Below are 144,179 nucleotides of genomic sequence, written 5' to 3' on the forward strand. Positions count from 1 at the left end.
GTTTATGAAAAGGTGGTCCTCTATTTTTTCTGTTATTGGAAAGCGAGGTTCTAGAGCCGGTCATCTTCTTGAAAGGCTACTGTCCATCTTCCCTCTCTCTCACTACATAACTTTCACCAGCCCTTTACAGAGTCAAATACCCGTTAAACAGAAGAGAAGTTTGGTGAACTACACAAGCTTCGAACCGGCTTGTCCGTGTTCGGACGTCAGTGCTTTAACCAGTCGGTATCCTCTTCGCCAGGTGTCATGCAGAATCAGTTCTACAGTAGGTTTAGTGTGAGAGGCCTGCTAGCATCCTCTGTCCAGCAGTAGAAAGCACAGTTTACAGCGGGAGTCATGACGTCATGATGGTGTCAGCTGAGCGCTTGCGAAGACCACGTGAGACCACGTGACGCCAAACAGGTATTTGGAGTGTAGTCTGATACCCTTCCTAATGACGTCATGCGTGACCAGCCTCAGTCCTAAGGCCTTTCATTCACTGTGAAGCTTAACTCGTCACTTGGTGCGACTGACAGCCGGATCAAAGCCTTTCAGTTGGACACTCCTGAAGTGCTTGCGCCACCTGTAAAAATGTAGACTCTCTCTCTCTCGACTAAATCAGGTGATACTATGTCGCCACATAGAAAAGCACCTTTTGACACACACACGTGTGTAGTCGTCCAACCAGCAAAAGAGGTGTGGAAACTCAAGACTCAAAAAATCCATCCAATTCAGAAGGTCTTAGGTAACGTTTGCCATTTAGCCTCAACAAGATGAAAGAAAACATGCACGAAAATTAAAATAAACAAGTTAAGCTGTAAAAAAAATTAACTCTATTCTTTTAAAAAAAGAACAATGTTATTTAGTATTTAGATTAAAAGTAATTGTATATTACAACAAAAATTGATCTTGAAAAGTACATTTCTTTTGTGTAACAAGGAAAATTTCTCGCGATGTGTAGGTAAGTGATGTGTAAGTGATACATGTATATGACGTCAGAAGCAGTAACTTTGTCTGCGGATTAATATTTAAAACCAAAAATGTTAACATCTGGCAAATGACACGCAGAAGACTTGGGATCACATGATCCTAAGATCCCTGTTACTTCATCACCGAGCGTGTCCGCTTCTGTCTGTGGCGGGTAGTGGCAGGTAGTTCCACCCAGCACCACACCAGAGGGCGGTAGCACCTCTTGCTCACATTTCCTTGACTCAGTAATGAGAGGGTCGCGAGCAGGTAGTTCTCTGCCTTCTGATGACGTCAGCCTTGCCGTTAGGTCAAGAAGATAACGGCTTAGATAATTTGACTGGCAATGAGATGGAGCAAATTTACGACTTGCTGTGGTGTGAACACGTGCGACTGAAGGCTTCTGTTTATGACTTTAGTGCAAAGTTTTAGTGTTTGGCTAAATGTAGAGTTTTGGTGGACGTTTTCTATCATGATGTATTTAGTGTACGTTTAAAATGCCCATTTTTAATATTTTTTTTACTTTGGTTTCTGTGCAGTTTTTTTAGTGTATGGTTTCAATGCAGAGTTTTAATATATGGTTTCCGCCCGTGGGTTTCAGTAGATGGTGTTTAGAGCACAGTTTCTAGCGTATAACTTTTTATTAGTATTTTTTAGTGTGCGGGTTCTGTGCACGGATTTTAGTTTATGGTTTGACCGCATATTTTCAGTGTAAAGGTAAGCACACGACAGTTACATTATGGTCTTAATGTATAAGCTAAGGGTATGGCTCCATCATTCGTGTGGAACGGGTGTGTGCGGTGTGTCGAGTGCCGGATGTGTGTGGGCAGGACGTCTGTGCACGTGTTGACCTTTTGTTTTAAAATTCACCAGCACTCGTTCACTTGTCTGTTTATTAATCGGCTTACTCATAATGTTCTGAGGATTTTTTTTTATTATTTTCCTGTTTATGACAATGTTTTCCAAACGTCACCCGAAGGACAGTTATTCTGCAGACACCTATGGAAGGTCATCTGCTTTATGGCGCCGAAGTGACAATTCAAGTGAGCTACTGATTGTAAACACAAAGTTACATATATATCAGATAGGTGAATAACACATCGGTTAGGTACGCAAAGATGGCGAAGAGGTGCAAGATACAATTGTTTATAAAAGTAGTCTATGTAGAATATTGGTAAGAACAGACTTTAATACAAATAGTGGGACATACAAGTATGGCTGATCGTTCACATGTGAAGCTAAGCAGTACGAAGATGAGAGATAACTAGTGAATGGAAACTTACTAGAATTTTTTTTAATCGCAGTCTCACGTGGTATGTTCTTTTCCATTGACGATACAAGGTCTGAACAGTCAAATTTATTCCCCAAGCTTCTTGGTTGATTTTTCTTTCTATAGACGACACTCTGTTGGAACGTGAAAGCCTGTTTGATCGAGAGGAAGAGAAGTAATGTTACAGGTTAACAAGTAATTAAAATGTCAGCTTCTCACTCGGTCTCCTTGTCGATGAATGTAGCCGATAGCAACGTTTAAAAAGATACTAAATATCATAATAATGCCCTACCCCCTTAAGTGTACTCCGGATGAACCTCTGGTCCATCCCAAGACACATTTAAGCGTCTGGAGAAACTGAAACAAGAAGTTGCTCTAAGCTACACAATTGTCTGGTGTATTTTTGTGTGTGTAAGGGAGAGAAAAGGAGACTCCGAAACAGTAATTAGAGGAGAAAGCCCACACACGCAGGGGGAAGAGGGTGAGGAGAGCGCTGTGCAGGCATGAATAATTAAGCATCTGTTAGATAACGCCAAGCCATACTCTGCAAATATATGACATTTATTCACACAATATACCTGTCAGTATATTTTTCTATTTTATTTTCCTCAAGTTGATAATACCCCCATCCCTTTAAGTGTACTCCGAATTAAGTTCTGGGTCCAACCAGGTCACATGTTAAGGTCTGGAGAAACTGAAACACCAAGCAGCTGGTAAGGTTGTTAGTGGCTGCACCAAAGAAGTTACCACAACACTGTATCTTGCCCACTACACTAATAATCTTACCCATTGCATTCCTTACTGTAATTCACTTTAAATGTCTCCATCCCATCCCATCCATCCCTTGCTGTTACACTAGTTATCTGCCCGCTACACTAAGAACGTGAACAGTTATTAACGGTAAAACTTTACACTAATCCTCAGCGTCGATGTAAATGTGATGTTGCTGCCACCGACGGCCCGTTCGTCTCCAAACTTTAATTCGACAAGTATCATCTTCCCAAAACTAAGGTCAAACTCTTGCTACTCGCCCCGTCGCTGTTAGAGTTATTGCCCTTTAGCTGACATATGACCTCGCATACTTACTGCACTCGGAGCCTGCAGCACGTTACTCCAGAGGTCACCGAGGGCACTTTTGAGTCACCTGGCTGTTCGGTGTCTGCGTCATCCTGGTCTTACGGTGAACTAATCGAGTGAACTTCGCGTAAAAACTCTAAGGTACAGTGTAACCAGTAGGGAGGGTAATCAGGAGGGTAATCAGTGGGGAGTGTAATTTGTAGGGAGGGTTATCTGTAGGGAGTTTAATTTGTCGGTAGAGTAATCTGTAGGGAGTGTGATTGGTAGGGAGTGTAATTTATCAGGAGTGTAATTTATCAGGAGTGTAATTTATCAGGAGTGTATTCTGTAGGTACGGTAATAGTAGGGAGGGATTGCACCGTAGGAAACGTGCATAATAATTGTGACCAGCATTCGTTTATTTCTTAAGGGCATTTTATATATTATTTGACAGATAACACAAAATGAGTGACTGTAACAAACATATCACATGAATGACATATCAGCACTTGCCAAACACATTCATACAATGAACAATGTGTGACTGGCTAAGAAGCTGCTAAACTGCTAAATCATTGACAGATAATCAAAATATTCTTATTCGGCAAAATTATTCAATTACAAGGCCCCGAATCTCTGGAAGATGAGTTTGCAAGAATTTTATGTAAAAGACGATACTGAAAAGAGCTTGAATTATGTAAAAAAAAAAAAAACTCTTTTAATTACACTATATGCCTTTCTCTATTTTCATTTTAATAAAAATAAATATTACTCGGTTCTGGTGTTTTCAGTTGCAGTCTACTTAAAAATACTTCTTACTTCTCTTTTCTTTGTATTTCTTTTTTTATTCATGATACTTTTTATTACAAATAAATGAACTTGTCACGAGCTTTGTACATTTGTCACATTACTTTGCATCATTGGCGGTGACACCTATGTACGAAACAAAAGTATATTTATAACATTTATAGAACAAAATACAAAGAAAATGATGACAGGAGGACAACTGTCGTCACTATTGCCGCCACTTTAACAATAACAACTAATTCATACCAAAAAAACATTGCCAAAGCTTGGCAACAGCAACAATTTAAGCAGTTCACTCCTTTTCAACAACAGGTGTTTACCTGAAAGATACATTTCGTCACTTGTGGATTTCAACTGCTGCGGCAGGTGTCGTTTTGGTCGTGTCACATGCATATTATCAGATTAACCACATGGTATAAAAATCAAGCCAGTGAATAAAAATAGGAGCGGTGGATTTTCTCTTCTCGGAAGTATAACTGTGTTCCCCTTGCGTGCTCCCTATGTAATAAAAATATTATTAAAAGGCGCTCTTAAGTGTTATTTCGTCGGACATCATATCGAGGTTGTACCCTGAAGTCTGACAGGGGCTGCTAACAGTGGTTAACGATGGCAATAAAAGCACACTTAACATTTAATGGTCTTTTTCTTTAACTCCTTCGCTCTGCTGTGTGTGTGTCTGTGTGTGCGTGTGTGTCTGTATGTGTGTGTGCCTGTGTGCGTGTGTGTCTGTGTGTGTGTGTGTGTGTGATACGCCATGAACAGACCACCAGATGGCAAGAACTGTGTCAGCGCATTTGGACATTGTGATGTGTGACGTTTATGATAACGAAGGCGAGGACAAAACTATATTCCTGTAACGATGTCATGAGCACTCTTTTTGCCCTCTAGTTGGTCAGTTTGTTCATGCTCTTCACGCCTGCAGGTTCACTCCGACGAATGTGAACCCTGACCTTTCCGACCAAAGACTTTAGGTCTTGAGGGACTGCAGAGCGCATGTCAGTAGAATTGAAATGTCTGAGCTCTGGTTCTAAGCTATAAAAGTATAAAATTAAATTAATTTTTATTTCCTGCTTACGGAAAATGAAAAGCTTCTGGATCGTGTCTTTATTTTTTGTGAAAGTAACCTTCGCCGGTTACTAAGACAGTAAAAAAGTCCACCTACATTAACATTCAGTCTTTTGAAACAGGTGGATAGAGGGCAAAGGTCATTAGCTCATGGGCGTTTGTTTATGTCACAAAACTTTTTTTCTCGAGACAATTTGAGACATGTGTCCTGCTTAGCATGATGGATTTATGTACACCTCGCTATTGTTGTGGCACCTCTCTCTCATTCTTCACTGCACCCCTCCCACATCTTCTTTATCCACTTTCATGTCACAACCGAGGTTTTCAAGGGAGCACAGAGCTGCCTACCTGTATTACTCCACATAGTCTGGTGACCACATAGAGGTACCCAGGGGATGTGCGTGGCGAGGTGTCGGCCTCATATGTCTTGTCAACAACCAGGAAGCTGAGATGAACAAACAACAAAGAAGGATTGTCCCAAATGAGCGACCAAGGCCAGACGGCGTATGTAAAAATAAATAAATTACACGCACACATGCACGCTCCCCACACGCATGCATGGACCTCTGTATGCACAACACACACCTCAGACATATACACACACTTACACCGATACACACACAAACACACACACAATCACACTCTCACACCCACACCCACACCACCGCTCAAATGCTCACTCACACACCCTGATACAGAATCTCTCACACATTTACATAGACATAGTCACACATACGCAAGCCTGAATATAAAAATGGTAAAAGCAACACCACAATGTAGCTTTCATAGTTTATGCGAGAGAAAAGCAGATAACAAAAGAGATAACAAAACAGGAACCAAAGGTCAGCATTTGAACTCCAAGCAGGGCGACGGCGCAATCACGTAGTTAATGCGCTCGACATGCGGAGCACAAGGGTTCAGGCTCAAGTCGTGTTCCAATCTGTTAATGGCATAATCTAGTCTGTCCACACCTGTTTTGTGGGAGATAAATAAGGTGAAAGAATAGGGTTGGGCTTTGCCTTCCGTAGGCCGTGTATGAGACATGGTAAACCACATTGACTCCCTCAAGGCCTCTATGGGACCATGTACCTACTTTTTAACCTTAAATACGTAGTTGGAGTTTAGCCAGTTTCTTGATTTATTAACTGAAATTATCACCGATGGGCTCGAAGCTTTGCGTGTGTGAGGCCATAACAGGCTCTCATCATGAGAGATATTCACAAGTTACTTCTATCATAAATGATGGTCACAACAGTTGATGCACGGATAACGGTAACGAGGTAATTAATCTAGTCGGTGTCCGGTGAAATCATGTTTGGACACCGATAACAAACGTATGGCCAAACTTTAAACGATGTCTGAGAATCATTCTACCGAGCTGGAGAGCTCTACCTACGTCCCGTATCAAATCTGACAGGCGAAATAAAGTGACACAAACTTACACAGACAAAACGAAGATGACAAAATACAACTGTCGAGATAAATTGTCAGGACAAAACTGTTGAGAAGAAAATGCCAAGGGCAGATGGGGTGAGAGAGTGTGAGAGTGGATGGACAGACGTGACCTGAGACACAGAGGTCATGCCGTGTCTCTGTCTCTAGATGTGGGAGGCTGTCTGCCCCTCCTCCGAGTCCAGGTCGCTCTGAATGGACAAAGATATGGAGATCCAATGTGTATGCAGCGTTGTCTGTACTTCTAGATAAGGACAAGCATACATTCAGAATCATTCAGGAAACTCAACGATCGAGAGAACGATGAGTGAACGCGCTGCTCATCTAAACATCTGGCAAAATTGACCTTTGTGACCCTCACTCGACGTTAACATTATTAGGTTTGTGTACGGAGGTTACATACCGCGAGACGGCAACAAAATAAATTTTTCTTCCATTTGTTAGCTTCACAAGTCACTAGTTAAAATTAGAAATTCAGTATTTTTAATTTATTCTTCAATTCATATTTTTAATATAAAACATTTTTCTAGTCTTTTCATAAAGTTTCATACGGTACACACGGAAAATGTCATCTACATGCTAGTTATTCAGTCAGTCCAACTAAAAGAACAGGATCCCTTTAAAAATGCGTTGTCGATACAAGCTAGGGTGTTGGTCGGGTAGCTTATGTCCCTAATACTCAGGCAGTCAGTGAACGCCCATAGTGACGCAAACCCGGGTGAGACAGTAAGCCTCGCACCCGACCTCTCTACCCGAATTATTTCTGGCTCAGTCGTGAGCTTGTGTATTACGGTGAGTCCAGATTAGCAACAGTCATGGCTCTCTCCTTTGTAGCTGAGTTTAACGGTTTTCTGTGCTGACATCATTTCGATGTTTATTTCTGGACTGTCAGTCCGTCACGCCGTCCAAGTATTTGTTTTCTAGCGCGTGACCACTTTGTGTCCGGACGGCCCCTGAACCGTCCAGGACTCGATAATGCTCTTAGTTAACCCTTTACAGCTTATTCACAGCCTTAGAAGAAAATAAACTTTTACTAGACGAGTGAGCAAAGGGTTTTGTGAACTTAAATATTTTTAAGCAGCGCTCGAAACGAGAAAAGTCGATGTCAAATCCTAACTGTGATGATGGGGGCAAACGCGATTGAACGATGTTGTATGTGATAATTGTATCCAATTGTGTGTGTGAATAGTCTATATAATACAGATCATTATATAATATATTACAATAATATACTCAACAGATCACGAGATAATACAGAAAATAAGCCAACATCATCAAGTCTTGACAAGACAGAATATTTCATCATTATCAATAAAGTGTTTATGTGAGGGTCCGTCTGACAGAACCCCTACTGTGTTTTATATCAATGAAGGTTTGTAACTTTGTAAAAGCTCCTTCCTCAAAATTTTGTCGAAAATGCGATAGAGGTTTCTGTTCTCTAAGGATCAGCTAGATAGATGTGTGGTCCTAACGCAGTGAGCCGTACTCACAATCACAGAACAGTGATACAAACCATCGGATTGAGAAGATTTGATGAACAAGGTATCGCCTTTTGCTTATTCATAATGTGACTGACACCATGGCGACTGTATGTCATGAGTGAGTGACAATACTCCCCCGCCCCACCACTCAGTCAGCTGATGTGATCCTTTGACCTCAGCCGGCCGTATAACGGTCCGACAGGTAAGCCGGTTAGCGCTTGTACAGAATTGGTTCGTCTAGGTTCATATTTCGCCTCGGACACGCTGTTCTCTGCATGTGGCACCCGTTTACAGGCTGGCTGCTTGTCGTGACATAGCCTTAGATGCTGCAAACATTAATCTCTGCGTAAAACGTCAATCATCCACCCCACCTCAGCTCTTGCATAATCCAGTATAGTCCACCCGTTAGTCCCCTTTCTGTAGCCAAGTGCGTCACAGGAAACCAGCCCAACTGGATCCCGAAATGCTCTCTGCTATTCACTGTTGATACCTGTGGCAGCACCCAACAGAGGGTAATGCATCCACGACAAGAAACAAGGTTCATGACCTAGTTATTTTGAGCACCGATGACAATCTGTTTAATGAACAGCGCGGACAATTTCCAGGCATAATAATTATCAGAAAAACATTTAACATATTTTTTTTTGTGTTTCGGATATGTTGGGATGGAGGGATATGGTTGACCCAAGCAAAACTGAGATCGTTGAATAAAATAATTTTCAGGTGGCAAAATAAAAATATGTAGCATAACTAGATGGTACATTGAGAATGAAAACAACGATACACATCGTTACATTTACGAAATAAAGCACATAAAGCAGAATGAAACTCGATAGCTCTGTAGCAACCAAAAGAGTACATTGTTGACACACCCACCTCCACCACCACTACCACCACCACCACCAACTCTCCCCCAAAGACGACAGCTGGAGATGACGTCATAGTCATTAGCCGAAGCGCAAAAGGTTTCTTTTATAAGCTGTTTCGATAACTTCACAAAGATAGGCAAATCCTGCGCAGTTTGTGGTTGTAGAATCTTCTCAACTAACAAGATTGGCGCACCAATGTTCAGATTTCCTGAAAAGCCATTGAATACAAGGAGAGGGTGGATTAGCCTCGAGAAAATAATAGACACGTATATATAAAACTGCACAGAACCGATTCCGCACAGCTTGTGCTCTTCCTTTCACTTCACAATCATTTGAGGACCGATTTATTTTACAGCTGAGAATACAAGGTGGAGATGGAACGCTCGAAAAATAAAAGAGGATTCTGTACCCTCACTACTGACAACAAAAATCAACAGGTGTCATCGAGATCGGAATCCAGAAACTTCGAGTTGGAAACAGGATTTAGGAAGAGAAATTACTGAAGGTATGAGTCAGAAAAACACAGTCAGGTAAATACTATAGCCTACATAGTTATCTAGACCAGGAATAATTACTCTTCCCGAATGTTACTAAATGAGAATTGAATGTTAAATCAAGAAGCCTAATCATGACACTTAAATCTGCACATAAATTTTTTTACCGGTGTTTGAAAAAGGTTTAAAATTAAATTTTCACTTTTTTTGCAAGTTATTATAATTTACGATTAATTTACAAATATAATTTATTTTTTCGGAATTTAAATAATACTAAATGCATTACACAGACTCTGATACAAGGTCCTCATGTCGACAATGAAGTGTAACTAACAGAAAATGTCCCGATAATGTCCATGATAATGCAAGTGACCATCATCTATTTCTGCCAAAGCTTGATGAAGCTATTGACAGCAGCTCAGATACTGAAGTCCAGACCACCAGATCGGTATCTCAAACCTACCTACCCAGCACCAGACAAAGTAAAGGCAAGTGTGTGTCGAGAAGATGGCAAGATGGTACAAGGACACCATGCACAAGCTTTTTTAATCTTGGCCCTGAGCTCCACACAATAAAATCGCTTTATAAACTCAATCATTGCTGTTATCATTATGACTATTATTCATTGCAGAAAGGAATGTGAATACACAACCTACAATGAGTGCTGCTGTTCAATGTGTGTGGAAATTACCAATCTCCAAAATGTTCCCAGAGCTGATGAAGAAATGGAGACAGGCATGATAAGCCGCTCACAGCTGATTTAGAGGATCGCGATAGCGGAAAAAAATAGAATATAAAATCATTTTATAGATATATATATATTAAACTTTATTGTTTTCATTTCATTGAAGGCAGCTATTACTGTTTTAGTACCATATCATTCTTGTTATTGTGGGTGGCATAAAAATGAATCAAAAATTGTTTTCAGAGCAAAATACTAAATTTATCTATATATAGCATTATAAGTATTGCAATAACAGACCTAAAATAAACATTGCCATGTACATCATGTATATCCCTTGTAAACTTATGTTAATTCAAATTTTTAAAAAAAATCCATTTTCACTTCTCTCCACGTGTGTCTGATAATGTTCATGTTGCAGTGTACGAAGACTGTGAGAAGTTGTTTTTCAGTCGGCTCTAAAGTCTGTTATAATTATGCCTGAAGTACAGCAGACTAGGTCATTTCATGGCAACAACGACTGTACCTGAAGCGCCATACACTGTGACAAGCAACAGAAAGAACTGTTCATCAGTTGTCCAGTCTGGATGTTGGACTCATTCTTGCAGGTCAACTCGCCAAAGTCGGAGGTTTCCTTGTCACTGAATGCCGCATCAATAAAGTCATCGATGTACAAATTTCTCAGGTATGTAGCTGCACTAACAAAAGGGAATCATATCCAGAAAAAATCTTTGTAAAAGGTAATCTGTGGTCTCCAACAATTAGCCATTATTGTTTCAGACAGCAGTATTTAATTATAAAGTTTAGCTACTTGTGAAAATTATCAATAAAATCTATTGCTGTACATAATTCATGTATCTATATTTAAAACTCTTATCAGTGTATTAAACAATAGAAATGTGATAGTTGTATAGGGGGGGGGGAATGACACAATTTACTTATGAAACATGGCAGCTGCTACTGCAAGTGGCAAAACCTCCTGCTAAAAACATAAAATTGTATATAAATGTATGTAAACATTAAGATGACTTATCCACAATGTATGTACGAGATCTTCATGATAGGTCCTCGTCTTTTCTGCATTGCACATGTTCTTGCTGATGTCAAAGATAAGCTGTTTACAATAAATTTGGCGCCATGTGGTTTCTTGTGTGCTGACCCTGTAATTAAATATTGTGTACATTGATAACAACTTCTTTTGTCTATTAGTCAGTGTGTGTGTGTTGTGTGTGTTTAAATGCGGTGACATATACATTCACTTAGAAACAATGAGAATTTCCGTATGATAAATAGGCTTTAATGAAATATTTAGTAAACCTCATCCGTAGCCCAAGAAAACAAGTCCACGTGTTTGCGCTTCTATGTAACAGCAACGTTTTCTAACACATGGGCGAAGGAAGATGTCCAGCTTTGGGGGTAGGGGGACAACAAACTTGAGGCTGACAGTTCTTATTGTGAGATGAATATTGAACTAATTGCCTACTCTATTAAAAAAATAAAAATTAATACTGCCTTTCTGAAAATTAGAGAGGAGAAAGGAATAATTACACTGACTTAAGTCACTTAAGAGTCATGGTTAGACGAATCGTCTGACGGAGATTACAGTAAAGAGTGCTGATGGTTGCTAAGGAATGGGATAACACCTGAAAAGCTCTGATAGCGGGTGGATTAATGGAAGGTTACATGAACCTGCTGCATCATACAAGTTACGTGAGGCCTACCCGTCCATCAATCGGTCCACCACATTACACATCCCATTAATTAGGGGTGTTGGTGTAATTGGCAGGTACGAATGGACGAGACCTTGTATATAAAAGACAGATAATGACCTCTTACACTAAATCTCTTGTTGCATCCAGACCCAACTATCTCCCTGAGGTTCTGCACATGGAGTGTTAAAAGTGAGGATGTTGAGAGTCGTTTCGCTGTGATTAACGAAAATATAACTCTACTGGACCTGTTGTATCTCTATCATCCAGTTAAGGTGCTTTGCAGGTTTGTATTTATGAGAAAAGGAGACAAAACGTTGGTAACGTATCAGGATCGTATCAGTGTCACCAACACCAACTTTTCAAACAATATTTTAAAGTGGAAATACTATTAGCTAAGGTTAATCAACAAAATTCTTTTACACAAGAAATGGCTTAACCGAAAACCTGTTTTGCATTTTTTTTGCCCATATTTGTGCTTCAATTGCTTTATAATATAATTAATTCATCGTTTTTAACGCTGGATTCCTAGACTGCCAGTAAATGATTGAACAGAAAATTAATAAAATGCATCAAAAGTCAACACCTGTTGGCGGGCAGAGTGTGGAAGGGACTTTACCATTTTTCACTAAAGCATAATGAAATTATGTTTTAAATTATATAATTTCTAACTGAACAAATAAGGGCGAATACATGACTAAATTTTAGTACAGCCTTGATGTTACAGCCATGCCACTTTGTATACCACGGTTCAGAACAGGCGTCACAAAATGCTCTTAAAATAAAGGATTTGTTTAGAGTGTGGCAGTACGCAGTGTAAATAAAGGTAGTAACCTTTTCACCTCCTTCTTTATCTACCAGGTGTAATCAGAGAATGTCGCAATGGATAAACAAAACTTATAGCGACCTTGAGAAGTAAATAGCAAACTATGATTAACAATACAGTAGACAGGACAAAAAGTTATTTTCGTGATGATCTGTGCTGTGGAAAAAGACCCCTTCCCCCACCTAAAACATGGAAATCATCCTTTACAAAGGCTCTTGACAAAGATGGGATTTTCTACTAGTTACAATAAGCATGTTAAACAAAGGAGATAGATCACCTCTTTCGTCTCTTACATACAAATATTTGAAAAGGATTTTAAAAAATTAAAGCAACTTTCGGGAAGACAAAAGATATTGAGTTATGGTGCAATGGAGGGGGCTAAAAAGATAATTTCGAAAAGGTTTGACACTTGGAAACGCCGAAAGTAAATCACAGGCTAGTTCGACTATTAAGCATCTGTCAATTAAGAAAATGATTAAAATTAATGATAACTTCTGATAAGACTAAAAAAGAAATTTCCCCATGTGGACAATGTCTTTAAGAACAATATAAAGCAGTATCTGAATCTAATTTAATATAAGTTGGGTGTCACTCATCTTTTGAAGAGGACACTGTATCAAGAAGACAGCTGGAAATAGATTTTAAATTATTTTTTGTTCTCTTCCTCGTGTCTTTGTCTCTACGGCAATCATGACCGGCCAACACCTTTAACACATTACACGCACGTGCACACACCGTTATCCAGTCTTGGAGCCGTTGGCGAGTCCTGGAGGATGAGAAGGATTCTAAAAGAAAAAACAAGTTCATCTACATCATCCTAACTTTTATGTCCCCGGTATTGTTCGTGACACAACGGTTTATTATAGGAGAACAAAGGTGCAATGTAAACACTTCTTGTGCATGAGTTGATCTCATCTGCTCTGAAATAGTTCTTTCAGCACATAATGTCTTTTGTTCTCTGCAAACCACCTTGATACTAGTTCCTGTTTATGCTTCTTGCACCTGTAGGTGTTTTCTGTAGATGCGTCCTCTTCTTTTATCCGTTCCAAAGGTAAAACGATAAGCCATGAAACATCCATTTACCCGTCCTCTGATTTGTCTTAATTAATGAATCTGAATTGAAAATATCCTTCCGTTAGCTGGGAAAAACCTACAAGAATAAATAACTCATCCAGATAAAATATAACTCCTATTTAATAAATCATTTACTAACAACTTCTAGAATGGTGCAATGTCTCTTACTGATTAATATATCAAATTTCATTTAAAGTTGCCATGATTTTAACAGCAGCGAAATATTTGGACCTGCTTTTGCATCCCAAATGAAATAGATTAAATACATTTTCTCTGTCTGCTTCTACAGAACTTAAAAGTAAACCGAATTTGCCAGAAGTAAGGGAAGGAGTGGGCCCTCTGTATTGATGCTCGAGTAACCTCCAGGCTCTAGTCTCAGGTTGCAGCAGACGATGGCGGACAGAGCGACTACAGAGACGGTGGAGGCTGTTTCTTCCCCCACCGCCATGTCGGAAGACATCCACGTTCTTGTTCACCGACCTGCCATGACACAGGTGAGGAAAAGCATCTGATGATGACCACTAATCCCTCTTGTGATTCATTTTACTGGTTGTTAACAAAGACAAGATACCGAAAAGTCAACATATCATGAATTTATGTTCACACATTTCAGCTATTGCATCCCCAGAACTTATTTTAGTTATCGCAAAAAAGTCAAAATATCATGAATTATGTACACTCATTTTTACTACTCCATCCAACACATTTCAGTTATTACCGGCAAGTTAATTCTTTATCGTATTTGCATAACTGATATTACAGATGGGTGGTGCGTGGAGGAGAGAGACACAATGTTCAAGAGCTGATTTTGTTTATTTATATGACTATTACTTTTGAGAATAATTGGGCTTTGTGTAGCTTTGGTTAGCAAACTTTCATTCATATATAAGACACATTTAAAAAAATAAGTCGCTAGAAGCAGAATGTAGTACGCTGTCTATAACACTGACACTCCAAATGTGGCCAGTCCTGTACCATCATTCTTTCGGACAAAAACCGGTTCGATTTTCACAGAATAAAAAAGTTATTATCTCATATTGTGGGCAAAATGTCTTCAAAAAAGTGCTGCTTATACAAAAGCAGATCATAAATATTATCTTTTGAAGACTAAAGATGGGTTTACGTGACTGCTGTTTCTCTCTGACCAGGTGGCTTTTGACGAAATTCACCTCAAGAAGGAGATGGACCCTAAAGAACCTCTGAAGGACCGCATCCTCAAGCAAATATACTGCGACAAGCGGAGGACCTGGAAACTTCTCAGCACATACGTGCCTTCCGTCAGGGTAAGGAGGCGAGGTTTAGCGCATGCGCAAAGAGACACATCTAAACTGATAGAAACTAAACGGAAACTAAACTGAAGAAAACCTACACATGTCTATATGCTTGTCTATAGATATATATACATTATCTGATTGCGTGATTATGTCTGTCTATTTATCCACCTATTTTACACTGCTCGTAGGACATAAATGCACGCATGCACATGTAAGTATTAGTAAGAAAATGTGAAAGCTTCACAAGGCAGGCATTACGTCTAGAAAAGAGTAATATAGAACCCTGCTAGAACCCTACAGTTATTCTACCCGCATGGAGTTGACATATTCAAAGCCTACAAATGACGAGGGCTTAGACAAGAGATTTGTATGAGTGATTAGTATCTATTTCTCATTAACAATGTAAACAGATCAAGGCGGCTACCCACACATTTGTCAGTCACTGCAGCATTTATCCACCTACTTAATCCATCATACTTTTCTTTTTATCTCTTTCTTTCGTCCACCCGCTTAACAGCAGCATGTGTGGTGAATGTTCAAGTGCAACTTGCTCCCATCAATTCCCCCAGGCACCCCTGCACCCCTTCCCACACACTGTGTTTCGTTGTTCAGGGGCCGACTGCCTCAGATATAAAACTATTCAATTTGATTCGATTCTCTGCATCTATCTTCATTCTTTCTTTCTCTTATTTAACATTTTTCGTCTTGTTTTTCAGTTTGTTCGATACTACAATATCAGGGAATACCTGCTTAAAGACCTAATGGCTGGCATCAGTGTTGGTGTACTCCACATCCCACAAGCCCTTGCCTTCGGGCTGCTAGCCTCCCTCAAGATTCAAGATGGCTTCTTCACGTCCATCTACCCAGTCATCATGTACCTCCTCTTCGGTACCTCGCCACACGTCTCCTTTGGAACTAGCGCAGTCATCTGCATTCTAGTAGCTGGCACTGTCGACAGGTAAGCAGGACACCTCATCAAAAACAATAGCTGGCAAGTAAATGGACAAGGCGACAAAAGTACTACTAGCAAGTAGCCATAGGAGTAGATATATTACTATACCCATAATACTTTCGAACGATTTTATATAATAAATCAAAGAAACCATTAAAAATAAATAATCGTCATATTCATTACTCTCCTAAGTATTTAAATATTTATTTATCCATGACACGTTATAAACATGATCGTTATACCTTGCAAACAATACGTACATTGCAATATACACAGTAAGTAAATCATAAAGGCAGAATGTTAAACGCTATCTCCGTCTGCCATAGAATTTCATTCATCCCTTTTAAAGGAAACTAAATTATTCTCCAGGATGGGAGCAGAGTATGCTGCCACTAGGCCGTGGCTAAAAAACATGACATCGCCTGGAAGTAACGCAACTTTACCCTGGACCAGGTACCCGAGTACTTAGACTACAAGGAATCTATCGCCGCTGGGTTATCATTTATCACGGGGATAATGTTGCTGTGCATGGGCATCTTAAGGCTCGGCTTCATCACCTACTACCTGCCGGACTCCTTCTTCACGGGCTTCACCTCCGCCGCTGCAGTGCATGTCGGGACCAGCCAGCTGTCCACCATGCTGGGACTGATAATCCCTAAGTTCCCTGGAGTGTACAAGGTTCCGTTGGCCTACAAAGCTATGATCGAAGTGATTTACAAAAATCAACTGGGCGGCTGTCATTATCTCTATTTATAGTTATCATCTTCATCCATGTTATCAAAGAATATGTCAATGAACGTTTCAAACATAAGCTGCCCGCTCCCATCCCCATCGAACTTTTCGTCGTCATCTTCGTTACTGTCGCATCGCACTTTGGTCACTTCAAACAGAAGCTTTGGGGTGGCTGTTCATCGGTAAAGTCCCCAACACCTTACCCCCTCCACAGGTACCTGCGGCCGCGCTGGCTGAAGCCTCCAAATACGTCAGTGACTGCGTGGTACTGACCATCCTCATCTTTGCCTACACCATTGCTCTGGCAAAAGTCTGCGCCAAGAAACATAACTACGAGGTGAACGATAATCAGGAGCTGATCGCGTACGGACTGGCGAACCTCATTCCTTCGTTCTTCTTTTGCTTCCCAGCATGCGTCGCTCCGCCTCGTACGATGGTGTCCAGCACCATGAACGCCAAGACGCCTCTTTGCGGCATCGTCTCCGTAATCATCATGATAATGTTCACGCTCTTCATCGGCTTTCTTTTTGAACAGCTCCCCAAGCCAGCTTTAGCTGCTATTATCTTTATCTCTCTTAAAAACCTCTATGTACAGATTGTAGAATTTCGTAAATACTGGAGAATCAACAAGTATGACTTTGCCATTTGGTTCTTTACATTCTTTTGCACGGTTTTCCTTGACATCGACTTGGGTCTATTCATCGGGGTAGGGGTGTCGTTGGTCACTGTCGTCTTCCAGTCACAGTCTTCCAGAGGGTTCCGTATGGGCAAAACGCTGAAGGACACGGCCCTCGTGGAGCACAAGCGGTACGCAGACTCCAGGGAGATCCCCGGCCTCAAGATATTCCGCTTCCAGTCGTCACTGTACTTTGCCAACGCCGAGATCTTCAGGGCTTTCTTTACAGCAAAACCGTCAACCCTCGCAAGCTTCTTAAGTTCCTGCAGAAGCACGAAAAGGCTTTGAAGAAACAGCAAAAAGCGCGTGAGTCAGAAGGGAAAATGGCGGACACTAAACCAGATTACATCATGGCAGGCGACAGCAGCTTTTCAAGGGGTGGCTCTCTTCCTAGTCTGTCCGCGGCAGTAGATCGTGCGACGTTTGGCTACCAAGAATGGCCGATTGCTAACGGTAGCACGGTGTCTTTGACCCCAAATAAAAACTGGTCGACTAACAGTTTAGATAACCCGATGTTTGCAAACGATATAGAGGCCAGCGGCTCGTTCCAGCGGCGGAAGGAGTCGACTGCCAATGGATTAAATCGCTCCATCTCCACTTCCACCGTCGAAACCACCATCGACACCGGCAGCCAGACGACTCTTCGCAAATCCATGGCTTCGACCGTCACCTTGACTTTAAACGAAGAAGAGTTGGACGAGTATGGTGAGGTCATCATCTCCGACGAGAAGCTGAAGATGATGCGCAAGATCCACCACATTATCATCGACTGCACGCCCATCAACTACATCGACACCTCTGGCTGCAACGTTCTGAGCCACATCTACACAGAGTACGGTCACGTGGGCATCAAGGTCTTCCTGGCCGGCTTCTCCTCCGACATGCGGCGGTCGTTGCAAGCACGCTGGCGTCTTCGACAAGATCCCACAGGACAACTTCTTCTTCCAGCTCGAGGACGCTGTGGCTGTGGCCAAGAAACACAAGGTGGCGTCTCTCTCCCAAAAGAACTTGGAGGACTACTCTGATGAAGAAGCTGCCGAGGGTTCGTTTGTGACGAAGATGTAATCCGAGAAAAATGCCTCGACTAATCTGAAAACTTGCCCTTAGTGACTTGAAGTGGGAGGACATTTGTGATTGCTTCTGCTAATCGCTATATTGCTTTAAAACATGTTTTGGCGTGACTGGAAAATATGTGTTTGTTGGTATTCTATTATGTATATCTATTTGAAAGTTTATTCCTACGTAAGACTTGCTGTTGTTATTAAGTTTTAATGAAACTGCCGTTCTTTGATTTTGATAAGTGTGTATTTCTTCGGACATTATGTAGTCAAGAATACATTGACAACGACCAACTTAATTAGTTGTTGTAGAAAACAAATCGAGAGGTAGGCTGATTTACAAAAGTTTCAAAAACAGACAGAACAATCGATGAGAATTTACTGAAAATATTCTCTCGTAAAATCATTTGTTGACTGAACTGTTTAGGTTTATTTAGCTTTATGTCGCTCAGTTCGGTTTTAATATATAAAAACTAATGTTTTATTTCAAGAAGCTAAGTACGTAGTTATAGAGAGTATACTATATAAACTTATATTGAATGGGTGTATAAGATGACTTTCATTTATTATGGAGTTTCATGTATAGCAAAGTTTTTTGTGGATCAGTTTAAAGTTAAAGAATACTTGTTCCAACAATATGAACTCAAACTTTCTATCAAGAATAATTACCTAACTTGTTAAAAGAAAGAGGTATTCTTTGTCCACCATCTCAGAATGAATGACTTTCGAGAGAGTTGTTTGCTCTTAAAGTTTACATGTTAAATAATCTTTGAAAGATGATGATTTTATATTATCCCAAGACATGATTACTTGGATATGAATCTAATGTAACTAGTTGTTTATCTCGACAGAGAAGACAAATATGAATTAAATAAAATGCTTGAGAAAAATGTATCTTTTCTTCTGCCTTAACTAGCTACTGGTCGTATTCTGTGACGTGTAAGCGTCCTGTGTGTGACGTATAAGCGTCCTCTTTGTGACGTACAAGCGTCCTCTGTGTGACGTATACGTCACCACAAGTCTTCCTTGTATGAGAGTCCTCACAGCGTCTGGTGAAGAGGATGAGGAAGATGTGATTCTTTGCAATAGCCTTCTCATTAATTAAAGAAACATGAACACACCAACACGAATGCTCAAGGAAATGTTTATAACTTGTTCTACGTTTTATTACAAACAAACCGAAACGACGATTATGATGACAAGGATGATGCTGACAAGCCGTGCTGTCAATGTAACTGAACAGAAACATCACCACTCTCAAAATACGTTTTAGAAGCAAGTTTTATCGGACAGATTATGTTTATGTCTTCTAATTCTCATGAAGTCAATGAACGCCAGCAAAGACAGTAAGCCTGGGTGTAAGGACGCACATTGTGCCATCACTACCTGTACAACTGTACCTGGGTAGATTAGTGCTGGAGGCTTAGTCCAGATTAGCGCAGGGTACAGCCATGACTGGCCCATCCTACCCAGGCTGATGTTATTTGTGCTAACTCCAGCTCGAGGTTTACTTTGGGGCTGTCAGGGCTCCGCTTCTATTGTGGATGAGTGCAGGGACCATTGAGCTACAGGACCGCTACGGATCCGTCGTTGACTGAGCAAGCCCTTGTTTAACACTTTACAGCTTCATTGAACACGCAGAGCAAAAACATCACGAGTGAACAAGAAACTGTGAACTGTAAACAGTTAATTTGTTTTTCAACACCTGGTCACACCCAACACGCTTTATGTAAACAAACATCACGCAGGTGACTGTCGCACTCTCTAGTCAGGACTTTCCAGTGCAGGCTAACCTTAGACAATAGATTTCACCTTTAATTTCGATCATGTATTTAATGAATTCAACTATTGTAATAATTACAACCGATTAAATGTGTGGGTGTGTGTAATAGTTATTTCCAGTTGTGTAGGTAGATAATAAATCTCTTCAATCCAAAATCAGCAACTCGTGTTTCCACAACAGATAGCTAACCAGTACACAGAACAAGTCAAGATCTTCATGCCTAGGTGACCCTTTATCAGTAAAACTAATTTATCCAAACAGATGCAATTAAACAAACTGTTTCATCATGATCAATAAATCTTTTATATGGACTGGCTACACAACTCCCTTCTCATAAAAAGAAAACGCGATGGAGATGTTTGCTATGTATTAGTTAGATGAACTGCACTCACTCTCTGAAATCTAACAAAACAGTTATCTCAGTAGTCACTGTCGTACTCAAATTTCTATACCACGTGTTGACTTGTTGCACGTGTTCATAATGCTGATGACCTGATGGCGACCAACGTCATGACTGAGTAGCACTAAGCCACCCCGATCTCCACCCTTACCCCTTCTATCGTCAATGAAGCAATGTGAATACTCTCCAAGAAGCTGTTCTTAACAGTATGTTAAAACATAATCCAGCTACTAGTCCTTCATTAGCCGGGTATGTAGTAGGAAACCGTCCCAGATTGGACCAGCTAAACTCTCGTGAAAGAACCCATCGCTGGGGGATTATGGGATACCTGCAAAAGAGCCTAGCAAAGATAAAAGAGTCAGTGACATAGTTATTCGGGTGCTAATGACAGTGTGTTAATGAACAGTGTTTGACACGTTCCCCGGTCATCATCAGAGTTACTGGAAACACATCAAACCTATCTTGTGTTTTCGGGTGTGTTCGGGTGGACTGGGATTGTAGGGTGATGGCGGACCAAAGCAAACGCGAATGAGTTGAAGAAAACTGCGTTAAATACTGTTAAAACTGTCGGTGATTATTAAATGTTTGTTGAAACTTATCGTTAAAGTTAATAGTCACTTATCTTTAATGCAGCCTGTTCGAACAAATTTGACGAGGAAAGACAAATAATAATAATATAATGTAATAAGTTCTAAGCCGTAAATTCCAAAAACTAGGGAAGGAGATTACAGCAAACTAGCAAGTGTAGAGGGTTCGTAAAAGTGGAATAACAACTGAAAGGTCCTGATGCTGGAGGATTAAACGGGTGGGTCATATGAACCGACTGCGTCATAACTACTGCGTTACACGAGGCCCCCTCCTCACACATTTCATTAACCACCCATTAAGGGGTGGGGGACTGGCAGGTACCAATGATCAAACCCCCCTATATAAGACAGGTATCGGCGGTTCTCTTGAGATGTTTTGTTTCATCAGAACCTTTTATTGCGCTGAGACGATTGTAACTATGGATTGCTTCAGGTGAAGAACCCAATGTCCTGTTGTGATTAACGAAGACTGTTGTTGTTTCTAGTAATCGAAAACTCAGAAGCTTGCAAATTTTAATTTCTGGGAAAAAGAATACAGGAGGTAAGATTTTACTCTGTTAATAGTGTCCATGTCATCAATACAATCTTTTCATATCAAATTGTTTTCAGTAAAAGTATTCGTATGGTAAATCGAACCAAGCTCCGTTAGACACGACATGGTTTAAAAGAAGATTACTGTTGAAAAGACGACCTGTTTCTTTTCGTCCATTTTCTTTCTACAATTATTTTTTCCGGAGGATAAGATATTAATGTGTTCGACAGCTATAATAGACGAGCTATAATACACAGCTATAATAGACGAGATAGAGCATCAAAGGATGCGTGATGCGGGAGACATGTGTTTTAGAGTTGCTCTGGCATCAAAAGATTACTTTGTGATGTGTGTTAGAAACACAACAATAAATCAGGGTTAGTACGAACACACATGTTCATTAAAGGAAACGCTCAAACTTAATGATAATTTGTAAGATCAAGTGCGCTTTTCCGGATGTAGGCAACATAAGTAATGTAATGCTGTCACTCTCAGTATGTTGAGATTGCCTCTAGTATATTTTGAGAGACGTTCATCACTTTGATATGACACCGCATTAGGAAGACATCCAGTAACAGCAACTGTAATAAAGTGATTTTTTTCCGTTCCCAGTGTTTTTCTTACCCTACCTTGCTCACGACAGGCTTATGAGAATATCTATGAATCACACATGCACATGTTGGCTCGCTTTTATGGAGGAAGAGAAAGATGCTTAAAAAAGCGAACCATCCATCCACGTCACCCTACCTTCTATGTCGCTTGTGTCGTCTGTGACACGAGGTTTATTACGGAAGATAATAAAAAACACTCCTTGTGCTTGAGTAAATGTAGCATGTCCTGAAACATCTCTTTCTGTTCTCTCCCTCTTTGTCTTTCTCTCTCTCTCCCTCTGCGTGCATGTGCGTGCACACATGCTCATCTTCCCTTCCTGTCCTGATACCTGTTCTGTGATACCTTGTACTCTTAATCTTGCCAATTAAATTTTCTCGCACGTATGTCACACATCAGAACTGACCTTACTGTCATTGTCGCCACGCAACAGGAATCACAATGTTCGCACTTTCACGTTTTTCTGACAGTTTCTACTCACTTCGCTGCTAACACAACCTCGTCAAGGTTCAGCAGACTTTGAAGTGGGTTCTGCAGAGATGACAATTGCTCTGCAAAGTGACTCTGTGTAGCTCCATTATTTTTGCAGAACTCATAGCGTTTTCAAGCTCATAGTGTTGTTCTCATCAAGTACAGCTCTTTCATTAGTCTGACAGTCTTCTTGCTAACCTTTTCTTCTGCATGTTTTCTATATGTTCCGAAGGTAAACAATGGGAAAGGAAACCCATTTTCCATAACCTTGGATTTAGTTCCAAGAAGATAAATATCCTTTAAACAGCTGGTTCACAATCCCCCTCCAAAAAAAATCAAATAATTCATCTAAATAAAAGCTAAACCCTAATTACTTATTTAGTAACTGACAACGGTATGAACAGTGCAATGTACAAGTGAACACATTTTATTTCAACTTTCGTAAGATTTTCCCCCAGTTATTTTGGGGTAAAAACATATATTTCGATGTTCGTCATCATCACTTAAGTGCACTAGCCATATCCTCAGCAAGCAGACCTTCCATGGGGCGACCTGCAAGTCCCTCCATCGGGGGAGGGACTGGGGGAACAGATTAAACGCAAGGTTGTTCCCTCCGGGCAGGTCTTGTGCACCCCATAGAAAATTTCTCAATGGGCACCCTGTGCATTCTTTCACATTTGACAGCCTGTTTCTTCGCTGATTGTCTCGATGTCAAAGTCCTCTGTCCACAAACTCCAGTAGAACTGTCCTAGGTTGTGTATAAAGTCATAGGTGGTGCATCAGGTCTGGCGACATGACCGAACCATTCCAGTTTTGTCCTCTGACAGTATCTAGCAATAGTTTTGTGAGTTTCTGATGTTAAGTTTGCCTGAAACACTAACCAAAAAATAATTTTAGGGTAGGAAAATGTTTCTAATATTATGCAATACATGCCAGCAAATTATATAATCTTCTAACCAGACAAAAATTTTATCTGATATTCATAATCAATAAAGATTAACTATATAGCATAATAAACAAACATTTGTAATCCTGTTCACAATTTTAAAAAAATATTGGCACAAGTGTTAGAGCACATTTGATATATTCGTTGTCTTTTTCTGCAGAACATAAAAGATCGAAGGAATCACAAGTAAGCACCGTCTAGGAAGTAGGGGGTCTCTCTAGTCCTTGAGTCAGCTCTCGTCTCAGTTCGAGCTACCAGCAGAAGAAAATGGCGAGCACAGTAGCTACAGACACACAGGTGGTTGTTCCTTCCTCCACAGTGAGGTCAGATGACGGTCTCGTTCTCATTCATCGAGTGCCCATGACACAGGTAAGGAATCATCTCTGACACTGACCGTTGCTCACTCCTGTGAGCCATTTTACAGTTTAGAAAAGACAAAATATCTATATCCTACCGGCACGCATTTCAACGAATCAATCTTTTCAGCTTATTTTATTCTTATAGGAGAAGATAGTTCTTATGGAAACGCTTCTTGGGCATGAGTAAATTTCGCCGGTCCTGAAACATCTCTTTTCTTTCTCTGTTTCTCTCTCTCTCTCTCTCTAAAATTCCAGTTTATTCCTTCACTGCCTTACTGGCACAACTAAATGTTACGAAAGACATACAGAGTGACAGAGAAAGAGAAAAAAAAAGGCTCAACGTTGTAATGCTGTTACTCCTTTTCCTCAGACAATTATCCTTGAGAACAGTTATTCTCTTTGTCCCTGTTGTCGGTAAACTTCAGTCGGGATACAAGGTTCATTTTCAAAATTATCCCCCTAGAGGGAAACAGGTACGACGTCTGTAATACAGACAGAACCAAGACACCCTGTCTCAGGTGCAACCTTCCCACCCTACTTCTGTGAAAAGATATACCATTTTCTACAAATAGAAATAACTTTTTTTGCCCGATCGCATTCACAGTGTCAGAGAAAAATATGTTGTAAATGTAAAAGTTATTCATGAAGATCGAATTTTAAAGACTTACCATTAGTGATTCTGTTTGACTACTTGACTGTCGTCTGACCAGGTGGCCTTTGACGAAATTCACCTCAAGAAGGAGAAGGACCCTACAGAACCTCTGAAGGACCGCATCCGCAAACAAATATACTGCGACAAGCGGAGGACCTGGAAGATTCTCAGCACCTACGTGCCTTCCATCAGGGTATGTAGGCGGGGTACACAAACAGGCATCCAGTTAGACTATTAGTAGAAACTAGAAAAAAGCAACTCAGCTTATAACTGGAAAGAAAATATAGGTCTCTAAGTCTGTATATATATATATATGTTTGTCTATATGTATGTTTGTATGTTTATCTGGTCGTTAAGGCGCATGATTATGTCTTTCAGTCTGTCTGCCTATCTTACATTGTTAACACAGCATACAAAGAAAATCTTTTAGGACACACTCGAGAAAAAAGAACATAAACGAGCCAACCGCAAACCTACCGCTCATCGATGGCCTTTGTTGCGAACTCTTTGCCATGCAGCCAGACCCACCAATTCCTCCCGAGAAGATCAACGTGGGTCAAAAGAGTGAACTTAACTCATTCTCTTTTTCTCTTTATTATCTTTCAGTTTGCTCGCTACTACAATATCAGGGAATACCTTCTAAAAGACTTCATGGCTGGCATCAGTGTCGGAATCCTGCACATACCGCAAGGTCTTGCTTTCGGGCTACTGGCCTCCCTTAAGATCCAAGATGGTCTCTTCACATCCATCTACCCAGTCATCATGTACCTCCTTTTCGGTACCTCACCTCACATCTCGTTCGGAACAAGCGCAGTCATCTGCATTCTAGTAGCGGGTACGGTGGACAGGTAAGGCAGAAAAGGTTACCAAAAAACGTTCCATACACAAGACGGAAAAAATGTACATAATAGCACAGAAATGTGAGGCCTTGCCATCTCCAGTTGCCTGATGTACTCTCATCTTCAAATAAACTTTCTTTAATGTTTTAACAGCATTCTTTAGTAAGTTTTATTTTAAAGTACAAAGAAGGAAATAATTCGAATATGCATTATATATAGAAAAAGTAAAAAAAAGTCTTCTCGGCAAAGTCTTGATAGAGACCATCGGCGTGTTTCTCATGATTAAAGGACATTTTTCGTTTTTAGGATGGGAGCACAGTATGCGGCTACTCGGCCGTGGCTGTTAAATGTCACCGCAGCTGGAGGTAACGGAACTTTACCACTAGACCAGGTACCGGAGTACTTAGACTACAAAGAGTCTATCTCGACTGGGTTGGCATTTATTACCGGGATAATGTTGCTGTGCATGGGATTCTTAAAGCTCGGCTTCATCACCTACTACCTGTCTGACTCCTTCTTCACGGGCTTCACCTCCGCCGCTGCCGTGCACATCGGGACCAGCCAGCTGTCCACCATGCTGGGACTCACAATCCCCAAGTTCCCTGGAGTGTACAAGGTTCCGTTGGCCTACAAGGCTATGATCGAAGTGATTACAAAAATCAACTGGGGGGCTGTTATTATCTCGATTATAGTCATCGTCCTCGTTCACGTCGTCAAAGAATATGTCAATGAACGTTTCAAACATAAGCTGCCAGCCCCAATTCCCATCGAACTTTTCGTCGTCATCTTCGTTACTGTCGCATCGCACTTTGGTCACTTCAAACAGAACTTTGGAGTGGCTGTTATCGGTAAAGTCCCCAACACCTTACCCCCTCCACGGGTGCCAACGGCAGCGCTTGCTGAAGCCTCCAAATACTTCAGCGACTGTATAGTACTGACCATCCTCATCTTTGCGTATAGCATTGCCCTCGGCAAGATCTGCGCCAAGAAACATAACTACGAGATAAACGATAATCAGGAGCTGATCGCGTACGGACTGGGGAACATTATTCCTTCCTTCTTTTATTGCTTCCCGGCATGCATGGCACCACCTCGTACGATGGTGGCCAGCACTATGAACGCCAAGACGCCTCTTTCTGGCATCGTCCCCGCGGTCATCATGATATTGTTTACACTCTTCATCGGAGCTCTCTTCGAGCAGCTGCCGAAAGTCGGCTCTGGCGGCTATTATCTTTGTCTCCCTAAAAAATCTCTTCGTACAGATCTTGGAGTTCCGCACGTACTGGCGAATCAACAAGTATGACTTTGCCATCTGGTTCTTCACCTTCTTTTGCACGGTTTTCCTCGACATCGACTTGGGTCTCTTCATCGGGGTAGGGGTGTCGTTGGTCACTGTCGTCTTTCAGTCGCAGTCTTCCAGAGGGTTCCGTATGGGCAAAACGCTGAAGGACACGGCCCTCGTGGAACACAAGCGGTACGCAGACTCCAGGGAGATTCGCGGCCTCAAGATATTCCGTTTCCAGTCGTCACTGTACTTCGCCAACGCCGAGATCTTCAGGAGCTTTCTTTACCGCAAAACCGTCAACCCTCGCAAGCTTCTCAAGTTTCTAAAGAAACGAGAACAAGCATTGAAGAAGCAGCAAAAAGCAAGAGAGGCGGAAGGGAAAATGGCGGACACTAAACCAGATTACATCATGGCAGGGGACAGCAGCATTCCAAGGGGGGCCTCTCTTCCTAGTCTGTCCGCGGCAGTAGATTATCAGACGTTCGGCTACCTGGGGTCGGCAGAGGCCAACAGAAGCACTGTGGCATTGGCTCCAAAGAGAACTATGTCGTCAAACAGCATGGACAACCCAACGTTCGGCATGGAGGCCAGCGGCTCGTTCCAGCGGCTGAAGGAGTCGCCTGTTAATGGTTTGAACCACTCCGACTCCACTGCTTCCATCGAAACCAACGTCGACACCGGAAGCCATTCGACTCTTCCCACTGCCTCGACATTCACCTTGGCTTTGAACGAGGAAGAGGTGGACGAGTATGGTGAGGTCATCATCTCCGACGAGAAGCTGAAGATGATGCGCAAGATCCACCACATTATCATCGACTGCACGCCCATCAACTACATCGACGCCTCTGGTTGCAACGTCCTCTGAGCCACATCTACACAGAGTACGGTCACGTGGGCATCAAGGTCTTCCTGGCCGGCTTCTCCTCCGACATGCGGCGGTCGTTGCAGCACGCAGGCGTCTTCGACAAGATCCCCCAGGACAACTTCTTCTTCCAGCTCGAGGACGCTGTGGCTGTGGCCAAGAAACACAAGGTGGCGTCTCTGTCCCCAAAGAACTTGGAGGACTACTCTGATGACGAGGCGGCAGAGGGTTCATTTATGACGAAGATGTAATCTTCAGAAAATATTTGATGCTCATCCGCATCGTGCCTTCACAATCATGAAAAGCAACTATTGAACTGTGACCTTAGTATTTTTAAGAGCACACACTTAAGTTTTAGCATCTCTGTGAATCACTGTTCTGCCTAAAAAACTTGCAGATTGTGGATCAGAAAATATATTGGTAATATTGTGTTTTGTATCTATATATTTTGTATATATGTAAGTATGTAGTGTAATAGCCTATGTTCAGTGATGATAGCATGTTATATAACAGAGTTAAGTAAAGGATGCTGTATGATGTTGCTCAAGCTACATTGTATACACATTTAATGAGTAAAAGTATACTACTCGTTGTTCGCCGGGACATTTAATCATTTTATTGAATACTGAGCTGTGTTTTACGATCATTTCTCTTTATTTGCTTCAATATTCACTTCCTCAGCTTCCTACTACACGACATCATCTATCTCCATTCTCGCAGCCTTATTGCCAGTTTCATCTTCACCTCCATCTCGTCTACCACCCACTTTTTCTCGATCTCGTCTTTCTCTTCACTTTGCTCTAAGTCCAAGGATGCATGTTCGCGGTTTTTCGTGTCTTCATTTACCTGATTTTGTTCCTCATTTATGCAATAAATAAAGTATATTGTCAATTTGTTTCCTTAATACACACATTTCTCTTAGCTCTCATCTTGATGTATATCTTTTAGGAAGAGAGGAGCTAGGTTATTCAAGACATGTTATGTCATGTCATGCCATAAGAGATGACTAAAGGATGCATGTAGCTCATCTCCTTCCCTTAGTGATGACCCCATAAAGGCATGTATAAAGACAATCCAGATTTATGATTGAATCTCATGGGATGCAGAAGGTTTACTGAGTCAGAGTAAATACAAACAATAATAGTTTGCTTTAATAGTTTTTAAAATATCCTGTTCCACCAATATGGAAGCAATATTTCTCGTCATGAGACGAATTCTGTGAAGAAATTTCCGTACTTGTTAATAAAAAGACGAAAAGAAGTATTATTTATCATCACATTATGTGTGACTTTTACTAAAGACGTTTGTGGTTGAATTCTGTATTTTAACTGAGGCTTTACAATAGGTTTATGATTGTATATTATCCCTAGACATGTTTACAGATATATGATTTAATGTAAGTTGTTTATTTTGTCAAAGCGATTTGTGTTACAGATGACAAACATAAAAATAAAAACGTTTGTCTTAACCGTTGATGGGTGTTTGTCATCCGTGTCCTTTGTGTAAAGTGTGTGATCTTTCAGTGTCTGATGATATTTACCTAAATAATATCTGTAGCAAGTTAAACAGCCTTCACCCCTCTCTACAAATGTTTCATACCCTGGGTATTGTCATGGCCAGAGGAAACAACACGTCCACCCAGTCAAAAAACAAAAAAAAACAGACGAAACTATTTATAGACACATTCCGTGTTTTGTATTGCAGATTGTTTATGGATTGCTTGACATCACGACCTCAGTAACACCGGTGACAACAGCTACAAACATAGCTTATCGCACACAATCAGGGCAGGTAATTTATTTTCTTGCCACCTACACCTTTCTGTGCGGGATGGTGACAAAAGGTGACTTGGTACTTTTCCACGGCTGGTCTACTTGATGGTATATGTAGAGATACAAACATTGGATTTTTCCATCTTTACAAGAAATATCGTTAGGAAAAGGGATTAATTTTGAAGCAAAATCAGCATCACTGTCTGAAAAATGTGTCCTGAGTTAGCGGCAACATTCTTACACAACACTTCATGCAGGGGGGAAGAAAGTTACATAAATAGGTCTCTACAATTGGACATACTCTCCCATCCTGGCCTTCTCGTCAAGCATTCTCTGTGTGCAATTGCGGCAAATTATCGTTCCTGACTGACACTGTGTCATCTCTCTTGCATTCTTTCTCCCTCCCTGACCCCCTAACACCCACCCTCCCTAATTGCTGTAAGCTATGTAGGGTTCTCAGTTCTGACCACAAGAGCCCACATGACCCACAGACCCAATCGCGCCGCAAGGGAGGAGACAATCACTGGAGAGCCGGTGAAGTGAACGGGGCGGAATGAACACACACTCTCTCTCTCTCTGCGCTAGTGGGGACTCGAGATATGGACACAGACACACAGACAAACACATACACGTGGAGGAGCGCTCGTTCTGGTGTTGACAGATCAGTACAGGATAGCTGTGAGAATATGGATAGCTACACTATCCGCTAAGGTGCAGAATCTCTGTACAAGTTGGTATGGGATATATCTGTGCCATCAACAAGAGGCACTGGATGGCGGTACTAACAAAACAAGCCCGGAGATCGTAGGATTACCAACTTGTATTACTGGACTGCTGGCAGACGATTTTTCCAGTTAACTGCTAAAACGAGGCATGCTACTATAAAGCTTCCGGTTTAGTCACATTTATTGTGTAGGCTCGCCGAGACTAACAGCGGAGAACTTCGTAAGAACAAGTTATCAGCGGATTCCTGAACTTTGAACACATGGTAACTGAATTGATGTACTTTGAACATACAGGACTAATAACATGAAGATGAAAGATCACAGCAGCAGAAAAGTGCTGATGAGAAAATACAAGATCCTCAAATCTCTCATTATTGTTTCTTCATAACAAATGAGTTTGATCATGTTATTGTGTAAACACTCCACTCTAGTGTAATACTGAGTGGCTGACAACATTCCTACACAGTGACAACGAGACACAAATTTACCAGGTGTGATTCAATGAGCACGAAAACGTAAAACGATCATCAGACAGCCACAAGTTTCAAACAACTTATGGACGCCTTTTTTAAGGAAAAAGTGTTGACAAAGACAATCTAATGAATAAATTAAAGTCAAACAATAAAGAAAGGGTAAACTCAGATTTTTATATTTAGTCTCAGCCCTTTCTGAAGAAGGACGGCGTTTCAAAAAAGATTTTTTAAAAAAAAAACATTCTTGAACATTCAAAAAGATTCGACAGCACCAAGAAGAGAAGGGTCTGATTTAGAAAGGCTTGGAACATCCACAGAAAGGCGAATTCTGTGGTGGGTTGGGCGGCTGGACGGCTGGACGGCGGTACCGCGGGCGAATATTTATTGCACACAAAAACTTGGCCTCCGCCCTGACTGATTTCATCGTAAAACAGCTTTTAAGGCTGCCTTAAGGTCTTTCCATGGATGTGGGCGTCTGATCAGAGCCGGAAAGAAATGAAAACCCATCCCTTCAGAGCTAGGAGAATACGAACTAGCTCTGTTTAAAGCCAAATAGGTTTGAACAGGTGTTCATGCACTTGGATGTCATGCGAGGACCGCTGCACCAGGTGTGTGAACAACAAGCCAGTCTTACCTAGTTCCGTTTTTCGTAGTGAAACTAAATCCTTGCACCCACACCTACAGGGGTGTCCATATCTCAGCGACAAAATAGAGAAAGGACTGGATCCCTTAACTACTTTGTTAATGAAGGCAAGTGGAAGTCCGACTCTGATGTATACCTCCCGTAGAGGTCAGGGAGGAACACACTCCACGTGCCATAGCCTCGAGTTAAGAGAATGAATTCGCAAAACTATTATATTCAAAAATGGAAAGTTTAAAAATAAAATTCAGTCCGCTTTACGAACACTGTAACCTATTACAGTAATTTTTATTACAAACATGTTACGACAGTGAGATATGAGACCGAGAAGCAAAGGGCGAAGAGGTGGGGAAGAAAGAAATAAAGCAGGGAATTGTGTGTCGGACCCAGCATTAAACAAGAGATGAGAATGGAAGAATAAAGAATAGGCTAACAGCTGAGAGGTCAGGAGGGTTGCGGAAGGAAGGGAAACCGGGATGTGGGGTGTGGGAGTGTGAGGGGTTGGGGAGGTGGCAGGAAGCGTGAGCCTGATGCCGTGCACCTCGTGCGACCACCACCACCACCACCACCACCACCACCACCTCTACCTCTGTATCCCCCTACCCATACTCCCGGAGTCGTGCAACAAGACGAATGACGGGCAGGTCTGTGTGAGGGGAGACAGTGCCCCCTCGTCTATAAAAAGAGTGTTTGGGGCGCCTCCCCTTCGCTTGTTCTCTTCAGTGAGCCCGGGTCCGCCATCGCAGCCTGTGAGGAATCCGGGACTTCGGGAGGGGGAGAAGGCAGCGGTCCTTTTCGTTCCCCTCACTGAACTTCAGGTCAGCTGCTGCAGCTGCTGGAGTTTCTCCGTCGATCTTTGATCTACCGCCGCCGACAAAAGTAAGGTTTGGTTATTTTTCATTGTTTTTGCCACTGCTCCAATTTTTGCGATGAACATGTGGGTAACATATGGAAGCACTGTTTACTTCAGGTATGGGAGGATAAGCCCGACATGTGGTCAGGAATAACTTTCAAACAAGTCCCTAATGAAAATATTCACTTTCTTACTAGCTTCCGCTGCGGTTAGTAGGTTAATAGTTCTGGGCGGTTGACAGATGAGCGAGAGCTTAAATTCACATCATCCAGAGGTGTGTGTGTGTGTGTGAATATTATAACTGTACAGTTCAATATTTTATTTTAACAGAACTAAATCCCTTGTTAGAAAAATATTTACTACCAAAATGCCTCAAGAAAGCGAATAAAGCTTTGTAAAACTTTCTTCCAAAGACATGGCACTTACCCTGTTCCTGAGCATCAGTCACTGCTATCCACAGAAACGTGAAATCCGCTAAACTCCTTCTCTCCGAAAAAATATTCGTAGAAGCTGTTGCATTACAAACCTTACCTTCTGTCTCTAACCCTTACTCTCACACGTGCACCAGCTCTGTCGGACCTCACAGGCCCAGGATCTTTTTGCTTCCTATTGTGGAGCTAATGAATTGGCCACTTGTTCGCCACTGAGATCGAATTCAAAGTCTGAATATGATCCCAAAAAATGGTCGTCAAATCTGAAGAGCGGTGCGTGACCTTTTGGCAAAAATGATGTATGTATGAGTTTTACGAGCGTGCGTGTGCGTATGTGTATGTGCAAGTGTGCGCGTGTATATCTACGTAAACTGTCATACTCTTAGCCACTACGCACTCTTCGCGAAGGAGGAGACATTGTTCATCTCATTTTATTGCCGCTTTATAAAAATTACTGCACGCTTCATATGAAAAAAAAAAAGCGAAACCCTGGTTCTTTTCGATGACTCAGCACAAGCTGTTAAAAGAGTCAGCGGGCGTGCATCTAACGAAACATGGCCTTAACCACCCCTTGAGAGAGATGTTTTCTTCAACGCTTGGACCACAACAGATGTGAAGGAGAGATCACGTGGGACACAACAGGGGATATTTATCTTTTATTTTTGGATGACGCATGTGTTTCTTCCGTGGAGTAAACAACAGTGGCAAGTCGTAAGAGATTAACTTTTCTTAAAGACCGTTCCTTGTTTTGAGTTATGATGATTACTCAACACAAACGGTTATTACTCTGTGTCAACTCAAGGCTCTGTCCGCCACCACGTGATCACGCAAGTTTTTAAAAGATGGATTATCTCAGGGAACGTCAACCGAGAACAAGGGAACAATTGTGAAGGTTAGAGAGTAGGTAGGGCGACCAAACCGCAGCCTGGGTACTCTCTCTCTCTGACGTCATCTTGCGCAAGAAAGGGCGGTAACTGCGGTCACCCTTCCTGCGTCATCGTCATCCACAGTCTCATCTCTGTGTCAGCCACCTGCTCCACGTTCAGTAGTCGAAAAGTCGCCGGATCTCCCCTGTCCTTCCTGTGTGTCGCGACTCGTCAAAAGATTCAGTTCCGGTTCACGGCTAGAAATAGTTATAAGTTTGCAAGGGAATAAATCCCGTTATTTTTGGGAGACAGCATAAAGCTCGTTACAATGCTTCCACTAGTAGGACGCCTTTTTCAAGAGGTTTTCAGTGAATGAGGAAGGAAAAGGATGTGCCGGATGATTAAATGTGTTTGATTTCCTTTGGATAAAATTACTGACAAAGTGGTCATCAAAAGAAGAAAAATATCATTGACATGGAGTTAACTAAAAAGTTTTTTTTTTCAAAAAAGGGATAACAACCATAAATTCTTCTACAGAAAAAAAAGATAATATCTGTAAATTCTTCCACAAAGTATGAAAATACCTAAATTTTGACTCAAAAGCAGATTGCTTGTATGAAATCTTCTGCAGAAGAAATAATAAAGCTTCTAGAGAAGAGGCTCAGGACAAAGAGAAATTATTACAAGATCTCCAACAATTTCTAAGATTTCAGCTCTTAATAAAGTACTTGCAAATATATCCCGCTAAGACCTTTGAGCTTTGGGTCACTTGTATTACAGACAACACTTGAGTTACAACAACAGGGGACAACAGCTGAATTAGGAGTCATGGAGGTTCTTGTTTGACTACATCGGCTACAACTGATTGTGTCCCTTCACATGTCAAGTCTGTTGACTGCGGTGAACAGTAAACATATTGTGTTATAAGCAAGAGCCACTCTTACTGGCAAAGTGGAATGACATGCTAAAGTGCAGACTGAACTGTAGGTCACCAGCCTCTCCTACTATCTACAGACATAAAAACATTGAGTATGGAAGTTAAGTTCAAGAAACTGAAAAACGAAGGGATGCACGTGGTGACATTGTTTTAACGAGCTTATTGTGGTAATGATCCAGAGATGCAAAGTTGTTACCATGATGATACAAGCGCAACAAACGATGACAGGCGACAACATCCTTGAAGAAAGGTCACGACCTACGTAAGATCAGTAAAAAAAATAATGAGAGAGAGTGAGCACGGGATGAGTGAGAGAAGAAACATTGCTCAACAAATCACTGCAGTCATTATTGTGCATAAATGATGAATTCGGAAAAAAAAACCCACTAAGAAAGCAGTATTATTTGCAGTCAATGTAAAGAATGCATCTTATTGAAATAAAATTTAAAATCATCGCCGGAATACAGGATCCTAGGTGTTTGGCTGTCATTGATGAAGAGAGCGGATATTTCAACTATTGAACAGTTTCGACAAAAGAGCAGATGATATTATTAACCTTTCACCTCACTCCTGCCACACATTCTGCTTTATTGTCAGTTTTAAGAGAGGAGATACACGACATGGACGACGGACGTTTGCGTGGCCTGCTTGTGCGCATGCGTGACAGTCGGAGATGGTATTCAGATGACATGATGGATGTGAGTGAGTGAGCGAGCAAAGGACTCCTTGCACTGCCAGTCTCTATTGTTATTTAGTTCTTTAACTGACCCGAGGTAAAATAGAACGCTTTTGAAAAAAAAACTGAGTTATCAGTCAACAGCTGAGCGATTGTAATCGTAAATCTTATAGACAAAGCTCAGTTTGCAAATTTATGTCCTACATCGTAAATTGAAAATTAACACTAGGAATAAAAGTCAGATATAAATCACAGGAAAGCGATTTGTTTTCTAATGCGAGAGAAAACAACATGTCTTGAAACCAGTTTTATTTATCACTTACTGCCTTGTGACACTTGAGAAATATCTGTCTATCAGACGACGTCTGAAGATAAACTATTTGAGAGTTAAAATCAATTCTTTAATTAAAGAACTATGGTAGATAAGAAATAAGTTTTTGGTTAAATAAATTCTTTCTGGAGCTTGATGAAAAAAAAAATGGCATTATCAACGTCCATTTTGAAACGGAAGCCGGGGACAGGACACACGTCATCAGCCCCTTCTAGTGTTACTTGTGATGCGTCGACCAGGAAAACCAAGTGGAGACAATCAGACCGCATTTAATTAAAACCTTAATTAGTGTCAGTCTACTTCATGAGTTAAGGGCCATAATTACGTCTCAACGTCAGTCCTCTTGTATGTCACCGCTCCTGAGCTTTGATGCCGGATGTTCCGCGATTAGAACAGGACCTACCGGCCGTAAATCTTTCTGTCGAGAAGAACGAGGCTGGATGGGTGAGGGCTAATTCTGACTTGCGAAGGTCGGACGAGAGGAGCAGTTTGATGTCATCAGCTGATGGCTGGCACAGAGGACGGTGAAGGGCGAACGGTCAAACAGACGCGTGCTCGTCTTCTCAAGACTTCAGTCCGCACCGCCTACCCGAGATTGATTGGACGGCACGCGTGATGAGACAGGCTCGAGTTCTACCCGTGACGAAGATAACTCGGACAGCGCGTGTTGCCTTATATGGAATGATGGATCTATGTGTGTACGGAATGCATTAATCTTTGTGTTTGTCTTAAATAGAATGCCCCATAATTATCTTTGTAGATTAATAATTAATCATTCTAATTACGGACGAGGGTATAATAAAAGTAAATAAGGTAAAATGATTGCGTAGTTTGTAAAGAAAAGAGTTAATTGTATTTAGAAAATGGCCGTTATAATTGTTGCTGCTTTATACTTATTACTGTGGTACAGTTGCTGTTTTGCCAAAACGCTGTAGACGTTGTTTTGTTGACACTATTTTTATTGACACTATCCATTGGTACTTAGTTGCGATGACAGACTATTAGAGCAGTTTGCTGACTAGACTTCTAGTTTTTACGGTCCGGAGGACATGGGTGGTTGGCCGGGTGTTGGGGTAGTAGCAAAGAAAAATTTATTTGATTTACATTCTCGAAAGTTACATCCTCATCTTGGACAGCGTATCTCAACGGGATGTGATGGTCCCTTGGAGATACATCCCGCTTATCGTTTCACACACCATTGCATACCTGACCTCAGGTCATTGGCCAGTGGCTTTAACACCTTATCCTCGAAAAATATGTAAAAAAAATGTGTTTAGAAACTTCACAGCGCCATCCTCCTCTTATTCTGTCATTTTATCTCGTTTCGGAACAACCCCATTCGCCGTTTTAGTTGGACACTGATAAGTGTGCACACTGGTGACGTCACACATGTGGTGAGGAATGATGGGCGTCTGTCTCGTGGAATGCACTGCAAAAACAAAAAACAAAACAAAACTGTTTACAAACGAGTTTATACGACTGTGGTTTCAAACAACTGTATAAATGTGTGTCTACCACATGTAATGACCCGTCCTTCAAAGACCAGCCAAACAGTGAAAACACTTTGATTGTTGCCGACACCTTCACTCACCTGCGGGCCGTCGCCACAGACAGGTGTAAATTAAGTCTGCGTCGAGCTTGGTCGTAGACTACAGGTTGCAGAGGTCATTGCGAGGACGTAGAAAGAATCGGTGTGACGACAAAGACCGTTATTGTGTGACGTGAGTGACACGTATTAACTCATGGTAGTGATGACACGTCTCTACTGTGTCACGTGAGTGACACCTATTAACTCACGGCGGTGACGGCAAAGGCAGCCGACGGTCTGGAGGAGCCTCACGGGGAACAAAAGGCTGCAGCGGGTTCAGCGGAAAATCGAGCTGCATCTTGGGTTTGTCGTGGCCGTCGCAACAGGGCAAAGAGTAACCGGACACCAGAGTGCTCTCCCCTGCGGATATTGCGTGCTGTCTGCAGTCCTGCTGAAACTCTCTCTTCTCGCTGGCCTCTATGTCTTCATGAAGGACAGTTTGCTTTTAGTGGTGGTGATGGTGATGGTTGAAGGTGGAAGTTGGTGTTTTACGCTGATCCAGCAACTACGCCACGACAAGACCGCCAGCCTTGTAAACAAATACCTCATGCAGAGACAAAAGAAAAAAAACCCACCGTGCTCAAGACGAGATCTGAACACAGGACATCCAATCAACACCGAATTTGTGACACGCTCTAACCAGACGCTCCTGTTTTTAGTGTCGGGTTCTTCTTATTATATTATTTTGTAAATCAGAATTGACTGCTGTCAAGACATGCAAGGATTAATATAATATATTGTAATGTATACATACATTCAAAACTCCATCCGTACAGACAGGTAAACATACAAATAACTTGAGACGCATAAACAAATATACAAACATACTATTAGTCACAACATTTCTCGAACAATGAGGTTGCGTTTTAAAGATGTATTAATAGAGACAGATTTGTAGTAATAAAAAATAGTCACGATAATACAATTAGAACTTTGAGATTTTTTTTTTTTTAAGTCAGCGTAGTATCCAGCTAGGAAAGCCGAAGTTAGCCAACAACCACACAACCAAAAGCCGCAGACAGAGACAACACACAACTCTTACACGTAGAGTGACGCCCTCGTGAACGCTCCATGAATCACTTTAGAGCGCGAGGTCTTGAGAAGGCCACCGGCGCTTTCATCAGCTGACAACGGCATCAATCATTTCTCGCTCCACGTATAATGATATACTGGACACAAGACATTGCTCTACTTATCTCATTTGTTTTCTTCTCCTTTTTTAATCATTTAAAGCCACTGAATAAACTGCAAGAAAATCGGTCAGACAACACTATCATAAAAAAAATTTCATTTCCTGGACCTGCCCATTTCTGTCATTTTTGTCTCTCTGTTTCCTTCCCTCTCCCCTCCACCCTTCTCTCTCTCTCTCCGCACATCCCTGGTAGAAACACATGAAGACGTAGTCAGCTACGCACTACAACGTGTGTCTAAGATTAATGGGAGGACTTGCTATGTCCTGTAGTCTGTCACGACCTTTCCTCACAGCGGAAGTAAAAGGACGAAAGAAGCTAAGTTTCATTTATCTCCGTCACGGTAACCACGTGACAGTTGTAGATGACACGCGGTTTGTTCCGCAAGGAGTGTGTCACCAAAATATTTGGTTTTTGTGTTCTACTAAATCTTCTCATTTTTAAAATAATTGACTTGTTTTTGCCCTTGTTTTCTCCGCCCATCACGAACCGTGATACAACCGTCAGAATAAAATTAACCGACTTACGAAATCACAGCGAACTGACTTTTGTGTTGCTTTGTTAGTAAAGAGAAGAAATTGTTTTTAAAAATTAGAATAAATATTCGAGACCAGTCTTATAGTCTTTCTATATATATATAATTTGTTGTTTGTGTATCCTCTGTTTATTTAAAGATTTGGGTGTCGATGTGTAAATATTTTATTTGACAAAATCTGCTGTGGTTTTTACTGCTGCACTTTGTTCTCTTATGTCAGACGAGCTATAAATTATTGAAATCGACTAAATAAAATTTTTACAGTTGCGCATAAAGCATGTTTAATGGTCAGGCTCAAGTCGTGTTTAAATATTCAAGATTCATCATTTTAAAAGTCCAAGAACGAGTTCGCAAAGCTCTGAAATAGCTTTGCCTTTAGCTATGACACAGTGTTACATGATCCTCGGCCTGTATATTCGTTACAAACCTTTACTATCATCAAGATGCGCCATCTTACCAGATTCTACCTACCTTCGGTAAACTACTTCAAAAGTCTGATGTCAACGTTGTTCCAAGAAACTATCATTGTATTTCAGTTAACAGCTAATCTGTAACAAACAGATATTAATGATCTCAGCCATAAACTAACCTGTATATTGACTTATTTACACTCTAGCCACAAGCTCGCCCAAGCAAAGACCAGAAAGACTGTGCTGTCACATAACTTTGTCTTCCCACTGACAGAGATCCCACCTTGCCATTCAAGCGCAACATCCGACAGGATTAACTGACGTCACTTCCGTCATAACTGGGTGACACCCTGACGTCCGTATAATGTGAGAGCCACCTACCGTCTGCTCAAGTAAACCGTGACAGCGAGAAAATGTGACCAAAAAAAAAAAATAAAACATTTGGTGAAAACAAAAGCTGAAAGCCGTTCCTTGTGTTCCTCTGACCTCTGTGTAACCTTTACAAGCTGTTTTTGTCCAACATAAATTGTGTCACGTGACACACGAAATGAGCAAAACAGAGAAGTGTCGACATGAACTCGTGGTCGTAGTAACTCGTCCTCGTTTCGTCGTTTGTAACTGTCTTTTAAAGAAAGAAAAGACGTGGCAGTTTTTCATCAAGATCTGTGGCAAAAGAAGAAAATTTAAAACCAAACTTTTAAAGCACTAAAACTAAGAATTTACAGTTTATAACACCTGGAACCAACCACCTTTGTCGACTAAAAATTCTAAATCTGCTTCTTGACCACTTAATCGAAGCAAATTGTATGACCGTTAGCAAAAGCTAAATTAATTCAACAAATATTTTACGCGACTGTGTCATTACTGTCCTGTAGTGACCTGTAGATGGGACATTCAAACAAACAGGCTGACCCCACCTGTGCTGACAGGGAAGGTTTGTGAAATCAGAAGTCGCTCGAGAAAATGACCAAATCCTGTGACAAGTCATCCATAACGGCTCGGAAATTCAGTCGAGCAAACCTTGTCGTGAAACCGTCCAGCAGGCGCCGCCTCACCAGGATCAAGGGTGGACTAAGGTCAGAGCAGAAAGCTAACCGAGGGCATGTCGCCACCAAGCGTAGGTGGACGAAGAATAGTGCGTAGGCTGCGAAGGTCGGCAGGATGAAAGGTCAATTAGAAGCACCCGACAGTAGGCCGGACATAACCGCGGACAGAAAGGCGTGGCTACTGCTACTCTCTTGTCAGATGGGGTGTGGCCTCCCTGTTCGCTCTGGCTAATTGGTCAAGAGGATGTTTGAGCTGTGACTGACCAATGTCCTCGTTGGATATGTGAATCTGGAGAGATTTAAGCGAAAAGGTTGAACACATGTTCTGGACACGTCTTCGACGCGAAAAAATCCCAAGGCAGGCACTTTCTTTAAAGCCGAGGACCTGAGTTATGCAGCACAAAGACTCGGAGAGAAAAGTCAGGACACTTGTAGAGAACCGCGAAAAAAGTCCACTAAGTGACAACGACAGCTGTTGTGGCCAAGACACCAATGATCATTCAGTGGAAACAAGAATCAGCTAGAGGTACGAGTTTCATGCTGCTTCTGGCCGGAGAAATTGCTTATGTTCAGGAGGAAACAACACGTATTACAACGTACCCGAGTTGGGAGGGAATAGATTCATCGGGGTGGTGTTTATTCGGCGGCTTCAGTGGCTTTGTTCATCTCGGCGCTTACCTCTGAGTTCTGTAGAAACAGTGCAGTTGGGTGAAAAGCAATAGCCGGGAATTCAGTAAGTTTTCTATAAACTTCTGTGTGCGAGATACAAGCTAAATCATCAAACGGCTAATTATATAGCGGTCTCTCTGCCACCATCTTGGTCCTGCTTCACATTGGATCAGTGTGTCAGTCTCTTTTCTGCAATTGTTTCATAAATTTACTCGACTGTTGATGCAACTGGTTTTCCTCTCAGAGTTGTGAAAGCCGGAATTCAATGCCATGTGCTCTGCAGTCTCGGGTCTGTCACCTACCCCTTGGGAGTCTGGAGCTGGGGGCGCCAATGGCTGCAGTGTACTCTTAACCAGAGCCACCCGTGACCCATATTCACCTTTCTTTCCTCCTTTTTCTTTTCATGCTGAGCTGCAGTGGCAGTCTTCATGAGCAAAGTTTTCCCATTTGAATTTAACATGTTGATGTCTCTCTGTGTGATGTGATATTAAGTTTGTGTCTTTCTTTGATTGTTATTATTTCTTTTGTAAAGCGCGTTCCGCTTAGTGCTAAGTAAATTACATAAATTACCCTTATCATAATATCATTTGCTGACATCTTATGTACACATAGCGTGTATTGAAAATAATTTTTTAATTACTACTTAACGGTTACAAGAACTTAAGACTTGCAAATTTGTTCACGGTTAAAAGCAAGAAGACATGAACTAATGAAAGAAATGTGACTGTTGTTATTACTGTTATTGTATTTGATTAGTTCAACTTGCTACTGAGTAGTTGTCAGGTGTTATTTTATCCTCTTTTAATTTCATTTACATGTTCTGTGTTTATATGAAAAATGAAATTAATTAAAACACTCATTTTTTGTCATTCTACAGACGTAGGAGTTCAAAAATCATCTTACAAGTAAAGGGAGTGTAATTTCCACCATTACTTGTTCGCTGCGCAGTACTTTGGTGTAGTTGACATCTGCAGCATCCATGATGGCGGATAAAGAGAGTGGGGAGAAGAAGGGAGGCTCACCCTCAGCAACTGTCAGCGTGGGGGAAAGCCTCGTTCTAGTTCGTCGAATTCCCATGACGCAGGTACGGACTACGTGTCTCTCTAAATACATAAAATATTGCACTTCAAGTTTGACAAACACATAAAATTCACCGAAAAAAAACGAAAAAGGGGATGCATTTCATTTCTATTATTTTTTTAAAATCTCCTTTTTTTATCAACGTTGATTCCAAACGATTCCTTCATCCTTAACCGCAGTTTGCACAGATGCATTCTCTCGTTCTGATGAACATCGTGATTGGCTGGAATGTTTAGTCATGTGATCATTTTTCTATCGTTTTCTTCAGGTGGCTTTCGACGAGCTTCACTTGAAGAAGGAGAAAGACGCCAAAGAACCGCTGAAGGAACGCATCCTCAAGCATTTCTACTGCGACAAGCGGCGCTCCTGGAAGATGCTCAGTTCCTACGTTCCTCTCGTCAAGGTTAGCTTGCAGGTCACGTGCCTACACCAACAGACATGCACACAAACACACATGACCACATTATTACCCAGTTGGAACTCCATGACAAAGTGTTATATATGAATGTGTACAGATTTTTATTACTCGCGAGACCATAAATAAATTGAATGTTTTCAGTCCATGTTATGTTATATTCCTGTGTTTTCTTTTTTGTGTAAATTATAGTCTCATGTTCTCGTTGGTAAGTATCTTCTCATAATAAGGGCATAAATAAAGAACATATTTGAATACATTCTATGCATGAATACGTAAATTCAAATTTGAACCCTTATTAGGGCATAGTTCAAACCCTTTAGCACATGTCTATGCTTCAATGCATACTTCGTTTGAAAACAGATTTTGAGGAACTGAGCAATTCTGCTTTATACTCTGTGTAGTACATCCGATACTATAAACCCAAGGAATACCTCCTCGTAGACATCTTCGCCGGGATCAGTGTTGGCATCTTGCACATCCCACAAGGCCTTGCGTTCGGGCTGCTCGCCTCCGTCAAGATCGAGGACGGGCTCTTCACGTCCATCTGGCCAGTGTTCATATACATGTTCTTCGGCACCTTCCGCCCACATCTCCATGGGGAACCAGCGCTGTGATATGTATTCTGACAGCGGGTATAGTTGACAAGTAAGTCTTCAACATTTCAGAACTGCTGTAGCCTTTTTTTTCTAGCAATATAAAATCAGAAATGTGAAAGATCAGACAGAATTTATACTTTATATCGAGGAATCCGGTATATTGGGAAAGCATGATATATCTTAGTCATGTCACCTACTGGAATTCAAGTAATATTAATGCAATATAAGTTTTATATATTTTAAGACAGTTATTCAAGTAAGTTTGATGTTAAGATGTTGCTTTCTTTTTCAAGTATGGTGAACTTAACAATGTCTCTTTTAAAAGTAAGTTGATGTCAGATCATGTTTTCGACCAACATAATGAGATTAACATTGGATTTTAAAAAAATAGTTCTTTACGTTAGCTTTAGTTTAATAAGGAGTATTGTCTTCACTTTATTAAGAGAGGGTTTTTCCACTCATCTTAATATATATAGGAACATTGGTTGAAATTAAACTTTCATTAAAAGTTACATTTTTTTCATTACCTTTATTTTATTATCAGAAGGACACCTCCTGCAATAACCTAACTTTAGAAGTAAAGCTTTGCCTCAAATTAACTTATTCTAGAAGTAAAAGCATTGTATCCTTTTAGACAGTTCGTGAGACGTGGTACAGAATGATGCTAGTATCCCTGTAACTATGTTAACAAAACTACGGATTCCAAAAGCACTCACTTCATGCTGAGTATTTATTTCCTGCGTTTCCCAACAGCTATCAATAGTTACCTACGTTTGTATTACAGATGATTACTTTCATTTATACTGTCCTCGTAGTTGAAAAGTAGAATGAAGAGTAAAAGAGGAAATTTCGCTAAAAATTAATTATACAGCAGATAAAGAAATCAATGTGTTTCGTGTACAGGTTAGGTGCTGAACACGCGAAGACGCAGCCATGGGGACAAAACCTCACGGTACCCGGAGGGAACATAACAATATCGTTAGATTCAATACCCGAGTACATGGACTACAAAGAGTCCATTTCCATGGGTGTGGCGTTCATAACAGGGCTCATGATGATCGGCTTGGGCATCTTCAAGCTCGGCTTCATCACCTACTACCTGTCAGACTCATTCTTCGCGGCCTTCACCTCAGCAGCTGCCGTTCACATCGGAACCAGCCAACTTCCCGCCATGTTGGGAATCAGCATTCCCAAGTTCCCCGGTGTGTTTAAGGTTCCGTTGGCGTATGAGGCCATGATCAATGTCATCACGAAGATCAACTGGGCAGCGGTCATCATCGCCATCATTGTGTGTGTGATCATTGACGTGGTCAAAGTATGCGTCAACGAGCGGTTCAAAACCAAGCTTCCGGCACCCATCCCGATAGAGCTCTTCGTGGTCATCTTCGCTACTATAGCGTCCTACTTCGGTCGCTTCAACGAGATCTTTGGGTTGGCAGTCATCGGCAAGATCCCCAATACAATCCCCATGCCCCGCGTGCCAACAGAAGCACTGGCTGAGGCCCCAAAATATGTCGGTGACTGCGTCGTCCTCGCAATCCTTATCTTTGCCTACACCATCGCCATGGCCAAGATATGCGCCAAAAAACACAACTACGAGGTTGACGACTCCCAGGAGCTCCTCGCCTACGGGATGTGCAATTTCCTGTCCTCCTTCCTCTTGTGCTTCCCGTCATGCGTCGCTCCGCCTCGTACAATGGTGGCCAGCACCATGAACGCCAAGACCACGCTCAGTGGCATCGTGCCTGCCGTCGTCATGCTCATGTTCACGCTCTTCATCGGCGTCCTCTTTGAAGCACTTCCCAAATCGGCCCTGGCGGCTATCATCTTTATTTCGTTGAAAAATCTCTTCATACAGATTTTAGACTTCCGCAAATACTGGAGAATCAACAAGTACGACTTTGCCATCTGGTTTTTCACCTTCAATGCCACGGTTTTCCTCGACATCGACTTGGGTCTCTTCATCGGGGTGGGGGTGTCGCTGATCACGGTCGTTTTCCAGACGCAGTCTTCCAGAGGGTTCCGTATGGGCAAAACGCTGAAGGACACGGCCCTCGTGGAGCACAAGCGGTACGCAGACTCCAGGGAAATCCCCGGCCTCAAGATCTTCCGCTTCCAGTCGTCTCTGTACTTTGCCAACGCCGAGATCTTCAGGACCAGTCTTTACAGAAACACGGTCAACCCTCGCAAGCTTCTCAAGTTCCTGAAGAAGCGTGAACTGGCGTTAGAGAAGCAGAACAAGGAGCGTTTGGCGGAAGGAAAGCTGCCCGAGCCGCGGCGGGACTCCGTGTTGACTGGAGAAAACCTACTGCCCAGAGGAAATTCTCTTCCGAGTCTTTCTTCTGAAGTCGATCGGAGATCCCTCGGAAATCTCGGCTTGACTGATTCCAACGGAAGCCCGACGGGCCTGAACCAGAAACGCAAGATCTCAACCTGCAGTGTCGACAACCCGGCCTTTCAGAACGACCTGGACGGAAGTGGCGCCTTCACGCGGCTGCAGGATTCGTCGGGCACCACCTCAGTCACTCGCTGAACAGTCTCAGCTCGAGTATAGAGAACATTAACATGAGCCATGCCACGCGTCACGCTTCCATGGACTCGACCTTTACCTTGGCCATCAACGAGGAGGAGGTGGACGAGTACGGAGAGGTCATCATCTCCGACGAGAAACTGAAGATGATGCGCAAGATCCACCACATCATCATCGACTGCACGCCTGTCAACTACATCGACGCCTCTGGCTGCAACGTCCTGGTCCATATCTACACGGAGTACGGTCACGTGGGCATCAAGGTCTTCCTGGCCGGCTTCTCCTCCGACATGCGGCGGTCGCTGCAGCACGCTGGCGTCTTCGACAAGATCCCTCAGGAAAACTTCTTCTTCGAGCTCGAGGACGCTGTGGCTGTGGCCAAGACCCAGAGGGTGTCTCCGCTCACCCAGAAGGACTTGGAAGACTACTCTGATGATGAGGCTACTGAAGGTTCTTTCGTGACGAGGATGTGAGAAAGACATTCGAAACCTTCTCCGCAGAGTGTCGTCCCCTGACACATTGTGATGATGCACCAAAGACATTTCGTGCTTTGACAGACGACCAGACAACAAACATGTCACTACGTTTGAGGAGCCGTCAATAAAAGCTTCTACTTTTTTTTACACCTAGATGGCGGCAGAAACTGCAAAGATGGCGCTACTCACTGGTTAAACGTTGACATTTCTTGTACCGAGCAAAATTTCCTACGACTGAGTGAATGTTTCACACTTTTCACGATTCCCGTTATCTCTGAAACTTTATTGTTCCCGTGAGAAAGGTGAACACCAAGGGGCATCAGTACTTAATTTAGCATGTCCACTCTTCATGACAGTTTAGTGAAAATGCTAACATCAATACTCTTTAGCAGTAACGGTGTGTCAATACCTTAGTCGCAGAAATGTACAGTGCATCTAATTTATTACTTTACTGGTTTATAGTAGATACTGAGATTTCAGCTTAAGGTCAGTGGCACGTGTCTACAAAAAAAAAGTCCCATTAGACATGACAGTTTAGAAAAACACAGAATAGCAAATGTTTTCCATTTTTCATTCAACTCAGGCACATTGGATATGCTCATATCTGCAGTCCCGAGCTCTCACCTTATGTGACCTGTCAGGACAGTGTGTCCGTTCTGGGTTTCGATGATGAGATGATTATGAGGTCGGTCCTTCCTTTACTTGATATCTTGGCAGGTTCAAAGTTTTTTAGGCGATAAAACTAAACATGTTAACTGTAAGCAGAGGTTGTGAAACAGATCACTCGATAGATTTTCTCTAAATTCTGTATTTTTAATCACTGAAGAAATACTGAATTGCTTTATCTCAATACAATTTCAATGCATTTTATGTCAAATAAGTTTATTTTTTCTTTCCATTTTAACGCACAAATCGGGTTTGTTTATAGAGAGAACACTAACATTATTTAATAAAAAAAATACTCGGCAAGAATTACTTTATTAGGTTTTATAATTTGTTTTAATTTCACAGGAAATTATTACTGAAGAAACATTAGCACATGATGACAATAATAAAAGAACGTTTAAAATTACATCTCGTGTTATTAGCTTATTTCTGATGATTTTTTTTTCCAATCATTGACATTTGCACCCGTTACCTTTCTATTTTAGTAGTAAAGGTCAGTGCGAAACGTGCAGAGATTTCAATAAATTATTCAAGTTTTTTCTAAAGACACGATGGCAATACATGTACAGGATGTTAGTTCAGCAAAACGATATTACTATTGTGTTAATTTTATACGAGATGATAGTGTGTGGTTACATTGTTGTTTTGATATTATTGTTGGTTTTGATACATTTTTCACAGAAATGCATTTTATAATACTCGAAAGACGACTGTGAAGAGAACTGTTTGCATTGTCACACTACCCAGTGACACATGAATAAACATTATTTGTGAAATCAAAGTGTTGTGATTTTTTTCTGGTGTTACATCAGTTTACATTGCCTGAACATTTACTCTTACATCCAGTCCATGTTTTTAAAGGTCGAAATTAGAGATATTACATGTGGTAAACATGTGTTTACTCTCCTTTGTCAGTCAGCTTTGTGTGTCAGATTGCCAGTGTCCTGATCTCTTGGCTGCATCTCTACCCGGGCACAAACGCATGCGCGTACACATATACACACGCGCTCATGCATTTCAAACGCACAATGCACACACACACACACACACAGACTACACACACAGGCACACAATAAAGACACGGGCAATCACTTGACCAAGTAACATCTCTATAAAAATTGTTTGATATGAGGTATTTGGTCAAAACGAGGAGCCACGTGAAAACACGTCACGCTTCACAGGTCACAGGTCACGCTACGTGTCGAGTCCAACATCCAACATCACGGCTTGACGAACACGTACGAAAAAGAAAAATAGGCTGCAGCTACATACCTCAATTAACAGTCATATATTCCGATAAATATCTTCTCCAATCTTCAGTCAGTCATCTGTCCAGATCAAAGGAAATCAACCACGAGGAATCACCATGTATATCTGTGAACCTTCTACACTGAACATTAATGAACGATTAACAGTTACTTTCACACGTCCGCGCTAATCAACAGACCCAAAAAATTTTAAAAAGAGGAGAGGCATTCACTTTCTTTGAGACAAAAGTTGAACTACATATTATCAGCAAGGTTCACAGTGACAATCGTACCTTCAGCAAACATGGTGACAAAGCCCTGTCAGTAGTAGTTGTGGCCCCTTAACATACTTTTGTGTGACTCTTCATACGAGACGGCAAAGTAGTTTTCTCCCTTTAGGACTTTCGCCGTCTGCCTCTTATATGCGAAAGTTAGTTACTCATCTTAAGTAATAAAATAAATAGCTGTAGTGGTTATGTTGGTAAGTAGTTGTAAATATTGGCAGACGTAGAAGAACCTGCACTCACTCAGGTTTTAATGAACCTCTTCGAGGACAATATTTTTGCAACTGATCATTCCAGACTCCTTTTGCGGTGATCATAACCCATGATAGTTTTTGGATGAGCAGGTGTTCGTCAGTCATATACCTATCATGAAACGTTGGTTGCCCACAAAATACAAACTGCAAATTTATAGCTTTCGCTTGTCCTCCCTCACCTTCGCATCTACATGTGAATGTCGCTCAAGCATGGGTTTAAGACCTCGACAAGTCCTCCAATCCACGATCGCGACGACTGTGCATGGTTTTTGACTTCAAAAGTTTATTTTATTACATCATGCGACTCTTAAGTTGCTCGTCTTCTTCTGCTGAAAGTCACTGAGCCCCGGTCATCCCTCGGACTACAGCGTGCATCAGAGAAGGTGAGGAGACAACAGGACGCTTGTGTTTGCCGTCGCCTTCATCACCTGCTGGACATGTATGCTCTTGTATTAGTCTGATGTTTTCAGGGGTTTTGATTGTCTTTTCTTTTCCTTTTTTTAATTTTTTATTAGCGATCAGAAAATTGTCGGGTTTTTTTTTTACTGTAGACAAAGTTTACTGTGAAATGACTGCCATAGCTACTTAATGCACAGAGCAGAATTGAGACTATTACAGGCCCAACTGTCACAGTCTGCTGCTTAATTTCTGACTAAACGATTTTTCTGGTTGTTGTTTGGTTTATTTGTTGTCTAGCATTGGATTTTTTGTCGTTTTATATCTGTTTAATATTTAACACTACAAGTTTTGTTTCATCTTAAAAACAGATTTCTCTCTCAGGTTCGTCTAACGTCTAACGCAAGTCGAAAGTACAGCTTCTGCTTTTCGCAAACTACATTCTTTATTTCTGTTCTTTAATTTGAAAAACCTTTGGCTGTTAGTAGTATATGCATCCGTTGATTAATGCCAGCTGTGTATTAGAAACGAATGATACCTCAGTACGCTTAGAACTCTCATTGTGTCGCCTGAAAGTGTTGATTGGAGAAAATATCAATTCTCTTCCATTCTGTTTCTTTTTGACAAGAAAGGGCGACATGTCTCAATGTGAATGTCTAGTAGTTCGGGTTCATCGTTGCTAGCATTTTCTAGTGACTGATTTTTTTAAAGTATTTCTTATCATATATTTTTCACCATTTTAAAATTTAAATTAAAGAATTATAATGGCTTCGGATAAGAGAGCTAATACCTCAGATGTTCTACTAGGATATGCGGTTTAATTGGAAATCTGGTTATGATAGACCATAAGCAAAATTAACTCAAGCTCCTATGTGGAACAATAAACTAGATATGACCACAAGTGTTTTCCAGCAAGTACTGCGGGTCTTTACGTGGCAGTCCCGTACTACTACGGCACAAGCAACACGATCACCGTTAATCAATTACTAGCAGCCAGCTGGACGATGTATTCAAGTCGAAATGCACTGTTGCACGGCCATAAAATCTGGAGTTTACGACAGTCTCATGGAAAAAGATGAGTATGACAGTGCTCATGATGTCGTTGTAGTCTACGTCTTTATTGCGCAGCCATTCAGCCAACAGCGCTCGACATCAGGTGAAAATGAGCGCACCCCGGTTACCTATCTACTACCTATCTTACTTGGGTTTATTGGATTTGGTGAGAGGGGGGATGAGTGTTGCATAAAAAATTATAGAGGCCGTGAACAATAATCTTTAGTTGAAGTGCGGCAATAAAACCACTGGTCGCGACAAACACATATAAAAAAGTTACACGAGATGCGCAGACAAATGTAGACAGAGTATAATGCATGGGTTACATGGACCCTCTGTGTCTTACATGAGCCTTTGTGTGGGTCTTACACGTGGACCCTACACGTGTCTTGCGTTGTGTCAAAGGTCATGAATGCGCACGAGCATGAGGCGGCGAAAGGACCAGCGTCAGGGACAGTTTGGGTGGATGCTTGCTGGTAGACGTCTTCCAGCTTGTAGTCTGGTCCACCCTAAACACGGTCAGGGTGGGCGGTATGTCACCAGCTGTCTTGCCGACTCTAGCTGGCAGACCTCACAAGCTTAAAGTCTATACCTACATGACACTTGTCCGTCATGTCATAACTTTCAATGTAAAATTAGTTTATCATAATTTGTCATCTCCTGTTGACCGACATGTTGGTGTAGCATCTTGGTGACCTACTGTCCGAGCGATTGTTGGGATTGCTTCCCTTGTATTGATGATACGTAGATGTTGGATATTTTTTTTCTTTATTTTTTTTAAGATGAATATTTTACTGGTATTTCAAAACCTACAGTAGATTCATGACTACTGAACTCGGTAAGCTTTAAATGTGACCATCCCTAATATGACCCATCTCATGATGTCCTGTCACTCATTAGTATTTGTTTTATAAAGTTATTTAACAAGGTCCAGGTCATTTCACCAATATTAAATTGGGAACTTGCCGACAATATAAACAATGCGACTGTTGATATAGTAGCTCAACAATTGCGAATTAATAATTAATTAATTGGAAGCACGTCCTCTGCAATATAGCGAAATTAAAATTTTGAAGGAAAACCCTTTAAACTTCGTATTTTTTGTCTGCTTTTCGATCGCTCAGTATTTGTTTGAAGCACAACAGAAATGATGGGTGCAGGTACAGGAATCTGAGCAGAGTTCACTGTCACAAACTGTGCTTTTCGTCTGTCAACAAGGACTGTGAGAAATTTCTATCGGCCCCCAGTGGTTTCGCTCAGTCCTTCACAAAGTAGTGAGAGCAGCTTGTAGTCAGTAGTGCTCTACACTGTCCACTCGGTGACATTAAAGGTGCTGGATATAGACTGTGAGCAGGTAACAGGTACATGGTTTTACGAGGAACTTATAATCAGTATCGCAAAACAGGTTCTGGTTCTGGTGCGAATGAATGAGATGAACAGGTATACGGGTTTACCTGGGGTTTTTCATGGTAGCTGATTATGGATGCATGCTGTCGACATTTAGAAAGTAGTTGTCACTAACGCTCACACTCGCAAACTCTTTGCCGAATGTTTTCTATCAGACGAGACTGATATCTTTTTGTTCCATGTGCATCACAGAGGTTTGGAGAAGATCCTACAGGCCCGGTGTTTAACAGAGTTGTACAGCAAGCAGCATAAAAGGCAATGATGGCAGACAAAGACAAATCAGGAAACCGTTATTTCCACTCGAGTCCCAGCAAAGAAACCCTCGTCAGCGTTTGTCGTGCTCCGATGACCCAGGTGAGAACCATTACCATGGTTGTAGCTGTATGACGAAATTCATTATTTCACTTCTACGATAAAACAACATCTTCTGCTCAGTTATGTATTTCTAAGCGCTGATGTAGATGCATGTGCCAGCACGCGCGCACACACGCAGACACACGCACGCACTCACGCATTCAAAAGCATATAAAGTGTGATTTTGTGTTTTTCTTGTTGGACAGTGTTCGTCATTGACCTGCCTTTTCTCTGTTGATGGAGAGATCTCTGTCTTTATGTACACATTGTCCTTTACCACAGGCCGCCTTCGATGAAGTGTATCTGAACGAGACAGAAGACACAGGCTGGTTGAAGGAGCGGATGAGGAGGCAGATGTACTGCAGCAAGAGGCGCTTGTGGAAAATATTCAGCACTTACCTGCCTGTTGTGAGGGTAAGGTGTAATGTGTGTGTGTGTGCATGTGTGTATATATGCATGACATGATCTGCTAGTATAAGCTAAGCTGTGGAATGTGTGTCTTAATAATTATCCGCTATCACAAGCCAATCTGTATGTCCATGTGTGTCCTGTGTGTGTCCTGTGTGTGTGTGTCCGACAGGCTATCCGCTATTACAAGTTGAGGGAGTTTGCCCTCACGGATCTCTCTGCCGGCCTGACTGTCGGCATCCTTCAGATCCCAATGGCCTTGGCCTTCGGTGAGCTGACCTCTGTCAAGATGGAGAATGGTCTGTACAGCTCCGTGTGGCCGGTCCTGGTGTACGTCTTGTTTGGTACCTCGCCTCACGTCTCCATGGGAACCAGTGCAGTCGTGTGCATTCTGACAGCCGCTGTAGTTAACAGGTAAGTGAGGCAGTTACTAATGCAAAGTCACTTTGTGAGTGTCTGTAGAGCAGGCTAGACAACACGCAGGCAGACACAGAAACAACGTTTATTTATAAAACAATGTTTATTGTATGTATTGATCCTTGATGAAGCTGCAAATTGCTTAAACCGGTCAATAATAAAAGCCACAATTGTCAGCAATTACTTATTTACTAAAACAATTTCTGAAAATAACAGAGTTGGTACTCAATAAGACAAACAAATAATTCACTAAAATAATAAAACCAGCAAGTTATCTACTCAGGAAAGTACAAGTCGTATTATCAACCAGCCACTCATGAACTACACAGACAGCAGGTTGTAGTAAGTAAACAACAAAAATTCAAACTTAATTAAGGGGAGTACATCAATCTTACAGTTGCTGACCTTAGGTTTTGGGTATTCAAGTGCTGTAGTACTATATGAAGACAGACAAAACGATACAGTGGGTTGTACTACCTACAAACAGAGAGACTGAAGGACTGTCCCTGTGTCTCATCTCTAAATGTCGTTTTGTGTTAAACGTGCAATCATCACAATAACTTAAAATTTTTAGTTTTATTTTAAAACCTCTATTGTAGCATAACCCATGTTATATTAAAAAGATGCAAGATAACTTTACTTCACAGGATGGGGGCCGCGTACGCCTCTAGTCGACCATGGCTGACAAACGTCACAGACCCCGCCACAGGGAACTCAACCTTGCCCCTAGACCTGGTCCCCGAGTATCTGGACTACAAAGAGGAGATCTGCATGGGCATAACGCTCATCACTGGGGTCATGATGGTTGTGCTGGGGCTGTTCAAACTGGGCTTCATAACCTACTACTTGTCAGACTCCTTCTTTGCGGCCTTCACCTCGGCCGCTGGCCTTCACATCGGGGTCAGCCAGCTGCCCGGCATGCTAGGGATCCAGATCCCGCAGTTTTCTGGCATGTTCAAGATCATCCACTCCTGCCGAGCCATCATCGACGGCGTCAGCAATGTCAACTGGGCCTCGCTCATCATCTCCGTCATAGTCTGCATCGTCGTGCAGCTGTTTAAGGACTGCGTCAACGAGCGTTTCAAGCACAAACTTCCGGCGCCAATCCCTACTGAGCTGCTGGTGGTGATTGTTGCCACGGTCATCTCGCACCTGGGGGAGTTCCAAGAAAACTTTGGGGTGAAAGTTGTGGGCCAGGTCCCCAACTACTTCTCAGCACCGGTGCTTCCTACCACTGGGCTGCAGGAATCCGAGGCTTACATCAAGGACTGCTTTGTACTTGCCATCCTTATTTTCGCCTACACAATCGCCGTCGCCAAGATCTGCGCCAAGAAGCACAACTACGAGGTGGACAACTCGCAGGAGATGATCGCTTACGGCATGTGCAACCTGCTGACATCGTTCCTCAAATGTTTCCCCACCTGTGTTGCTCCGTCGCGCTCCATGGTTGCCAGCAACATGAACGCCAAGACCATCCTCAATGGTGTGTATTCTGTCGTCCTCATGCTCCTCTTTGTCTTGTTTGTCGGACCGCTGTTGGAGGCCCTGCCGAGGGCTTCGTTGGCCGCCATCATCTTCATCTCGCTCAAAGTACTCGTTGTGCAGATCCTGGACTGCCGCAAGTTCTGGAGGATCAATAAGCTCGACTTCGTCATCTGGGTGTTCACATTCTTCTCGACCACCTTCCTGGACATTGACTACGGACTTTTGATCGGCTTTTGCGTCTCAGTCCTGACCATCATCATCCAAGGCCAGCTCGTCCGTGGCGATCGCCTGGAGAGGACCGGAAGTACTTCGGTGATGGCGGAAGTTGGACGCTATGCAAAGACCAGCGAGATTGCCGGCGTAATGATCTTCCGCTTCCAGTCCTCGCTGTTCTTTGCTAACGCCGAGATTTTCCGAAGCCGCCTGTACAAAACACCGTCAACCCTCGCAAGCTGCTCAAGTTTCTTAGGAAGGGTCAAAAGGGCGTTATCATGACAGCTGTAGTACAGAGCTCACCTTTTACCTCAAACTCTGGCTCCGTAAAAGAAGCACGACAAATGAGCTTGGATGCCAAGGAGTCGCACGAGGTTATATCAGAGGGGCAACACACTTCGATCAGCATCATAGCCAATTCAGTGCTGGAGGATGTGGGGGACAGAAACTGGTCTCCTAAAAAAGACTGTTTTCAGAACGACATGAAGCACGCACAGTTTGACTCTGCAGATTCTGGAATCAGCAGCAAAGATGAGGCCGACGAACTGGACGAATACGGTGAGGTCAAAGTCTCCGAAGAGAAGTTGACGATGATGAGGACCATCCACCATGTTATCATCGACTGCACACCCGTTAATTACATCGACTCGTCCGGGTGCAGCGTCCTGAGTCAAATTGTGACGGAATACAGCCACGTGGGCATCAAGGTCTTTCTGGCCGGCTGTCCGGCCGGCATGCTGCGGACGTTGAAGATTACTGGCGTTCTGGACAAGGTTCCTCGAGAACACGTCTTCATAGACCTGGAGGACGCCATTACTGTAGCCAAGAACCACAAGGTCGCCGCTCTTTCAGCCGAAAATCTGAACGATTTCCCCGACGATGACTCGTATATGACAAAAATGTGAATTTTGTCATCCTCCCTTTTTCGTCCTCCCACTCTTCAGTTCCTTCTATTCCTTCGCTTTCTCACCTCTCCTGCTCCTTCCCCGCCACCTAACCGTTTAACGATTTCTATTGTTCTAAGGTAGTATTGATACACAACAGTTACTTTCTGAGTTTTCGTATTCTGTTCTTTTCTATATTCATGCACTCCCTTTCCTCTGTGTTCTGTGCAGATATTTTGTATTTTTTTATGCACATCAGTTTCGTGCTTATCAGTAAGTTAATATTTTCCCCAATTTCTGCTCCATCGTTTTCACCCCAAAATATTTGATCCATATTATTTTAAAGTCGATGCAAATTGAGGTATAAGAGTATAGTTCAAGGACAGATATATCACCATTCCCGCAAGCTCCAAGCGCTTCTTCATGGCTGACCACACAGTTCCTGCATGAGATGTTTGTCATGGTGGATGTGTGCTTGTGTTGATGTCCAAGTTTACCTGTACACTCAAGAGGCATGACGCCCAAACTCCGTTAACAGACCATCTGCAAATGAATCTTTAATATTTCTGTGGAAAAATTTACCAGAAGATTGTGACACTATTAATAATTGTTTAGTCGAAACTTTCGGATTATTTTAACACCTATACAAGAATAGGACACACGGACTTTGTAAGTCTCGTTTGTAAAACACGATGATGTATTGGTTATTTTCAAAGCAGTTACAAACTACAGTCTGAGATGTGTCAAAATTAGTAGTTTTTAATATTACAATTGAAATATAACGTGCGACGAATTTGGTTGGTTTAAAAGCATTTACAATTATAATTTAAGATTGACACTTATTTTGCATACACTTATGACAGTCTGAGGTTCGATAAGTTTATATTATTAATTTTAATTTTTTAGTCTGGGGTGTAACACTCCCTTTGTCTTGAGTAGACTGAGACAGAAGCATCGAGGATGATAACAAAACAAGATTGGTTTTTCCCTCTGCGCACAATGTGTAGCTCAGCGTGGAAATAGTCTGCGAATAACACTACTCAGTCCACCTTTTTTCAGGGGAGCTTACCGCGGCTCTGTAGCGACATGTGCATTGGAGTTGTCTTTCTTGACATGTGCTGAGATCGTCAACAAGATGAACGCTCGTTCTTTTGATGTCTTCCTTGATCACTAATGCCACCGAGGTGATTAAAAAAAAATCAAAGGAATAAAAATACTAAAAAAATTTATATATACTGTTTTGATGAAGGAAATTTACAGAATGTTTGGAATATTTTTTTTTCCCTGCACGGTGATAGTTGCTTTTGCCCACACCAAGTTATCTCAAGAACGAACTTTTTCCCACTTAACAGTTCGATCAACGATTGAGCTCTTTAGGTTCTGTCGGGTTTAGGTAGACGCAGATGGTCACAAGTAGTGTCAGAAAACCGTCTACCCTTACCAGCGCTACTGCAACTACCGCCATGCGTAACCTCCTTACCCGTCAACAGTGGATCTAGGATAATAAACACTATTATTCAGTATCTTTGTATGGATGTCCTGATCGTAAATGAGTGAAAACTGTTATTCGGGTCATATTTAACTGCACATGCCATTAATAAGAAAGCTAAGAAATTCGTTTTCCCTGCATCACTCCTCGCGCAGATAATAAAGTAGACAACAGGGAAGGGAGATAACCTAGCGGGCACGTCACATGCATGTTTTGTCACCTTGCAATCATTACCATCCCTTTGCTCCCCCACCCCACCACCACCACCACCACCACCAAAAAAAGATAAAACGGAGGTCCCGAAAAAAACGGGATTGGCGCCCGTTGATGGTGGCGGACATGAAAGATTAAACGGTGAATACGTTTTGTTTATAGGAACAGTAAAGATATACCACTTTCTCTTTCATCCTTCCCCTTCACAAAGCATTCATGCACACACACAGAGACATGACGTATACGTACGTGTGTCTGTGTGAGCGTGTACTCTGTGTTGAACCCGCTTCACCTGGAAATCACGTGACTGGGATGTTTTGCATTAAGACCCTGGCAGCACTGACACACTGCCCCTGCCACAGAACTCTGCTGACAGGGTTACTGACACCTAGATCATACCTATAAGATGAATGCACTGCTGCCGTCACAACTTTCAAGGAATAAAACGATTACTAAAAAAAAAAAAAAACAAAAGCTCTAAACCCACGCTCTACACATCCGGGACAGGAGATGGAATTTCGTTTCTTCAATCGCGCACAGTGTTTCGGGAAACCTGACACAAGGACTTCTATCCGGTTCTGCATGCTCAAAACTTCTTTTTTCAATCCCCTATTCATCTAAAACTATATAAAAAATGAGAACAGAATGCATAAAAAAAAACATTAGTTACAAATCTATTGAATATATTACAGCACGGGAACTTTAAGCAAACCTATTAAAATTGCTCTAGTTTACTGTGTGTGTGTTTTTGTGTGTGTGAGTGTGTAGTTGCACGCACTTAGCCACAAGAAAAAGTAACAGTCAAGTTCAGTTTCACTCATTAAAGAGGAAAAAAAAGTGTAGCCATAGCTCATGAAAAATATTCAGCTTGATATACCTATCGCATTTCCTAATACTTGGTACAGATTGTCATACTGTCGAACGTTCTAGCGCTTGATACTTATCTGTCTTACTGTACATTACACTTGGTACTTACTGAGCGCTTGCTAATACTTGGCACTTGCCCTGCTGAACACTTACCAAGACCTGATGGTTAAGTTTAAACCAAAAGCTGCAAGTTCTCTGCACCCCTTTGATGTGTTCCAAGCATTGTCCTGTAGTAGACCTGGTCACCTCCAGAATAAAGGCAAACCGCAGAAAACCGCCAACACTTGATGTCTACAGCAGTCACCACCGTAGACACAACTACAGCAGACCTTATATCACACGAACGCCTACAGCAGACTTTACATCACACGAACTTTGCAAACAACTCAGTACCCGACAGACAGTACAGCAAAAGCCTGTAGCAACAGCAGACCCTTAACCACTGGGTGCTACACAGCAGACGATAGCAGATATGCCATACAGCAGCCTCTAAGGCGAACCCTATAGAACACATACACTCGAGCAGCCCTTACAACAGACCCTAATGCAGAATGATATCCATCGCACTCCCTATGGTTGCTAGAGCAGAGCCAGCAGCAGACCTGTTGTAGATTGTATAACAAACCCTATAGAAATGATGCAAAATGCTGATGGAGTCGTACAAGTTAAGGAGATAAATGATGCAAGACAGATTAGCCAGTGATAAATCCTGGGGATTGTCCCAACATATCTCGCTCCAGGGCCACTGTATCGGGATGTTGGAAGGATTTGTGACAGAGAAAGAGAGAAAGAAAAAGAGAGAAGAATGCTCGATGGGACGATGCATCATGGACCCCAGAAAGACGTCGACATGGTCCTGGGATACTACAGCCAGTACATCAGCGCCACCTGTTGTTGTAGACCCTGTCCTGGATGAAGCTGGTGCGGCTGCAGGGCCGGAGGGAGCTGCACACCTTGGTGATGGCGGCCGAGGCGGCAAGTGTCGAAAATGGAGACCACATTTTGTTACTGTGACACGCACAAGAATGGAACCTGTTCTTTGTATCGCGACACAGTAACGGACATAGCCTGCCATGACTCTTCTCACTCTCATGCCGTCCTCGGCGCCTTCTCGTCCTCACTAGACTCCAGTTCCGCTGGCTGAAGGTTCTTCTCTCTGTGTGTGTTTTGTTGGCGGCTCACGATGGCGCTGCTTCACACTGGACACTGGAAGCTGAAGAGTCCGGCAGTCAGTCGTCACAGACGAGTACACAGTCACGGTGCTGAATAATAAGGCTCAATAATCAGCTAAAATTCTTCTAAAACGATAGCAGCTTCGCTGACTGCATCCATCTACCTCAACTGTGTACCCCTCCCAGCTCCCCCCACAGTCCATCAATGATCCCCGCAAGATCAGTTCACTTGTACATTCAGGCAGCAACTCCCACGATTTTACGTACACCAACCTCCACAGCGGTCGCCGCTGTCATCCCACAACCATTCCTAAATTAAATATATTTTAAAAAATTTAGAAGCTCTTTAAATACCTCTGCCCAGACTTAATCAGTCTAAACAAAACTACTTTCAGTGGTCACAAATGACCATAAGTACCGCAGGCAGACTGACAGGATGCAGCACATGACTACCTGCGATCAAAAGATACACGACAAGAGAGAGTGATATCTGACTAGAGAGGGGATGGGTTCTCTCGTCTGTTTATTTTGTCTGATGTTTTCTTGTGTTGGACTTATAGGTTTACAAGCCAAATTTACTGTAGTGTGGATAGGAGTATTTGCAGCCTCGCTTACAGTTGGATTGAGCAAAAACGGACACTATTAATTAATATCATTATTTTGAACTATTAAAGTGTGACACGATAACGTATATCGCAAGTTTCCGCTAAACAAAAGCAGGAGCGTGCGGCAGTGGGTCACGAATTTCAGCTAAACAGAAATAAACCCAGTATATCCCATTCCAACTAATCTTAAAGTGCTTCTTACAAGACTGGAAGATAAAGACGAAACTCGTCTAGAATTACCGACACGAAACACTAGCACTTGTATGCACGGCGGCTGCACATGTTCTGCATGTGTTTCAACGTGTGTGTTATATGTAACTATTGTAACAACTGCAATAGTTAATTAAATAAATACAAATTTTATGTATCATTATTTTTCCTTGTTTATGCAAATGTACTTGCTATCTGAACACAGAATCATCTGCGAAATTAAGACAAGTTTAAGCATTCAAAAATCCACTCGATATCTTTATCTTTGAATAATCAGTAATTAAGAATTACAGACTTTTTTTTATTCCTTTTTAAATTTTTTATCAAAGTCTATGAGACCAGTGACTCTATCACATATGTAAAAATTGTGATATTCTATTTTTTGCGGCACATCAACGACAACCGCGAAAGTAAAATCCGAGGAACAAAGCATTTACGTCCCTTGCTACAGGTGGAATGCGAACTTCTTTGCCTTAGAGAGTGACAGTCAACAATGAGCCTCTGAGTAATATTCATAATTTTGTCGATATCTGGAAAGGTAAACTATTCTCGGGTATAATCTTTAATAGTTTGAATTTTTTTCTAAGACTATTATGGTTTTCGAAATGCGGCATAGCAACAAGAGAACAACTGATTTACATTGTAAACATTATGATATAGTATTGTAAAAATATTAATTTGAATTTTTAAAAATAGCAATCAATTCCAGTACAGATAATGGAAATATTTTATGATCTTATTTGTTTTCTTTTATTCCATTTCCCATTTAGTAGCGATTGGTTTTTAAACTCTGTGGGATTTTTTTTTAAATAAAAAGAAACGTTCGAGATTTTAAATAAAATTTTGTCCCTTACCTGCATTACCTACGTAAAGTTTTATTGAAGAGTAGACTAAAGACTACCATATAATACTATGCATTAAATGAATCCGACTCTGTACAATGAACTGAATAGAACGACGTCCTTAAAAAAATAATGGGGGAACCAACTATCTATCCATCCCTCACGGTTTCTAGATAAAACCCAGCATTGTGAATACTAACCACCTGTCGGCAATAACACCTGTTGCTAGACACTTTGGCCTTGGTGGGAATTTAAAACACTTCTTCACATCGAGACAAGCGGTAAGTCAGCTACCGTCTCTAAAAATTCTCTGAACTATGTGTTTAGGGTCACCTGCTCTAAATGGTAAGTCCGCCTTTAATGTGTTTATGGAGTCGAGTTTGAAGAACAACTTTGAAGATTAGATGAAGGATAGGTCAGGAGTGACGTAATGTCAGGGATAATCTGCCTGGGTAAATGAGAGACAGGAAGAAAAGACAGAGGGAGGAGAGAGAGAGAAGGAGACAGAATATTACCTACTTACCTCTGCTGCACAGACGTGAACCAGACAGGTTGCAGTTTTACTCATCAGTTCACCTTTGTCTTCGTCAACATCAGAACGCGGTTCGTCTCGTTACAGGTTCCCCGGTACCTGTAAACGCTCACACTGTCGAACGATCACACCGGCGACGAAAGGGAAGGTGGGTTGAGGGGAAACGTCGAGTCGTTAAGAGAGGAACTCTTCAACGCCGGAGTCACACACCGGCTACATCGCTGTGATCCATGGCCGCGGCAGCTGCCTCTCTGTCCAACACCAACGAAAGGGGGACAGCATTTATAGCCCTCGACAACAGTGGTTCATTCGGCAACCTCAGCTGCCAGATATCAATCTCCGCGATCTCACGGTGCCAGAAGTGGCGTAGCGGTCACACGCTCCCAAGTCTGGTCCTCAAAACATTCCCCCTTGGCGCAGCCAGTCGCCTCCCTTACAACACCGCGCAGAAGGTAATGATGGTATAGTCCCCCATTTCGCAAGTCGCTACTAATCTTTTTTTCCTTTTTTTTTTTTTTTTACATTTCCCTTTCATTAAAGTGTTTGTTTGACTTAGCAGACTGTTTGCAGAAGTAACGAGAAGGTCTGCTGCCGGAAGGGGGGGCCAAGCCAGGGGTGGGGGTACAACGAAAATAGTCTAGTGAGGGAAAGTGAGGGAGGGGGACGGGGAGGAGACTACGAGGAGAGAGAATGATGGTGGGAAGGAGAGTAAGAGGGTGACCGCTGGAGATACTAGCTTTCGCTTGTTTTGCGGGATCAGGTTATAGGTTACTGTGGGTTGCTGGGTAGGGTGGGTGAGATTTAATAAAGACGAAGTTTTTTGTTCTCTCTCTCTCTTGAGATGTCACGATGACATCAGAGAGCGAGTAAAACAAGACAATTCTTGGTGGAATGCGAAGACAGATGTTTTGAGGTTGCATGGTATGTTGGTCACTGTACTGTGACAGAAATGAAAATTTCCGAAGAGGCTGCTTTGTTATTTACCGTAGTTCGAAAATGAAACGTTTGAGATGAAATAGCAGGAGGGTGTTATTCAGAGGTGTGTAGTGAGAATTTTAACTTCACGACAAAGTGTCTGAGAAGGCTCCATTGTGCGTTGGTCCCTGAAGTCAGATGTCTGGCTTTACGATGAGATACATGCTGTGGACTCGAACAGAACTGAAACTTCACGACAAAGAGTAATAAGCATAATTATATTTATCCCCTTCTTTTTTTTTCATTTTAAAACGTATCAGTAAACTTTTCAGTGTCGAGGAATACAGCACAGTTGAATGCATGCGCTCGGGTGCTCACCTGTTTGCAAGCGTGCTTGCGTGCGACGCTCGAGGTGCGAAATGTCTGTGAGTGCACGTGGCCGACAGGGTGAGACCGCGTGCAGACCCGGTGCGTGCGTGCGTGTGTCCTTGCCTGCATACATCAGCTTATGATCACGTATCTGTGTTACGGCAGACAGGAGCTGCGAGATGCGGAGACTGGGTGGTTGGGTAGACTTACAGCATCCCGCCATTCTGCTGCCAGGAGCCGCCAGGGGTGTGGTGGGAGGGGTGGTGTGTGAGGTGAAAGTTGAGATGCTACAGCAGCCTCCGCGCTTGTGTGCCAGTACCACTACCGTGTGTGGAGACCACGTGTGCACCGCCCCGCATGCTGCAAACTATTGTCCACAGACCCGCGCCGTCTCTCACACAGGAGAGTATCGCCAGCGACTACTGCACGTCTACCGTCTCACCCACATAGCCCTACGTCCACGCTACGTCCACACTACGTCCACGCTACGTCCACGCTCAGTCCGTTGGTATTTTGAAATCACAAATTTTGGAATGACGAAATCAAAGAAAGAAAGAGTAACATAATATGAAAAAGCCAAATGCTAGAGAAAAATAACGAACGATCAAAACAAAAAGAAAGAAAAAAAAAACGAAAATACGAAGCAGCCAAAAGCAAAAGATAATCAAACGAATGAACAAAAAGAAACAAACACCAACAAAACTAAAAGAAACAACATGACACAGTCAAAAGCAAAAGACGAACCGGCAAACAAACGAACAAAAGAAAGAAAAAATGAAGAGCGCTACATAAACAAAGAAAATAAGTCTTCTTTCTACTTGAGGCTTTTTCGCTGACTATCGACAGTCTTTTCTATCGAGCATCGCACCCTGAAAATTTTTTCTTACACTTACTGCTAGTTCCTCCTTCTCCTCCTATCCTTCCTCCTCTTCCTTCTCCTCCTCGCACCGCCCATTCATCTCGCACTTCCACCACTCTCCCCACCACCTCCGCTCCTTACACTCATTAATCATTACTAATTACAAGCAGCTGAACTATTAGTCAACAGTTCCACATCTCATAACTATCAGCTCCACCATTAACCACATTAACCACTTCTCCCTTCCTGCCTTCCTTCTACCAGCTCCACCATCAACCCCTCAGATTCGCTTGGTCATGCTTCTCACCCTTCCTCTCCCTTCGCCACATCTCGGCGACCACCCAGCCAAAGTTTTGAGATCATACATAATTCCCTAACCAAACAGTTGGTCATGCGGCCAGCAGCTGTTGATAATGTTGACACCCCAGCAACGTGCACAACCTTTGCCTCTCCCTCCTGCAAAACCACCGGCAGTGGTGTAGACTGTAGACAAAACATGAAAGGCTGCGTAGTCACCAGGATCCAGGGCTAATCTTCCAACTTCCACGAGCTTTTTGTCAAAAGTTGCCGGCACTCTGACAAGAAAAAAATGTACACCGTTAACGCAAAAAGAAAGAGGAATTGTAACGTATTCAGATAAACAAATAAATATTGAGACGTTAGTGGCTTCTCACAACTGCCATGACTGCCTTGTCATAACAAAGAGGTCACGTGACCTTGCCGACTTTCCCAAGATCACCTTACGAACAAAGATGTCAGGTCGAGTGGTAGCATTGGTCTCTTACAAGTTGCCAAGTGTTTTTGTTGTTTTTGGCAGATTCTGTATTCCGCGTGTTTTTTTTTCTTTTAGATAATTTGTAGAATATATATAATAAAAAAAATGTCTTTGATCAACGCAACATCAGGTTCCAGTGACTATAATTTAAGTTTTGTAAAAGAATGTTATCAAAGTGAGCAGAAAAAAGTGATATGTGCCGGACTTTATAAACTTAAGTATTCTTTGTTAGCAAACAACCTGAGAAAAAAAAATTCTAGAATAGATTATTGACTACAGTTGTTAAGTAATTAGTAATTTTCGGGATTTGTATTAAGAATTTTGTTTACTTCAACAATTATTGTAGAATTTTTATTCAGTATTTTACCATATTTTGTCAATATAATTAAATGTTTACAGGCCTGCACAAGAGGCAGTGTTAGTTGTTTTGTGAAGTAAATACGCGCAGTAAGTCCATGCGACTATGCGTTCGCTAGTCTGTGACAGATGTGGTATTCACTCTCTCCACATGCTGAAGCTTTGACCTTGGTCAGGACCAGAGAGAATGGAGATCAAGGTGAACCTCCAACCAAAAAAAAAAAAATAAGATGGAGATAATAAGGCGAGCTAAGAGTCCCGCTACTCCTACGAAAAAGTCATTGAAAAACGGTTGAAACGTGCTGGCTTGCAAAGATTGCTGGGTGATAAAGAACAATGCTTGATGGGGGTCACTTTCCAAATAAAACTACACGACTGCCTTAATCAGTTCTCCCACACATCACACTCCGCCCGAGTGTTGGGATTTTTCTCCCTCTCGCCCACGATGTGGTTTGTGGGAACCGGCAGACGACACTGTCTGAGAGGTGGAAGTGTGGAACGCTGGATGACCTGGAGTCGGGAGCGAACCCCGAGTCCTTTGTCAAGAAGCTGGGTGCAGTGCGACACCAAACACCCGCAGATTACGGGATTGCAGGGTGGCGAGAACAAAACTTGAGTAGTTCGTATGGGGTCAGAGTTCACGAGCGATGAGTTTTTCGCTTTATCGCGAGAATCGACTTTCTCGCTGAAAACTCACCGCTTGGTGGCGCGTTTGGTGGACAGGGTGGAAAAAAGATCCGCATTCATCTCGGAATAAGTACACAGCATGATAAAGCGGAGGTATTTCACACGGGAGCTCGAGACTCGCCGCGACCTCCTCACCCGCCATCTGTTGCTGCACCCTGACCTCCATGACTTTTTTTTATCGGGATTAATTTTTCAAGGCGAGAGTGTCATACGATCGTGATGTCTAGTCAAACAAATTTGTTTATGCAAACATTCAGATATTTTCTTTCTTCCAAAACTGATAATTAAACGGTAGATAGGGGTAAGGACCACTCGATGGTCGGCATGTGTGTGAGAGAGAGAGAGAGAACGTGTGAATACAGTTTTTCTAACGGGCGCAGATTTCTTCATACCACTGAGTAAAATTTATTTTACGTGGGTTATGGTGGTTTGCAAAGATAATCACCATCATTTGAGACTGGCAGGCAGCTGCGGTTTTTTGTTTGTTTGTTTTTTTTTGTGTCTATGATTTTGTAATTTGGTTATCTTGCTGTCGTTTTGTTTATCCTGCCATGTTTCTATTATTCTGTTGTGTTGGGTTATCCTGCTGTGATCCATTATCTTGACATGTCTCAGTTATCTTACTGTGTTTTGATTATCCTGTTGTGTCTCTTGTTGAAATATTTCTTTTAAAAAATCGGAGAGTCCGGCACTATTTCAATTTACCCTTTCATCCTGTGATGAGCATCAAGACAAGCAGCAAGAGGATTCGAATAATTTCCCCATCAGACAGTTTTACCTGTACCAGTATCCGTCGGTTTTAGCGGTTTGTTTGTTTGTTTGTTTGTTTGTTTGTTTGTTTGTTTGTTTGTTTGTTTGTTTGTTTGTTTGTTTGGTTGGTTGGTTGGTTGGTTTGGTTGGTTGTTTGGTTTGTTTTTTGTTTTTTTTTGTTTTTTTGTGGCTTTGACACCTCCAAACTATTAGCTCACTCAGTAGCTTTCTCGGATTATCATGGACAGAAACAAGCGAAGTGATTGCACGAAGTCTGTCCCCTCTCCTTCTTTTATCCATCCCCTCCACTCTCTCTCTCTCTCGTCATGCCAGCGAGCAGGTTAGAGCATGGCCTCAGAATAGGTTACACTAATTATTTCCATGTCCAAGTGGCTCACGTTCGCAATAACATTAGGTCCTGAACAGATGTACATAAAGATAGCCTTTGTTACAACCAGCAGGTGTTAAAGACTTCACACCAAAGTCTGATTATTATAAATTTTACACAGTTCTTAATTAATTCCCTCGCGCTGAAAGTAACACAAACTCTACCTCTGTGACGTCAGGACATTAAGATTTCCTTTAAACCAAAATTAAAAAGCTGTTAAGCTTTACTGCAAGCAGCATTCAAACCACGTAGTTTCACGTGATTTCACGTCTCTCACTGTGCTCACGTCCGTTTAGCCCCAACAAACGGCTGCCGCACTCAGTCTATCTCTATTATCTTTATCGCGATCGTTGTAAGGACATTTTCACAAACATGCAAGAAATGAGTGAAAGATGCAAACTTGTAAAGAAACAAAAGCAAGATTGTCCCATTCAGCCTTAAAAGCAAAAGGCGTTTCCGTTGAGGTCGTTCACGTCACATGTCTCTTTGCAAAAATTTATTGCTGAAGCACTTAATCGTCCTCAAAAATTTCTGACATTCGCGTTTAACTCGCAAAACCCAACATAAGGACTGGAACATGGACCCTCACGACCAACGGTAAATAAAATGTTTCGTTTGAGCGAAAATCTGTGGTGTCATTACACGTGTGCTTTAGAGTAGCCGTAGGTTTATGAGTATTTATCCAAGCATTTATGTAGGTGTGTGTGGGTGTGTGTTCGCTTATACGTGTGTGTCAGAGGTAAGAATAAAGGAGCTTGCGAAGGGACTTGTTTGTAAGCCCATCAGCAAGTTCCAAACAAATAAATTACTCTAAAAGTTTGGAGTTCTGAAATTGATTGTACATAACTTCTAAAGACATTCTAAAAATGTTTTGTTTCAAGAAGATAAATAAACGTAGATTTAACATTAATGATGGGAAATGTAATTTTGACATTAAAAAAAATTTCGTTATGTAAACAACAGAGGGCTACAGAGAGAGAGAAGTGGAGTGCAATGACCTGTACTCAGTAGGTTAGGGTAGACGAATGGTGAGAAAGAACGAAAAAAGTCGCCGATGCCAGTGTAAGTCGTCTGTTCTCTAAAATGTTAGCATAATTAAAACTGACTAAGACACATTTTCCGATCAGGAATGGTTCTTTTTAATATTTTGGAATATTTGTAATGCTTCGTTATCTGATGTGAGGCATCTGATGCTATTTATCTCTCTGACATAATGAGAAGAACATTTTACTTCGCTTGGCGACCTCGCCTCGGGGGGACAGGTTGGTGCCATTCCTCCCTGTCTGACCACCAGTCGCCGGTCTGTTCCTCCCGTTACGGAATTCTTAGCGAGGCTTTACGAAACGTTCCTCACGCCGTTCCGAGAAATTTGAGACGCAAGCGAACGGAGTATGGAGGCATGTCCTTGGAGGGGATGGAGAGGGTGAAGGAAAGAAATAATACCTGGTGATACTAAATCTCTCATCAGCGTCTGTTGCCTGATTATTGAACTGTTAGTGTGCGTGCATGCGTGCGCGCGAGCAACCACATATTTGTTATTTTAGGATGACTTTGATCCTCCTTACCCCCTCCCACATTTAAACAGCTGGTTTCTACGTGAATCGGGTTTTCCATTGTTCTCCGGATTGTTTGTTTGCTCTCTTTTGATGGTTGTATACAAATGCGGAGAACTTCAAACATTCTGGTGGCCAGTTGTGCTCGGAAAGACAAGAACCTTTTGTTTATCGTACCATGAATCCCCCCTCATCCCCTCCAACCCTCTCTCTCGCCTCTCCTCCAGTACTCCTGTCATACCACAACATTCCCCTTTGCTGGTACTTATCGCTTGTCACGTGACACCACTTTTAACATCTGTGCAGCATATTACACTGTAAGTCTCTACTCATTTCTGAAAATGTTTATCTTGTGCCTTAGCCTCGTGGAAAGATTGATGGTGCGAGATTATCTTGTTGTTGCCACTACTAAAAAAAAGTTGGGGAGGGAGACTGAGGGGTTTGGGGGAACCTCTGCGACAAGGTCGCTGCAACAGCGGGAAAAGATTCAAAATGATTGAAATAACGGACTCTTCTAAATAAACACTGACTAAATTAATCACATCACGGTTGCCTAACCGGAACTGATTAATAATAATAAACCTGTGGTTTAATTACCGCTTAATCTCATTCACGGAGGAGCATGCTCTCAGCGGTTAAGTTAAATAGAAGACATGAACAGAATACCAAAGACGGAAGAAGAAACAACTATGCTGAATTTAGTACAAGAAGGTTAATTGGTTATTCCTTCGCTGGCATGTCGGGACAAATGGAAGACTGAAAAGTGACTTTTTTTAAGTTGTTGTAGCTGGGGCAGCAACAATGCCATAACAGGACAAAGCAACGAGATCTGTTGATGGAGAGATAGTAACTGGCGATAAGCTGCAGACTGCCAGTAACAGAGCGACTGACAAAAGATGGCACACAGGAGTGGATGACGCCAGGCCAGGGACAGAAAAGTAAGATAAATGATGAAACGACAAATGGAATGAGAAACGTTAGGACAGACTGACGAACAATGGGAGCAAGAGTAACGGTGGTGGCGAGTACAAATCATCGTAAGAACAATTGGTGAGAACCAGTGACTTGGCAGTCAGGAGTTTGTCAGCTACAGATGGAGGGAGGAGAGGAAGGAGGTTCAAGGCGAGGCTAGGATGGATGATGTCACCACGCTTACCCCTATATTAAGACGCAAAATAATAATTAGTATTGTCTTCGAAACACCAATGAGTGGACAGGAAATATAATAGGCTGACGGAAAAAGTAAACAGCTCCTTGCACTATTTTTCTCTCTATCGTGCGCGGAGATTTTGGGGTCACGTGTCAAGGGCAGTGCAACTGCTCAAGGTTGGGAGATGCTGCTAGTCGGTTGATGTGCGATCCAGAGAGACACGATGCCAAAAATACATTCATTATTCAGCGTGAAAACGGATTTTTAAAAGAACTTGAAAATGACACGCGACAATCATCATCATCATCATCATCATCATCATCATCCAATTCGTATTATTCCTATTTACACTCACTACAACACTATCCCCATTATCATTGTTGTTATTGTTGTGGTAGTAGTGGAGGAGGACAAGCTGTGATTGATTAGATAAATACGGACGCTGCTATCTCGACATACGCCAGTCATAACAAATTTCTAGAGAGGATATCCTGCAGAACAAGACGTGTCACGTGGTACGTCCTCCGGCGCTATCACGTTCTTCCAGTGGAAACTACGGTGTCCGGAAACACCGGTAGACGACATCGAGGCTAGGGACAGAGGCTGGCCAGCACGGAGATCCTGAAATGGAGGACAGTGAGAGAAAGGGTGTGTGGGTCGGCGATAGACACTGTGTTCACTCGCGGAAGGAAGTCTTACACTACGATCGCGCCGTGAATCGTGTCACGTGGTAGCTAAACCTGCGCCTCGCTGCATGAGTCTTCTCGTTTATCAGTGACAGAATATAAATGCTGATTTTTATATTTATTTTCAATCCTAATATTACAGTTTAACAATTTCCTCGAACCAGGGATATTAAGTCAAGCTTCGGTCACAAATAATCTTCGAGAATGCCAGTGGCTACGATATATAGGTTTGGCTATGAAAAAGTCAGATCATGAACTGAGCATTAAGGTGTAGCTATGACGGGGATAGGTACGTTCATGCAGCCTGGCCACCAAATGTGCTGTGCTTGAGTCATAAGCAGTACTCTGATTTACTAATATAAAGAAATGTTGTGGGAGTCCCCGCTCCTTCTTCTCGCCACCTTACAGAAACACAAATCTTTAATCACCTCGCCCTGTAAGGAATGACTAGCTGGAAGGACAAGTGTATGTCTGACCTACCTCCATTATCTACTGTTCACCACGCTGATTAAACTCAGGTGTTGCGGATACCATATTGTGTAAACTCCACAATCCATTGTAAACCATGTGTGGATTTTACAATCTACTCTGGACTTTATTGTGTCAACTGCAAAATTATTGTGGACCATGTGTAAATTCAGCCTACTATGTGATCGAACATACAGACATGGGTTAGATGGCTATTGTCTCGTTTTCCAAAAACTTCTGCTTCCTAGGTCACTGTTTAGTCAGCAATTCTTTAGTCAGGTTATTACACCTTCCGTGTTTCTCAGAACACGGCTTTCCCGCTGAAAGATTGATAAACATGAGTGTGAGCTAAGATGGCGGCGTCCTCGCCTCCTGCTCCAGTGTCTCACTGAGTACAGGGCAGCGAGTTGAGGGGTAAATAACTCGGGTTCACCTCTCGCGATGGTCTTTGATTATGAGACGGTTTTTTTTCTCCCTTTTGTATTTTAGAAAATGCACGTGCATGCACGCTTTGACATCCAGCCACGACAGCCCAGACATAAACACCGAGGCATACACAGGTTAAACGTGGGTCACACGCTTACACACGTGGATTTAACTTATATTTGTAAACATTTGTAAATACAGATAATCTAGGGCTAGAATTTATGAGAAATGTTAGTTAATACTAAGCTGCGCATCTATCTCGTCAGTACAGAAAGTAAAAGAAGACATTTGGTATTGAAAAGCATGCATGAAGCGCTTGACAGTCATGTCATGACGAACGCCTCCATTTGTCACTGCTGATGACACAGTCTAACAAGGAAGACAGGAGAGTGAGTGGTTAAACTTACCAACATGTTATCTCCACCAGCGGGAAGCCACGAATCCGTCCAACAAAATGTTGCCGTTTATGAATCAGAGGGTAACTCTTCGGCACTTCCTCACTGAAAACACGAAATCGTTCACATCTTGAGAGAGCATCTCTGTCTGTAATGAACTGGGGTGTAGCTACCAACACGGGATGAAGACTGGAAGACAGAGGAGTTTGTGTGTGTTTTTGGGTGTGTGTGTGTGTTTGAGTGTGTGTGTGTTTGAGAGGGGGAAGGTAGGGAATGTCAGCCCTCTCTGAAGGAGAGATAATGACTGTCATGTACCTGTCTCTGGCCTAACTGTGGCACCTGTCCACGTAACAGCAGAAAACATTTTAACGACAAAAAGTAGGATGTTGTGAACTTAGTCACATCATAAATTCTGCTTAGTCAGCAGTTGCATCTTGCTTCCTCTTTGTTGTGTTACAGTCAAATGACTTTTCAATCCCGAATTTAGACCGAAATAAGCTTTCTCGTAAATGGCTTCTAACCCCATTCAAATGCTCTTGTTGTCCTATTCTTGCCACTAACTTTTTAGTAGTAATGATGGCAATACGAAACTTAAAACGTAAACTATATTAATTATTATTAAATATTAGTGAATTAGTAAGATTAAGTTATTTTTGTGACTATTATTACTACTAATGTGAATATTTATTTAATCACTCCTTTTATGTCGTAAGACATGTGACTTCATTGTATGATAACTTACAATTCGGCTTATTTGCATGGAAAGCCCTCACGTGGTGTCGAACATACGCCTCACCCGCTAATCATTCAAGTCTTTTTATTTGTTCACTCTGTCATCAATCATCAGGTTTTTGTAAAGATCAGTTTACAAGCTACCTGGATGTAGGATTTCGTCATTCAAATGCTTCTTGTACTAAAAATAACCTGCTGTCCCGACAAGACTGTCCGACATCATGACATCTGCCTCGTTACTAGGCAACCGCGCTGCAGACCCTTCCGTCCACCATCCCCCGTCTCAGCCCCTTTCCTGTTCCCCTCCCCCTCAGCAAGTCATCAGTTGAACATATCGAGAGGAGCCCCGTCTCTGTCCGTCTGACACGCTGAAATCGGAGTCAACAGCCTCTCCTGGGTTGAGAAGATGGCGGATCTGTCGCCACCCGAGTGGCCGGCGGAGCATCAAGAGGGTTGGGTCTGTGAGTCACGCGCGCCCACAAGTACCCGGCTCTATCGTCACGTGACCTGATATGAAGTGTAGGCCTACACTTGACTGGCCCACTCGCCAGTTATCTCAGCATCGTCGGCAAGTGTCGCTCCATACCCCGCCACCCGCACCCCACCATTGAACACCAACACGAAGCATGTTGCCATCTTCATCTTTGTCTTCATCTTCATTGTCACCATCCTCATTGTCCTTATCCTCATCGCTGTCTACGTGTCCTTCGCGGAAGGAAGTCATGACAGCTACTTTGTCCAGCAACAGTGGCATTAACTGCTTCCTGTTTCCCAGATAGTCTAGTGGATAGAACACTGCTGTCCGAGGTCGGAGGCGAGAAGTTCAATACCCATGTGGCGCAGTGAACATTTACTCCATCCACCTCAAATTTTAAAGGGTAGGAGAAAGAAAGACAATGAGTCCAGAATGATTACCTTCATTTTTCCAAGTTTGCGCAGAATTTTGTTTATTTATAGCCAGTTGTTTAGCGGTGTTTTGAGAAAACGTAGATCGGGCTAAATTCGTTTTTCTGACATCAACAAGACAGCGAAATCGAGAAACAAAAGGCGTTAACAGAAAACATGAACTAATGTACTCTACCTTACAACTCAAGCTGAAAGTTGATTTATGACAAACTTCAATCGCCATACAAAGATAAGAGTACCCAACACGTTTCTAACACGACGGATGTTGTCGGAAAATTATGCATGCATGTGACTTTAAAGGTCGGGAGGGTCAGGTCTCTCCCGCTTGAAATAATCGGCACAGATACTGGGCTGGAGCTTACTCGAAGAATAATGATAGTGATAATGATGATGAAGAAGAAGAAAAGAAGAGAAGAAAATTAAAGTATCACTATGAAAGTAAGAAGAACAAACTTATCAGTATGCTTCTAGTCTCTGTAATCGCGTCTAAGATTCAAATTTTTGTTATAAGCCTTAGTTACCGGTTTACCTAGGTACAAAACAATCCAATGTAAAGATGTCTCCTAAACTTTAAGATCTTTTCATTCTAAAACTTTATGTGCATGACAGGGTCTCCTCGCACACAAGCGATCGTTGGCAGTATCTTCAGACCCTCTTGACGAGGACCTGAGGCCAACTACTCCAGTCGAAATGTGCGACAGGGGCTCGGCGGTGACTGGGAGCTTCTCAAGGGAAGATCTTACAAAGCTGAGCGTTTTCGAGATAATAATTAAAAAAAAAATAAAAAAAAGAACCCGGGGTACGTGACAGGGCTCATGTCACGGCACTCGGGTGTCTGTCAGACCCAAAGCGTGGCCTGCAAGATGGCGTGGGACGATGCTCCAGATAAAAGCAGTTAGACAAGGATTAAAGTCCTTCTTGAAATTGTGAAAAATGTGAGACTGTTTGACTGGCAAACTTCTGTTAATACCTAGGTACACATTTGCGATTCGTTGCTTACACCGACCTGTGTCATTGCTTAAATGATAGATGCACATTTGCTAAATTATAGTTAGGAACTCGGTCATGCCGGCTTAGCAAGCAATGTAGAAGATTGTCTAATGGACTGACGACTGCTAAGATATCGGCACTAATACAGTTAATGCCGGAAAACTCTTCTCACTCATAAACCCTTTGTCAGTTCTTGTTCTTAGTCACAGGAGTTGAGCTGGATGTAATGGCGATGTAACAGGGTGGAGAGGGAGTTTAGCCAACACTACTCGCGCATTGGTACGAGGGAGAGAACTCGTCAGTACTAGCCTGCATTTGACTGAATGACCTCCTCCTGTTCCACAAACAATGCACCTACAGGTGCCAGACACCCGCTGCCAGCCATTGTCTCCAGCCACCTCGCTCACTTCTCGTTGCCCCCCTCCAAGCACAATGAGCCGGCAACTGAATACTCTCTTTGTTTCCATGTTTATCAAATCATATTGATAATAACTTGAACTGGCTGCCATTTCCAGCCACGGGTCAGTGCTGCACACAGCCATGCTGTAAACGCATCCTTTCAGACCTTCAACAGGAAAAGTAGTTTAACTCCATACTTTTAGTCAAATATGGATGAATGTAACACTTGCAGTGAAATGTAACATATACAGTACGCAAGACTATGACCTGAACAGGACGTATATAATAATAGATATACCTCCTGTCCATCACTATGTTTATAATATAGGTATGGACGAGGGGTGCATATATATATACTACATTTATGTAGAGAGAGAGCTATAGAAAGAAGATATAAATATTGTCTCCGAGATTGTAGCTATAGCTACAACACCTCCACAGGCTTCTAGCGCCATCAAAGGACCCGACGGAGTGCGAAGATCTTCATTGTATCTTGTAAACCTTCAAAAGTTTTTTTGTTGTTGTTTGTTGTTGTTGTTTTTGTTTCGGTCGTTACCTACCTCCGAGGTAGCGTTACTCGGACTTTGTAGCTGCGGCTCGTAAGCGAGTACGAGCGCCCTCTAGAGTGTAACGACAGAAGTAACGCCGCCTTGTGCAGACATCCGTCGGGTCAGCGAGACGAAAGAGAGGTCAGCCATGTCGGCCTGGCTGGTAATTAATGAATGCGCTACGAACAAAATTAATGATACAGAGGAAACAAAATCTGGTGCGATACTCGGTCTCAGATAACGACTGCTGTTTATTAATCAGTTTATCTCCCGTTTGCGCAATGACAAAGGACCAAGACTTGAATATCATCGCCGTACTAGTGAGCAAATGCGAGTTCTTAAAAATAATGAAACTACTGATTTTAAACAGTAGTGGTAATGTCGTACTTGCCTAGAAAGTCGTTGTGTATCTTATGTAAAGTCGGTGGAAGTGAATGTCGATGACCAGACTAGTCAACCTACCTTGTATTTACTGGTGTGTGTTTGTGTGACTGACTTATGTCTACATGCACTGACTTGCCTTCTTTACAACTCTTCTTCCCACCTTTGCTTTTCTTACTGCTTTCTTCCATTGAAGCCCCTTCCGTCCCCTTCCCCACCTCCCGGAGATGCGTCAGTGTTGTTTGTGGCGCAGCTTCCGTGTATCGCCTGCAACAGCATCTTGACACTGTGTTGTTGTGTGCGGAAACGAGGCTACAGACGTGCTCCAGGACAACCTCCGGGCTGCTGATGGAGGGATCTCAGAGAGATGTCAGGTACCGCTGCTGCCGCCTCTACTCTGTGTGTATATGTGTGAGAGAGAGGATGCGGGGAGAGATAAAGAGAGTCTGTGTGTGAGAGAGAGAGAGAATGTGTGCGGCTGTGTGTGTGTGAATGTGAGAGAGAGAGAATGTGTGTGAATATGTGTATGTGTGTTTGTGTCTGTCAGGCGGGATGCGAGAGACGCCTCAAATGCGGTCAAGGTTATGGGTACATACACAAGAAGTACTGTTTGTATGAGTGTGTCTTGTGATTGTAGTACTCTCTGTGTGTGTGTGTATGCTCGGTCAGGAAGTTTTGCAGGAGACAGACGCCAAGAATCGCAAATCAAAACAACATGAAGGTTGAGGAGTTCAAAGCCAGTGGAGTATGTACACACCACGCGTAAGAGGTAAAGAAAATCGTAAATTTGATAAAAATAATAGATATACGACTAGATATGCGGGGACACAGACATACAGTACCCACTCGAAAACGTGTAAAACCGTCAACCACAGGTGAGATCCTGCAAAGCCATGCGTACCTGCGCAAAAAGATAGAGTTAAACAGGTCGCACCTTATACTGATCCCCTTCTGAGACATCTGCGATTAGTTGCACAAAAAATAAGTTTAGTTCTCCTACCAGCGATAGTTCTGCAAGATGGATTCTGAACACGAGAATCGAGGACATCAATGCCAACGGTTTCTTCCAGTTGTAGTCTGCCAGGTGTTTTCTCGCTGCCACTCGCCACGAGAAGTACGAATCCTCCTGCCTGCATGCCGAGGGCAGGTATCCGATGTAGAGCTCAAAGAACGCAATTTACTGTATGTATCCTGCATGTTTGTCTTCATTTCGTCGCTAAACAAATATATTTATCCTGACAAAATCTCAGACGACCCTTTATTTCATGGAAGGGGAGGTAAGAGGAGAATTGTGTCAAGAGTTGTCTGTCGCTTCTGTGTCTTTTTTTATTTTGTTCATAAATATAGATGTTCACGTGGACACAAAAACACACAGACTCTCTCACACTCATACAACACATACATATGTAAGCACACACACACACACACACAAACTTATAAAACACAAATATGTGTATGTACATCAGAATGAATTACTTTTGTATTTGCGTTGTTGTTGTTTTGTATTTACGTTATCAACATGTGGTTATTTTTAAATAATGACCTTTCTAGTTGTCAAAAATAAAGTTTTAGAACCCCAAATGGTTACATTCAGGCTGATAATAATCAGTTGGACTTATTTTAAGAAACCTAACACGCATTGAGAGAATAACAGCATCGTTATGCCCGCATCACCAACACGTGAAAGAATGTGCAAGAGAGAGAACTAGAGATAAAGCATTTTTTTAACAAGGCAATGTGACTAAAAAAAAAAATAAAATAAAAAGCAGAAAACGATGACAAATGAGAGAGTTAGCATCAAGTTGTCACTTGCGAAATTTAAAACTTCTTACCTGGCGTGTGGCGTGTGGAGCAGGTGATGGAGATCCCGCCTGCCGTGTGCGAGTGAGGCAACAAAAGCTGAAAAAAGCCAGCCTGGCCCCAGGTAATCTCTCACCTTTCTGTCCGGCGATGGCGGGAGCAACCTGGCCAGGTGTGTATGCCATAACTAAGTCAGCGGCGAGTCGTCGGAAAGTCGCAGAGATCAGCTCCCACTCTGAAGGATTGATGTGCCATCGGACCGATGCATCAGTTTTTTTTTTTTTTTTTTTTTTTTTTATTCAGTTCTTCACGTGAGAATGCACTTTAAAATATGTTATCGGCTTACTCTGTAAACCAAAATAGACAGGAGCTTGCATCTCTCGTTAATTATTTTATGTAATCCAGACGAACAAGGCTCGTTCTCCGAGACGGATGCTGTTGTGTAACCGAGTCTAATTTTAGCAACATGTCATTCCACAGACAACTATGTTCTTATGTCATGAACCGCGTGTTGTTAATCATCTGTCATTCTAATCAGCTTTTCTAGTCTTTTCCGTTTTTGAAGTATTGTCCGCAAGAGATACTCGATCTCCAGAAGAAGTTCGGTCAGTAGGACACAATTAACTGATGTAACACGTGTGGACAACAAGCACGAGGATGCTTTCCGTGTAGATGACCAGAGATGTTGTGTTAACCTATATTAGCGCAGTCCTCGTTATGTCCTCGTTAGATTCTCTCCACTGAAGCAAATTTCTGCGCATAATCGCCGCCACGTCGAGTTATCACCCACCAGCGAAGCAGACGACAACGTAGGTCGGTCGCATGCGTAGTTCCGTTGCAGTTACCAAGCAGTTGAGAAAAGAAGGAAGGAAGCTTTGACAGATTGTGGGATTTGCCGAGCGTCCGCGTGGTGGTGATGTGCATGGTGTCTAGGAATGTTGGTCACGCGATGAGCAGGCTCAGCAAACCACACGTCAACAACGTGGTCACGCGATGAGCAGACTCAACAGCTCAAGACAATGTGCGGTGGCTCACGTCTGCACATCGCTGTGACGTCATACAAACATCTCCGCGGTTTACCCCCGCGACATTTTTAGCCTTATAGCGAGTGGAGTGCGCCCCTGACACCCGCTTCGCGATAACCCCAGGTAGTCAGTACGCGCAGGTAGCAACTTGCTGAGTCAGCGGGGTGATGATATTCATCCGTTTGTTTCTTTCCTTTCTGGTTTCTCAGATTTCTGGATTCATGTTTCCTTTATTCTTTGTTTTTGTCTTACCTTTCTCGTCTTCTTACTTGGTATAACTTTTTCCCTCGTAATTCTTCATCTCATTTAAATTTTCTTCTTCACAGTAATTTCCTAGCAATAATGAGCCGTTTGTCTTATAGTACAGCATCAGACTAGACATTTGTCAAAATGAATCAAAGAGCTTCAGAAACAGTGATTACAAAAGCTATGGTAGTGATGACAGCAATACGCATAGGGAAGGAAAGGGCAGTAACCAGCTATGAGTTAATATTTGATGTGAGAGAGGTTGCCTCCCTTGAATCGTCGGGCAAAGGGAGGCGGCGTCCGTGAGTCATTCGTCGCTTGACGGGTACCTTGAAGGCCAGTCTTCGACAAGATGTCGTGCTGGATCACATAGTCTGACCACACTAGCTTACTTAATGACATGCCAGAGACAAGCCTTACATGATTGATAGATAAAGCCACTCTACTTTTGACAAATGACGATGTAACCTGTGGCTGATGAACATACTGGTCTAAGAATGTTTTAAGAACAACCCTGACATCCCATTAATTTATTTCGTGAGTGTTCTCTTGCTCGTAAGCCTGTCCATATGTCTGGAAAAATCCGGGGGACTTGATTTTACTATTAATTCACAAAGTGCATTCTCTGCTTCTTGCCTTTTTATTTACTCTTCCTCGATCTGTGTTTGGAAAAAATGTATTGTAGACAAAGTATAGGAAAATCTTGTAGAAGGAGCGTGTGCAAAGAGATTTTTGTTAAGGTCTGCCACGACAGGCCAGTTTAAACCTTTTGAGCTTGCCTTTAAAGGTGGTGTTAAGTGCTATATAAATTTACTTTATTATTATTATTGTTGTCCAAAGTTATTTACTGCTGTGTCAAGGGAGGCGACAAGTGTTTTTCTTTCAAGCTGTTATCTCAGTGCGCTCCCATTGACTTTTGAACGAAAACAAACGCCATTACATTCTTTTTGAAATTCGTACTCGCTACTCTTTCGCCAGCTAAGGACCGATCACTGTCGCCAGAAATCCAGTTCAGTGATTAATTACTTGGCGACATTTCTCATCCTAGAGAGCTCCTGTTTGAGAGCTTCATTGTTGCCCGTGTTTTTGTTAGGCCAACAAACTCTTCCACAGCACCCCGGGTATTTACTGCGTAGTACTGACCAGTGCTGTGTCTATGGACGAGAGAGCAAAGGTTACACGCCGACTATGGCGAGTGTTGATGTCGGCAATTAATCTTGTGACGATTTGGAGAACTGGTTGGGATGACTAGACCCAGATGACAGACTAGTGTACCACAGTCATAGGCACGAGTGTCTGCTATCCAGTGCAGTTGTACTTAGTAACAAAATGTTTACATACCTACCCCACGCACAATCCCAAAACTGGACTTGGACGATATGTCTTGTCTCTTCTTATTAACCGATCTTCCAATCTCACAACGCAAAAGGATCTGCGTGTTATTGCCAATTACTACGTCGTGAAAACGAGCTTTTTCAAGTAAACAACTTTACGTTAATTTAAAAAGCTGGAGTCTATATATTGAAGTCTATATATGAACAGAATGATTTCAGTGCACTTACTGTCATGTGACGCATAAACACACCCTCGCTCACGCATGCGCTGACATCTACGTGCTCTTTTTTACTCCGCAAAATAAAATACACTTTTTTTACAGGGTCTGTCAACATTTAATCATACAAAATGTAAAACTGTTCAAAAGCACATACAGCAGTACAACTATCATTACACACTCTTTTCCTCTCTACCCCCACCAGAAACAAGTGTTTGTCGTGTTGTCGCCTACGCTCACGTGTAGGTGTTCACTGGATTGTCCAACAGACCGGGGATGAGACAAAGACTCAAGCCTGGTGCTAGAGACAGGTACTCATGTGCACTCTTTGAGTTCCGTTCTACGCAGATGTGGAACCCAAACTTTCGACTTCCGAAAACATTTGTACCATTAATAGAACACAAGGTGCTGCCCTGAGTACAATCCTCGTAGAAATAAGCTTTTGCTTGTGTCTGGTGCGAAGAGTTGGGTCTTGTGCCAACAGGTTCCTTCTCTAGATGACCGCTGACCTTTCGTTCTCCCTCCAAAAAAAATGTGTCCAAGCTTAAAAATGAGTAGAATAACAAACGTAAACTCTAGTACATTCGAGCTGCGGTTTTAAAACGAAGTTTCGAAAAAAATATTTACAAAATCACAAATTTAACTTTCCAGGCTTTGCGACACAGTCGCCACTCCCCAGTCGCAACGTGTCTCGGCATTTACGTGTTTCCTCTAGAGGACGACTGGCCACCCGTTTACAAAATATATAGTACCCATTTTTCCATCCAGAAACTTCCAATCGTTCACCCAACCACGCACTCACTCCCATCGTCACGTGCTGCACACTTTTTTCATCGTCGCAGGCTGAGTAGTAGTGAGATGTTAACCCGGTCACAACCTTGCCACTCACCCAGAAAAGCCGAGATACGGGTCTCTGTGAATATGGGTGCGGGCCTTGAGATGGGAGGAGTAGAGAATTGTAAGAGCCTTGAAATAACTTTTTCTGTAAGTGTGCTGTGAGTTTTTTTAAATAATGTGAATGCATGAATTCACAAAGAACAGCGATAATTTAACATGTGGGCATGATGTGTTCGGGCTGAAAACAATAAATAAATTAATAACATCTGCATAGAGCATCACATGCAAGATTGTTTACCACATCTTACGCAACAACAAATGTAGGCAGCAGCTATCAAACGATTTGTTTGTCTTTAAAGAATAAAAAGACTAACAGACCATACGGAAAACTTTGTACCACAGTTGATGAAAAATACACTATCGTACATTTCACTTTTGAGAAAAAAATCTAGTCTGAGCAATAAAAAATTATTCAGTCTAGGTGGGACTGGCTGGTTGGTGTATTTATTAGGAAAGTGATTTCGCACTATGGTGGTTGACAAAGGAAACCGAAGTACCCGGATGCTGCTATAATAAGAAAACAAATCAAAACCTTTTCATTTTTACGCTCTCGACCTTCACTGATTAAAATCGGGTAGCTGAGTGGCTAGAACACTGTCTTTCAAAACCACCCCAACTGTTGGCAATGAGTGCTGTCCAAAGAGTGTGGTCTCTCATACCTCACTTCCCATGAACCGAAAAGAAAGATCAAGGATGACTTTTGCCTCCACTTGTATATCGGGTAGTAAGGGATAGCTTAATTTTCTTCTTTGTCTATGTAAGTTCCATAATATGCACAGATATCAAATTGTTGCATCAAAAAGAATTATGGATTTGTAACTGCTGTTTCTGTCTGTCTCTCTGTCTCTGTCTCTGTCTCTGTTTCTATCACCAACATCACGTAGAAGCATTTTGGATGTGGGCTCATCTCTGTACATTTTGTAATACAACCTAATATTTTTCCCCTTATTTATCGTTGATAAGTGTGTGTGTGTGTTTCTCATTGCACATGCTGTTCTATGTCGGTCACCCTCTCATCGTCCTGAATGACTTTCAAGATTTCACAAGGGTCGCTTTTAGCTGACTGCGCATGCGTGATGGCTACTGTCCAATCACTTCGCGCCAGCCTGCCAGCCTCATGAACGACAGGGAATTCCTTCCTCTTCGACCCGACGGAATGCAGAGACTATTTTTAGCAGCATGTGTGCTCGTGATCCTCCGACTCTGAAGACCTCCATCCCCCAGCCAGCTTTGTCGATCCCGGTGTTTTATATATATATATGTGTGTGTGGACTAGATGAGACCCGGAGCTTCAGACTCCCCCCAACACACACACCAGTCCACCCTCCTTCTCATCGATTGGGTTCCGGCTAAGAATACTCTGTACCCAGAAGACTGATCACCGTGGCGAGCTGCAGAGTGAGTGGCGCGGAGTTTCTGAGTTTGACAAGAGCATGACGCCTGCCTCGTGCCGGACGCTGTCTTCCCGAGGAGGTGCTTCTGATGGTTCTGCGCTGGAGTACGGGCACATCGATCCGTCGGAGCGACGATGAGCCTGAAATAGGATGGCGGGGAGCTTTGACCTAAGAATCGAGGTCACTTTCTTGTCTTTCTCGACCCCTACCCCCCAGCCTGGTTCACAGAGTTGCTGCTATAAATAGACGTGTTTCCATCGTTAGATTTCGGCAAGGCCTTTGATGGTTCTAGGACGGGGGGCATTTGTGAGCCTGTCCGAGGCTTAGTCCTAAAAGTTTCAGACGTGTTCCGTGAATGAACTCCAATCTGTGTCATAAAGAGGAAAAAAAAAAGGGGGGAAGGTAGGAATGGATCTAAATGATCACGTGCAAAGAAAATGTCTATAAATAGACCTTCTCTAACCAGTGGCAACCGGTGGCCATGTGAACCCGCCGCTATCTGGGCGCCCTGCAAATACTCATTAACACTCCCGTGGTTTGTCCATCTCGCCAGCGCAAAGAGTATGTTATCGATTCAATCCTGCCACTTCCTTATATGGTAGGTTCCATTATGAATGGAGGTCCGGCCCGGCAGCCAGTTTCGCTGCCAGCTAGGCGGCCACGACCGCCGGCGTACCCGGCCTTAAACACACCCGGCCTGAGACCACCTGTCTGCCGGTCCTGCGGGCTGCGTCGCTCAGGTTGATGGCGATCACTGATGGGCTGCTGTTAATCCCCGGGGCCCATCAGCAAAAGGACACTTGCGTCAACAGAAAGGCTTAATGTTCGAATTTTTAATGAGTTTCCGAAAATATTTTCTGGTTGTTTTCCCGTCATCCCACCACACACACACAATCTCCTTGAACATGACGCGCAGGTAGAACCTGAGCATGGAGGGTTAGGGAGTGAAGGAAAGTAGAAGGGATCAAATGGGTCGGGGATGGAGAACAGTGTGTTGATCCTAAAGATACAGGAGAAAAACTTCAGTAGATAAAAATTCCAGTTTGTTTGGAGACGATAGAGTTTATCGAGCATGAGTCTACCCCGTGTACATGTGTGTGCACGGACTTGTATTAAAGGACTGCTTGCAAACGATTTTTTTCAGTTAACTGCTAGAACGAGGCTGATGTGCACAAAGCTTCCGGTTTAGTCACATTCGTGGTCTAAGCTCGCCGAGACAAACATCAGAGAACTTCGCAACTTCGCAAGAAGCAAACGATGGTCTCGCCAGACAGACATCCGTCCACCTACACACCAAACAACTGTCCCTGTCAGTATGTGGCTGGAACAAGATTAACCCTCACCCACACATGAACACCACCGTCTACACACTGCTTTTAATATATATATAGATTAATATATTTTTAGAAAAAGATGAAATCTCTGTTCAGCTATCTGCACGTGTGTGTAATCTACAAGTTGGATCATAGATCCTTTCTAGAGCGGAAAATTGTCTCTGTGATGTCCAGAGATACACCATGGGAATGATGCTAATAGAAACTGCGCCTACCTGTACCACCTGCAAGCAATGTCTCATTGTAACCTGTCTTTGTAGAACGCCGCCTTTGTCAAACTTTCTTTTCTTGCTTTCTCGGTGCTCTCATGATTGTTCCACATATAGATACAAATAGCTTCCAAGCTTATTCCTTGTGCCTATAAATAATATTTTGCGACTACAGACATTTTGTTGTCTATTTGACTGGACGTTTACACATTCAGGAACTCCAAAGACAAATCCAACAAAAGTAAACGAGTAAATAAAAAAGGTAGTTTAGTTTTGTAGAGCTTATTATTATTATCCCCTAGTTCGCATAATTATTGCTGTAATTGCCATTACTAGCCTGCATTTACATCACAAAATTAAGGTTGATTGAACCATACTATGTGTTTAGTGCTGTAAATAATTCTTACTGAGCATTACTGGCAAAGAGCGATGTGAGGAAGGTGACATCAAGATCCATCTGCCAACACGCAGACAAATAATAGCCGCTGATTACCCGGCTGTAGCTGCAGCTGTTTGGAGGAGACTTTGAGCCTAAAATATCACAAATACACTGCTATTACATGGGTTAAATCCAGATTCTCCAAATATAAACATTTGTTTAAAATGTAGGTGCAATCAGTAGGAAGAGGAAGAGGTTTTTTTCATTGTCATGGTAGACCGTTTGAGCCAAACATAAGTAGCATCTAAAGATAATTGTGACTGGGGTGCTGGTGCTCCTCATGATCTGTGAGTGAGCGAGGGAAGTGAGGGAAGGGTGTAGTCAGTGCCAGGGAGGGAGTGAGTGGATGTGTGAATGAGTAAGTATGAATGAGTAAAAGTGAGCAATCAAACTAGCAAGTGGATGTGAGTGGGTGAGAGGACAAGCAAGATATTAAGTGTAAAAAAGGTAAAAAGTAAATGGGTAAAGGTTGTCCCTAACCTTTTCAGGTCTTTGAGGAGTGAGGTGGTAGAGACCTCCTGTTTCTAGGGGTCAGCTTTATGTGAGAGTGATGCTCATCTCCTCTGTCTCGCTGCCTCACCTTCCCCAACCCTCTGTAGAGTCAGGTACCCGTTCTCGACGGTTGGGGCAACTGCTGGATGTTTGATGCGAACCGGGGCACAAATCTTTGTGTACATTTGTGGGTTTGAGTACTTTTGTAATTTGATTTCTATCAGTGAGACATCTCTTTTACCTCCTATTGTTCTGTTACAATAAGAAGTCTACAATTAATACCTATATTATGTTCTAATTTTTTATCAAGGAAATACGTTACTGGTTATTACTTTAATACTACAAGCTGTGCTATTTTATAAGTGTCCAGCAATGGCATTCAATGACGAACAGAAGTAAATTATTCTCTTCGTTGTTATCGTCCTCTTTTTATCGTCTTCCTCCTCCCTCTTTGTTCTTTATCATCATCGTCGTCGTGGTTGTTGTCATTGCCAATTAATACTTGTTTATCCTTATTAAAGTCATCTCCGAATAATGCGAAGCTTTCACTAACTGAAAAAAAGCACCTACCGACATTTTTCGATGTTGTTGTTATTATAATTATTATTATCATTATCCACGTCATCATCATCATTATCATCATCATCTTACTCCTAGATACCCTCTTTTTTCCTCATGCTCACATGTCGTTTCCTTGACGACGGTCATGTGGTCGCAGCCTGTTTCGTCCCTCGTGGCCATTGTCCAGCGCTTGACGTCGAGGTTCTTTCAGACGCAGCAGCGCCCATCAGCTGCAACCCACGACTTGAGTTGCTTCACTGACAGGCCGCGAGAGTTGTGGCCCTCGTCTGTCTCTTGAATCCAACTGATTTTACTTTATTTCATTCTTAAAGAACTCGCTGGACAAACTTATTATCAGCATTTTTCTTCTTTAGATAAGTTTGCGTTATCGTTCTTAAATGAGTTAAATTAAGTAAATGCATTGAATTTCTTTTTTCACTCTTGATGAATATTGCATTGAGGTGGAATTTTTACAGATGTTGAGCAGTGGTTTATACATATATATCTTTGAGATGATGATTATTTTTTTTTAAAGTGTTCAATTCTTTAGTTTTTATGTTGATAAAAGCGATCAGATAGTCGGTTTAATAGTTAAATGAACTTTAACCTTTTGGGGGTCATGGTGCCATCTCTAGTTTGTCCTTTTTTACTCAAGACAGTTATACTGTTTTGTTGATTAGTTTAAAAGTGATCAGTTCTTCCGGATTTTTTCTGTTTGTTTCTTTGTGTGTGTGGTTTTTGTTCGTTTGTTTGTTTCTTTCTTTCTTTCTTTCTTTCTTTTGTTTCTTTGTTGTTTTTTCTGTTTTGGTTTGTTTTGTTTTTCTTGTTTTGTTTTGTTTTGTTTTTTGTTTTTTTCGGTTGAATACGATTTAAACTTCAGGCGAGGCTGACATGCATGGCCAGTTGCTTATCATCAACTCAAACTGCTAAAGTGGTTTATTAGTGCTTCAGTCCATCAACGACATCCGTCCTGGGCAATGAAAATACATCTCGCTGAGTGAAAATACACTCGATGACAATGCAGATTGTGTAGTGACATCAAGGTGATAGTATAGATCGTTCAGTAACCATACAAAATATCCAGGGTTAGCACACCTCACTCGATGATATCTCTAAAAGTTTCTACAATCAGCAGTATGTTAGTTTGGTCCCTTAACCCGGCATTCGTCAACCCCATCAACTCTAATCCCTAGCCTCAAAGTCAACCACCTCATCAAATCATAAATCATTAATTAAAGTAATCACAGTATCTAAACGCTCTACAGTATCAAAAGTCTACATATTCTATGTGATAATCTTTCTAGCAGATTACCTTCCACACTTTGCAGATAATTTTTGGACGATAATACTTTATACAATTTCCAAATAATCTTCTGAATAGAATAGCTTGCACATTTTCCAGATAATCCGTGACCCAAATATTTCATACGTTTCTCAGACAATCTTTCTATCCAGACACGTGCCACATTTTCTGGACTCTCATGTCGATGATGATACCTCGCACATTTTCCAGATACCTGTCTGGTTGATGGTCTGCCATCAAAGATACACCTTTGCAATGAAATATTCACAACGCATTATTACGTTGCCATAGCTTGCGTCACTACGTCACTACGTCTGTGTCTCCGTCCACCAACTTCCGCTACGACCATTCCGACGATCGTCGATTCTGAACACAGAGAAAGACGGGGAGAGAGAGAAAGAAGGAGTGAGAGAGAAACGGAAATAATAACAGTAACACAAATAAGCTAGTAGTCGGTATGCGAGACAAAGCCAGAGGATTTTAATTATCAGTCTTTTTGAGATAATGACTGGGAGGCGACTGTGCACGGGGGGAGAGAGCGGGCGGGCGCCGCGTGGAGTGAACGCACCACGACCTGTTGTATTGATTGTGCGTTGCTAGAGACGATGAGCCCTCCCTGCCCCCCCACCAGCAGCCGCAGCCAGTGGCCAAAAACCATCGCAGTGAATGGAGAACGGTCCGGTCGGAATGAATGAAAGAGACTTCAGGGATGAATGAAAGGTTCCCAGAGGTGGACAGGAAGGGAGGGAGGATGCGATCCCAGACGATAATTTTGAACACGGATGAAGTGAGCTTAGAAGAGCGAGAACAGCAGGAAATGAAAGATGTGAAAACTTTGGGTGTGGGTAGAAGGTTTCTTTTCTTGAACGCACGCCACGTGTTGCACAGACGATGGTGTTGTTGGCGAGCGTTGAGTAGATGGAAGTCGTCCTGCCTCCCGCTCTAGTGTGTCGCCAGTCAAATCCCTCTCTTGTTTGTTGACAATGAGCTCCAAAACTTAAGTAAACAAACAAAATGAGATGTGTATGTAAGACGAGAGAAAACGGGTAGACTATAAGGGTCGATGGCTGAACCGAAAGTAGAATGATTTGATGAATGATAACCTTTTCTTCTTTGAAAATAAATGTTTGGTAAGGGTGGGGAAGGGAGGGAGACTGACTTCCAAACATGAAGACAAGTTGCTGGCCAGGTATACTATTTTGATACACTAGCACAATGTGTGTGATGTACTTGGCTTGTATAAACAGTGGCAAATTTTTGAATAAACATTGATGGTGTCATGTTATTTCTCTCTATCTCTCACACACACACACAATTTCGTCAAGCACCCTCGTCCGAGTGCTTACGAGCATGCACGCTGTAGTGTAAGTTATATTTTATTATCAAACAAAGTATACCTTCCACGCTTCAGTACTAGCTTTGCAAAATATTACCTGTCGCAGGTGAATATACACGTGATTACATACTTTGATCTCCTTGTTTATTCACTCACTCAAATACAGACAATAAACATCCGCATGGACACACACACATTATTCCTATTTTCTTACACTTTCTCTTTCGGTAGGTTCTGACCTTAATCACTTTATTTTATTTGGATTCGTTGTGCCGGGCCCTGGTGCCGTGCATCAGGTACGAACAGAAGGACAGACAGTCGCCTTGTGCGATCGATTGAAGTGCAGTACAAAGAAAGTGAAAAACAACCCTTCTATTTTCTTTCTCTGTCTTCTCGCCTGCACGAGCTCTGTGCTTAGCTTCTCTCGTATCGACGCTGTTGTAGATTAGCATCGCATGCTTGTGTTTTCCTCCCAGCTTCCAGCCATTCCCTGCAAATAATGTACCCTCCACCTCCACGAAGCCTGCGTGAGTGCGTGCGTAAGTGCGTGCGTGAGTGCGTACGTGCATGCGTGATACGACAGAAGACCAGATATGTCCACACGTGGATCACAACTCGCTTGTAACCATCTTACACCAAGGAAGCTCATGCGTGCAAACCTCTGGAACCCTGCGAGTTAATGTCGTCGTCTGTTGATGCTGGAGAGAGAGAGAGGTTGTCGTAGTGGTGTTGTTACTAAAAATATTATACCTAGGTGTCTAACCCTTTTTATTTTTAAAATCCTTGGGTGCGTGGCGCCTGCATAATTCCCTCTGAAGGGTGGCAGCAGACTACAGTTCCTGGGTAGTCCTGCAGGGTGGAGACTGGAGTCCCTGGGTGTACGCAGTCGAGCGCTGGGTGGAGAGAAACGCGCGAGGCGAAAGGAAGGAAGGGAGAGGAGGGAGGCACGGCGAGGCAGGGCGTGGGGTGGGGGGGAGATGGAGTCGGATGGGGGTGTTCGTGCGTCACCAGCGGTATCCATGAGAAATGATTTTGAGCCCCGGCGTGCGCGCTGATGACGTCACGGGACGGCAGAGGTGCTGTCGCCGCTGATCCCCCTGGCAACACTTTCGACGGGCGTGTCTCCCGCCACCCCTACCCGCCTGCCATCCACCCGCCCGCTGTAGACTCTCTATCTCTCACACACATACGTACACACACCCCTACAATAAGAATGAGCCGTGTTCACCGAGTATGCAACATACCTACAGACACGCTGACCGTTGGCACAGATGGTTGGCTAGACAGCTTGATGGAATGGCTGGCTGGAGTCACTGAATGAGTGGCTAGCTGGCTCAACCATCTCAGAAGCCGGCTGGCTGGCTGGCTGGCTGACTGGCTCTTTGCAACTTATTTTGATGTATTTCCTCCAGCATGGAAAACTTGTTGATCACTCACTTTACTCGGTGCACGAAAGAGGAGAACACAGCAAAGGCATTCCACTGCTGGACAAATAGACAACAGGTGTACAGTCTGCCTTTCGACCCGCCATCTTTCTGTTTGTGTGTGTTGCTTTGTATTTCTTATTAACTATAATTAGACCATAAAGAACATCTTTGGTCTTTCTTCCTCTCTTTCTCTCTCTCTCAGGTCTGGTTTTATATATTTTATTTTATGTGGATATAAAATGTAGTGGTTAATATTAGTCCAGACATTTTTATGTCACATTTTCTTACATATAAACCTTCACCATAGAAAATTTAATAAATATATTTCTTTCTTATCCATTGTTGTTCACACCAACACACACACAGAGACACACACACGCACTCACGCGCACGAGCGGTACTAGTGTAGTGATGGGTAACATAAAGACCTATCTCTTTGAATGTCATGAGACTAAATATCGGCGCATGATGAAATAAAGTACTCTTGCTTTTTGAAGTGTTTCTCGTTTGGAAGCTGCTGTCAACAGACGGACTGGTGGTAACGAGGTGACGCTGCACTTCCGACTGCTGAGACAAAACCCTGATTACCCGGTGATAGCTGGCACAGCGCTTGACGTCAATCGCCACCCGCTACCCCGCCACTCCTCCCCCCTCTGGTATTGTTTAGTTTGTTATTTTGTTGGGTTTTTTTTTTTTATTGTGTGCGAAACTTGTGACCACCTCCTTCTGTGGAAGCCACGCCTTCTCTCTATTTTTTTTTTTATCCCGTCATTGTGCGCGTGTGTGATTGTGTGTGCGTGCGTATGTGTGAGGGAGAGATAGAGAGAGATTTTGAAAACAGCAGCATCATCTTCCACTGGCATCGAAGCCACCACAACTTCCATACGACCTTTTTTCTTTTTTTTTTTTTTTCCTCCTTCCACCCCGCCTATCCACGAACGACTCTCATTTGCTGGAACAGATTGTACCATGCTGGCGGCCACGCGCTATATTTGTCCTCAGTCCCACCTACTTTTTTCAGGCTTCATCTGCTTTGAAGCTTATCTGGTCGATCTTGCATCCGAAATGTGAGACCTTGTCTCGTCCTCACTAGCTTCTTCTTCTTCTTTTTTTTTTTTTTTTTTGCCGAGGTTCTTATGAATGATAATGGCCTTATTTTTGTCGAGGTTTCTCCTTATCGCCGACAGAAGTTTGTCTCCATCTTTCGGGTCACGAGGCTGAAGCCGCAAGCTGAGCCAACAGCATCAGCAACAAAAACAGAAAAAAATAGAGATTGCACAGTTTTAAGTCGCGTACGTAATGTTCAGCCTGGCTTACTCTTGTTGATGTAGTTGTTGCACTTGCTGGTGATGGAGAGGGGTGCTTCAGTTGTTGTTGTTGTTGCCGCGTCGTGAGGGCTTCATATCTCGGGGGAGGGGAGAGAAGGCAGCTGGCATGATGAGAGTGCTCTGCCCGATAACCGATCTTAAAATACACACATTACTCCATCCCGAGTGCCTGAACGTTCGTTGGTTGCGTGCGAAAACATGCACGTGCCCTTCCACACTTCTCTCTGTTCTCTCTCTGTCTCTCTCTCTCTCGTTATTGCTCTGTGCATAGATGAATGCGCGTGCAAGTCTATATGCGTGTGTAATAATATTTTATACATATATTTGTGTAGGTATGTGTGCGTGCGTGTGCGTTTGTGTATGAGGGAGTGGCGCTCGACCGCACCTGCATATATGTACATGTGTGTATATGTGAGAGAGATGGCGTGTTCGCGTGTGTCGGTGTGTCGTACGAACTGTGTGACAGGCTAAGATAACCGCCTGTTGTGAACATGTTTACCTCGCGAGTAATTGGTCAGATGCGGCCAGACAGGTCAGGGAGTGGTGGCGGTCACGGAGCTCTCCTGCCAGCCTGTCTGCTGTCATCACAGAGCTGCCTGCTCTCTGGGTCCGTCAAGCCAACCTGTCTGACAGAAGGTGCGTCTGATGACCTGGATAGTTCAGAGAGTGAGAAGGAAGTTGATATTTAGCTGTGAAGAAGATCAGGGCGGACGTCACTCACTGGCGTCTGAAGACCTCATGACCCTTTAAAAATAGATCGGGAAGAGAAGAGGCGACAACGACACATACACTGAACCAAAGTCAATGTCTGTTTTGTTTTTCGTTGTTGGTTTTTTTTTTTTTTTTTTGGAAAAAAGTTAAATAAAAAGCCATGAGTAAAAAATAATGGTTGCATGCAAAGACATTTACTCAAAAAATACAGAAAAACATCGAAATAGTCTGTTCACAGATGCACCCTATATGATCCCACCTCTCCTTTTGGCTCCGACCCTTACAACGCAAGCGTAGCCATGTACAATCCTGACGTCAGTGTTGTTGGCTTTGATGTTTACAGGCCTGTGTCTCGAGAACAAAAGGTTGGGGAGAGGGTATTCACCCTGATTTGGGAAATTATTTTCTTTCATCGAGCTTTACCCATTGCATCCCTCCATTTCTGTGAAGAGAGCAAAGAATATGCGATATTCGCGACGGCGGTGTTGACAGCTTAGTCTAATGTAGCATTACCTGTTCTGTGATGAAATCCCTGTCTTCGTGCGCCTTACCTTTATGTCAAGTGACGCAATGCAGTCCCAATAGGCAACAGCCACAACAGCTTCTATCACTGTCTTCATATCTGGTTATGCGGACTAAAAAGATAACGGCTGACGACAACGGGAGACGAACTGACGTCCTACTGAAACCCTTCCACACCAAGAACTGACAAGCTGTGACAGAGTAGATGCTGATGTGACGTAAGCAAGGGGATATCTTGGTCTTCAAACTGAAACAACGGCTGCTCAAAGCGACATGGAAACTCTCCCCCACCCACCAACTCACCCACCCTGATTCTTATCCTTCCCTGTCCCTCCCGCCAGTGACGTAGGAAAATCCACCCTCACTGGACTTGGCGAGTGACGCGTTGGTCATCACAGCTGTTCAGCAGTGTGTGCGTCACTGGCTGATCTCCACAAATGTGCACGTCACTGGCGCGTTATTGTTAAACTTGGGAAACTTTCCTCAGTTCAGATATCAAGATCGAGCAAGATAGCTAGTATTGGATAGCCGGCATAGGCAGTATTTACATACTCCAGTTTTTTTCTGCCTTTAGTAGTAAGCCACCTTCATCTTTCAGTCTCGAATTCAAGACGAATTTTCAGAAACACTGCACGTAACAGCATAATGAGTTTCTGTGGCTTTAAATGTGTGGAATTGTGGGTAGAATACTCACAGAGGTAAGTCAGATACTGATGATCTAAAATTGCTGGAAAGACCCTGTAATGGAAACCTTCCTGAAGCCACCAGTCACATCTGACCACTCACAGTGTCACATAAACCAGCATGGAACATGAACAGATTGACATCCACTTCTCCAGTTTCAAAATCAAAGCAGCACAGACTAAGCAGTGAAGGAAACATAAAAAGGGTATAGTGTTGATAGTTTTAAACAATTAAAATACAGTGGCACCGTATCTTAAATTCTGAAACAATATCACTTTAGCAGTTTCATGGAACACTTCGGCTTCAAGCAGAACAGGGTCTACCCATCAGTTTTATATTGGTACTCATTAGGAAGAAAAGGTGATGATTATTGGGACAATACTATCAGGTGTGGTATCTGTGATTTCTGTGGACATCGATGAATGAGGTAAATGAAGTACAGAAAGTAAACAAAAATGTTTGGCAACAGCACGAATAGTAAGCTCAGGGTGTGTACGGCACAGAAAATTTACAGGTTTTGAAGGAAATAGTCTTATCATCTTGCACTGACTGCTCAGTAATCACGGAACATTCACAACAATTCAAAAACAAGTAATACACCTTTTGATACTTAGAAAGCCCACGACACTTTCATTTCCAAAAACATTTTTAAGCACAAAAATTTCTTTATTCTTTCACCGCCGCCTCCTTTTCTTTTAAACAGTCATGTCGACGGAAAGCTTAAGTGTACAGTTCCGGGTGAAATACGTGGGTAGGTCGGAGGGCTTAGTGGGTCGAATGACGTACATTGACCCTGACTTGTAGAAACTGAATGACATTTTCGGGGCAAGAGCGTGACCAGACTGGGCTTGGCATGACGCCCGTGACCCCTCTGGCGTGTCCAGAAAAGTTCGCACGTCACCGCACGTCACTACACGTCATCACAGGTTTTTTTTCTCTGATGCTCCTCCGATCATCCTGTTACTATTCAGTCTCAAGACCTTAAAGTGATGTCTGCAGTCTGTGGACGACAGGTCCTTAATTCTACCTGTACCGTCATCATACCTGTGCTCGTCAGTCTGCGCTCCACAGGATCTGATCACCAGAGACGACCTGTGTCACACCAACAGCCCGACATGTGACATTGTTCCTAACCTCACGACAAACGGAAGTAAGGGTGGACATGAACCCTCAAGCAACTGTAAGTAGAGATTTTTTTTTTTCGTCCAGTGGCGTCGACTGCGCCAAGGAGCTTCTCCGTGACGTAACCTCTGACCTCCCAGCCACCTAGAAGCAGTTCGTTCACCATTGTCTATGATAAGAGTATTTTCATCAGTAAACCACACTTTAGTGTCTGCTGGGTGGTCATAAAACTTGTCATTGTCATTGTCATCATCGGTGACAAGCTACGACTTTTCTAGTTCCCTCCTCACACAGGGGTTAATAAAAACATATGACACTTAACGAAACGCTCCAGCACATAAAAAAATAGCTGGCTAATTTACAAAGCTGCAGGAAAACAACTTCGAAGTTAAAATTCAACAGGCTACTCACGAGCTGCTACCTCGCCTGCAAGATTGGTAGCCAAACCCTGGTGCCTGAGCCTGCTTACATCACATAGACTTTCTCTGAAATTTGGAATGAGACACACCATCCTCGAATCATTTGTTAATTAGATTTTTATTTAAATATATTTTGAACATTAAGCAACAGGAATTAATAAATTCTTAGATGATAATGTATATCAGAAAAGAGTAACGGAAAATAAGGTAGAACTATTGGCGCATGCTAACAATACTTATATTGTCCGGCTGTTGCAGACAAAGATCCTCACTTTTTTTAATACTTTGTCTCGAAAAGTTTCGCACACCTAAGGAAAATTGAATTGTGGATTTTTGTTTTGGTCACTGTTATAGTCAAAAATCCAGTCAAACCATCTTCCCTAAAAATAAGTCGAATTTTCTTTCAATCATTCGGAGAGAAGAAACCGATTTTCGTTTTTCAAGTATGATTTGTCCTGGAACATTGCTCATCGATGTGTTATATCGTATTCTCGCTTTAACTCTTGCATTTCACAACATATGCCGCCAGAATCAACCCCTCATTTTACATTACCCTGGTGTAGTAGTCACAGCAACGGTATCCGAATCCCTGTACCCGGTTTGTTACCTGTGGGAGCAAGGTACACACAAGCACCAGCTGCTCACCTGTAGGATTGGTTCTTGACCCCGTACAGGTAGGGCAGGTAAGGCAACGGGAAAAAGGGGATGGCCACCGTTTTCTCGTAAAATCTTTCTCCGAGATAAGTATAGAAACATCTCAACCTCTGGATACATTTCACTCTGACTCTAAGGTTATTGGATTACTTTTATCGTTATCTTTTACACAAAGGAAGAGTTGATGTGACTAAACCAAATTTTTCCAGATTTGCGCTTTTACTTTTTTTTAAAGTGTCGAAGAAAGCAAAATAAAAATTGACTGAACAAAAATCGAGGGTGTCAGCCCTTTGCTACTTGAGAATGAACCTTTAAAATAAAATGAAACGACATCATCACATGGGTTGGAAGCAGTAGAAAAGGCCGAAACTTCCAGGGCTTCTGTGCTAATTTCGGAGGCTGATTTTCCCGTTAATTTTGCAAAATGTTCAAAAATGGCCACGCGAAGACCCATCAAAACAATCACACTATAACCAGCTGTATCTTCCGGGAAAGCAGAACTGGCAAGTATTTCTCTCCATTTTTGTTTTTTGTTTGCTCTCTTTCTTTCTTTCTTTTGTTTCTTACTTTCTTTCTTTCCTTCTTTCTTTTACACCCGTGACCACCCGTTGGCATGTTGGAGTTTTTATCACATTCACACTCGTTCCTCACCAACAAAATGATCCAGCTACATTTATGTTAAACAATTGTAGGATTTCGGTCGCATGTCTCTTTGTCTTTAAATCTTACTGAAAATATTTCTTTTACTGTAACTCAGAAAAGAATAAACTATTTCAAGTGAGGGCTAATCGGTTCATTGGTACAAATTTCTGAGTGTTCCACATTACGACAGAAACGACAGAATTATTATTGTTTTCAAGTGGTTTTACTGGAATGTGCAAAAGTGTTTTCGAATTTTCTTTATTTATATTCTGTCATGAGTTCGTTTTATGGTCTCCATGAGTAGCAATGTTTGAAGAGTTCTCCCTTTGGAAAGCATTAGGGTACTTCATTGCTTTAATCAGTGGTTTGGGGAGGGGGTTGTGTTTTGGTTTTGGGGCAATACTTGAAATTATATATACTTAATTTAATTCAGATTTATAATACGAAAACAGTGGGTTTTTTTGGGTTTTTTTACTTTGCATCAGAAACATCAGCAATGAGGATTCAAATGATATGTACAGCCTGTTCAAAAATATACACACATGGGGCACATATAACCTCAACACAAATTCATATGAAGTTTGGCAATCGCACATTTCTAAAGTCACATGTTCAACAACAATGATACAGTATCTGAAGTTCGTTCATATTTATTTGCATTTTTTCTTCTTTTTTTTTTTCTTACTACAAAACTTTTCATATTTCGTTCAATAAATTTATATTGCTCGAAATTTAGTTTTATAAATGCTATGGTTGTTTTTCTGTAAAACTGCAATTTTCAACACGAAAACATTTTCGAGAGATAAAATTTTGGTTTGTGGGATTTTTGAAAAATTAAATTTGTGTTTGTTTAGGGGTTTTTTTTAGAGGGAGGGAGAGGGATACTGTTTTTGTTTGGGAGATTATGTTTTTCTGAGTTTTTTTTGTCATTTATAATTGATATAAATACAGTACTTTCTTAGGTTGTTTGAAGTGTCTAGAAGTCAGGGTTACTTAACTGACGAACCCTGTTTGGCGCATGACATTAGACCCTCTCATAGGTTTGTTTATATAATGACTTAAGTTGGTCTTTTCTACAATAAATAAAATTAAACTTCTGTAGAAAGTTAAAATTAATCTTTCAAACAAAATTAAAAATTAATCTCTCAAATAAAATCAAAACAATTTTCATACCAAAAAATTGACATATTAATAATTCTAATTTCAAATAATAACTGACATTAGTTTATTTTCTTAATTTTTAACTCTTTATTTTAAGTCATCTTTTGTTTCGTAAGTAAAAATATATTTATTTCAAAAATAAAATCAATCGTTTATATGATAATCAAATAAATCTTTCCAAATATGTCAAAGCTCTATTATTGCTTTCACCATTATTTTTAATAACCAGTTCTTGAATTAGTCATTGAAATTATATCATTTTTTATTTTTCTAATTATTATCTTAAAATTCAAAAATAATTGTGTTGATATGCTATTTTATTTTTTAAGCCACCAGTTCAATATATTCCTTACAAGTGTTATAGCCCAAACATTGTTGGGAGGAGATATCTACGATCTTTCACTTTAAAATTCGTTAGCCGTTTCGTTCCCTCGGCCTCGAACACTCGACGGAAAACTTCACGCATGAGCTGAAAGAAAAAATTCTTCAAAATAATTTTTAGCAGGTAAAACAGACAAACTTGCTTAGCTAATGTGTGACTAAAAAAAATATTTGTATTCAATAAATTATTTTGCAACAATCCATTTTTCTATGTATGTGTAGATTTTACTAATGTCACGTCTGCGTGCAATGGTGTGTCGTTAATCATGAAATGTGTTTCTCAGTGCGTGTGTGTGTGTGTTTTCTTTCCTTCTCTCTTTCTTTCTCTCTGTTCAGTGCCTTCGTTTATACATATATATAAGTTTGATTTCGTGTTAAATCAATGTCTACTTGCTTTGACAAATCGCTTTAAATGAAGCTCAGTCTCAAAGAATAATCGCGAATAACATCACCACCACATTCCTCGTAATCACAAAATCCTCGACCAGGGCTTCTGCTAATTTTAAATTCTTTGGGGTCCCAGGGACCCCTTCTTCAGATTTTTAAGGGTTCCCTGTTCTTCGCCCAAATTTGAAGGGGACCCCATTGATGAAAATTGAAGGGGTCCTCCGAACTTTTAATGCGTACTGTACGCAATTTTCTGCGTAAGCAGAAGCCCTGCCTCAACTATTGAATATTGTCAGATATTTTGATAAAATAAAGGTACACAAGTTTTTTTTAAAGCGTAAATAAAATAATTCATAATTCAGATTTAAAATCTTAAACGTTTAAAAATATTTTTCAATATATTAGGGAGAAGTAACGAGACAACTATGATTGCAAAATAATACAACTTCCCCAACCTTTCTTTTTAAAATATACTTTGTCGGCAAGCAAAAGTGGTAAACTGAGATAAGAAAAAGACGATACATGAGAAGCAAGCGAAGTAATTTAACAAAAACAGTTTTAAAAAAAATATGTAAGCAAGATAAATAAATCGACATCAGCAACAGGACATTGACATGCGCTAGAGAATGATACTGACATATACTAGAATGAGAGTGACATACGCTAGCGAATAGCACTGACATCCACTAGAGAATGACACTGACACACGAAAATTTCGTCATCAAGAGAAAGAAATCAACATAAGGAATATCAGGAAATTGACAGCAACAGGTGATTGACAAACTAGAGAACGAGATTGGTAGAAGCAGAAGAGAAGATTGACATAAACGAGAGAAAAAGAACATGAACGAATGAATGAGACACGACATTAGCAAGAAAAGAAAGCTGGAGACAGGTGACTGACAGACATAATCACCAACATTGTCAAATGTGGGAATAAAATAGCCATGCAAATAAAGTTTATAAAAAATATGAAAGAAGTCAACATTTCTTGACCAAATTTGTATTAGGCGTATTATCAGCCATGTGGAAAGTTTAATTACTAGAAACTATTTTGTATACATGTTATCACACATGGCTCAATAGACTGCGATCACAGAATGCAGCTAATCAGCCGAAACTGTTTAACTTAATTGTGATAATTAGTTGAAAACATTGGGCGTAGTTAGAAAACGAAGAGTGAAAAAAAAAATTGATGCAAAGCAAATAAAACAATTAAGTCTGTGAATGGCGCTACAGGTCGGCGATGTATACCAGTCGCTGTCACTTACTGTCTCTGGAGCAGGTTGGTTGGTTGGTTGATGGTCTTTTTGCACCGAGTCAGCAACTGAAGCGAGGCAGAGCAAGACGATGATAGCTCGGCATTTGTGTTCAGAACAGGTGGGTAACGGTCTTCAGTCCTATTTCACTGAAGTAATCCAGGTTAACCGAAGTATTTGTCACAGTAGGAAAGGTGTAGGTAGCCCTGAAATCGTCTTGTTGTGGTCCCCACTGGAGGAGACGAGTTGGGAAGGGGGTGGTGCACTGAAAGCTTTCACCCCTTTCTCTGATCCGATGGTAGTAGTTACACCTGTCGTACATCACGTGTTCGCCGTTGCTGGGACAGTTGGTGCAGTTTTTTATTGCAGTATAGATGTTGCATCGTATTCCTCTTACGATCCAGGGCTTGAACCGTGTCCGCATCCGGTGTAATGTTTGTCCTTCCACTCAGTTGCACGGAAAAGACGGAGCCTGAGCTGCTTTGTTGTAAAGGTGATCACGAGCATTACCTGGCCGGACACTCGAAGGATGCGCGGCTTCTGTCGTCTTTACCTGGAACAGACCGAAAGATGCACACCTCTCCAGGTGCAAGCTTTTAGTGTAAGTCCAGTAGACACAGTCCAGTCTGACTTTTCTATTGTTGTCCAGTATTTTGTGTTTGTTTTATTTGTTTTTGTTTTTTTTTTTCTTGTCATACGATATAACTCATTAACTCCCTGGACTTAAGCTGTTCTTCTTTGTCCCTTTCAAAATTTTGTTTTTAAAGTTGCTTTTCCACAACCGCTTTGTTCTCCTTGTACGCTGCGTTACTGTAAACTCAGTCTAAAAGCCAAACGTTTACGTAAGTGTTCCTGTAAGAGTTATCTCACTTTTTTGTCAAAGTTGAACTATTACAAAAGTTTTATTGTAAAAGGTTTCCTGCTTTTTCTCAAAGCTGAACTCTTATTTAAGTCGTAAGTACTGCTGTGAACGTTATCTCCCGTTTACTCTTACTTTTTACTTTTATTTGTTATTTTTCTATAGGATGTCGATTTGTTATTTTGTTATTTCGCTATTTTGTGTCGAAATGATCTGTTATCAAAATAATTTACTGTGTGACTATATTTATACAGACTGTTGCATGGATTAATCCAGAGCTACATTGTCTTGTAGAGTAAAACACAAATAAACGGAAAAATTTTAAGTCGTGCTAGGGTAGACCTAAGATAAACCTATAGTCCAGTGCTAGATTGAATTTAAAGACACTTTTCTGGTCTGTGCAAATCATAGCTGCTAAATTTTTATACATAAAAAATATAGAAGACATGCGAGAGTTTGCTTATTTCTTCAGGTCGCAGTACTGACTGATCTTAACTGAGTACAATACTGCAAAAGTTCCACAAACACAAATATATACATGTACAATGACAGTCAAGTCCTCAAGAAGAAACTCAGCGTATCAGTGGGAAGACTGTTAATGTGATGGTGGAGGCACCAGCAACCTAAAGTTGTCCATTTCTGGGGCACATCTGACTGTCACGGAGGTCACATCAACACAGAGGCAGTGAAGCCACGAGGTGAGGCAGGAAGCTGGGTTGTAGACAAGAGGTGTAAGAATTAAGTTCACGTTGACTTACGAACATCCACGATGCACAGCAGAGGGAAGGCTGATGAGAGGGAAATGGACGGCACGTAGAGCAAAATACGTTGAACACCTCAGGGTTGTGATGATTGAAATCCGCAAACGAATATGGCGTAGATATGGCGTTTGAGACCGTTAGACGATGAAGAAGACAACAATGGGGGGCACAGACTCAGGAAAATAGTCCAGAACATTGACAGGCGAATACAACTAAAAGCATGGATCAACAGAAGTCACCAGACACCAAACTCGACGAAAACCCAAAGGCACCACAGGAAACAACAGAACAGGAACAGGGATGGCTGGACCCATGCAGCCGGTAAAGCGAAGGGGCATCAGTCTCGTACAGGAATGAAATATAAAATACAATAAGAGAACAAATTTAGGAACAAAGGGAAACAACATATCCGGGGTTATATCAAGTCGGGGAGTTTTGAAACAATAAGAAAACAATAAAGCACGCATTATGCTTAGACATAAGTATGTAAATATATTTGTTTACTTGTACTTATACAGAAAAACACGGTCATATTCTTTTCAAAGTCTAAGTACATGAAGATGATATGGCGAATGAAAAAGATGACCTGGCACAGCAAAGAAAAAGAAAAGATGTAAAGAAAGAATGTAAACGAATAGAAAGAAAGTAAAACGTAAAGAATGTCGCAAATAAAACTATTGAAGAAATATAAAGAAAAGAGAAAACAGTGAAAATAAAAAAACAAACAAAAAACAAAAACAGACAATAGAAAAAAAGAAGACTGAAAGAAAGTGGAAGTGATAAAACAAACTGCTAAGTTGTGTAGGGGGTCACTCTTCAATGCCAGTTGGAAAACAGATCAAAAGAAATGGCCCCCTCTCCCAGCCCACATCCCCGTCAATTTATTTATGTAAAGCTTTGACCTCGGTGTATGGGAACACAAGAGGTCGGCCGCTGCCTGACCTTTTGACCTCTGCTTATGTCATTTACAAGATGGCGGCCGCCCGCTGCTACATTCACAGTGTCGGAGAGATGAGAAGCAGTCAGCATAGGTGTCATTCCAATTCTGGCATTCCACTTTGTTCTAGGGCTTTCGTCCTAGGCTATTTATAGCCTACAGCATCTTTGGCATCTCTGCTCTCGTCCTGGGCCGGTCTGAAGCCAGTGAGCATGCTGGGATCAACGTTTGCTGTCCATTATGGTCATTGTGGTCAACATCGTGGTCAAGCCGGCTGAGACCACAAACATATATTTTTGGACCTTATATTCCCTTGCTTTCATGTTTGTGCGTGTGCGCGTGCGTGCGTGCATGCGTATGTGTGTGTCTCACAAAACCCAAATTTTCCCATGACGCAAACATATCCAGGATTATGATTATTTTTTTTAATTGAAGCGTATCTAACATTTCACAGAACAGCTCGTACGTCACAGCGTGTCACATGACGACCACGAGGTCATTGCTACTGACACTGCAGGTCAAGTCACGTGATTACAGCCGGCACGCGTGCGCGCGCGCGCACACACACACACTTCGCGAGGCTGGCTGGAAGCTAGCGGCAGTGTCGGTGCTGCTGCTGCTGCTGCGGCTGCTGCTGCGGCGGCGGCGGCGGCAGAGGGCCCTGGTCTGCAAATATAGCACCGCTCTTAGAGTCTGCAGGTTAAAAGAATCCAAAATAGCACAGCGCCGTTTTTGCTGCTGCTGCAAGAAGCTCTATAAATAGCCTGCAATCGATGCGCGCGGAGCAGCCTCGCGCCGGGTAGCGGTTGGGATGCGTGCGCGCGCGGACGGACTTGCACGAGGGCGGTGAAGGGAGACTTGTTGTGTCGAGCGATTTCATTCTGACACAGCACAGTGTTTAACAGACAGACGGCCTTGCCTGTCATAATTGTAGCTAGGAAGCAATTTTTTCTCTCTTTCTTTCTTTCCCAAACTTAAAGATTGGCGCTTCAAGAATGTTTGAAAAATGCGATCGTTTGCATACCCGGGTGCACTCCCCTCCACGCACAAATACGCAAAACTCATGCACACATGTAAGAAAATACAGAGAGAGAAAATGTGGTGGTATGAAGCCAAAATACATTCACTATACCATGGAAAGAAAAACTTAATAGGTTAGGTCATTAAGAAAGTCTGGAGATAAATTATGTTAATGTCCGGCTGAGTCTTATTGGAATGCTGTTCATGAAAGCAGGGTAGCACGGAAATATTTAATCATGTAGATATATTCTACAACCACTCAGGATAACATTGGGATTTGTGGTTGCTGGATGCAGCAGTGGCAGTGGCAATATTCAAAGGGACATCACTAACATAGTATACACACACCATCAGCATATTATACACACATTAACATAGTATACACACACCATTAACATAGTATACACACACCATTAACATAGTATATACACACACCATCAACATAGTATACACATATTAACAGTACACGCGTGCATTAACACACTATACACATACAAACACTTGGAACAAAAGAAGCGACCATCAGTTCCGCTTTAAAATAAAAGTTTTTAAATATCATTATCTCACTCATAAAGAAATGTATTCTTGGTGTACCAACTGACAGTACGAACAGCACAGCAAACCGTTGAAGGATGCTGTACATCAACCAGTGAACCGATGTAAACTGTCGCCTGCCTCACAATCCAGCAGCTGTGTAACATCTTACAAACATATTTACTAAATTTGCTTAAACAGTTCGGATATCTAAGTTTGGCATAAAACACATCATAAAGCAGCAAGCACGCTAGCCGCAGGGTGGGTTAACTTTGGTTAAAAAAAAAAATAATGAAAAATAAAATTATTGATTTTATTTTGTCGCATGGATGATCATGGTGGCGCTCACTGAACCAATAAAAAAAGAGGAAACATATAATATAATGGCTGAACATAGTCCTAATCTCTCTATACGACTATACTAACATTTTCCCAACCAGTTTTGACAAAATAAATAGAGGAGAAGTGTTTAAACGCCGATGAGAATTGTGGCAGTTGTATATTATGTCTCTCGCTACCGCCTCAAACTTTTATTTTATTTCTCACAACGACGATCTCTCACTCTCCTACATGTGCGATTTTATCGTCTGCTAAAAGGAATAGACTGTTACCTGTTATCACCACCATTTCCCACTTTAGGTCAAGGGTTATTTCTTCAATAGTTATTTTCTGTCTCCCATATCTATTCTTCTGCTTCTTCTATTTCTATTTTTAAATTCTACTTTTTTCTCTTCTGCTAGTTCTACTTTTCCCTCCACTACTTTTTTCATTACTTCTATATCTTCTACCCCTACTTTTTTTCCTTTTTCTTTCATCGTCCATCATCTTTTGACATTGTCTTTACGCTCACTGACGAATCTTTTAGAATTTGGTGTTTTAACGATTTAATGTGCTTAATGAGATTACTCAGTTCTATTGCTCAACGGAACTGTGATCGCAGCACTGATGCAGGTATGCGGTGATACCTGTATGTTCTAGGAGAGCAACAGGTCTGGAGGCCATGGGAAGGCTACGAACTTTGTTCACATCGAAACTGCATCCATGTGGATTTTAATCTCTCCATTTCCCATCGCTCTGCTTCAATCAAAGAACTACAGAAACTGCAGCGGACGTGGGAGCCACCCGAGCACCAAACGGCGGAGTCCCACGTCAGTCTGGTGTTGGCCACCGAGCGGCGGGTCAGGTGGGAGGCCGGGTCTGTGCACTGTTGTGCCCTCTGTGCCGAGCTGCTGTTGCTGCTTGTTTGTAGCGCCAAGCCGAAGGGATTGTGGGTATTTCCGGAGGCAGCTGCAGCAGGAAACAGCCCCCAGGTAGCATTATCAATGGTCGTGCTGCTCGTGCAAGCGTCCGTGAGTTGTGCAGACGCACGGTGTGTGCGTCACACGGGATGCTGAGCAAGAATGTTGAGGGGAGGAGGATAGGGGGGGGGAAGCTCTGCGCACGTGTTGATTTCCCTCGTATTTTTGTAAAAGGTAACCATGTTGGCAAAGGAATGCTAGTAATACGTGCTTTGTGTTTTCTGGCAGGATGGCAGGACATTATGTGCAGTATACAAGCATCACAGAAATCTTTTTGATGGCAACAGTATTCTATCTACATCTGCCTACATTCTACCTCTACCTGGTTACATTCTTATTTTCGCTATAATCTATCTCTAATTATACTCTACCTCTATCTGGCTATATTCTACATCTGGCTATATCTGGCTACACGCTACCTGTATCTGGTTTCTATTCTACCTTCCATTTTGTCTGATATCACAAAGCTTCCAGTTTAGTCCCATTCTTTGTATGTGGCACGAGGGGCTGTGACATGTGACAGTGTGGCACGAGGGGCTGTGGACATTTATCATCGAAGAGAACCTCGTTCAAGTCATCGAAGTGCTGAACAAGAGCTCGGTGAGCGCAGGACTGTTGGATGACCAAATGGAAGCTTACTCTCACACAACAGTAGGAATCCATCAAGGGTGCTGACTATCGCCTGTGCTGTTCAACATCCATTTGGAGAACATGCGAGAAACTCTTCACGTATCATCACATCTCCATCTTTATAAGTGGGAAGCCAGTATTCATCCTATGCCTTGCACACTACAGAGATCGGATGGTCAGCATTAACTGCAAACTGCAGGACAACCAACAGACTGATGTCACGAGCATCTGGTGGGCCATCTTGGCTATGGTCAGAGCTGGTAAATGAATCATGACAAACATGCAGGCTACCCATGGTATCACCGCTGCTAACTGAACCATGACCAAAACTGGACGGTGACCGAGACGCTAACAGTGACCGCGACAGGGAGAAGCTGGGGCAAGGGGGAAGGAAGGGAGCTGCGGAAGGAAGAAGGAGGGGGAAAAGGTCTTGGGCTCCGCGCCTTTATTTAAGGGGTTTGTACGTCTCCTCCTGGCAAAAATTCTATAAGTGATGCTAAACATAGACCTGGATCGATGGCAGCGTTCAGCAGCGAGCCACAGAGATGCGTTCTGTTTCTCTCTCGCCCGCCGCTCCAGCATCCGCAGCAGGTATGTGCGCCCACCACCGCGTTCTCTCCCCTTGGCAGCGAGGGCGCACGTGCACAGATGATGACGTACACACGGAAGCCAGAATATACTCTGTGTACAGAGCTATGGCATCTTCAGGTCTAGAGGACATGTAAAGCTTAGGGCAATACCTGCCTATGCCGCCTTATCAAGTGTGCGCAGGGAATCATGTAGCTTTGTGTTAGGTTAGTTTTCTGCTTTCGGCTTCACGATCTCTCCTGGCTAAAAACAGAGAAAGGATGCAAAGAAGGTTTGCGAAGGGTTGTGATTAAAGCTGAAATTACGCTTTGGCTGGAGGCTCGGGGGATAGTCACCGACACAAGCGGCACCTGATCGACAGAGACTGTATGACAACATGAGGTTCTTGCAAAACATGAAAGCTAGTTTGTTAGACTCAATATGAACTGAAAAATACTATAATACAATGCAATGTGAGCAATATCAATGGTAGGAACTGAACGAGGTCTTGTATCTATAAATACATCGCTGCACACACGTGAAGATATATATACACACACACAGTAGGTTGTAGCGACATCCAATGAATTGTAACAGATCAACAGGCACGTTTGGGGTTTTGTACAATCTGCTATCCTGAGTTTTTAAACAAAATGTAATAAACAGAACACCTCCCATTTTTCTCCCAAAAGCACAAAGTATCTTGACTTGATGACAGCTCGAATGTCACCATCCCTTGCATCCATCCCACAGACTAATGTTGATGCCTCACTCACTGTCCTGGCACAGAGTTCGACTCCATGAGATCGGCAAGGTCTCTGAGTAACGAGTCAGTCCTGTAACACTTGAGCATTCTTATTTAGTTTGGGAGGTCGAAATTCTCTGACTTACTGTTGAGACCCACCATCTTGCTTGGCGAATGGTCTTTATTATGTCCACTGCTGCCTTCCTATACACATGGATCACCGTCGGCAATGAGTCGACATCCTTCTTTAGAAATTGGCAACGATGCACAATTAGCCAATGCATTTCCAGTTAGTCCTTTCCACAGTGTGGGTCCTTCACTAAGACCAATAGTTTTACAGAGCTGCCGGACTGGAAGCTCGTTCGTGTGTAAAGACCAAATGAACCACTCCAAAGGGAGACCACTGTGAAGCCCTAACAATTATATTGCCCAAATGTTCACAGCTGTGCTGTCGTTGTATTAATGCCCTATAGGTGTGTCTCATTATCCTATTCAGTGTTACTTTATATCTCACTGTATCACTATTCACTACTACACACACCCTGTACGCACGAACACTAGTACAAAAGCAGAACATATAATTGCATACGCGTAGGATGCACACGAACAAAGCACAGCAATTTACTTATATTTAAATTATATATATAATCTCAATAATGTTTAGTGTACGCATAGAACATACAGGAGAGTGCAGGTTAAGCAAAATAAAAGATGGCACAGACGACAACCCAGTGCTGAAAATAAAACATGAAGCGCTCACACGGGTCCGAGAAACGACTGTCAGCGACAGGAGTGAGAGAAGACAACAGTTCTGTTATCAATGCCGTTGGTTGAGCTTCTCTAGAACTGAACTGGTAAATGTGTTCTACCTGTTCTACCGTGCTTGAAGTTTTTAAAAAACTGTAGGGAAGACCAGCTGTGGAATGGCTAGCTTGACTAGCTAGAGTGACTTATGTATGAATCTCCATGTGTGACAAAGAGAGATGGCGAAAATAAAAGGGAAAAACGAACAGGAAAAATGCTGTGAAGGAAAATAATTATGACTAGAAGTCCCAATGATTATCATGATGTGAGACAGTGCACAAGACACATTTCCTTGGGTTGTGCAGGTGCAATACCCACGGGCGAGATGAACGTGTGTCTGTCAGTTTGTCTTTTTATTTCCTTTCTCTCTCTCTCTATCTCTGCCTGTCTACAACGCAAGTAAAACAGTACGAAAGAATGTACACAGGATGTACAACCCCCTACCCGGTTTTATTTTCGTCCCATGTGCATCACATTTCTGTCCTACTCTGGCATGACGAAGGCCAGAAGAACTGTGAAGACGGACACAAAGAAGAAAAGTGAAGCCTGAGTAAACTTACTTCTCTCATCATACTGACCGACTCCGGCCCGAGACCGAGGGACCGATCAGCGCCATCTTTGACGACAACCCCCTCGGGTGTGGACACAGCTGACACTCCATGCGTGACGACTGACGTGATATCCTCCCGCCAAGTGGTCGCTGTCTCACGCACAACAACTCACGCCTGTATGTGCGAGAAACTGCGCCCAGTGACGAAAGGATCGTTTGGCAGCTGTGACGTGCGTCTGGGCCGCCAGGTGAGTGACGTCACACCGGGGGTCACACCTGCAAAACACAAGGGAGGGACGTTAAAAATGTCTTTGCTTCAAAGCCTTGCTCCCACATGCTTCTACCTTCCCGTGAGTCACCATTACTGGCAGTAAAACAGGATTTAAGAAGCAGTTGGCTTGCAGTAATTACCAAAACATAATAAAACACAAAAACAATCTTTGAGTCAGGGTCAAGCACTAGCTTCGTGTCGCAACCTTTTCAAACATCGCAAATTAAGTTCCTTTTACTCTGTGATGTGACAACGTGGCCACGAACGCCCTGGAGGTCAGAGGTAAGGTATGGTCTATACCGAAATCCTCACCACTTTGATTGCAGCACATGTAATGACTGTCTGTACTTATTGGCCCTCGATGCGAGGGATGTTGTTGACGACTGAGGGGGAATCCTTGTTTCACTGAAAGAAAACACCGTTGTCTCACAAATTTAGAAGTGAACGAAATCACGAACCGTTAGTTTTTCTTTTGGGAGGAGAGGAAGCGTTTTAACTTCCATTACAGAATTTTAAAATGTAATTGTTAGTAAATTCTGTTGATTACAAAGTCCACTTCCAGCAGCCAAGATTCTCTAGAAAAAGAAGGGGTGTTCGAAACAAGTAAATCAGCAGTCACACACACACACACACACACGTGTACTTTCACGGACATGGATGATAAGCAAAACAAATAATTGTCATACACATGCACATAAGTTAACATCTCCTTGCACTCGAAATAAATTCTGCAAACATCTTTCAACCGAAAAATATTAAATGTTTACAACAAAAGATAACTAGACTTACAGATCTACTACAAAGCTGGACAAACAGTGAGATAGATAAACAGAGATGGATAAACATATAGACACTTTAATATTGATGACTATTTACACGTAGCAAGATAAGAAAAAAAAACAACAACAAAGACACTCATTGAATTGGGTGTAGCTCGTGACAAGCAGGATGTGGCGCATTCTGTCTTTTAAATTGTGAACGCAAACAAATAGTTTGGTCCAGTCACATGATCCCTCAAACTTTTTTGCACATTCTCTGCAAATTCTCTTACGGCTGTATCGTCACCATGGATTCTCAAATTGTTCTTCAACTCCAAACCATCGCATTTTTGTTGTCCGTTTGTGACGTTTATAGGTTTTTTATTTTCATTTTAAACATTTGCACTCCAGATGGGCTTCCTTTGGTATAGTGTTACAAGAAACACAATCCGCCAAGCGCTGAAGGTCGCAACGTGATCACTGGTCGGTAGACAAAATGTAAAACATATTCTAAACAATAAAAACATTAAATGCGGTCTTTAAAAATGTGTTAAACCCACAGAATGACTGTTTTGTCAACGCTCTCAACCTCAGTATCTGCAGTTTTATGAACCACAGACACAACCACCAATAGGACTAGGGAGGGACTTGCTAAAACATACAGTAAAGCAAATAATTAAAGATCGCCGTATTGGTACAAATAACAAAATAAACACATAATATATATAATTTTTATCGGAACACAAGGTGCAAGTGCTATTTCACGTCTAATTTAAGAACAAGTAGGACGCCTGAAAAAGAGTAAAACAGAAGAAAACAATTAAAAAAATTTAGTTTTAGACTTTATACGGATAATACGTTGTCTGGGTTTGACTGACGCTTATTCAAAACTATAAATACACATAATAAACTGTCTAAATTTGAAAAAAAAATTGTTTTTAAGATATAAATAAGGATAATCTATTACATAAGTTTTCCAGAAGCTTTTTCTAAAATAAAAATATAGATAATAGATCATCTTAGTTTGATAGGAGTTTGTTCCAGAAAATAAATATAGATAATAAATCATCTGTTTCACAGCTCTTTCTATATTATCTAATATTAATAATAAATAATTGATTTCCGCGGATGTTTGCTCTAGAAACACCTGAAGGAGTTACTATCACGTTACATGTGTCTGTTTCAAATGTTTGTGTTTTGAATGAAGGCCTGCGAGTGTTTTGATAATATCAAGATCGTATGGACTTGTAAGGACAATCGCACAGGGAATGGTATGAGAAACAGAGGAACAGACAAACAGACGACGAAACAGAATCCAGTAGGACAGCGGTCTGTCATTCGCATCCCAGGGTAGGGCAGAGAACTGGAAAAGACGATAAGGACTGATGGTAATATTTCTAAATACTTCTACCACGAATCAGAACTCAGAGGATGATGATGATGTCGATGGTAACAGGACCAACTCTTCACTCAGGCTTGGCAAAGATTTTATACAACAATCTTATAAAAAGTTGCTTTTATTAACAATATGCCGGTTGCTTTATATCTATGTCACGAAGCTCTGCAAACCACTTTCACTCTAAAATACGCAGCAAATATTGGAACGAAGCATTTTTCTAGGTTGCCTGCTTCATCTTTGTCGACATAAGGGACAAAAGAAAAGGACGGAAGGTGAAGACAAGAATCATGAAGAGACCAGGATGTTTCCAACAGGTGATGAAGGAGATGGACGCAGTTTAGTGAAGAATACAGGTGTGACACATGCAGCGAAAGATGTATACAGGTGAGTAATGGATGAAACATGCAGGTGAATGGTGGATACTGGATAGGATGGATATAGATAAGAAGCTAGAAAGCGAGTCTGCCCGTCATGTCCGGAATTTCACACAATTAAAAATCCGTTTCCTCTAAAACACTGAAAAAAAAGTTCTAACAGTAATGGAATGGATTCGATTTAATAAGATGATTAGTACACGAAGTATTAGGAACCTTTTTAATTACTCGTTTGTTTTAAACAGATATTAATGATTTTCAAACGCTCCCTTCAAACGTTATCCAATGAGTGTTTTTCCACTCGCGAGTATCTCCTCTTGTTCCATCTTTTTTTCTTCGTTGTTTAGCTTCCCTCTCGACCTTATGCACATTTAAATTTCACTGAATTTGTCTTTTAAAAACTTGTGCCAAAACCTCTTGAAGGGGACAATGTACAATCAAGACCGGACCGCAAACATAAGGAGTTGTAAATATAGTTGTCACAGAGCCTGTCATACCCACATACCTTTACAACTATATTTACAAATTTAAATAATTATTGCTGGCTCTATGTAACTATTTTTTCTTATATATATACAATGTAATGATTTTGCAAGTTTTTTCATCGTAACATGTAAAGAATAACATATCAAAGGAAGTATTTTCTGCATATACAGCATGGGTCAAAAATGTCTCAATGCACATTACTGAACGGTCAGGAATAATTTAGTACTCAATTAGAGTAGTACAGTCACGCAGTTCGTCCCCAAATGTTTTACATTGTAAAATTTCATAATACTAATAAGGCTGCTTTAAAATAAAAGATTTCTTGTAATAAATCAGAGAGTTCCGAGCGAATACCTCTGGCAAATAGTCAACAATCTGATGTTAACGACCTGGATGTCTGGAATCGGCCTTTATCACAGCATCACATTGCATGATTGTCGTTTCTGTGGCTGTTAGTTACTTTATAGCTTTATATCGTCTTAAAATCAACTGTATTTGGCTTGAATAAACTTCGTTCAGTCAATTCTTACCAATGTTCTTACCAATGAAAGTGTGTTTTCTCACTCTGTTTTAAAAATAAGATAAACTAAGATAAGCGAAATGGACAGATTTTTTCCTTCCTCTTGTGAACTGATATATTATTTTGCCATACATAAACAAATGCAAATTTGACAATAACTGATGCAAACTATAAAAAAAATAGTCTCAACAATATAAAGTAAACGCTCATCGAGGAGACCATCTCACATACATAGCAATGGTCACACTTATACACAGTACATCTGCTGACACTTTAAACCCTCGAATGTGTAGACAATAGCTCGTGCTCCATGACAGGTCTCAGGACAACATATCAGTGAATCAGAAGCCTATAACAATGCGCAAGACAAGCCGCCATCTTGAAAACACTCCGCCATCCTGTGTAGTTCCCTCCGCCACTCCACTTAGCCTCGACGCCACATTGCCTGACAGATGGATGCCATCCAGCGAAAAAGTCTTTCTACTATCGTAGCAGTCTCTCGTGTATGTAGCAAATTAGGTTTTTTGAAAGCATAAGTTTGAAAGATATTCGTGAAGTTCATACACAACCTGGTGGCGGTCGTCCCCGGACTCAGTCACACAGACATAATCAATGCTGCAGGCTCGCACATCGCAGCGTCGAGCGCACAATTTCACTCAAGTTTTCTCAACATCTTCATCAAGACAATCAGATGTGGGGCTCAAATCAAACAAAATAAAGTTTATGAAATTTTTACGATGATGTAAGACTTTTTTAAACTTATTTCTTTATTTTTACAAAAAAAACCTGCAAGACCGACCGCAGAAATCTTAGCGACAATTTTTTAATCATTTTCTGATCTTTAAAAAAAAGTAGAAGAAAATCATACATCCTGAGATATCTTGACTCGCTTTTTAAGAAATTTAAACATTTTTTTACAATACGATAATATATCATTTTAAAATGTATTCGAGCACTCTAATTAAAAACTTCTCTTCCTATTTATTATTTCAAGGACCGGGACATACGTCTTTGTTATCGAAGAGTTCATTTTATCACTTAACATTTATTGATGTTTATATTGAAATATTTATTATTTCTTTACAAATTTAGAATTAAAGAAAACTGTCCCTTCACGAATTGTAACACACCCTGTGTTAGCTTTGTTTTTAGAGGATTTTCGCTTTCATATGAATGTCATTTACTTGTAGTCAAATGACAAAAAGGTAAATTGAAATAGTATATCATTTTGGACAATGACTTCTGTCTCTCTTTTACGAATTGTTAGAAGGGAAATGAGGATTTCAAACGGGCATAAAGAATGTCTGTGAGGCTGACGCTCGTTTTGTCAACCTGTTGACCACTTGGTCAGCCTGTTGGCCTGTTGGTCGTTCTATCAGATGGCTGGATAGCCTGTCAGTCATATCCATTGGAACAGGCCAGCATCAAAGCACATGCTGGTGGGGCGTGCTCCACAATAATAATCGTCAGAAGATAAAGAAAGCTTCAACAAAACTTTCATTAAAAAATGAAGAAATTTATTTTCCGCGTTTGCACCGATTCATAAGCGTAACTAATTTCTTTTAATTTTATCAGCATTCCAAGAAATTTGTGTAATTAAAATACACATTAATTCAGATTTAACTATTTTAACAATCTGGTTCTGGTGTCGGTTTTTTCGTGCAGGTTTTTCCATCACCGTTGTAATATTTTCTTAATTTCTTAAAATTTCATAGTCAAAGAGAACTAATATTATTTTAGGAGGCAAAAAAAACAAATGGAAGTAGACCTTTTGGTGCAAAAAATATGTTTAAACATAAAAAAGGACTGTGTGAAAAGGACGACTGCGAAACAGATTTAAAAGAAAATGGAAAATAAAAAAAATTAGAATTCAAAGAAGCTTGAGGCTATTTGTTAATGTATATGCAGTACAGACTTTCTAAATAAACAGCAGCAGTCAAAGTTATTACGCACTACGCAAGTAATAAATAAATAATTAAACAAGCAAACTATCAACTACACTTGAAAGATATATTTCCGCTTTTATCATTTTTGACTTAAGTAAAACTTTTTTTAAAAAAATATGCAAAGAAATAACTTTCGCAAAATAAAATTATTTTAAAGAGATATTGTAAACTATAGTCAAGATAGTTTTAAATAAAGTTGTATCTTTTCCGTTTTCGGCGTAAGGTCGAGAAGTTAATTATTGTTAATGCCTGGTAAATTTCTGCTTACGGTTGTTATAGACACAAAAACGAAACAGCGCAGATATGTGATAAGCAAAACAGATAACTGTCAATAGAAATTAAACAGAAAAAAATGGTGGTAAACAAAACACAAATGTAAAGAGGTGAGGGTCGGCTGCAAACAAGTTCTTCCCAACACTGTTTTTGAAGACAGTCATCAGGAACACAATTTAGAAACAGAATGAAGGGGTTCATGGGATAAGCAGGTTACATCAAATGTTCGATGTCTTGCAAAAAATCAGTGGCGAAAATCAGAAAGTTTCTGTCTCAACATCTACAACATCTACTGTCTTGAGGTCTTCATCTGAGAACAGGAAAAGCGTTCAGAGAACTTGGTATGAGAAGAACCTGTGCAGGTTTATGATGACTAGATATTCGAGAAAACACCAATAAGTCTTCACGAACAGCATTACTGTTTTCAACAAAAAAGTACTTTTCAATCCATAGACCTCTTCACTGAAGAACCTTAACGAATACTTATTTCGAAAATTAGGTATTTCACCATTAGTGCTATGTAATCCAAAAATTAAAAACAATTTTCTTAGAGTTACTTGATGTAATACGAATCTTTAATAGAACAAATTCTAGTTGTGCCTGAAGGACTTAAGTGTCCTCAACTCTTTTCTCATGCATGGCGTTGTGATCTTTCTGTATTTTTTCATTGCCTTTCATTTTATTTTGTTTTGTTTCGGGAGTGATATAGTTGGACGAAATTGCTTCAACTAAAAAAAATGAAAGACTAAAGTTACTTAAATTCAAATGTGAATTCTAACCTATTATTATTTTAAGTAACGTCTGACAAGCGGATAGCCAGCACAATTGGGTTGTTTCAGAGAGATAAAAAAATCATCTCATATTTTTCATTTAACAGGTTTCAAAATATTTGGGCTCATTGAATTCACTTTAAATCTTTGTTAAGATCTTTTTTCGCATCGTTTACTTGTTCTCACTATTAGTAAAGATATATGATTAGTTTAAATATTGCAGTAAACAAAAAACATTTTAGACGCAAAATAACTTTTTACCTCTTTTCCATCGTTTGTGTCTCACGAAACATGTTCAGATAAATTCAACACAATAAACTATCGCATCCTAAATGTGCTGCACTACACTCAATGTTCTATGGTCCATCATATGTCGAGTCTGTTCAGCAATCCGAAACACAATACAATTAATCATCAGAAGCGAAAGGTGTGTTGTCATGAAATCCGTACATAAAATGTGATAAGCATGAAAACATTTTACAGTAACCGTGACAGTGTCCAGACCATGTCAATTCTAATACTCTCTTCAATAAGGCAGACCTTAGTTCATATTGTAAAACCCAACCGAAGACGGGTTCTTTCATCAAACTGATGAATCCTTACTGTATGCTCACCACTTCTCTCTTTCCTTCTCTTCTCTCTCTCTTTCTCTCAGTTTCATGCAAACCAGATCATCATGTACAAAAGTAATCCCAAAGAAACTACACCTGTCTTAAGGCTTCAGGTAATCTGGATCTCACAAGCAGACACAGAGTTGGGGAATAAAATTCACGAAAAAATAAGGGACTGATGCCCACGTGTCACATCAAGTGTTGGACCTCTCGCTGGCAGACTGTGTCACAAACAACAAATTGTCGTTGAGTCTAGAGCTGAAAAACTAAAGTTTTAATCATTAATCACAACCTTCAGCCTTTTATCGTGGAGTACGGATTTATTAGATGTTACGATAGTGAGTGGAGTTTGAAAGTAGTTAATGGAGGTCAAGAAACTCCATATTCACCTTGATGAAGACAATGTAGTGCGGCTAAGTAAGGAGAGCACTGCAGGCAACAGCTATTCAGCTAAAGACACAGGACAAAACTTCTGAACTGTTGACCATAACCTTTGTGACACCGCATATAACACCGCGCTCACCTGCAGTAACAGCCACTTGGGAAATTTTTAACATCAGAGACATTCTTTCCAGCTCGTCCCACATCACTAGTCTTCTCTTCACTACTAACACAAGATGGCGGTATGAAACTTAGACTGTAACATCTTACACCCACTACAAGATATCCTCTAAAAATAAATAAGTTCGGTTCCTACCTGGCGGGTCCGCAGTCTTGACAGACAGTAGAAGTAGTCATGCCTTACAACATCTCAAATATAACTTGGACATAACAAGAGGTAGTAAGTCACGTGTCTAATAAAACATCCTGTACATTTCAGAGTACAGGACGTGTCCTGCAAGAACCGTGTGATGTATCTACTAGACAGATGAGCTTAACCAAACTTTAACGAAACAATCCTTGTGGCTGAAACTGTGCGAAGTCGCTGAAGTTTTATAAAGAGTTGCTAAGAAAGAGAAAGGACTAAAACATAAAAATTCTTACATAAGTAAGAACATAAAAAGAAATTAACAAGAACTATCACCCAAAGAACAAGAAGAAAAAGATCAAACAGGACAAAACTAAGATGACGACATGTCATCATTATCGTCGTCGGCAGCATTGTGCAATGATTTATTTCATTCCTTCTTTCCTTAAAGGCTGTGTTCACGGACTGAGAAGTTTCCAGAATTATTTGGTTGGTTTCCGTGATAAGACCTGAAGGATTTCAGGATTTTATTTTTAGTTATTTCGTCCGATTTTTTCCAACTTTGGTGACGCACGCTCCCTGTAGTGCGCCCACGGGGTTAACTCAAACAGACGGGCCACGTGAAGACTACGTCATCGTGCGCTCGAGCACTACCCACAAGCCTTCCCAAAGCGTTAATTCAAATTATGAGGGTGGACAAACTCACCCACAACTGATGTCATGGTGACGTCAAGCCTGTCCAGTCCTGTCGGATTTTATTGAAAGCCAACTTCATGTCGCTCTGTTTCCTCGGATTATAAGCCGCTTCCAGGACATTGTTATTGAAGGGTTTCTTTAACTCTTTTTTCAAAAGTTATTTTCTTAAACAATCCTTCACCAAAACAGTAGCTGTGGTCGCATTTAACGAAAATTTGGGTATGGGAGTTTCATTTATTCGCCCATCCAAGTCGTTTTAGTGTCTCTGACCCTTAAAATTTATTTATTTAGTTATTTATTTAGTTATTTATATCAGTTTTTTAATTCATTCTAGAGAGTAAAACAGGTTTTACAGGAAATAGCTTTTTATGAACTGATGGGATTTTTAATTTATTTTTTTATCTTCATAGAAGTAGTTGATTATTATTGTTGTTTTTATGTCACTTATCCGAACAGGTTTTTTTTTCTCTTTTTGTCAGTTATCATTATAAATTAGTTTACACTGGAGTTTTGTACAAGGTAGGACAGAGGGCTTTGGTAAATAGAGAACCAAACAGTTTTCGACTATTTCCTTTTTCGAAATAGAAATGGAAATAATTTCGACATCAAACACCAACCAAGAATAAGCTCTTACGAAAAGAATGGATAGGGTTATGGGTGAAATAATGAACACAGAAAAAATTAGTGTAGGTAGGGATCTGTGTATATTTACGGGTGAATGTTGGTTGCTTAGTAAAGAATATGTTTAACAGAAACAAAATGTTTCCTCGTCGGGATTATTATTATAATATTAATATTAATATCATTATTATATGAATAAATTAATATGATGTCCTTGTGTGCCTATATGTAAAGTGCCTTGAGTCTGGCTGATACTGGAAAAAGGCGTTATATGGCAGTGCCTGGGTACACATCTATGTAAGGATGTCTCCGTACAAGTGATTTAGCATTGCTTCTATGCATATTTTTTGTTATTTGCCAAGTCATATAAATTGTCAACTCCTTATCTACTATTCTACCGTTGTTATATATCATAAATTATCAACTCTCTACTTTCTATTCTACCAACATTAAACTTAATAACGCGTCAACTCTTTGTCGAATATTCTATCAATGTGAGACAAAATAAAATTCTCGACTTTTGCCAACCCTCATACCAGACTTAAACATAAGAACATAGCAAGTGCATAGTTATTTTGGAGAGGACTATCAACAAAGTTGGCACTGTTCCCAACAAAGCTTCGAATAACCTTTCTTCTTGTACTGGGATCGTACCAAGAAACCTGGGATTTTTATTTCTGAAGTGATACTTCAAAAAACCCCTTTGTTCTTAAAATCTTTTTATATCAGGGTATCTGAGTAAAGCACGCTTGGATCAGCCACAGGTGGAAAACATTGCAAGAACTTTCGATGCACATCTTGTCCTGGATGTACTCTTTGACAGCAATAAATGATTATTAATCTTTTTTGTTCCATCCTTTTGCTGTGGAAAAAAGCTCAGCGAGTTCTACACAAGTGTGATTATTGGAGTAAAAACATTATGAAAACAAAACACGCCCAAAACTGCAATGTGGGAATCCATATTCAAGTAGTTACAAGGCACAAAAGCTCTGAAGACAAAACCCGTCAAGATGTCGATATGGAGATGTGTATTAAAGCACAAATTTATGTTTTACGCAGACACCACGCCCAGAAGAAAACAAATAAAACTCAATAACACAGTCCACATTAATGTACTTTCAGCAAGGCAATTGAAGAACGATAAACCCCGCCCTTCAAGAAGTCAATACAACAGTCCATGTATAAGTACTTTCAGGTACATATTTTCCATAGACAAACGCTACCATTAAAAATAAATACTGTGACATTCATTGTGTGGTCGGGTACTTTCAGGACGACAAGCTGCAGGTAGAGGAGCCACGCCCGTTTGTAGGTGAACTGGAGCTATGCACAATCATACTTCCTTAGAAAAACTTCATCGCCAACATTTACTCTAAGCTTTGGATATGAACATTGATTATATTTCAAACACAATGGTTGAACACTTGTTCCCTTCGTCGGTATAGAATGTTGTAGACATACATACCTCGGGGTTACGTTTGAGTTTGAAAAATTAAAAAATTGCAATAATACTTTCACCATTTCTTTTATGACACTTTTTTAACATTTTTGTTCGAAAGTTTGCTTAAACGTGAGAGAAGGAGTTTAAAATAGTAAAACAGTTACCAACCTAAGATCTGTTGCTTGTAACCGGAAGGTGATTTTAAGAATGATGAACTGAGGTCTTGACTTTCTCTCAATGGACGCAGAAATAGAAGTTCTTTTCCACCAAAGGTCGGGTATAAAGTACACCGGCTTCATTCTACATCATCCCATGAAAGGACCAGTAAGAAAATACACCAGCACAAACCCTGGACACACATGCATCGTGACTGCAGACTTGTACACTAACAGTCCTGTTCCCTGTTGTTTGTCTCCAAGGAAAGACAACCAGTCAACTAGAGCTTTCTTTTTTTCTATCACTGCCACACCCAATATTTGTATGCCAGATTTCTAACCAACGATGAAGCAGAAATTAGCGCTTAAGCAGGCTACAAACAACTCGCTGAATGCTCTTCGAAGAGGTGAAGTTCCCAATCTTAAAAACTACACTTCGGTGTAACCTGGAGGATGAAGAGTGTGTCTAACAGTCGAGAAAATGGAAGACCATGTTGAAGTTTTGTTTCTGCCTCCATTGCAAACAGTAACGAAAGGTCTAAAAATGTCTCAAAACCATTCAATTTCGTGAACCCAACATGGCCAGGTCCAGTTGGAGGGATCCTAACAAGGCCGAGGTTGCCAAGACTAGACGAGGGGCACAAAACTGATGGACAAAGTCACGTGGAGGGGAAAGATGGTTCACCAACATTGTGGACATCACGGATCCGAGTTTAGTTGAGGAACACCTTCATGGTGGACATGATATCTATAGAAGTGGACCTGGACCATCTGCCTTTGTCATAAACTTTGAGATCACCTTGCGAACGGCTGAGAATACCTGGTCACACACAAGATGACGAGGCATGATCAAGACACACAGGCCTTCAGTATGTCATCAACTTCCGGTAGGACCTCGTCTTGGGGGAAAACACAAAGAAATTTAACCCGACAGGAGAAATGAAGAGATAACTTTCAAAATGACATTAAGGGTGTCGCAATGTCCGTAAGAGATAAGGGGAAGTTATTTCAATAGCACAATAAACACAAATAAAAAAAATACTTGGGTACCTGCGTGCGTTGGATCACGCACACGTATGAACACACATACACGCAAACATTCACATGACATGCATACACGCATGCATGGAGACATACAAAGAAGTCAAGCGAACAATCACAAGAGATCGTTTACAGAGTTTAAAGGGCCAGAGGTCAGTTGAATACCCATTCTTATTATAAAAACTTTTATGTCTTGAATCTATTTAAATAATCAGTTTTATACAAACACGTTGCACAATAAAATTTCAAAACTTTATAAACTGAAATTATTTTAAGTAAGATGAAACTGCTTTCAGTCTCGTCAGCACTTTAATCGTTTGCGTTTGAGCATGTAAATGGCAAAGGAACTATTTTCTAAAAGTTTCTTAAATTTCCTTCTTTAAAATAGTTTTAAGTTTTATCAAAAGTGACCCAACTACCCCCAGGACCCGTGTACGGGGGATGGGACAGCAATGTTTCTGGCTGATGCGGAGGTGTGTAAGTGGGTTGGATAAGTTACTCATTTGGAATTCGAAAGCTACACATGCAAGAAAAGACAAGGAGGGGGGTGGAGAGATCGTGCGTGTGTGTGTGAAAGAGAGAGAGAGAGTGGGAGGTATAAGAAGAACGTGTGAGTGTATGTGTCTGTGAAATAGAGAGAGGGGGGTATAAGACTGTGCGTGTGTGAGTGTATGTTCGTACGTGTGTGTGCCTGTGAGTTTGTGTGTGTGTGTGTGAGTGTGGGGGATAATAATGTATATGTGAGTGTGTGCATGCGTGTTTGTGAAAGAGAGTGTGTGTTTGTGCGTGGGTATAAGAATTTATGTATGAGTGCGTGCATGTCTGTTGGTTTGTGTGTATCTGTCTATGTCTGTGTGAGAGAGAGAGAGAGTGTGTGTGTGTGGTATAACAATGAACGTGTATGTGAGTGAGTGTATGTGCCTGTGTATGCGTGTGTGTTTGTGTGCTTGTCTTGGTATAAGTGCGCTCGTAAGTATGAGTGTGTTTACTTTGTGTGCGTGTGTGAAGTGTGTGTTGGTGGGTGGGTATGGGCGTGGGAAATATTGAAAGATAGAGAGAGAGAGACAACAAAAAAGAATGTGAGTGGAAGGGAAGTAGTTGTCACTAGAGGTACTATCTAAATGTGTGTGGGGACTTTAGCTCACCCGAGTACAACCGCGTGTACGTGTGTGTGTGTGGAGGTGGGTAGGGTTGATAGGGGCGCGCATGACTGTTTGCATGTTGTTGAATGTATTTGTGTCAGTATACACGATGACCTATACACGGTGTTAACGGCAAAACATTAACTTTGACCAGAACAAAACTTGTGTCAGAACTCAATAAAAATTATTGTTTCCGGGTGTATGTATGTGCTGTTTCCTTTTTTTTCTTCAGCGTATAAAAGGTAATCAAACTGGAAGTGAAGATGACTTATTCAGTGAGAAAGTCATAGAGGCGAGATTGAAGAGTGGCTGGTAGTGATGTAAGACGAGGGAGTAGGTGGGTGGTACACGTGTTCGTGTGTTTGTGTGTGTGTTTGTCCATGTACACTCCTTTATTAATTCACCAAAAGAAAATGGAATTACGTGGTGTGCCCTTAGAGGACCTCAGACACTGGACACAACTTATTCTTTTGTTAACAACAGCGTAAATAATGTGTAAATAATTATTTTCAGAAGGCGCCCTCCCGGAGCTCAATAAACTCGGTAAAGACCATAAAATCATGAGGAAAAGAGAGACAAAAATATGAAATTCTATTTCGTGTTGAAATGATACTTTTGTATCTTTAAAATTTGTCTCTTTTTTTACATATACGAGGAACTTTTGGAGGGTATCATCATTTCATTATTTTAAAAATTAAAAGTTTCATAAAATATTTACTTACCATACACTACATAGATGGTCACGAATGTTAGCAGACATAGTACAAATGAACACCAGAAAAAGACTGTCCTTTAAGAGAATTGGATAATATACAATAAGAAGAATATGAAAAACAGAATAACATTAAAGAAACGTTCACACAGAGCAAGGAAAATCACGAAAAGAACAAGAACAAAATTTAGAACAAAACCAAGAACAAGATAATATTTAGAACAAAACCAAGAACAAGGGCAAGAAGATGAAGAACATAGTTAAGACGAAGATTTCAGGACAAGGTCAGGAATATGATCAAGAATAAGAAATTAAACAATAGGAACACGCAGAACAAAGAACAAAAATAAAGAAAAGGGAAAATGATGATGATGATGATGAAATATAATCAGGACAGTGATGAGGATGATAATAAGAGTAACAATTAATTAGAAAATGTTTCTTCGCCTCATACTGAAGGCGTAACCGCACGAGAGCACGCCAAGAAACCAATAATGTAAATAATTAATCAACATTAATTAAAATCTGAACCATGAACGCTAAAAATAGTTGTAAAAATTAAAAGCAAAAAAAATATGAGAGAGATGAGGAGGGAAACATAAGTGGTGTGAAATGTGTCGTTAGATGTTTATGTCTGCTGCATTGACACACTAACAGAAGAAGCTGGGGCAGTTATTTTGAAACATTAAGACCTGAAAGTAAAATAAAATATACTTCCAAAAAGAATAATCACGTTGATTCAAAATTGATTACCATATAGTAAGCAATGTCTATACACACACACACACACAGACACACTCATGCAATAATGCACATATGCTCGCACAGATAGAGATGTATAATAACGTATACATGAATGCATGTAAGCAATGAACGGACACACACACACACCAACGCACGCATGCACGCACGCACACACACAGCTGTTTACACATGTCTATACGCATACAGGTGTTGCAAGGTGCTTTGGTACTCACACCTCACAAATGTTTAGACATATGTCAATAGAAGTAGTCGTACAGCCTTATACAATATAATGTTGTAAATGAAAATATTATATTGTATACACACACACACACACACACACACACACACACACACACACACACACACACACGCACACAGAAATATAGGGAGGTGTGTATGCGCGCAATAAGTAAACAGCAAGCTATCGCACAAATACACAGAAACACAGATACAGATGATGAAAAATTACACTCTGTGGGCGCTTAATGTACACACCCACGCACAGATAAATTTGCAATTAAAACGCAGGCATGCAAGCATTCACACACACAATGCATATAATCGCACACATCCACCGAATAATTACAGTAACTCACACTCACTTTCACATGCACAACACACATACACACATATACACACACACTCTCACATGCACAACACACACACACACGCGCGCGCACTTACTTCCATGCAATCACAATGTTCGTGACTTCCACTCCAAGGTGCAGTCAGGAAACAACAACAACAAATGCCTGCGTCAAACCGAATAAACATCTGTAAACAAGGTTCGTGTAAACCACTGAACATGGTTGCCACGGTTCGTGTAAACAAAACCACGGACCTAACGCTGACAGCGATGTTCACCTCTCTCTCCTCCCTGCGCACTACCTCCAGGCTACATAGCTACTACAGTGTTAGCTAATCACTCCCAGTGTCTAGGAGCAGTACCGACAAAAGGCCAGCTGTATGCCTCCTATGAGATAATACCTCGTCAGCGCTAAAAAACCCCATCAGCTGCCACCGGAGGAGGAGAGAGAGAGACAGTGCATGAACCCAAACAGCGCGGCTCCAGCGCCAGTGTACAGCTTACAGGCTGACGCCCAGTCCTAGCTGACGCGCTGACGTCCTCTACAACCACAGCACTGGACGACTGCGGCGCCAGCAAAGGGGAAGAGCAAGTTAGAAAAAACAAGAAATTCCGATCGTACCTATCGCATGGCGGACCCACAGACCCGTGCGAAGTGCGTCATGGCTGCACGGCCATCTCTCGTCTTGCAGCCCCGGCCATGGTTTATCTTCGCATTAAGATCACGTAGAACTCGCAAGATGGCCGCCAGCTCCACTTCCGGTTCAGGATCGGGACACATGGTACGCAGGCGAGTGCAGCTGGTGTCAAGCGATTGTGTCAGGTCAGGAGACGAGCATGAGTCTTGGTTCTGCCCCCAAAAAAAAAAATTTCCCCCTCGACATAAATTACCTCCAACCTTTTGTGCCGGGTATTTTTGGAGGATATTAAAAGAAAAAAAAAGTAGGTTTTAAGTATTGCGTCCGACACCTTGGCAACGTGAATGTCTCTTCGCAAAATTGTCAAGCCGAGGTGCTTGGAGGTAATGGATGAACCGTCTACTTTCGCTTTCACGTGCATCTGCGCGTGCAGATTTGCCTTGTTTTATCAATAGATCAGATGTAGATACTAGCGAGTGAACGGCAGTGCTGTTTTAAACACAGCAGCAGCAGCAGCAGCAGCACACGCACGCACGCACGCACAACTGTCGTCTGCCCAGGTCACGCCCACTCTTTCTAACGCCGCGCCGCGCCAAGTCGGGTGCGAGGTGTGATCATGTATTTTGCATGCATCGTCTTTTGTTCTCACACATCTTCATCAGATTTCCTTTTTCTGACAATGGCTTGTCACACTCCATGCCGAATCTGCTTCCTCTCATCTCGGCTACATTTTATTTTCAATATTTTCAAACCACGAAGCTGTAGGATGTAAGTTTGGGTTTCAAATATTCATTCCTCATCACATACGTTACTCGTGTTGTCGTCGCTCACAAAAAAACAACCAAACAGATCATACACACTACGACCACGTGTATTCAAGCTTTATAAATCATTTCGAAATGTCAAACTATGCAGTTTCATACAAAATAATCTTATGAAAACTTTACACGAATAATATTTTGCTGATTATTTGTTTATACCTATTTTTCCTTGGTTTGACATGTCAACCTGCTCCTGTTGACTTCAAAACAAACTTATGCTACATGAGTTATGTATGACTTAAAGTTACAAATCTTGCATTTTTATTATGTTAAAACATGAAATGTAGTCAGAGTGGCAATCAGAATTTCTCTAAAAGCAAAATGTTCAGCTAAACATAGATCAACCATTGCAATAGTGAACACGTTCAGATGATGTGTGCATTTGTTTCTTGTAATGAAACTACACTTCATTATTAACAATGTTGCCCTGAGCAACAGACAAAAATAATATTCCGTGCAAATTCTCAGAAAGGAATCATCTATATATGTTGGTGATTATAATTTACTTATTGATGGTCAATTGTCAACAAACTCCAGAGGAGCAAAGAGCATAAGGATTTTGAACAAGTAGGTTTGCACAGATTATGAAAATAGTAGCAGACAACACAGGCTTAAATAAAACCTATATTATAGGTTAATTATTAACCCTTGTAGTACTTAATTTATATTACTGTGAACGCATTACCTTTGCTTGTTTGCTGTCTTGTCTTTTATATTAAAATTATCCCGAGTGTGGCAGAGTACAATTGTGATGAACAGTTGAGTTACAGACAGGACAGTAGCTGGTATCAACCCATGTTTGTTTTGTTTGTTTGTTTCAGTAAGCAAAACAACATTCTGCATTTTGTTTAGGTGCAGTAAGTTGTATTGATTTGACCAGCAGTGTGTTGTACCTACTGTACATACTCAGGGCCTGCTGCTGACAGCGGTAACACACAATAAGAATTCAATACAGTTCACCACTCCCCTTTCCTCCTCCATTTTCCCATAATATGTCCAGATGTGTCGTGGGAAATCCCACGTGTGTGTGTGTGTGTGTTTGCTTGCTTGTTTGTGTGTGTGTGTTTGCATGTTTGTGTGTGTGTGTGTGTGTGTGTGTGTGTGTGTGTGTGTGTGTGTGTGTGTGTTTGTTTCTGTGTGCGTTTGTGTTTGTGTGTGTGTGTGTTTGCTTGCTTTTTTGTTTGTGTGTTTGTTTGTGTGTGTTTTGTGTGTTTGTTTTTGTCTGTGAGTGTGTGTGTGTGATGTGCTTGCGTGTTTGCTTGCTTGCTTGCTTCTTTGTTTGTGTGTGTGTGTGTGTTTAACGAAGCTCTGACATGTCAGGTTACAAGCAAAGCTCAAAATTCACGTCGCTGCAACAAACAAGTTTGCTTACATTAATACTTTTACAAATCATGAAATTCGTTCCTCCAACGTACAGCCGACCTAACGAAAAATTTCTCTATATATTATCATAACTCTTTCCAATATATTTTCTTATTGTTTTCTTAACCATTATGTATGCGATTATCATTTCCTATTTTCATTACAATATAAAATGAACTCTAGAACTACCAAACTCTAGAATGTATCGCACTTGAGAAATATTGACAACCCGCACTGCAAGATCCGAAAATGTTGTTTCTGATGTGATTATGAAGATTTGGTGATGATGGTAAGAAATAAGAGTAATACTGGCAGAAAGAAAATATTATGTTGATATCGTATTAGGAACAGTAGCACTGTTGTGTAGATGTAGAACAATTACAACACTGCATACTAGAAGTAGTAACAACAACAACAACAACAACAGCCGCAGTGGGCAATACTTTCTTTGTGGCATCATTTTGAAGGACTTTGAATTGTATCATTTGAAAAGAAATCCAAGGAGGTCATTGAATTTCTATCTTATGTTCAAGCATGACAATAATACTTGCTTGTCTGTTGTGCAGAAGCTGTGGAACTGTCGACTTACATACAACAATATTACATCTCACCTGTCACCCCAGTTGAATTCTATTTCTACTCAATTCTGTTTAGCTTCATTGTTGGTTTGTTTGTTCTAAACTGGTCTACACATAATCTAATGTGAAAAATATATTCTTACGGATTTAGTGAAGATGAAGATAGCATGAAATGATTTTAGCTCTTGTCGTTAAGCTTGGTTTATCTTGTGATTATTTTGTAGCGAGTGTTTGTGTCGTAACGCCAATCGTCGTCGTCGTCAACATCGATGGAATGTATGCAATTATCAGTCGTGCACTAAATATGGGACCAAAATTCACAGACGACAAAATATGCGACAAATTAAATTGAGGAATAAATATGCATCAAAATCCACTGGTTCCACTAAATCATTTAAGCAGACCATTCCGATGTCATTTTAATAAAACGTTGTCTTTAGTTTATTATTTTCCTTCTTAACCTCATTTGATGGATTTCTAAAATTATTTCAGCTGATATAAATGTATTTCCTTTCTACATATATATATATACTGCAGCTGTCATGTAAACAGATTATATCATTTAGAAAACTCTTGTTCAGACTCATTTCAATTTTCATTATTCTTTTTTTCTAGGCTTAAAATAAATATTCAGCACCTTCACAGGAAAAAGACCTAGAAACTGGTGTTGTAAGAGGAGATATTTGGGACAACCACTTGCAAACATTATGCATTGTTTTGATTGTGTGAATTTACCTAAAGTTCTTACCAACATTTATATTTTCCCTTTATTCAAGTGTTTTGCGCGCCTTGTCCGAAAATTCATAGGAAAGTGGTCGTTACATTTAAAACTCTTTTACTGATTGGTAGAAGATCTTGTTTACATATTTAGACACAGTTTTGTCCAACCTTACCTTACAGTACCTGCTTTGGTTTCATTTTAATCTGTTACGTAGTTTAAGCCAGGAGGTGGTGATATTAAAACACATGGAAATATTATATATATACAAATAACATTGAAACAATATGTTGAACCAGGGGTGGTATTAAAACCATTTACAAAAATAACAAGTGTCTTTCAATAGAAAGGATTTTGAAACATATGGATCATCGAACAGATTATTACTTTTTGCTTAGGTGCAAAGTAATAGATTGCTTTATACTTATCTTATGGGTCTTCTTACAGCGGTCAAAACTAGTATATTATCTGGTAAATAATACAAAAGAGATTTGAGTAAAAAAATACGCCCCAAAAATGGAAACATTTTTGTCTTGATCTTTAGAACTTGATTCACGTTGACACGTTTTCATACTTTAGAAAATAGAAGCTGTTGGTACTGTTTTTACAAAGAAGTTGGTACTAAAGAGAAAATCAACCACTGTGGTTAGACAAAGACACAAACACTAGATTGACAAAGACGAATTTTGGTGTTCGATAAGCAAAAGAAATATTTTGCTACAAAATTCTGTTTGATATGATTTGGATCAGGGGAAGGCATCTGTCTACATAATATGATGTTTAAATATTTGATACTGAGCACAACCCGTCTTTATCTAAAAGAATGAGAAACTATATTGTGACAATATTAATAATTATTAGTTGTGAAAACGTAGATAGTTGTAGCAATGTGTTTGGTTTTAGACTCATTGTATATAATTTTTCACAGGTATGTGACATAAAGTTTTGCGTAGAATGACATAAATAAGTCTTCAATAATGCGACTGTCTTCACTGTGACTGTGGATGTGATTATGATTGTGATGATTGTGGCTGTGATTGTAACCCTGCTAGTCATAGTCTCTCTCTGCACACTCAGCAATCACCAAAAGTTTGCCCTGTACCTGCTTTTACTTCTAACCTCAACTTTCACCTGTCTTCCGGGCCCCTCTACCTTCTTGTCTGATTCACATCCTATTATAATTAATATTTTGATAACATTTTTGCAGTTTACATTTTTTGCATTTTTGAATTTTTTTGAGATTCGACGTTTTCCATTTTTATTCTTTAAAACTTATTCTCAGCTGGTACATCTTACCTTCGGATCTGGTGCACCCAATACTTAAATAAAACGGTGTTGAATATTTGTACTATGCAGAAAAGTAAATGTTATGCTGTTGCAATATTCACAGTCTATCTTTTCTATTTTAAAAAAAAGTCTAATGAAACTTTGATACACTTGGAGAGAGCAAATACTGTATCGATCTTTACTTCACGCATTCGAATAATTTGCTCACTTCAGTTGTTTCTAGACAAAGACAAAGGAAACAATACTGGAAGATACAGTGCGAGCGAAAATTCACGTGCGTATCTTTCCTTTCCAATTCACACACCTGAAAATAAAATCTGTCTTTGTGTGAAACAAAAGCAATAATGATTTTTTTAAATGGAGGAAAACTGAAAATGTAGGAAACTGAGAGCTGAATTATATGAACGTTTATATTATCTGTTCATATTTTACACCAATACTATAGTTTTTATGTCTGAAACTTCGGAACGGGGAAATAAAGTGAGTTCAACTCATCCCATCTGTGAATATGAAAGTTTTATGTGTCCAGGTATTTTAGTAGCTCGTCCCGCGTTTGCTGTCAGTAGAAAAAAAAACCGGACTAAGATGGTTAATGTAACGGATCCGGAAAGATGGACTACAGTGCAGGGAGGGAGGGGCTTCGGTTGCGACTAGCCTGTAAAATAAAAAAGCACATCTCACCAGTTCTTTTGTGGTCTAAATTTCTGGCCTTTCTCTAGTTTGTTAATATCTTCAATACGCCCTCAAGCAGTATTATCGCCTTGTTTTGGTACAAATACTTTGGTCATTTAGAAATCTCAAGCTCGGAAACTAATTTTTTGACATAATAGTGCCATGGATATCCCGTATTGGTGGTCAGAATGTGTGCATGAAAGAAGCAGATTTTGCTCCTTTTAAAGGACTGAATAGACTAAATCATGGGTAATTTAACTTCTCAGAAAGGTCCGGCGAAATTTTGGTTGACTGATGTTTAATGTCTTCTTGAAAAAAATAACTTTATTGCTTAACAAAAACATTTTCTCTTGAAAAAATAATTTGACAGCCAAAAAGTAAAAAATAAATGTTTTAATAGTGAGATTTTTGTTTTAAGATTTTGTAGATTTTACAGTACATAAACACTTCATCCAATCGGCAAACCCAAAAGAAGAAAGATGACAGAAAAAAATAAACCTACGCTGAACCAAGAAACGAACCCCACTCACCACGTTTCTGCTAAAGCTGAATAACCTAACTTTGTCTGGTTATTGAATAAATTTCATATCTACGATAGGTAATATTAAATATATTAATTTGTTTCCTAATATCTTCTATATTTAATATTTAATCTGTCTTTAAATCAGCAAACCATATTTTCCTAATCTTACTTACTTTTTCATGTTTACCATTTAAAAAGACACGTGATCTTGAGTTCTCTTTCCAGTATTTGAGACAAACATCCAAAATGAATGTAAGAATGTGCGCTGCTCCGTTCTGCATGGTTGGGTTATATTCAAAACTGTTGGTGATTCAAGCAAAAATAACAGAATTAGTATGTAAGCATATTGACACTCCTAGCAAATGAGTGTGATCAACTTCTTAACTTATTTCTTATATATTTTTCTTCTTAAAGATTTCTAGTTTTTCATACTAATTTAAGGCCTTGCTTTAGTCTTGTGAAATATAGTTTTCATACATCTGTCCAATGCGTTCGAAAACTACATTATGAATGAAGCAGACATTTACCCCTTCTTTTTCTGGGGCATTTTTAAATCTTATTGTTCTTATAATTAGCAGTTCTTAATTTTAGATACATTAATTTTTTTTCTTAAACGTGTAGGATGCATTATTAATAATCTTTTATCTCCGCGTGTGACTGCCAACGAGAACTTCAGAAAAAGAGGATACAGTGTCTAGTACTTGTTATTTGGAAATTAAAGGCTAACCCGACAGCAAAATCAGTTTCAAATGAGTGACTTGAATTTATTACAGTTTTTTTAATCATAATAATTGTTAATTCTCATAATTTGATACAAGAAAACCTACATTGTGCTCACGAGATACAATTTTTTGAATATATCGGATCTCACAAGCGTTTTGGAAAGAGGTCAAGGAATCATTTCCTTTTTCTCAAAAAAGTGATAAAGGAGAGTCTTTTGAATGTGACTAGTTTAAGGAATATTATGTTTTTAAAAATCTATAATCCTCAAATAACGTTTTAGACAATGGTAAGTACGCCCTTCATTATGATGAGGGCAAAGAAGGAAGCTTACCTGTACACCTGTTATTTCGGTTTTTAGAGGAAAACCAGGGTATAGCATTTCTTCGACGTGCTTTTAATTTTCTCTTATTTAGCCAATGAAGGAATGACAACAGGACTATCTGATATGTCATAATCCTTTAAACAGTCTGGGCTACTAACAGCTAGATGAGCTCATCAGCTGATGAGCAAGAAAAGCACAGTTGTGAGGTCAGAAAAGTACATAATGATGCTTGTCTTCAGTCCAACAGCTTCAACACTCGTCGTCACTTATCTGCCGTCCTCAGTCGGTCGTCACATTACTCGGGGTCCTCAGTCCTCAATGGCGGGAGACTGAACACTTTTGAGGACGAAATGCGCTGAGAGGATCAGGGAGAGAGGTCCTGGCTTCTTTGGAGCTGAAGGTTAGCATTCAAAACTTGCTCTGGCATGTCAGTGGATGCATTCTCTGATCCGTAATTAATCACGGACCGTGAAAGGAGGAGAAAAAAATGTCTAGGGTCATTCATTGACTCACGACTCACGACTACTTTACTATGGAATCTTTGACCTTTTTATAAGCTGCCATGTGGGAAGATCATTCGTTTTGATAGAAACAGAAGTTCTGTTCAAAAAAATGTTTCTGAAAAACTTGCTTGACTAGAAATACAATGCTTCTTCTGTGGATTAGATGTGAAATTTTTATTAATAGGGTACTGATTTTTGGCACTTTGTCAGCAGAGTAAATGAGTTTATATATACAGATATATTTTTAATATCCATTTTCATTACATTTATTCCATTTATTCTAAAAATATCTATTTGTCATTTTTGAGCTAACTGGAAAAAATCAGGAATCAAAGTTTCTTCCTTTGCATTTATATACCAGCAAAATTTACCAAGAATACAAGGATCCTGGGACTAAATTCTACCTCAAAAAAGAGACTGCGATATCTGCCTTACTGGTTGGATGAAAGGTCTTTATCAGGTGTTGATAAATAAAGATACTTGCATCGTGTCCACACCGTCGCATTGGGTCGGAAAATCCCTAACAAAATAATAGCTGACATACCTGGAGAGTGCATGACCACCTGCATGATGTTCTTGGTCCGGACGTTTGACCTGTCCATCCAGATATTGCCTATGGCCGGTTTGCTGACCGACTGCATGGCGCCCTTAGTCCGGTGGATTAGCAAGCATCATGCCCATCCACATCTTGTGCTTGGCTAGAAAGTTCAACGTGACCTTCTGGATGCCGTCATCGGCCTGAAAGAGCATCTTGACCAGATGGATGCTGTCCTCGGTGAAGAGCTTTAGCGTGACATCTTGATGCTTCCCACGCCCATGGCGTGCAGTGTGACCAGCGAGACAATATTCTCAGCAAGCAATTGGTTGCCGTAAATGTCACTGCTGTGGTCTAACAGCAAGTTTTACTTTTATTCTACATGACACACCTCCAAGCTGCGACTACTCTGTCCCGCATGTCACCTGAGGCATAGTTCTAGTAAGCTGTCTATGACATTCCAACAAAAACAGAAACACTGGCTAGTAAGACTTGTGGAATAGAATACTGATTATCTTTTGGGGGTGGCGGGATTAATCCTCATTCTTATTTAAACCCTACAAAGGTGTTTCGCAGCCTGCCAGTAGGCGGCTCACCTTGTGGCACGTGGTAAGCGAACCACGACCATCTTTCTGCCATCGATATGGGTAGGTAATGAGGTTGTTTTCCGTCCCCTGATGAGTATCGAACCGGTAACCTTTTGCTTTGAAGTCGACAACACTAAATAAGCCGATTTTTAGAATATTCTCCGTGTACACTTGTCGCCAATATTTATTTCCCTTTTCTGCCCTATTTCTCAGGCGCAATAATCAACGTATGGCGTCCAACAGGTATCCATGGCTTCCAACATTCAACATGTGCTTTTATTGTGTTTTTCTTTTGCAGCAAACGCATAGAATCCAAAAAAGGATTCATGTTCTTTGTGGCAAATTCTTGTATTCCGTGCTACCTCAAGCCAGCTTAAAATAACTGTTTCTGTGCTAGTCACTCGGTTTGACAACACGCTGGCATATACCCAACCCAGTTCGCGAACAATAACTGTACTCTTATTGTTTCTTCGTGGCCTCCCTATCTACACAACGTAATAACTATATAATTATAGTTTCTTATATATTCTTATAGTTTCACAGCAACCCAACAATACTTGAGTTCTTACAACTTTCTCCCTTGAATTACTTGTACTTTTTACGACAACCTTGTCTCCGACAATTAGTTAAAACTTCATCACATCAGCACCTGCGTTCTTACACTTTTCTTACGACACCCTTGCACCCTTATTTGCCAATTTTTACAACACCCGTGTACCATTCAATAACTAAGAATAACATCAATGCAGCCTTGTACCCTACCTCCGAGTACTCTTACTTTTTTTGGCACCACTGTTCTTTGTTAAAATCTTAATAGGCTTTATACTATGGTTTGTCTAGTCAGACGTCTATTTATATAGGCAAATGTTTAAATACCAACAAGTATGTTTAAGAGCTATGGTATGTTTTGTAAATGCCGATATTACATTTATAAAGAATTGTCGTAGTTCTGGCTTAGCCTCACCTCCTGTGTTGCGGAACAAGGTTTTGGTCGGACCCGCTTAACCATGTGACTTGAAAAATTTACCTGCCCACCCAGCAACTTTCTCAACGATAAGAATAGAAAAGGACGAGGAAGATGCTACGACTCTCACACGTCACCATTAGACACGGTGAACCACTAACCCCATAAGACCACTAGGCCATGGACCTATTTATCTTCCTTACATCTCGTTTAACATGTGCGTAACCAGGTGAGAGTCAGTGCACTGAATATTACGATTTCTGATAGTCATGTGCAGCAAAATTCAGTGAGGAGATTCTTACTCTTCCCAAAAGCTTTGCCTTCCCAGAAAAGTGTCATAAAAAGGTGAAACACGTGAAACAAGCATGTACACATGAATATCACGCACTCACGCACCTTATTGTGCATATTATTGAGCTGATACTTTGGAAGAAGGTATGAACGTATGTCAGGAGTTGTACATCATTTGACAGAATGTGTGTACAAGAAACTCGTTACAGTACCAGTCCTGTCTCTGTCTACTGCTTGGAGCTGGATTATTGCTGGATCATTGAAGGATGATTTCACATGTCTCCTGGTGACCGCAGTTTTGTTGACACAAGCTTGTCACCAGCACAGGTTTCTCCCATCATATCTTCTATCATATGCGCCAGTTAAACTATTTTTTGCGGACCTGCAAACCTTACATCCACTTTCTCTAACAGTCTTGATGAAACCCCTGGCTTCCTTCTGACAAAAATGGCAATAACAGCAAGCCCGTGGTTTAAACACACAGTTCCAGAAACTTGCTGGAAGACTCATTGTCTGTACGTCACCAACGGAAACCATGTCCCACCTGGCAGCGGGTGGTTTTCAATATTAGAAATCTCCTGATGAAGCGAGCCATTGTCTTCCGTAAATTTTAAAAAGAATGGATTTAACAAAAGAACTGAAGAAACGCCTTAAAACTAACTACTAAGCCATGAACTACGACTTCGTGGTGCAGACATTCAACCTGTCTCTGCTGCTTAAAAAGCAAAATATGTCCAAGAAGGACATTGCCCAGAATGTTTAGAAGAATACGAAATAAGCTCGGACAGCTGAGTCAAAGTTTTCTATATAGTTGCCCGTATAATAAGACTAATTCGAATAATTGGTAATATGACACTTCGGAACTTTTCATAATTTAAAAAGAAAGAGTTTTTTTCAACAGAGTTTTTTTTCTGAAATGAACAAATATTTTCACTGAATTATTTCTCTTTTTGTCTTCCCCAGCCCTACTCATAGTTTACCTACGGTCGCCCTCTCTATCCTCCTGTTGTGAACATGGCGAATTATTTTCAATTGCATTCGTTTAATTTTTATTGAGGGAAGTTTTACCGACTACTTAAACCTAAAACCTGATCAGCTGGTCTTGCCAATCTTGGGGTCACTTCGCGCTTTGTCGAAGAGGAGGTAGGGGGTTGTGAGAAATTGTGACTGTGTATCTGTACCCGAGCGGATAATCTTGCGGTTAGAGCAGCCGCGACCGAACCCAACGCGAGGCACAATAGTTGGTTCGATACCCGTGTACCGCAGAGTATTTTTTCAGCTGTGAAGTGAGGTTGAGGAAGGTAAGACGGCGAGATAGAGACAACGGGCACCGCTCTAGTAAGATCTAACCAAGAGGTAAATAAAGGCTTTAACACCTTGCCTCACTTCTTCTGCACCGAAATATTAGCTTTACCTTTATTTACTTTTTTAATCGTATTGTGAGATGTTAAAGACTTGCAGTCCTAAGGGGAAAGAGGTAAACCGTTTATTTTGCTAGTGCAAATAATATGGTTTGGTGTTTATCTCCTGGGGACGAACTTGTTACAAGAAGCAAAGACAAAACAATTATGTATACATGTACTTTGAATTATGCTTTCCCGCCAAAGGCCTTGTCTCGTTCTCCTACCTGAACACTCACTGGAATGAACGTCAAATATTAATTTCTTAATCAACTACCGGCTTTACGAGGTATGCGTCTGTAAATATTAAATCTTCTTTGGAGATTTTTAATCCTTTTCTGGAGGCAATGTTCTCGTCTCTATTGCATCTACGTGAGATGTATCCGGCCATGATGAGATACTTGTGGTGATACTGCTCACGTCACTTATGGAAATCATGACGTTTGTGTTTACGTCACGAGTGGAAAAGGAGAGTCACAGCTGTATACGTCATGTGTGATTATGGCGATATTTGTCTGCACCAGAAGGAAGATGGAACGATTTAGTTATACACGTCACGAGTGAAAATGATGACGTTCAGTGTGCTGGTCATGAGTGAAGAGGTCTAATGAAATACGTCACGAGTGGAAATGGAGCGGTCTAGTTATATACGTCACGTATGCAGATGACAAGGTTTGACGCCCGTAACTACCTTAAAAGGCGCTTTTTATTTTTTTTTTTTTACGTAAAAATTGGAAGGTTTGGATGCTCATGAAGATGCGGTACCTGAACACTCGTCTCCTTGCCCTGGGATTTTTTCCGCCCGGGTAACTAAACGCTGATATGGGTTACCCTGGGATTTTGTCAGCCCAGGTAACTAAACAGGTGCTTTACCTTAATGAGCACCTGATTTACCGTGGAACGCTTATCCACCGGAAGAACCAGGTTCACTGCTCCTACGGCTATAGGAACCTTCTCCCTTGACCTTCGAACCTTTACTACTTTGTTATGAAATAATACATTTTGGATTTCATATTCTTGCCATTATCTGCAGATAACTACAGTGACTCGTTTCCCAATGTTTTTAAAACCCACTTTTTGGGATGTTTCTTGAAGTCATCTGTGTGCGACCTCGCGGGTACAAGAGCTACATGTGATAGAGAGTGACCGTATGGAAGATGAGACAAAGATACACTACCTGTACACTTTTCATTTCTGGTCTTGAGTTATTTTTGGGACTGTTTGGTGACTCGACCTTTTAACACCCAAAATCTGTTAAACACAAGCGTCTTAGTTCTCATTCTCTTGGTGGTATAGTAGGTACACTGGGATTGCTGTCAACATTTGAAGGCCAAATATTCAGTCTCGTCCTTTAGAGGTCAGGAAGATAACCTGGACTCGTATTCGTGACCTATGTGTACCCGGCCTATTACTGTGCCCGAGCTGGGTACCTCGGACACCAACAGATGGCTCCGAAAATCGCATTTTTATCAAATTCATAATCTGAGAATAGCAAATGCAAAAATCCAGAAACTAAAACTGAATGTCGGAAATGGCATGGCGCCTTTCAAATGTTATCAGCTGGTCATTGCTTTCGACTGAAAATAAAATTAATATAGGTTAATGTTATCTTCTAATACTTTCTCAATGAACATTTCAGGTCAGAATGAATAAATTCGACTTACCGCAACTCTCGTTTTCTTGTTCGATTTTGTTTTTCGTTTTAGTTGAAAGTTTCAGCCTCACTCTCTGACCCAATATTGTGTACCCACTAGCACCCTCTTGGTATCCTGGTCAGCTAGGGTATCTCACCTATTCAGTGGCTAATACATCGAAAGTTATTTTGCCTGTAAAGTTAATTTAACTACTTGTTTCCTAACAGGACTCCATCTGTTTTACTCATTGTTAAAGTGCTGATGTTCATTGGTTCATAAGAGTCCTGAAGGATTGGGATCGATTAAATATCTTTAAACATGCGATTTCTCTTATTCGGATTTTTAATTACGATAAATACGATAAATTACGATAAATGCGATATATATACTCAGTAACAGGGCTCTATTTTTATAACACTCAATTAAAAAAAATGACAGCATTAGGCTCAATAAATATTGAAATGAAAAAAACTTATCTTCATCAACTCTTCTGATTTCTTCACAAGTATTTTCATCTCCTGATGTTTGTCACGGCCAACCGATGACACTTTCTCGTTTTGAACTTTACCTTCAGCTTTAATTAAGCCCCAAGTTGCCTCCCGTTAACAGCTCACACAGATATTAGTTTGCAACGAAAGCTTGTGGCGATTTATTGCTTTTCTTTTTTTTTTTTTAAAAAAAAGCAGGCGGGAGTTGACCTAGATTCGTCCTTTGACGTCAATGAAGTCTGCGGCCAATGCTCGAGCTTCCTACATATGCTAATGAGATGTTGTCCAATCAGCAAGCCGACATTCATGAGGTCACAGGACTTGACCTCTTTTCAAAACCCAGATGAGAATTACTATTTTTAAAGGCTTGTATCAACGGAACAGATTCCCACCTCCCCTTAGTTATTGGAAATTAGTATCTTGAAAAAAAACTGGGCTCATTGAACAATATGTTTGCATTCGATTTATCTTTGAACTCTCTTTCATGTTAATTTTTTTTGTGTTTGGATGTTGTTCTTTGCTGTATTCAATACTGTTAAAAATTACTGTGCTGTAGTATAGCTTTCAGCAACATTGAGATGTAAAGCTTGTTTTGATGTTAACTATGGGTATCTATTTATCTAGCTACTTCTCTCTCACTCACAGTTTTTACATTAAGAATATTTTAACACACACTCCGCCAGCTCTCCAATAAGCACAATATATCTTGTATTCATATTTTTTCTTTCTCCATAATCTGCACAGTCATTCAAATACCTTCAGCTAGTCTTTATGACAGAGAAGTGGAAAAGCTTACTGCGCTGTTTAATCATAAATAGTTGTCTTCATCAGAATTTTTTTTTTAATCTTCACCTGACCCCACCAAAGTATTTTTAAAAAATAGAGACAGCATCGAAGCCGCTCAGTTATCGTCGTCCTGACTACCCAAGGAGCCCGCTACGGTCGATCTAGCGGCAAAGTCTAGCTACATACGATTGCCACAACAAGAACAAAAGGGAATCTGCAATTTTCATACAACACTGCACCGCCCAAAAATTGCTTTTTTCCGGATTTAGACGTCGCCCGGGCTGGAGCGAATCTCTCGCGAATCTCTCGCCGGCTCCACGTGCGATCTCGCGGCGCAATGATCGATTCGCTCGGGCCTTTCGCTACTCAGCTCCGTGACTCTGCCGCCCAGAGTGCTATCTTTGGGTCTGCTGGCAGCAGAAACAAGACCCCAGCAAGACAAACCCATCTATTGCCACGTCATATGGTAGAAAAATCCAATATTTTCTCTAAGTAGAGCATAGCTCGATGCTTCTGGAAAGCTCTCTTTGTTGGATGCTCCAATGAAATTAGGAATGGACTCTTTCCTTCTTCCTTCTCTCATTCTCTCTCTCTCTCCTGTACGTGCGTGTCAATATGCACACCTTTCTTTCTCCGATGCAGTTAACAAAGGACTGTTTTATTAAGCTAGGTGGACGTTTCAACCCTCCAGAAAACGGTTTTTAAAAATCAGAATTTTCACATCTTTGTGAGTAAGGGTATTGTGAAAGGTGTAAGTCCAAGAGGAGATTGGTTATTCTGGCTGTTGTGAGAACGATACACGCGATGTGTTGCTGGCATGTTGACGGAACACTGGCCTCACTTCTGATGACAACAGATCGTTTGTGTTTGCATTTGTGTTTGTGAAAGCATCTCAAAGCTGCATGTGGTGTTACTCTCTGGCATTTCTCTCTTTTCTTCATGCTCGCAATTACTGACAGTATTGTTTTTAAATACTCTACAAGCAGAACCATAATGTTACTTTCTATTGTATGCATATATATATATAGATAAATTTCTTGATTAAATGGAAATTAAGCTATGCATAGTCATGCGAACTTAATATTTAATTTAGTTTGCTGGTGTACAGTATGCCAAGCAGTGTGATGCAAGTAGCTGCGTTAAGAGGAAGGTGCAGCCACCCGGTCAAACGAATACTCTGTTGATCGGGTAGGTGTACAGTGCACCCGACTCTCTCTCTCTCTTTCTCATCAGGTTGCCAGCAAGCAGCAGGTGTGGCAGGGACAAAACACACCCAGTGGCCAAGCTGTATCTTATCACAGGTTAGACGATCAGACTATCACTACTTCACTTCAAATTATTCTGCACTTTCTTTATTAACTGCACCCGTTTTCCTTACAAACACTTTGCCGGGTACGTGGCAAGTTGAGAAGGACCTCAACACAGTTTCGGACATGATGCAGTGAACATGGAACTTGAGGGAACAGGTGATAACAAATATGACTGTACTTCTCATCGCCAAGTGGAAGCTACGGTTTTTGAGGTTGTTATTTCCAAAAATAAAATCAACCACCGCCGAAAAGATGTTATTGATGGGCTATCTAAGCAGCTAGCGTTTCATTGCTTCTAAATTTAGCTGCTCGGGTGTTGTGTTGAGTTAGATGCTGAGCCCTTGGGAATGGGGATAGAGCCGTTGCGGGAAACATATTTTAATATATTTAGGGTAGGTGGGCTACAGGTACTTTTACTTTGTTTGATTTCAGAATATATTATCTGTCTTTCAATTTTATTTTTCTCGAACATCTGACCACTTCAATTTAATTAATTAACAACTCGACGCTTGCAGGTGTTTTTACCAGCTCTTCGTAACAAACTTTTCACAGTATATTTTCACAGACACTGTACTTGCAGTATGTAATCAACAGCGATGGGAAAGACACTTCAAATATGCCAACTGCTACAGTTCTGTTACGAGTCCATCAAATAATTACTCTGTATAATTACAGCTTACTGAACACAAGGTACCTTCAGACACTATGCAATATTTCGATGATTTGGATGATAGACTTTTTAAAAAATATTTTAACTGTTTAGAGTTCGTATCGCATTAACAAATTTAGCGCAAATTTGGAAGAAAATGCTCAGTCTGCAGCAAGAGAAGCCGGCGGTTCTAAAAATAACTCAGACTATTTCCGAAACTTTGTCGACTCAGAAAAAAAATACGCTACGAACAAATAAAGGAACCTTTGTGCATTTCATACCTACAAGACTAGGACTAGTTAGAAAAGAAACGTATTTTATATACTGTTTATTTCCTGTGAAAAAATACGAATGTACTGGTCGTGACTGATAAAATGTTACAATGAGTATGACATGACTATTTCCTTCAATTTACCTGATTCATCGGAGACTGACAATTTTAAAATTTTATAAAGAAATGTTGACGAGACTTGCCTTACAACCAGCGTGCACTTTGAAGGTAGAGCGAACTCATTTTGTGTGCGTATTGTGATGGCAGTGCCGTAGCTCTGCCAACTGACGACTTAACTAGAATTTAATATCGCCTCTCTACACTCGGTGGTCGCCGCTGCACATATGTATCAAAGCACCACTACTCCAGCTCAAACGAAAAACAGAAAACAGCTTTCGACAGCTCGAGATCAGATTTTCTTCTCCTTTTTTTTTTTTCCTTTCTTTGAAAAATAAAGCTCCACACAACATTTTGTAAAATAGTGTCGAAAATCGTCCATGGTGCGAAGTGAATTTTTTTCTTTTTTTTTTTTTTCAACTGTGGACACGTTACACGAGGTAGAATTCACGCGCCGACAAGTGTTGCCAGCTATGTATTTACGTGGCAAACGGACAAAGAGGACTAACGCGGAGACCCGGGCAGCAACAGCTGGCGAGAGCCAACGTGATGTGCACACGGAGGTTGCGCAGTCGTCATGCAGCCGCTCGGCTCCAACCGGTGGCTCCTACGTCTGCAAGTCAAAACGAGTCTCCCCCTTTGCACCGACATGGGACGCGAGCGAAGACCGAACCGACGAGCTACTGCATTGATCGTCCAGAACCAGTTTTGACCATCGTCCACGCTCCTTTCATCCACTTGCAAAAAAAATATATTTCCATCAGCTTCCAGTTCGACCTGCCTGGACCGTGCAGTGGGCAACCGCACGACTGTCCGAATCGGGCTGAGAGGAAGAGGAGGCCCGGCGCATGCTAAATGCTGGCGGGGCAAAAGGGAGTTCCTGACCTGGAATAGAGGACTCACCTGGAAAGTGTCCCGCGATGAGAGAAATTCCCTGTCCAGACGTACTGGGCAGCGACGTAGTGTCCCTGGGGCACGCGCGTGAGTAAATCCATGAGACAGGCTACTATAGTACCGGCACCACACACCGTCTACACCACCTCATCGCGCTCAAACACCGAGGAAACTCTCTGGAAGCCCAGCGAATTCCCCTCCTGTTTTATTCGGAAACTTGACGTCACGGCTACATAAATAGTGGCTATTCGCTGACGGAAAACACCCTGTGACGTCAGAAGCGGTCGACCCACATTTCGCGTGCCAAAAACGAGGGCCAGTCCACTCAGCTCGCGCAGCCCGCGGGAAAGAGAAAGGGGTTCGGGGGGGTGGAAGGGGTTGGGTCGAGGCGGAAAGCCTGCGTCGTCGATGTGCTTGAAAGACGGGAGGGAAGGTGGGGGGAAGGGAGGAGAACTGGAGGATGATGATGATGATGAGGAAGGTGGGAGGGGGGAAGAACAAAACTTGTCTTCTCGCTTTGCGAGGCGAGCATCTGCTAGTGGGAAGAAACGCCCAGTGCTCATCACGGCTGGCGTGACACCAGGGGCGTGACAAGGTCCTACGAGAAGCCCAGAGACTGGCAGTATCGATTGCGTCATGGGCACGATGCTAGAACAGCCTGCCGTCCCCCCCTATCTCGCGGAATGGGACGAGCCCACGCCGCCATCTTTACCCGCTGTCAGCCAGCGGCATCACTGAGGCTGCCAGGCTCCCATACGCTGTATTTAGCCGTCAGGGATGGAAATCAATAAATGATATTTTTAGCTCCTTCATGGCTATTTATACAAAGCTACGTTGAAGGTGGGGAAGAAGAGTGAGGGGAGAAAAAAAAGTAAATGCAGTGAATGGCTGGGGAAGAGCGTTGCCTGGGCTTCGTTGCAGGCTGTGCCAGGGACAGACAACTCCCTGCAACGGTTCGAAGAAAGGGAAAAAACTCTGGCAACTGACGATCATTACGATACGGTAACTGTAGCTTGTAGACGACGGTGTGTATCTGTCGTGCGGTACTGCAGTCATCTGCGTGTTTGATGAGACGAGTGCAAATGTTTTAAGTTGAATTTATTTGTTTCAAAGATGGGGGTGGAAAGGAGTGGAGAAAGAAAAGAAGGAATGAGAGAAATAGTGGAGGGGGAGGATGAGAAGGAGATACGTCGAATTGTGGTGTTGATGCAATGAATGTACCCACACACCTTCAGGGAGTGTCCATTGACCTGTGCTCAAGTCACGGGTGGCCGGCGTTTTCCAGATCATCCCCATCCCACCCTGCATTCCCTCTTCCACCTTCCTGTCAACCCACGAACATTTCCTGATGTCAAGGGAGACGGTTGCACAGACAATGGTGACAGGAGAAGCTGACAAATGTCTTCTGCTGCTAGTTTTGAGTCAATAGCTACAACATTTTCAGTTTCAGCCTCTGACGTCAACTGTCATCTACATTTCAAATGTGCAATCTCTTAAAATTTGTCTCTAAACGAACAGGATAATCTTAGAACGAGGCTGCATGTCCTGTGACAAGGCCAATAATTGTACCCTTCTCTCGCAGCCCTTGTACAGACCTTTAACTCCCCCTGTCCCCTCTTTTACCCATTCTTTAGAAAATACAGCTGTAGGAAAGGAGCGACAAGTTCACACCTCCCCCACCTTGTACATCAACCCCATCCTCTCACATTATTGTAATCTATTCTTAACGGGTATATGAGATTTAAAAAATAGATATGATAGTTAAGATGCATATCTTCCTGACAACTGTCAGAGATGATTTTTCCATATGAGGTTCGTTTCTTAGTTATTTATATATTTATTTTATTATATATAACTAATGAGCTCTCCTCACTGCTTTCTTTGGTGAACACTCGGGTATTCTCGACGTTTCTACACGGTGCGACCTTTGTGCAACTTATACAGGTTCGGTCAAATCTCCTGCAAAGTGTTATAGAGGTGTTCTCCACAGCATATCACTTTCTGGTTATTTGTTTACATATTTATTAGTTCACTTATTCTCTCAATGCCTTTTTAATGCGGGCACCTATGGAGATCTACACTTCCTACCCCATCTCTAAACAGTTTGCTAGACAGGTAGACAGGACCCTCCCTCTCCTCATTTTCTTGTGGTTAGTTTGTCGGCTGGTTCGTTAGTTCGGTTGTTCATAGACCTATTGGATCTTGCTGATTGTCCTCAGCTGTAAGAACACGTGTCATTCTGTTCAGTTATCGCACAAACAAATGTCAACTCTCTTGAGGAAACCGCAAATATTTGTTGTGGTCTTTCTGATCTTTCATGACAAAAAGAATATCTTAATCTCACTATTTTCCGGGAATTTGATAATATGGATTTTCTTGTCTTCAATAAGAAGAAATGTTGCTATTTTCTTATGCTTAACGTGAAAAAAAAATAAGGACTTTCTTGTTGACAAGAAGAAATGTCATACTTTTATGTTTTTAACGAGAAAAGAATTTTCTGTTTTCTTGTTTTGGACAAAAAGAAATTTCTCGATTTACTTGTCTCTGACAAGACTTATCTTTGTATTTTAAAAGAAGCATTCACCGATCTCTTGAAATGCTTGTTAAGTATAATAAACATATTTGTCTTCCCGATGACGCACCTTGCGAATATTCTTCTCCCAGTGGCCGAGGTTTGATGATGATTATTATTATGATTATCATGATCATTATGATTATTATTATTATTATTATTATTAGATCATACAGTATTCATTCAAGGATAACCTGTGTGTAGCAAGTTCTTTTCTTCCTGTGTGCAGCTTTTTTTCTCCAACCTTCATTATTTGCAAACGTGAGCTTGACAAAAATGGACATTTGGAATAAAATGAGATCAGTCCTGTTTAACATATTAAAATTCTGAAAATCTGAGTCAGTTTCGTGAAAACTTGGTTTAAAGTAAACTTGTTTATTCTCTCCCACTGTTTCACACACATACACGCACTCCATACTCGTGTACATCCCATAGACTCGCTAGGTATGCACCCCCAACACCTCTCCTCCCTGTGTGTGTTGCTGTCTAAGATGTATACACTCGGGTATGTACACATAATGACGCAGCACTGAGGTGGGGAGGATGGAGGAAAACAGAGAGGACCCCAGAAAATCTCTTCCGCATCATCAGTTTGGAGATGAGCCAGAGGAGGAATTGCTATGAACTGGCTGTGCGCTGAAAGAACAGAGCTGTGTGAAGAGCTTTCTATTTCAGACTAATTGCTGTGGCTGTCTGAGGTTGGGCCTCATCTCCAGGTGAGAGAAGTCTGTGCTCACCAGCCTTCTAGTGGATTCGGCATGACTCATTGCAGTCTAAAGACAGCGTAACTTTCACCTTGACCCTCGTGGCAGTTGAAGCATCTTTCAGGTTTCTGGAACACATATTCCACGAACGTAAAATATTTGTTGTGTGGGGAACATGGTGTTTGGAGATGAAGAATTCGCGGAAATGAAGATACTTTCATATCTCAGTAACAGTCAAGTTTGTGCCTGCCTTAGATTTTTGACTTTTGAGAACTAAAAATAGTATTTGTCTTGATGAATGTGTTAAATTATAGATAAACACAGATAAACATGTCACAGGTGCCTTTATCACCAAGACCATAGTCATGAAGCGAATAAGTCGTTTCTTCAAGGCAAATGGGGGACTCGAGGGAAAAGCATCTCGTTTTAGTAGTTAAGTGCGACTCTCTTCCCCCGCAGACTCTACTTCATTCTTTACCTCCAGGGCATCTTTGCCACCAATTTTTAACTAACGGCTGTAGGGGTACAACCGTGTCTGCGAGGTCTGGACACCAGTCTATAACTTCGGAAACAAGATGTTTTTCCTTGAGTTCCCCACTTTGCCCCAGCCCACGACTTACCATTGCTTTACAACTGCATCCCGAGCTGTTTGATCAAAATTGCAACATACTTGCGCGTTGTTGCTTCTTTGTTTGTAAACAAAATTGCTGTCGGCTGAATAACGCAACAAAAACTGACTTGTTATCTCGCCTGCGTAATCTGACGTCACACTGGCGTTGGGCCATCTGTCTGACACGTGGCGTTTGTGGCGAGGGCCAGGTAAACTCTCGTGACTATATTTGCCCGAAACACAGAGCTAGTATTGGCTCCAAACACATCTAC

General features: G+C 41.3%; 4 protein-coding genes and 3 long non-coding RNA genes across 7 annotated transcripts; 4 read left to right on the forward strand and 3 right to left on the reverse strand.

Annotated features, from left to right (window-relative positions):
* The first annotated feature begins 11,770 nt into the window (after positions 1–11,770).
* Positions 11,771–17,675, forward strand: LOC112558938 (prestin-like). Its single transcript, XM_025229707.1, has 6 exons — positions 11,771–12,116; positions 14,020–14,224; positions 14,879–15,013; positions 15,721–15,962; positions 16,388–16,707; positions 16,769–17,675. The coding sequence occupies exons 2-6, from the start codon at positions 14,123–14,125 to the stop codon at positions 17,650–17,652; spliced, it is 1,683 nt and encodes a 560-aa protein (XP_025085492.1). The 5' UTR covers positions 11,771–12,116; positions 14,020–14,122; the 3' UTR covers positions 17,653–17,675.
* A 3,874-nt stretch (positions 17,676–21,549) lies between these two features.
* LOC112559536 (solute carrier family 26 member 10-like) lies at positions 21,550–29,220 on the forward strand. Its single transcript, XM_025230865.1, is given in 6 exon segments — positions 21,550–21,733; positions 23,911–24,119; positions 24,820–24,954; positions 25,368–25,609; positions 25,907–26,888; positions 26,890–29,220. Coding segments are annotated over 5 exon segments (2,322 nt in total). The 5' UTR covers positions 21,550–21,733; positions 23,911–24,017; the 3' UTR covers positions 27,751–29,220.
* Positions 29,221–32,053: 2,833 nt separating this feature from the next.
* LOC112558939 (prestin-like) lies at positions 32,054–47,431 on the forward strand. Its single transcript, XM_025229708.1, is given in 7 exon segments — positions 32,054–32,236; positions 41,767–41,973; positions 42,238–42,372; positions 42,789–42,978; positions 42,981–43,032; positions 43,887–45,516; positions 45,519–47,431. Coding segments are annotated over 6 exon segments (2,577 nt in total). The 5' UTR covers positions 32,054–32,236; positions 41,767–41,871; the 3' UTR covers positions 45,987–47,431.
* Positions 47,432–51,081: 3,650 nt separating this feature from the next.
* LOC112560401 (prestin-like) lies at positions 51,082–54,484 on the forward strand. The gene is made up of 4 exons (XM_025232244.1): positions 51,082–51,650; positions 51,933–52,064; positions 52,231–52,472; positions 53,123–54,484. Exons 1-4 carry the CDS (start codon positions 51,555–51,557, stop codon positions 54,453–54,455), a joined length of 1,803 nt encoding a protein of 600 aa, XP_025088029.1. The 5' UTR covers positions 51,082–51,554; the 3' UTR covers positions 54,456–54,484.
* On the reverse strand, positions 51,874–62,156 carry LOC112560403. Its single transcript, XR_003098528.1, has 3 exons — positions 60,979–62,156; positions 52,269–52,459; positions 51,874–51,953 (listed from the first exon to the last, which is right to left on the reverse strand). It is a non-coding gene; the product is annotated as an uncharacterized LOC112560403 (long non-coding RNA).
* A 1,064-nt stretch (positions 62,157–63,220) lies between these two features.
* Positions 63,221–77,627, reverse strand: LOC112560402. Its single transcript, XR_003098527.1, has 3 exons — positions 76,554–77,627; positions 70,778–70,870; positions 63,221–63,705 (listed from the first exon to the last, which is right to left on the reverse strand). It is a non-coding gene; the product is annotated as an uncharacterized LOC112560402 (long non-coding RNA).
* Positions 77,628–97,759: 20,132 nt separating this feature from the next.
* LOC112560690 lies at positions 97,760–123,403 on the reverse strand. The gene is made up of 3 exons (XR_003098569.1): positions 122,571–123,403; positions 106,722–106,987; positions 97,760–98,559 (listed from the first exon to the last, which is right to left on the reverse strand). It is a non-coding gene; the product is annotated as an uncharacterized LOC112560690 (long non-coding RNA).
* Between the last annotated feature and the right edge of the window lie 20,776 nt (positions 123,404–144,179).

Source organism: Pomacea canaliculata, linkage group LG3 (genome assembly GCF_003073045.1).
Source record: "Pomacea canaliculata isolate SZHN2017 linkage group LG3, ASM307304v1, whole genome shotgun sequence".
In the NCBI taxonomy this organism is placed as follows: domain Eukaryota; kingdom Metazoa; phylum Mollusca; class Gastropoda; order Architaenioglossa; family Ampullariidae; genus Pomacea; species Pomacea canaliculata.

Coding starts and splice junctions, on each gene's coding strand:
- LOC112558938 (XM_025229707.1), top strand. CDS start 14,123: ATGGCGGACAGAGCGACTACAGAGACGGTGGAGGCTGTTTCTTCCCCC. Junction 15,963..16,387: donor GTAGCTGGCACTGTCGACAG/GTAAGCAGGACA, acceptor CGCCTGGAAGTA/ACGCAACTTTACCCTGGACC. Junction 16,708..16,768: donor CGGCTGTCATTATCTCTATT/TATAGTTATCAT, acceptor TTCAAACATAAG/CTGCCCGCTCCCATCCCCAT.
- LOC112560401 (XM_025232244.1), top strand. CDS start 51,555: ATGATGGCAGACAAAGACAAATCAGGAAACCGTTATTTCCACTCGAGT. Junction 51,651..51,932: donor GTCGTGCTCCGATGACCCAG/GTGAGAACCATT, acceptor CCTTTACCACAG/GCCGCCTTCGATGAAGTGTA. Junction 52,473..53,122: donor ACAGCCGCTGTAGTTAACAG/GTAAGTGAGGCA, acceptor TTTACTTCACAG/GATGGGGGCCGCGTACGCCT.